A 121896-nucleotide genomic window follows, 5' to 3' on the forward strand; every position below is an offset into this window, starting at 1 on the left:
CTGACTGCACACAAGCTGTCCCACACTCCTACATGGAGTGCATGGTCCCCACTGCCTGCTCTGATTGAGAGGCCCATGGCAGAGACACAATGAGGAGCAAGCCAGGGAGCCTTCTCCTGGAAAGCATAACTGGGAGCAGGGCCATGGTCAGTATTTGCTTCTTTCCCATATATAAAATCCTCCCAAAGATGGGAGTGACATGTGCAGCAGAGAACTCTGCCTTCCTCTCAAATGCTTCTCCTTGGCTTTTTGCCTTTCATAGCAAAGCTGTAACTCCTCTAAGTGATTTCCTCTCATCATGCATGCAGAGCTTGCCCTCTTGCTGCTACCTTTCCCAGCTGTGCCAGTGCCCATGGCAGTGTAATCCTGTCCCATGTGTGCAGAGGAACATAAACAGAGCAGGGCTAGTGAAAAACCCTGTCTCCCTCCCTGTCTGGATCATGTGTTCAAATCCAAAACAGTTTGGAGGCATCGCTGCTCCATCTTCTGGGTCCTGTCATCAGCAGCATGTGCTCTTACCTGGATGTAACCCAGCTGGTCTCTTCTGTGAGCTGCTCCCTTCTGTCATAATGTGATTGATGAGCAGAAAGAGCCAGACAGAAGAAAGACAATAGGGAGCAAAGAAATGGCAGAGAAGGCCATAGATGAGAGCAGTGGGGAAAACCCCTTGTAATAGTGAAAAGCAGGCAGAAAATTAAAAAGAAGGAAGGCAGACGATGACCAAGTAGAGAGAAGAAGGAAAGAAAAACTAAAGATAACAAAGAGTTTAAAACAGCAGAAAACTGAGGAAGTAAAAAAGGGAAATAGTAGCTGAGGCTGTCCCCAATCTTGAAGACAAACAATCTGAGAGAAAGCCTTTGGCTAGCACAGGTAAATAGCTCGGTCAGGAGGAGCAGTTGCTGCCCTTTCTGTGGGGCTGGGGCAGTCATTTGTCACAGGCAGGATCAAAGGCATGCCAAGAGACTTTGAGGGAGTTACTGCAACAGGATCAGAGGCAAAATCTGTCCTGCAAGCTGGAATGGGTCATTAAATCAGTTATCAGAGAGCTGATCTGTTGCAAGCTCATGCTCGGTTTGTTTGGCAGCAGTGTGTTTCTGTGCCCATGTCCTGCTCACTGCACTCACTGGGGAGCACAGAGAGTTCACACACAGCAAACCAGCATGAAAACTTTCTGCCTCCTGAGACAGTGGGCCAACCTCTGCTGCATGCACAGATCTGTGCTCTTCCAATGTAGCTATCCAACTAGTTTTAAAGCTGGTCTCTCACAAAATAAAAGTCTGTTTGAGCTCTGCTTAATATATTTCTGTCGTTGCTGAGATGAAAACCTTATGATGAAAGCCCACATTTTACCAATTTAAGGAATACTAAAAGAAAGAACTGCTGATACATTAAATGTCAAATCAGAGGAAATGAGTAAAACCCCCTTTATTCTCTTTATAACCTTCTGAGGATACACATGCTACCAACCCAATTCTGACTTCATTACCTCCATGCACACATGGAAGGAGGCTGCAGGCATGAATATAGGGGCAGAAGTTGTACAAGGAGGCTGAGGGAGTTCACAGCACTGCTGCTTTTATCCCTGTGAGGACAAATACCCTGCTGAAGCACATGGTTGCTGACACACACTAGGTTTGCTTGGTCAGAAAATGCTGGAGCCCTTCCATGGACTCTTTGCTTTTGAATCTCAGCTCTCTGTGTTCAGAGTAACTAATTACACTGGTTTTTGGAAGGAGACTTTACTAATCTGCAACACCCAGGGTAAGTTTTTCAAAAAAATCCCAAGGAATTTAAAAGCACTTCTTCTTGCCTTCTAGCAGAGTGTAGATGTCTGCACTGCTCTAAAGCACCACCACAAATCAGAAAATGCTCACCAAACTGTGTTTGTACATCCTTGGTAAACAGCCAGCAAAAAACCAGGAGAGGAGATATGAAGTGTGATCCTGGCCTCTGTGTCAGTGCAGTAGCAGAACTAGGGACAAAAACCAGCTTCTCACTGCCTCCAGCCACTGCCAACCATCCAGTTGCTACATTCAGCAAAAATAAAAACAAATTTTCCAAACACAATTTATGTTTTGGCCTGACATGAGCATTGGAAACACTCCTGTTGCAGACTCTGTAGCCATGAAACATTTCTTTACTAAAAAGGTTCCTCAGTCATAGGAAAAATTTCTTCACTGGAAGAGTTGTCAAGCACTGGAATAGGCAGCCCAGGGAGGTGGTGGATACCATCCCTCGAAGTGTTCAAAACCCATGTAGATGTGGTGCTTAGGACTATGGTTTTGGGACAGACCTGTCAGTGTCAGGTTAATGGTTGGACTTGATGATCCTAGAGGTCTTTTCCAACATTAATGATTCTGTAATATTAATTAAAAATATTCATTCTCAAATCACAGCAGATTGGAAAAGTCAACAGCTGCTGTGAACTGATACCCCTGTGCAGGAATCAGCATTGGCTTCCTCAGAAATGGCTTTCAGGGAACAATGGGAATTTACACCACATGAACCTCTGCCCCTGAGTGCCCACTCTTCACATGTCAAACCACAAAAAACATCTTTAGCATTAAAGGCTGAGCTGGAACTACAAAGTCAGACTCTTCATTAATGAAAAGATAAATTACCAAGAGATTAATACAGTTACAATAGAAACACTATTTCTGGTCCATTAAGGCATTTTGGAGGTCTTGGTTTAAAGTACTACTTGAATCTGTCCCAGAAACAAAACAACAGGGAAGCAGCAATAGCATGCAAATTAGACTTGACTAAATGAAGGCTTTTGGTAAGTAGAGCAAATAGTTCAATATTTTTAAACTGTTAGTAAGGATTGGGACTCATGTTTTCTTAGAGCAGTCTTGGCATAAAGGCATTTATAGGCATAAAATGGAGGAGGGAAAATTTTTAATTGCATCAGATACAAAAACATCCTTCTACACCCACAAATATACAGGTAAAGTAAAAGTGTTGTGTCAAGAAAAAACAACATATATGGTTATATTGTTGGTTTATTTTGTCTGTTTCTTAGATCAGCAAATCGTTTAAATCCTTTTACAGTCTTTCAAAAAATCACCTAGCACTGGGGGGAGTTATTTCTCTTAAATAATGGGGTGGTTTGTTGCATTGTGGTTGATGGGTGAAGGTGTAGAGGGGTGATGCCATCAGGCACTACTTCTCCAGGGTTCCCCAGTCAAGGTTATAAAGAGCTCCCAATAATTCTTCATTGGCATTGGAGAAAGAAGAGCCATGCCCCTCCTGACCCTTAAAGCAGAGTGTTTCTCATCTCTGCTGTTTCTCCTGTTGCTGCCTTGTCAATGCAGGCTGCAAGGCTGTGAGAGGGTACCAGCAGTTCAGAAACTTTTCCCCACCATGACGCTTGAGCCCAGCCCTTCTTGCTCAGATCCACAGTGCGTGTGATGCCTTAAAGCTGGGTGTGGAGCTGCTACACTTGAACATCTCAGCTCTTCCTCGTGCAAAGTCTTTTTCCCTCCTGACACCACACACCATCCTGGAGCCACTATCCAATTTTGAGGTGTGGCCACTGGGATTCAGCTTTGCAGTCACTCCTACTTGATGTGCTCTCAGTAACAAGTGAGGGGACTGGCCCTGCAGCCAGAGACCCTCTTGCCCATGTCATTACCAGATCCAGGCTGTGGCTTTGTTAATTAACTGTGGCTGTGCCTTGGGCTCAGTGCAGGTCCATCTGTTGGAGCAGCAGTCTCTGGGAGGAGGGGGGCTGCTTCTCTCATTTCTGGATTTCTTCCTCTGGCTGTGCCTTGCAGGGTGTCTCTTCTTCAGGTCTCTCTCTATATCTTTGCAGCAATTTCATGCCTCAAACTGTGATGGTGCTCCTTCAAGTTTACCCCTCATGGTAGCAAGTTTGTTTTGGACATAGTTGGCCAAAGTTTTAGCAATGTGTTAATAGGAATGTGAAGCTGACATTTTCTAGAAACAAACTCAGGAACCACCTCATCTCTTTTCAGTGTCTAAACTGAAAAAGAATGTAATATGTAAACATACACGCTATCAACTGCCACAAGCTATTTCAAATATTTTTATCTTTAAATTTTAATATTAAAAGTTCTTGGTCATAACATCACAGAAAATGTTTATTATCTTTAAAACAAAGCATTTTCTGCATTCTTAGAAGATGATTTTTGTGACGACCGGCACTCAAGCCTTGAGATATTCAATCCAAAATGTTATAAATGCATATTCACATAGTTCTTAATAATGAAGCTAATCAGCATGTTATTCTTTCTCCAAAGGATTAACTTTTTCCTGTGTCACATCTGACTTTTAAAAACATCAGTCTCAGCACTGGGTAGACTGCATTAACAGAAAAGATGAAATCACTTCATGACAAATACACAGTGTACTGTTATATGCTATTATTTCAAAGTCTAACTGCAAAATTCAGCTTTTACAAGCAGGACACTGGCCAAACTGCTTAGTTACCAAATGTGTTTGCCCTTGTGTTTACAAACTGAACACATCCCTCCCTTCTTTTAATTAAAAAAAAAAAAGAATTGTTGTAGTTTATTAAGCTAACCCTGCACTTGCTCGCCAAAAGTTGAACAGGAATGTCCCCTCCAGTCAATCACCACAATTAGCAGTTCTCCCCATTGTCCCTTTGCCACACCCTGTGTCAGTGGAGACATCTCCACCCCACTCAGAAACCAGCCATCTCCTCCTGACAAACACATGATGTAGGCTAGAGAAATCAGCTGGGCTTTGGCAACTGCATTTTTCTGGGCACTAGAAAAGCTCCCATGCTTTTGGTGTAAAGGAAGGGGTGATAATTCTTCCTTATCTGGCAGGATTATTATGAAATTATTCTGTTTATGTTTGTAAGGAAGTCCGATATTCTGTGCAGTCTGGAGGAGAAGAGACTGACCAAAACCAGGGATGTAGCTCTGCAGGGGATGCTGGGATCTGCCTGGGAGGAGGGATGGATTGGTCCAGCAGAAAGGACATAACAATGGCATGCAAAAGTTCAAGAGAGAGTTAACATCGCCGTGCCCCCAGCCAACAAACAAACAAACCAAAACCAAACAAAACTAAAAACCAAACAAAAACCACGACCAAAAAAACCCCCAAATCCCCAGACCCCCACAACTTTTTCATCGTGTTACCACAGGAGACACCAACCAGGAGTGACAGACTGACTGATTGGACTGGCCAGCACTGTAAGATCACATTTTCCAAGGAGGTTATGCTGGAAAACAGAAGTGCACACCGAGGGCAGTCAGCTGGGTTTGTCTGTACTGACACAGCGCCTTTGGAGAGAAACCACAAGTGTCACATGGCCCTGGGACCTCTTTGGCACGTGACAAACATAAATGGGCAGAAAAAGGGCTCTTTCTGCTCCTTCCCTTTCCAGGCTTCTCTGTCCCTGAAGGAGAAGCAATGCAATATAGCTTTGCTGGAAAGCATGTAAACAGACACAATGTCAAATACTCATTTAGCCAAGCACTGAATTTTCCCTGGCACACATTACTACACAGTTGCAAAATTTCTTATGAGTCTGTAGGGGAGATTCCTATCCTGCATGATCAGAGACAAAATTCCCACCCAGTTCATCAGGGCTGGAGTTTTACCCAGTCTCTCATTCCTCCATGCCTTATTCTGTCTGGAGCAGGAAGTTTGCACTAATCTTTCATATCTTGGGCTGATTTCTACATACACTCAGTTACACCAAGCCACGGCTTGGCTCTGCACCATCCTTCAGGTGCAGCTCCCCACCTTTGTGCCCTTAGAGAGAGCAGCAGCCAGAGCTGAAGGAACATCCTATTGCTTTCAATAAAAACACTCCTGTGGCCTTCGGATTTTTCAGTTTTGTTACTCCAAGAGAGTCACTTTAATTTTGTATTACTTGACCTGTATTTCAAAGTACTTTGTCCCCTTTGGGATCTGAAGTAAATGAAAAGTTAGAAGTAAATGATAAGCTAGAGGACTTAGAAAAAGTGCTTGCACTATCTGAGCAAATATGCAGAAATCAAATTCATTGCAGGGTTCTTCCCTCACAGAAATCCCCTTGATGTGCAATAGATAAAAAGGTTGCCTGCCAGACATTTATTCTTCTTTCTCCCCACCATGCACATAAAAAATCAGGGGCTAAACCGCAGTGATAAGGATCAAAGTGACAGTTCAAGCTACTGTAGCCAAAAACTGGCAAGAGTCCCCATGAGGAGATGAATGAGCTAGAGAAGAGCCCTGCTGGATGCAGGTCCTACAGTGGGGACTCCATGGGACTGATGGATCTCATCCCACTGCTGGGGTGCCAGGAAGGATTGCCCCATTCCCACAGGTGCTGGCCTGGGTGCCACTAAGGCTGGCCAATAGGGAAAACCAGCAGTGTAGCTGCTGCAGCACCCCAGAGAGCAGGAGGAGTTCCCCCTCCATCCCTGTGTGTGCCCTGTGCTCACAGCCAGGCACTCAGCCCCTTCCGAGTGCTGACAGCAGCAAAGCCATCTGCTGCTGGGAGTCTGATCCAGGTGTCCCCACCACTGCTGCACAGCATGTTCCCAGTGGAGCCCCATGATCCCCCTGCCTGTGGGAGCCATCACCCTGCATCCCTGCTCAGAACACACCTGGATCCAGGCCAGTCTCCTCGGGATGCCAAGGCCACCAGCTCTGATTCCACCTCAGGGATGTGCCTGAGAGGGCTCTGCCTCCACTCACACTGGCCACCAAAGGTGCTCACCAGACTTGACAAGGGCAGGACATCCAGAACGAATGCATTTTTAATATGTTTTCCTTAGGAGGAGGAAAAAATACCACACTAAGAGAGAACTTGTGTGAAAATTGAACAGACACATGCAATGCCTTGCAAAGGAGGCCTGACTTTAGGATTAGATCATTTTAATAAGCCACGATAATAGTGTCTGCCAAAATACTTGCCGTGTTAAGTGTCTCTCTATCAAAGGACTGAGCAGTGAAACCTGTGTGCTGTATGGCAACCCTAATTACCTTCCAGAAAATCACATTTACCTCCATACTTTACTTATAAATGGTCATCTGACCAGTTCAATAAACTGCACTTAACTGATGACTATTGCATTTGCATGTCAGTGTTACTCTAAGACACCAGCCAAAAACAGTGTGAAGAACAGTGAAAGCCTCAAACCACAAAAAAGGGCAAAGGTTTGCTTTGAATGAAGTAAAATGAAAAGTATTCTAGACATAGGTTTGTAAGTTTTTTGACACAGGTACAAAATCTACTCTCAGACTGTTTTAAATAAAAAAAAATTATACAGAAGGACTGCATATCTAACAGATTAAAATGCTAGCACAAAACTTAGTATTACCATAAAAAATGGGTAAGCACAAGCAAGCACAGTCTGTAGGGCATGGGAAAGATGAATGAGTCAGTAGAGATGCTTATGGTTAAAAGTTTCCAAGTATAGAAATTAAAAAGGCAAGTAGTTGTAAAGAAATGGAATTTTTTTTTCTACAATGTATAGAAGGTAGAAGGACTGAAAAGTGTGGCTGATGTGCAAAATGGAGAAGGTTGAAATGAGGGGTAATCTAGACAAGTGCTACAATCTGAGTTTTTAAAGAAGATGCTGATCTCGAACATGGGAACAAAGATGTAAGAAGCTGTCACCAGTTGGAGAGAGCAGGTTCCCAAAACTAGGATGTAATTAAATTTGAAAGAAGATAATGCATGAAATGTTGATGGCACATAGTTTCCTTCCCCTGTAACCCTGGAGAACCTACAACTGGAAAAGGTGGAAGCCATAGTAACTAACGGCACTGTGACAAGCAGAAAAGGCAATGAAACCAAATGTGTATTTATTTAGTAGGGCTAACATTTTGGGGTACAGGACAACTGCTTTCTGGAAGAAGAACATTCAAAAGACCTGTTCTTTTTGAACTCGAATAAAACATTTCCCACTGCATTTCCTGTGGGGATAGCTGACAGCAGACTAAAAGCAGAGAACAGACTGTGTTGGAAAGGACTGGTGAAGATCATCCAGTGGAGAGTACTGGATCTCATAACAACACTTTCAGAAATTACCTGAATGGCCTATTACAGTTTTTCATGTGTTAATGAAATTTTTGCTAATGCAACATAGAAAGGAACTGCCAAGAGGCAAGGGCTGCAATGTCATTTGGGAAAAAAGTGGATGACCTTGAAGTCTGGAACAGTAGAAATTAAATTAAAATTACAAAGTCATATACTTAATGTCTAGTAGGAAGGATCTCTGCTATATCCCAGGAATTTTTTTGTGTGAGATGATGGAGGAGACAGACTGAAGTGCATTATTTAGGGTGATGTCAAGCCAAAAATATGGTGCATCCATAAGAACGGCAGATGTGATCACAAGATGAAACAGATATTTCGAGTACAAGGACTCATGAATCAGTGGGATTACACAAAGTTCTTGTGACACCTAATTTGTACTGCTGTGCACAGTTTTTTTGTTAGGAGTAAATTAAATTGGAGTAGTGCTAACCAAGGTTACTGAGGGGATCAAGTGACCAGAGAAGTTATTCTACACAAGAAGAACAGAAAAATAAGGCTGAAAGTGTGCAATTGCTCTCTTAAGCTGTATCAGTAAAAACACATCTGGGATGGAATGTACATTTTTTTAAAAGAAAGGTAAATTGCACAAAACCCCAAGTCAATAAAAATGGTCCTTAAGTGTCAGGATTTCCTGCAGACAGCTCTGAAAAAGGGTTTGGGACAGGTGTGTAGGGTTAAAGCAAAGCCTGACCCACTGATTCAGCTTATTGCTTTCAGAAGGAGAGGAGAGGAGAGGAGAGGAGAGGAGAGGAGAGGAGAGTTAAAGATGCAGTAGAAAAAAAGCTACCTCTGAACTGCAGCTCTTACTTCACTGTAGAGGTCATTGGGTTCCAACCCCACCCAAGGCAGCTGTGCTCAAGCTTTTCAAACCAAGCCCAAAGCTTGTGACTCTTTTTGGCTAAAGGAGAGAACAGAAGACTGCTTGAAAGGAATTCTTGGAAGGAACAGGGAGGGTGGAAGAAGAAAGCTGCACATGATGTGCTGGTCAGGGAGGATGCAAAGGGGCATCCACCAGAGGTGGAATAATGGAGGTCCTGCAATGGCTGGAAATACCTGAAAATCAAATGGATAAATCAAGGGTAGGCAATATGCAGCAAATGGGCATGCAACAAGTGTGCCTGACACAAATAGCACAGGCAGCTCTGAATACCTCTTCAAAGGCTTTTTTTTTTTAATAGAATTGAAATTTACGACTCATCTGGGATTTATTTCAATGTTATTTTATTTTGTAAGGAAATGCTTTACATTTTATCTAATCATTTGCAAATGGATGGAAAAGGTAGGATGTGTTTAGGAATCCCCAATACACATTTTACAAACAATCCTGCAGCTCACCTCTGTCATTCCTCTGCTCAGGGTGAGTCACCAGCAGACAAAAAAGACAAGAAAGGAAGCACTGGGGTTAATGAAAAACAGCCTGCTCACAGACTTAATTCTTATGTTAACAATCAAAGAAAACAGAAGATACAGTATTCCTTCCAAAGCAAAAACACTCCATTTGTTCAGAGCAAGCCAAAACCAAAACAGGAATAATCTATTCCCCAGTGTTGCAGAGGAAGAAAAACATAGAATGAATACATTATGCATAGGAAAAGTCCTGAAATTCCTGTAGCACTGTCGGTGGTAGCAGGAGCTGGTATATGTGGATAAAGAAAGCAGCTCCCAGCCATGGTTAGTCTTTGAGTGGTTATCCATGTGCACAAGCCATGGTCACTGGGTGGCCTTGCAGATGTTCTCAACATCCAGCAGTGATGGTGAGTGGATGTTCATTGGATACTGCTATCAGCATCCCCATTCGAGCTGCCCTTTTAATTTATTAGGGTCCTTCATTTCAGAGATGTGTTTTTTCTAGTTTGCCCACATCTTCTCACCCAGGAATGGTGGGCATACTGGGAAACACAGAAACTGGGAAAAGGAGACCCTGCAGAGGAAAAGGCAATGAAGCCTGACCACCCAACAAGAGCTACTGCATCCCGTGGCCCTTATTCTCATTACTGTATGGAAATCAGTACTTGCTTCCTTTCCTGTGTACTTCTCCTCAGAAGCCTTATTTAGTCAGAGGATCCCAGATACTTTCAGCAGCATAAAGAGCTGCCCTTTCCAAACAGACCTGCCCTGGGAATGTATGCCAGTGTAAGGGTGTCAGGTGCTGCTGATGCAAGTACACCACCACCAGTTGTTGGGACAGCTGGACTGGGCTGCCTTGGTGGCACTCTGCTGGCAGGGTCAGCACTGCCTGCCTAAAACTACTGCTGCATGGTGTGCTCCCTCCTCAGAATTCCCAAAAGTGGCTGGGCTGGCAGTTCTTCTGTGCAGAAACCTGAGCTTAACATCTCGTCCTATTATGTTCCCTACACCAGTCAGAACAGGATTTCATGCAGCAGGAATAGGTCCAATACCCTGGGGCATCTCTTTCAAAATAAATCTACAGATCCTGCCTGTAAACAATATCTTGTGTGTCTATAGCAGGAAAAATAACTCAATCAATCAATCAATCAATGTACCTATCTCAATCAGCATCTCCCATCCTTTATCAGCTGCTCAAATGTTCAAATATTCACCTGCAGTCAGGTCATTAAAGGGCAGTCTCTGCTTCAAGCCTACACTGGACTCACACCTCTGGATCTACCACCACTGTTGTGCTTCTATCACATCTGGCCAAGTGTGAGTCTTTGTTACACACATTCTGTCAGAAATTGTTGCTGCTAACTAGAAAGGAGGCTCCTGCAGATGAAAGACAGGAATTCAGCTGCCAAAGGAAGCATGCCTAGAGAAATTTCCCCAGAAAGTCTATTTCTTAGCCCACATGTCATATTATCTAAAAACTTGAAATTTCTATAATTTTCTGAAATGGATAAAAAGTCCTTTCCTAAATGGCAAGTTACTTCAGTGCCAAGCAGAGAGTTAAATTTCTGTGGTGCAAGTTACTTCTCCTCCTAAAGTCCTGAACCGTAAGGCTTTGCACCCAGTATCTATTTCACTTACTGGCCTGCTCAAAGGTCTTTATTGTCTGTTAGAAAGACCTTCAGCTTGTTGAAATTATACTGCCAGTAAATTCCTTGTGCCTTCCCTCAGCATTCAGTCAAATAAGCAAATAATGTGTGAATAAAAACCTTTTCCTTCTTAACAAGAAATCTTATAAACAATAGAAAAACAAATTACATCTTTAAAAGTACCAGAGAAATTAAACTAAATCTTTAAAAAATGTACTTCTGTAGGAAATACTATGAGCTGTTTACCCTGAAAAACAATTGAGAGCATTGACTCGTGTTTCACTAGGCTAACAGTATGGAAACAAGTTGCAGCAGTGGAAACTGCAATGTGCATCGGGCTTGTTTAAGCACAACCCACCCTAGAGATGAACACAGAAATCCAGGCAGTGAGCATCTCTGCCCATTCTGCTCTGTGTCTGTCCAGAGCACAGAGCAGCTTCTCTCCTGTGAACAAAGCTCTTAAGTGAGATGAAACCACTAAGCCTTTAGACAATTATTAGGTCTCTTTTCTTCCACATATGACTATGACCAAGCATCCACACCATGCTGAGTGGTGCTATTTGGACCAGTCCTTAAGTCCAATCTCTAAGTCCCTTTTCTGAGGGAATATGAGGCTTGGAAACAATATGGGCAAATCTTCCTCTACAGGGGTGTCTGCAACACTGGTGGGATGAAAAATGCTTTTCCTGATCTTCCTCTCTCACACCTCTTGCACTCCAGTATACTCAGGCATCCTGGGATGAAGAAGAAGTGGTTCCAGCCACTGATGTGGGAATGGGAGCAAGGCCACCCCTGCAGAGGAGGTCTGTGCAGGTGGCAGGGAGGGGGACCAGGAGAGGACACATTTATGATGACTGGGGTTCACCAATTAATTTCCATAATATGAGACACCTCTAGAAGAAACACCTGAGCAGGTGTTATGAGACATGGTACAGTTCACATGGTACCTGACATCCCTCCATTAAGAACCCAGCAGCTCTGTGATGCTGATAGAGAAGTGCTGACCTACATCTCTGAAGCAGCTCCAATTCAGAGTGATCAAAAGCACTGACAGACAAAGCCTGTGTGTCCTTTTTCAGGACAGTGTTGATATTTTTGATATGTCACACTGATACATCAATATCTGACTGGAGATTTCTCCTCTAGTCCTATTGATACTATAAATGTGCTGCAAGAGGACAAAGTTCATCACTTTTGCCTCAAAAACATAAAAGCAGACATAAACACATAGCAGAGAAGGGATCCACCCTGAAGTCTGTTTCCTTTATAAGTGCTAAAAATATTTGAGTGTCTTGATGCAGTCCCACAGAGTTAAGCCATTATATGCTATTGACTTTGATATAATACATTTACTATTATCTACTGACATGTTTTATGATAGTTTCATACCATGATTGACATAAACCACTACAAAACCTCATATCTGAACTCAGATCAAAAGAGATTATGCACTAGCTCAGACAGATGCTTTTTTATTCAGTTCTCTCAGAAATGCCTGGAATTTCTATGGCAAGCCTTCTTGGGACTTTCTGCAGATAGCTGGTCATGCACTGAGCAGTCTGCAGATTTACAAAGGTTGCTGCAGAACTTATAAGAGCTGGAAGGAAACTCATTTTCCATAGCTCAGGCCACATTTTTCTCTTGGAGAGTCCTGCATTCCATGGGTTTCACTGTCTGAGTTTAATATATATGACATTCAAGTTTCTAAATGTGTTCTCTGTGAGATTCTTTTTTTTTTTTTTTTTTGCTACCACAAATACTTTAAAGCAGGCATCACGATAGGAAAAACACTGGAGGAGAAGTGTTAGATGATGGAAGGGTGAAGTAACAGTATCATCATTTCCCAAAGGCTGATGCACTCAGAGAAGTCTGCACAAGCTGGCCATTCATTTAGAAAGGAGAGTTAATAGGAGATAACTGGCAAATTTATTTTTTTCTGGAGCTGAAAGTCCCAACCCCTAATGATCACCAGCTAACCCTGATTTCAAGGCTCCTCAAGGTGTGGCACTCCTTCTGACACAAGAAACACCTTCTCTGTCAGCAGAGCAGACATGGAATTTCTGAGCATATCGACAGCCTTTACATTTTCTGACGATACCAACAGTCACAAGAGGAGTTTCCTGTGAGCACCAGCAGCAAGTGCCCGATTTCATAAGCCTGGAACACAGTTATTTAGATCAAAACTGGATCTTGTCACACATTCCCCCCTACATACCAGTAGAGCTGGGGCTGAGCACTGGGGCTCTGCAGTGACTTGCTTGACTTGTGCTCCACAGTCTCTATGGTTGCTTGCAAAAACTTATTGCTACCTGCTTATCAGTGGTTACTGCACATGCTGTGAAATCTGCAGCAAGAATTTGCTAAAGTGCAAGACAGAGTCTTGTTTCCTGTGCAGTGCATGCCACTATGTTGATGCCACTCTTGGGGACAGGGTCCTTGCTATGGCAATTCTGTGTGCAAACCTTTGTAGCCTTGCTGTGCCTCTGCACAGCCTTGCTGTGAGGTCCAGGAGAGCAGAAGAGCCTTTCTTCTCCCTCCTCCTCCTCCTCCTTCACACCTTGATCCCCTTGGCCCCTCAGCCAGCCGAAGGCAAACTCAGAATCCTGCGGAGGTCCCAGTGCTACTGACAGTTCTCACAAGCACCCTTAAGTCACTGGCCACGTCAGCAAAGCTGGAAGGCAAAGCCCAGCTGTGGGAAGGGTGACTAGAACTGGGCAAGGACTCAGTGACAGCCATCTCAACAAACACTCAAAGCCTGACCCCCTTCCCAAACAGCTTCCAGATGGGGTGGCCATTCCAGGCTGTCCTGTGCCCAGCCCTGCCAGCATGGAGGGGGAAGCTGTGAGCTGGGGGAACAAGGTGTCCCAGGGCTTGGATTTGGTTGTGATCCATCCCCCCCTTGGATGCAGGCAAGGGCACTAAAATAGGAGGAAGAGCAGTTCTGCCTAAAACACATTTCTTTACAGACAGCAGTGACATGGAGAGCAGTCCAGAAACATGATGTCATCCTTTTTATCATCCATAAATCTCCTGCTTTCTGTACTCCTAGCCAACTCTGCCACGTGGATCAAAGATTTCTAGAGAACGAATAGGAGCCCACTTGTTATTTCTCATTAAATACCCTGTTGATCTGCTACAAAGGGATATCAAACACTGTTTATCCAAATCTATAAATCCTGTAAAACTTAACATAGGGATTAGGATATAGCTTCAGTGCAACTCCATTATATATGCTGCAAGAGAAATAATGTTACCCTGAAGAGATGGAACTTGCAAGTTTTGAGAAACCAGTCCCATAGAATATCCCCTTTGCTTCACATAAATACCCTCAATAAAGTCTTGAGCCTTTAGCTCTGCTGAAACCATCAGACAGATAAGTGTTCCTTTTATCCAGATAAACATCACGAGGGAGGAAGTGTCACCCTGAATTTTAGGACTGGTTTCATGTAAATGATGCACTGTAGAGCAGACTGAAATATTATTAAGACAAAGACAAGATATGTCCCCCATAAGTATCTTTTTATATAAGTATATGTTTTATCTAAGATATCGCTGTGAGTAGCGAAGTATTTAAATCTCATAGGATTATGGGTAGCATTATAGTATTTAAATAGTATAGTATTATAGTATTTAAATCTCATAGCAAAAATCCATATTTAGCCAAGGTCAAAGAGCAGTTGACCACTACATGAAAAATGAACACTCAAGAACCTGTTCACCTCTGTTGCAATATATTGCCTCAGTTTGATTGGCAAGTCAAAAGAAACCTTTAACTTGCAATGTGAGTGCAAAAATGTTGATGAGCTGAGAAGCCTCAAACACTCCAAAGCAAATGTGACAAGCCCTGTCAGCAGTCCTAGCATAATGCATGTTTGCCTCATGCAAAAGCGACTGTCCTAGGAAGATGAAGATGCTTGTCTGAGGCAGAGCCTGAGCTTAAAATCTCCAGCAATCCCTAAATTATCTTTGTATAGAAAAACAACTGTGGCGATCCAATGTCAGTGCCCTGATCCCACCTCTCTCCCTGTGGTACCTTGTATTTGTGACTTTTGCACATTTACAAAGAGTTTGCTAAAAGCAGTTTGCAGGGCAGTTGTAGCTGTGGGTGTGATGTGAGGTTGATGCCTGTCAAGTGTGGGGCAGGAGGAACAAATGTTCTGCTGCCCTTTCCAGACTGAAGCCTGATTCCTACTGCTGGTCTTGTGGACTGGGCTCACCCCACCACATTTACACCTGCACTCACCAAATAAAGAATAAATTCAGAATAAATTTATTGTTATTCTTCACAATGTGTGTGAACTCAGCCACACAGAAAGGTGCTGAAGGACCTGAGCCTCAAGGTGCTCTTGTATGTATCAGAAATCCTTGAAGAACTGCTCATACTTATAAAACTAATATCCTTAAGGGACTGCCAAAGTTATGGTTACCAACCACATAAATGGCAGATGCATGAGAGAAATGTGACTTTGCAGCAGGATTGGCTGCCAGAGCTAATTCCTGCAAGCGTTTTCTGACTGACTGGGTAACCTCACCCTTGCCTGTCACTGTTGTCAGGCACAGCACATAACCAGCTTTCCATCCTGCAAAATCAGCAGAGTGACAGGAGCACAGATGAGGCAAACATTGGAAATAACAGGTGTGTTGTTTGGCTCTTGCTGGGTTACACATCCATCCTCAGCTGGACTGCCATATACAAAAACATACTTGCCTTTGAGCCAGGAGATCTGTACCTTGGTAAGGACTGACATCAGTATGTGAGCGGTATTAGCAAAATCGCATCCCCTTCCTCACTTCAGTTCAGCTTAGTGGTCTTACCTTCATTCAGGGACAGATATCTTTGATTCTTGGCATGTTTAAAATCAAGAGGAAAATCTATAGTGTTTATCCAGTCTTTGTGGGAAAGGCATTTAGGTATTTTTTTCCTGAAGACCTGTGCAGAACATTTTTCAATACAACAAAGGCAAAGATCATCCTCCTGTTCCCCACATGATCTCACAGCAGTTCTGCCTATTGAACATTTAAACCAGGCTTTTCTTTGAAAAACAACATATCATGGACAACTCAGTCCTCAACAGGATGTGTGCATCAATCTTTCTTTTCCTGCAGTAAGGATGGAACAGGAGATACGTGTTGTTGTGTGAAAAGGACAATTTCATCTCCCTGCTGCAGGGAAAACACCTAAGACTCAACCTGAGCATTTTGTGACCCACCAGCATCCCATGCCTGATGTATCCTGCCAGCACACAGTCCTTACCAACACCTGTGAAGTCATTTCAAAGGGAGATTGCTATGCGGAGGTAGAGCTGCAACACTGTGCCACCATGGAGAGTCAATGAATCTGGTCAGAGCTCAGCGAGCACGACACAAAGGTGCTGTCTTGTGGGGTGTGGAGTGGGAGATGCCTGTCCTTGTGTCCTGCAGCCCTTGGCAGGTTATGCTGGATTAAATGCAGCACCAATGTAAGAGAAGGGCACAAGCATGTGTTGGGTGCAGGTGCTGACACTGCAGAGTTTGGTTACAGCACACTCTCCCCTACACCTCAGCCCTTATCTCACCTGGCATCAATGGCTGTCCAGAGCCATGTCCTCAGTAAGCAAAGGGTACCTAAAATCTGCATCACAGAAGCTGTAACTATTTAGGCTGTTACTTGTTGGTATTTCTTAAACAGTGTGTCTGGCTATTCTCAGAGCTTGTGAAGCTGGAGCTCTTCTGTTTTTAACTTAGGCTGTTTACAGGAACATGAAACATACTTTTTGAGAAGTATAGATTATTCATATTTATTTATATAGAGGAAGTGCCTAGAAATTCTAGGCATGGACCAATGCACAGCCTGGTATGGTTTTATTCAAACATAGAACAAAAGGATTCTGCACCCCACTTCAAGTCCAAGACCAAAACAAAAGACATAACCAGAGCAGGCACACACGGACCATAAGGAAGCAACATCTGTATATGACAAATGTTTACTGTACAACTTTGATTGATTAAATGTTTACTGCTGGCTTTGATTGATCAAAGACTGTGAATGTAATTTTGAATGAAACATCAGAATTAAACATAAGAATGGTTGTGCTGGGTCAATATAGGCTGCTGAGTTCCCTCCTGACCATTGTGCATGATCTCCTTGTTTTTCCAGCTCCAGGGCTGATACCTTTGCTGGACTTCTCTGTGCCAATGGCTGTTCATGCAAGAATGACAGCACGTTCCCAACCATCTTCCTTGCCTAGAACTCCACATTCAGAAGAAATGCATTGTGACTTCGACACCAGTCCCAGAGGGAGTTCAGATCCACACACGACTCCCAACCTGGGAATTTCCTTTGATCTGTGTGAAGGCAACAAAGCCCAGGTTTGACCAGTGTACTTTATATAAGCTGTACATCATAGTCAGCTGATGATGGTGGTTTAAAACACTCTCAGAGGAATGCAGAGCTGTTACTGATTTATACAGATGCTCTGAAAAAAATCCCTTCCTTCCTTCCTTCCTTCCTTCCTTCCTTCCTTCCTTCCTTCCTTCCTTCCTTCCTTCCTTCCTTCCTTCCTTCCCTTTGCTCAGTGAAACATCTTGCACCCATGTTTTGGCCCATTCACTTTAAGGAGAATATTTAAACATAGTAGAAAAAATACAATTTCTGTAACAGTGCTTCACTTCCAGAAAGATATTCATGAAAACAAGATGCAGGTGTGCATTTCTGCCTGTGCCTACACATCAGCTGCTCTTTCAAAGATGAATCCAACTGTTGTTCTTAGTTTTCCATTACTACTTCTTGCCCTCCCAATGGGTTTCAAAAGTTAATAGAGCTTCTTCAAAATGATGATAGTGTTCTCTTTTCTTGAATAACAGGAAAATCTGATACTCATAGTAATGATTTATTTGAAAAATCCACTCACCTACAGTTATGAGTAATACTTAAACACACTGTAAGATCATCAGTCTGAGACATCTGAGCAAAAAATCTTCTTTCTCTGATATTTTACAATGCAACTGAGGCTCATGGGATTTAATAAAGACATTTATACAAAGAGAGCAGTGTTAAAGGAGAGTGTAAGAGCACTTTACAGGTGCAAAATGTCTGTCACCTGGTCACCCTCTCAGCAGATGCAGGTGGGTGGCTCCAGGGATGGAAATGCTTGTGAATATGGCACTCTCACCTCCTGAGAGATGGAAAAAAGTAGGGGTCCATTGCCTTCCTCTCAGGCATCTTGCTTGTAGTTGTTAATTTCCTCTCTTTTCCTGCAAGTTATTGAAATAACACATTTAACCTGGAGTCAGAAGGGGTATTTCCTGCCAAACTGTGTAGACTTAGTTTGATTCTGCTTCTCACCCCAGTGGGGTGAGAAACCAGACTTCCTTTTTTACACTACTTCAATCCAAAGCCAGATAATTTTTTCCTTTCATCTGGCTTGACACAGCTTCACGAAGAACAAAAGGCACAGCCATGCCCCACACCACCAACAGTTCAAGTGCAATTGGAGAGAGGCAGGAGATGAGCACAACCCTCTTGATTCCTCCTGTCTTTGAAGAAGTCACAAGAGTGGACAAGGTCTGTCCCTGGTCCCCAAATTTATGGCAAGAGCTGTTGTTCCAAATACTGCTTGCCTTGGGCTTGTCTCGTCCTTTATTCCATGATGAACCTTTTTGTGGTGTCTGACATCTCATGGGCACCTGGGATGAGACAGCGACTTGGAAGACCATCTCTTTTCAGATATGCCAGAGACCAAAACAAAACTGGCATACAGACTGAAATGAAGAGGATCTTGGTAGTAGTTACTGAGTTTCTTACATCTCAGTAGCTGCCCTCCACCTTGGCATTTAACCCCATCACCAGGTGTTTCTCCCTTACAAGTGAAACACATCCATCTCAAGCTACAAGGATGTTTCCCTGGTGCATTGATGAGGAAGATACATGTCACACAAACACACAGCAGCCTTACTTGGTGTTCAGCAGGTGTTTGTGTCCCAACCCTCTCAGGAGCTCCAGCCACCCCAGTCTGCAAGCACAGCAGCCTCCACAATGAGCAGGAGGAGCCACAGTGGCAGCATCCTCCTGCCGACCCTGTTCTGTGCTCCAATTAGCTTGTGGGTGCCTCTGCCCTGGCACAGGTATCCTGCTGTGGGCAGAAAGCAGAGTAACTTCCCCCCAGTGCTTCCTCAGCAGCTTCCTCTCTTGTGCTGCACATCTGGAAGCATCACTACAGCCAGCAGTGCAATCTCCTTCAGGCTGCTCAGGAGCAACGCAGCCAGGTAGCCTTTGCTGAAGTGCAGGCACCTCATACAGGGCAAAAACCAATTTATATGGCAGTAGCCAATCTGTAGAGGAAATCTCCCCAGAATGCCTGTCTCAGGGTCTGAGTGCTTGGAATTTTGGTAGAGGGTGTGTAATTGATACTGCAGAGGAACTGTCAGTGAATCGAATGCTTGTGGCTAGAAGGGCAAATGGTTTGGCTGAGGCAATCACCAGTAACTATAGAGATCACTGTAATTGGGAGGTTAATGCTGTCCCAGGAGCCTGGAAAAGGAGCTGTCTTCCTGCAGGGGTCACAAGGAATTTCCCCCACCATTCCTGACCATGTGGCATTGCTTTGTCCAGAGGATGTCCTGACAGACATCCCAGCCTCCAGCCTGGGAATCTGGTGGCTAGCAGGGCAGCACAGCAAATGATCAGTGCTGAGCTCCAGCCTTCAAGGGGAACACCACAAACTTGAGACCACCATGGAAACGAGCCCTGGAAAACCTTTGTCCTACACCAGAAACCACAGCCATGCCATTAGAGAGCATCCTCTGTTCCAGCTCTGACCACCCCAGCACTCTGCTCTGCCTGCCCACATGGACCAGCGTTGCTTGGCTTGTGATACATCAGTGCTCCAGTCCTCTTTGCAAAGTCACTCTGGTTTACCCAAAAAGCAATTCCAAACATCTCCTCTCCTTCTCTTCCCCTGGCCTTGCAGCAAGGCAGCATTCTGGGGAAAGTGCAGCTGAGGCAGGGGACATTTTGTCCTACAGCTGCAGAGGTAAGTGACAGGCTCAGGCAACAAAGCTAGACCTGGAGATAAAGGTCTTGTTCAAGGCTCTCCAGCTTGCCAAGACCTGGTTTTGGGCAGGGACATGACAGTGAGGAGGATGGCATGAGTTATCTTCAGGACTTCCTAGTCAGGTATGGAGCTGAAAGCATGGGCAGATACTCTTGATTACACAGAATCATATATATAAATATATAAATACATCTACATGTACCTAACTATAGCCATGTGTGTACAGAAGAGATCTCTGTACATGGCAAACCCATCAGTGAGCAGTCCTACTGCTGGAGCACTCTAAGACCTTGGCTCAGATCACATTATCTATAAAGAAGTAGAACATTATTTTTCCAACCTGTAGGCTGAGGTGACAGGCTGGGTTTTCCTCCTTCAGCTGAAGAATACTGAAATACTCAGAGGTCCCAGGTGAAGGGTAAATGTGCCAATTCCATTAACTTCCTTAATCATTGTCACAGCATTGCCATGAAAACACATTTGTCCAGGGGTGATTTTTTTCCCTAATGGAACAAACAGAAGTATCTGTAAGAAGTATTGTGCCCCTTCCTCCTCCCACAGAAAGCCACATGAGAGACTAGCAAGGACAGGAATCCAATTAATCCAAAAGAACCCAGTAACAAAAGCAAAGGTGTCTCTGCAGTGGCCTGGACCCAGCCAAAACTTTCCAGCTGTTCAGTTTACCTTCAGCAAGCACAAACCTGGCAGGTAAAAATGGAGAAACACCTTGGGAGTTGTTGCTCTGAGTTCAGGTCTTCCCTTCCTCATGCCCCCCATTCCTTGGAAGCACACCAACAGAGGTTTTGCTTTTTCCTGCAAGCCATCATCAGGCTACATGGAGAGGAGATGACAGCCAGCTCTCTCAATTAAAACAACATGCAGAGGCTTCCAACCATGCTCATAAATGCCCTGTTTTCAGTGCAATTACTTCAATTCTCCTTATTAAATTATCTGTCCACTGCAGCTAATCAAAGAGGATAACGTTTTGTCTGCAAGTCAGGGAAGAGTTTGGTTTTGGTAACAATGAAAGATGACAAACCCACATTTTCCCTTTGGTAATTCAAGATGACACAGCCCAGAACACCAGTGAAATTTTTTGACTGCTTGACAGTTACAGTCTATATCTTCAACTGGGGCTCTTAAAAAAAGATGGGGACAAAATTCCCCTCAGAAAACATCATCAGTGGAATTGATGATCAGTCCCACACCATGGGATGGCTACAGTATAATTCTCTGAACAGAAAAGGAAAACGAAGCTGAAGTTGCTGAGAACCAATGGACACACTGTAAGATTTTACCAGAAAAGACCTGAGGGATAGATGCAGGTGGATGTAGAGAACTTGCTTCAGGAGTAGCAGATGTACCACAAAGGTGCATGTTAAATGAAAATAAATTGCAAGGTGGTGGAAAAGGCAACACACACTGTCTTCAAGGGGAGGCAAGTGGAAAAGGCTAATAACAGGATTTCAAAGTATCCATATCAGGATTTCATTATTTTAATGTTTCTGAATTCCTATTTCGGCCACTGAGCATAGTTGTAAAATACCAGTCAGCAGATGCTCTAAGTCAAAAAATACATCTCATTCCAAAACTTTGGCAGCAAGTTAAAACAAGTTTGTTGTGTCAATGACATACATTCATGTTCAAATGTTTTATTGCATCCAAAGTTCACTTTTCCCCCTCAAACAGGGATTAGAGTGTGAGCACTTTTAAACCTCTAGAATAAAACCTTTTCCTAAAAACACATTCCTAAGCCCATTGCCTGACTGAACTGTCAGCTAAGCCTCAGCCAACCCAATAAAAGAAGTTATTGGCCAGTCACTAATGATTAATAGTATGCTGTTGATAGGAAATGTTTCAGGAGAAGGAGATCCCATTGATGATCTTGCAAAAAGAAAGTCCAAGAAGTTCAGTTGCTGAAGCACTCACACCCCCACACCACTGTGTCTCCAGAGAGGACATCTCCTCTGCAGAAGTGCCACATTTTCAGCACTAGAGCAAAGAAACTTCTTAGGCTTTTCTAAGTCTGTAATGTTTTGAAGCAACAGGAATAATTGCTCTTGGCAAGCATTCTCTCCAAAATGTGCAGATAGTTCCTATACAGTAAAAATGAAAGATAAAATTGCACTGTGCGAGAGGAAAACTTATAAACCAGACCTTCCTGAGAGGAGCCAAGCTAAACGTGTCTAGCAGTCCTCAGGAACCTGCTCTGCTTCAGCTCCTGTTGCCCAAACCACAGGGCAGTGCTGGGCTTGGCAAAACCCTGAATGCTTATGCTGTTTACCTGGGGATCCTAAGAGTCTGCACTCCCTCCAGGTACACTTGGAAGCCAGCACCATCATCTTTTCTGTGACAGGGCCAGGGACTGCCCCATCACACAGCTTTGCTTGTAGAGCAGCACTTCTATATATCTCCAGACTCATAATCTTTGTTTGTTTCTAACGTCTCTCATGTCTTTGAACAACCTGGACTAGTGGAAGGGGCCCTGCCCATGGCAGGGGGATTGGAACTAGATGATCCTTAAGGTTCCTTCCAACCCAAACCATTCTATGATTCTATGAAGTGCCATGGCCAGATGTTTCCGCTGTTGTAAGGAGGATTGCTGTTGCACAGCTGCAGCTCCATTGAGGCCTGTCCCACCTGCTGCTGCACGTGGTGTCAGCAGCCATTGCTGAGTTAATCTGAACCATCTGGCTCTGCCATCTTCTAACAGCCACACATTTTCTGCATATTTTCCTGTCATTGCAGTGCTGTGTTCCAGGGTCTTTGAGAAAACATCTGCCCGGAGGCTCCCCCTTTTAGAATATCTTTAAAATATGTCACCATCTGCTCACTCTTAAAATCTCTTCCTTTACCCCACCACAAGTACCTGGCCCCTCAGTGACCTACCATTTATATCAAGGTGCTTGAGCAGGAACATTCATTTCTTTGCAGTGCTCTGTCATGCTTTGATCCACTGGTTTGTTCAGTGTATAGCAGAGAAAGGCCTCTGCTTTAGCAAATGCCTCTTCTCTTGGCTGTTGTAGGCGCCTCTGTTCTTGGCATGGGTGCAATGTCAGAAGGAAGATCTCCACCCCATCTCCCCCTGAAGCAGCCCAACCCCAGGCAGAAATTCCTTTGGTTCTTGCATTGTAACAAACCATTTTTTCCAGTGCCCCAAAACCCATCTGCAGCACACACCAGCCATGACCACTCTGGAATCTTCACTGCTTGCTCATCCCCTTGTCACCCTGTTTCTCCTCTGCCATGTATGTGCCATGATCTTTTCCTGCACCCTCTAACAGCCCACCATGTGCTGTCTCCATTTACCTTACCTATTTTCAAGCTCATTTTTCTCAAGCAGTAAAAGCCAAAATGCACTGCATGTCATGTCCTTTGGACATCACAGAGTGGCTGATTCTTTACACACCCCTGTTGAATGAACAGAATAGTTCTTCAATTCCCTATTCTGAAGAGAAAAAAAAAATGAAAATTGATTGTGAGGGCCCAAAAGCTGTTTTCTCATGCCCAATGGGCATGGTTCCCCATGTAACTGTTACTTTACTGATAACAACAGTTAATATCTGCTTTAAGATGAAAACATTATCCTCAGGTCCTCTCCACAGCCCATCTTTTAGCTGGAATTTTCTCATGTTTCACAAAGAAAGCCACCAGAATGTTCACAACTGCTAGGCAAACTGTTAGTGTTTTAGCTCCAGACTATCAATATAAAGAAATACAACCTCTTTTTCCGAAGATTTAAGAGGCATGAAAATCTGTCTCACTAATTTGTCTTGAAACAGAGAACAAGGAGTAAACCTCCCCTTGCATCTGTCAAAACACGTACTTTAAGAAGTGCTAAATGATTTGGTTTGCACGCAAATACAGAAAGATTAGAAAAACAGACTTTGATTTCCTCAAGTGAGTTTATGTACTGAAGGCAATTGACTTAGCTAACTTGAAAATGTGAAGTATGGAAAGGATAAAACAGATCTGTAAGAAGATGTCCTGGGCAAAAAACAGGGAAGAAGAATTGCCCAAAGAGAAGGATGTCACTGGCACCAGCAAAAGGGTGACAAACTGGACTTAATACCATTAGCTTGCCAACTGGGAGAAATCCCTGGGTTGGAGTCCTGTGAGGCTGAAGGACACCCCCAGACTCTGCTGGGACAAGCAGAGAAGAGTCCCCTTGGCTCCCCAGAGGGGTCTGCTCTGGCAGCCATGGCTCCACAGCCCCTCCGGCAGCCCTCAGCACAGCCTGCAGCTAATGTGTGGCAGGTGCTGTCCTGCATCTGAGAGCTGAGCCTTAGCCCAGCAACCCAGCTGGTCCTGGTTAACCAAAGCACTGCAGAATTCTAGAGATAAATTCTAGCATCTTAGAGTCCTCGAGGATGTCACTGATATCACTGGACATTATTTTTGTTTGTTTGAATGCAGCATGCTACAGCATTATCTGTGTTACTGTGAGGATCTGAAACTGGAATCTTTGAGATGAAAAGAAGAAATTGGTTGATTCTTCCTTTCCTTTTTTTTCTTTTTCTCCATTTGCTTTTAATTTATTAAAATACTTGTGAATTTTCCTGGAGATTCACCAGGAATAATTCCCAAGGGACTAATACTCATCATTTTTCTGGATCCAATTAAATCTAACATCCACTGCCCTCATCACTAACATATGTTCAACAGAGCTAAATATTTCATCTTATTGTAAGTTGCATATAATTTGGCTTCTTTGTTTTTCTTTTGTGGGTATTGATGGCTGTTTTCTGCTCTGAATTTGTCATCAATAAACCAGAACTCATCCAGAGAGAGCAGCTAACTTCTTGTGTAAAGTAATCTATCAGAAGAGGTTCCCAAAGAATGTTTGTAATGGACATTACAGAGAGTTACAACCATTTCTAAAATGGGGGAAATGCTGCAGTTCCTGCCTCTGTTCATTGCACAACTTGGCTTCTAAAAACAATGGCAAACAGAAATATGACACTGCCAACTTTTGCAATTGCATCTAAGTTCCTAATACTGAACTTTTTTTTATGAAGTCCACACTCCTGAAAGCATATGGATTAGATGAAAATCTAAACTTTCATTTGTTATAAAAACACACTGTCTTTCTAAACCACATGATTAGAAAAGCTTGGTAAAATATGGGTGTCATCTCACCTGGATATACTGATGATACTTCACAAAAGCAGGTCACCTACTCCACTCTACAGTCCATGAAAGAGGCTGGTACCTCCACAGATTATCCTGCTGGTACCTCCACAGATTATCCTGCCCTCTCTACTTACTGAGAGCTCAAAGTGAGCCTGAGCTCAAGGAGGTGAACAGAACTCCTCCCTTGTGTTCACACATGTCCTGCATTGAGCCCCCCAGCCACTTGATTCAGCTCCCAACAACTTGATTTCTAAGGAAATCCAGCAGTGGAAACAAGAAACAAGTCCATGTGGCTGTGTGACCCCACCATCATCAGCATTCCCTCTCCAAACTGTGGTCTTGTCTGAACCCTCAAATGCTGGGTGTTGCCTGAGCCACAAGAACCATCAGCTGCCCTGGCAGAAAGCTGTAAGGAAATAGAGGCGGTGGAGCTGTGAGCCAAACCAGTCCCATGGGTGCCAAATCATATAGAAGAAGACAAGAAGCACAGATTGTGACATGAGAGATTTTTCTTAATATCAGGAAAAATCTTTTCCTCAGGAGGCACTGCAATGCTGGAGCAAATCCCAGGTATAGGGTGCTTCCCTTCCCTGGGGGTTTCCCAAGGACTAATCCAGTCTGGTGTCAGTACAGAGTAGGGCTGAACTAGGTGTTCTTCAGGGTTTCTCTCCTGCCTGGGTCAGGAGATTTCATGATTTCCTCACCCTGAAAGAAGTGGATTTCCCATGAGTGATTGTGCCAGCCCTCCCTAGAGAGAACTTCTGACACACTCCTCAGGTGCTGCTGGGAGTCAGCAGAAAGCCCGTTTTGAAAGGCATGAATTGTGCTCCATGTGCTGGAACATGCTCCCTTTTCATTTTTAATGCTCATCTTCTGTCTTCACTTTCTTAGAGCAGCTGTGAAATAAGTCATAATGTTTTAAGAGCTCCCATCAAAGAATTGTTGTGGCTCCTCTCCTCTCTCCTCTCCTCTCCTCTCCTCTCCTCTCCTCTCCTCTCCTCTCCTCTCCTCTCCTCTCCTCTCCTCCCAAATGTTTTATAGCTCCAGAAGACTTGTTTGAGAGTTAGGGATGTTTGGTGATGACTGGAAATATTGTGTTAACATAGGGAAATGCAAGTTCTGTGAAAGACAAGTATTGTGTGCTATGCAAATTTAATAAAAGACTATTTGAAAGACAGTTTATCATAGGTAAAAGTGATTTTGAAAGAAGTGATGGTTAAGAAAACCTACTTGTTTTTCTTAACCAAAAAGTACTCGCTCTCACTTTCTAAGGAAGATTCAAAATTTAAAAAGCCCAGCAGACAAGTGGAAAAGAAGATGTTTTTCTATGTAAGATATAGCTAGACATGGAAGCTCCTTAAGTATGCTACTGAAAGAGCAGGAAATACCATGGGAGGAAGAGCAGAGTAATTTCATAGTTTGAAGCTCAAAAGCTTATCAACATGAGGAATGCCAAAAATCACTGTATTCTACAAAAATTCACTGCATTCTGCTTCACCAAAACCCTAGATGCTCAAAATACTGCATTTAAAGAAAACATAGGGGACAAGAAAAATGTCATCACAGTGCAGGTATCAGGCATGTCTGGACACCAGAACTAGAAAGCAAACTGAGCTATTTGGGGGCTGGACCATCAGCTGCACAGGTTTTGGGGTGCAGCACCTGAAACACCATAAAAGATCTGCTACAGAAGGCATGCAAGGCTAGGAATAAGAAGATTTTTTTTTCCACATAAAAAATTGGTACAAAAAAGCAAACACAACCCTACCCCAGTGGAGCAACAGTGTATCATTGTGCAGTCTTACCTCTCAATTTGGCATCTCCACAGCAGCATTACCTCATCTTGGCTGTTTGGGTTGTGGAAGAGCAGAGGCAGAAACATGCTCCTAAGGTCACATGCACACTCAGAAGTTACATTACAGAGTACCTGCGTTACAGCCAGCAATAAACAATCTCTGTCCATGTAAGTTTGCTTTCAAATTCTCCATGTGTCCAGCACATGGGGAATGCCCTGGGGAATCAACACACAGGCAGAATGAGCAGGAACACACACAAGGGAGAGGCGTCAAGAGCAGTGAAAAATTCACCCTTAATCATCTGTGTGCTTTTCACAGGCTTGCAACAGAGTTTGTAAATGCAGAGCTCCAACAACCCAGCTGCAGCAGGGTCTTGGTGGGACATCCTCCCTCTGAAGGATAACTGGTGCCCAGGTAGATGGCTGGGCAGGAAATTAGTTTAGCCTTCCATTTCTGAAGCCGCAGCGTTCACATTTGCTCAGGGAAAATTGCCGAGGGGATCCAAAAGCCCTTCAGTGGCTGTCATGGTCAGCCAGGATTGAGACTAGGAAATGGGAATGCTACCCATCTTCAACCACAAAGGAGAGAGCTGCTGCAGCTTTGGGGGCCACTCTTCCCTGCTCAGAGGGATGGGCAGAGGCACCCTCAGGATACCCACTTGGACTTTTGGAGCAAGGAGGAGGCCAAGCCACTGCTGGACAATGAGCAAAGTGAAGGGTAGCTTTGAAGGATAGATTTGTAATGTTTTTTACATTACTTTGCTGGCTGGACAGCAGCATGGAGCATCTGTTTCCAGCTACAGAACTGCTCATGGAAAATACTCTGGTGATGGCAAAGGCTCCCTTCTCCCTCCCCAAAGCCTCCCCCCGAAGTGCACAGGGCTGGATTGCAGGCCTCACTGCTCAGGGCATTTTGCCTGTAATCACTGGCAATAGATTTATACATGTAGTCCAATTATGTCCCAAAATTTGTGATTATAACAGAATGATTTATGCTGCAAATGAGAGAGCTAATGGGTCACAAGACTTGTCTTCCTGTGTTTCTATTTGTTTCCCCAATGTCTGGGTTTTTTTCTTTTTCACTTTTGGAAAGTTGGGGTTTGGGTTTTGTTGCTGGTTTGGGTTTTTTCCTGCCAGAGGAGCTCTCTCCTCATGGCTTGACTGTACCAGGCAAGAGGGAGGAGGCATGCCAGTGGGAAGCAGTGACTCGACGTGTCTTGTACGGTTAAGTGGTTTTAATTTATGAGCTGTAAGCAGATGGTGGCTGCAGCACATTAAAGCTTCTTTAGGAAATAACACATAGATTTTTCCCTCTGGTGCCTGAAAATTTTGCATCCTGAATAAAATATTTGAGGCTGCACAGCCCAGCATCAGCACTGTGGTAGCACCTGTGTACAGCTGATGAGCCTTAGGCTCTGTTGTTTCCCAGGGCTTTTGTTGCACTAAGGCAGCTAAAGAAAAGCACAAGAGCTCCAACAAAATCAGAAAAGCTGATGACAACAGATGCTTGCTCCCTCTCACCCTGTGCAACACTGTCTCCCTATCTATTTATCTTCCCTGAACTGGTGAGAAACCTCAAAGGAAAAAGAACAAAGTAGAAGCAAACAGAATCTTGGAAGAGAAGAAGAGCTTATGCTATGATTAAAGGATGCCAGATGGGAAAATCACCACACAGAAATGCAGTGTGGTTCACTACAGCAGGAAATATGGCTCTGCTGGTATACCTGGACCATGGAAGGCAGACCTAGCTGCAGACACCGTGTATCAGAAGCTTGGCATATACTATTACTGTTACTAAATATTTCATCACAGGTCACTTGGAACCTCTGGTTATAGAAAATATTTGCAAGAAGAATGAGCAGCTGTCTGGATCTCACTGCTGACAACTGTAGAAAGGCAGATAAAACCTTTAATTCTGCCATGACATGAGGACTCCACCATCAATATCTTTCCACCCCAAACAAACTTGGCACGGGATGCTGCAGGTATGAAAGTCTACTTGGGTTCAAGTGACAACTTTACACATTCATGAGCCAGAAATACATCAAGAGCTATTATGTACTCACTTCTAGCTTATACACCAATTTCTGGAGGAAAGGAAAGCATCCCTGTGCATTTGCCCCAGTCTTACACCATTCCCTGCCTTCGAGTGTGAGTAGTGCCAGGGCTCATCTTGCTGGGCTGGGTGAACCTCTGTTCTGACCACTTGGTTGGTCTTATGTTCCTATGAGATATATTTTACGACAAGTCTGGTAAATTATTGGTATATCATTTCCACACCTCGTCTAAGATCTTCCTTCCATGAAAGAGCACATCAGATGTTACCTACACAGTAGTTTTCATTGGTGTAGTAGCTATTAATGTTTTAATGAGTCTGATTGAGCCAACTAAAGCTTATACACAGGCACAAAGCGCTGTAATACTCTATTTGAACTTTGAACTTCTTTATTTTCATCAAATGAAAAGAAATCAGAATAAACCACTCTTTACCGCCAGTAGCCTGCACCTATGCTGTCCTATATAGCCACACCAGTTAAACTATGCAATGTTAATTGATCCCTGATATTTTTCATGGAGAACAGACCTTTCTTGCAGTTCCTTGGGCATGCTTTGTTCAGCATCATGAAACCACAGCTGCAACTGTGGACAGAAATTTTTGGGAGAATATATAGAGGTGATACAATGTTAGGGTCTAGCATGTCACTCTGCATGCACAGGGTTCCACAAACCCCTCTTGGTTGTTGGGGGATGAAACACTGCAGCATCAACACTCTGCACTCATGCCTCAGATTTGAGGAGCTGGAGAGACATCTTTTCCCTGGAAAGGCTGCTTGGAGTAACAGAATGCCTTAGAGGCATCAGTCCCCATATGGGATGAGAACTTTGTTCCACTGCAGTAAGGAGATCAAAACTAACTTGGATTTTGGACTGTTTTAGAACACAAGTATAAATAGGAATTATAGCAAACACATACTTCACTCCTTGCAGTGACAGAATGTGCTTAAAATTGTTCTTTCCATTTGTCTGTCCCTGCTTCCAGTAAAATGATTCAACCTTGCACACCATTCAGAGCTTGAACCTTGTAGGGGTTATTTAACAAGCACATGTCTGCAGAGATGAGAAACTCTTCTGGCCATAAGGCCGTGCTTGATGTGTGAAACAAAATCATATGGAAAATATATTGCAAAGAACCATATTGGGAATCTTAAAGCTTAAAAAATACAGTATTTAAAGCAGCTGACTTCTATTGAAGGACAGTGCAGAAGAAGTTCGTAAAGGCTTGTATCCCAAACAAATCTCCAAACAGAAGACAACTCCCTTCATAATCCCAGTTTGATGTTAACCAGCCTCCTCACACTACAAGCAATATATACCCTGAGGTCAAAGCAACCAGCTTTACCAGGCCAACACATTCAAGCTGCCCTTGTGCTGAAGAAAAGAAAGCATTGAAAGCCTCCTGGGCTCACCACAAAGAGCAGGGCTGTGCCAATCCACACCATCAAGAGCGAGAGCAGAGTTTTTGCTGGCACCACTCTGTGTAACTCCTTGCTCAGTGCCTGCTGCTCCAGAGCACGGCACAGCCTCTGTGGGCTGGCTGTGGTGCTGAGGGATGGTGCTTCTTGCACAGATCCATCCCTGCCCTGGGCACAGATCCATCCCTGCCCTGGGCACCTGCAGGTGCGACAGCTGCCGTGGCCTGCCCCAGGCTGCAGCTCTGGAGCAGTGGGGGCAGAAAGCAGTGGGGGCTGAGCCCTGTCCCTGGCCTGGACACAAGGAGAGAGGAGCAGAGCTCCCCCAGAGCCTGGGAGTCCCTTTCCCACAGCCTGGGTTTCTGGGAGCACCGCGGTCCCCATCCAGTGGCTCCTGCCAGCACTGCTGTTTTCTCTCTGGGATCCTCTTGGCTTCATCCTGTGCAGCTGTGCTCTCCACATCAGAAGGGACTTTTCATAGAAAAGTGAAATTAGCAAAAATAAAGATAGTTGAATGCATTTTGTCTCACCAGAAAGACTGCTTGTGGTTAGCAAATAGACATGAAATGTTATAACATAATTTCTAACAGTACCCTATAGAGATGACTAGTCTGTTAAAATGAAATAAAACTGGCAGGAAACCACCATATTGACTTAATAAAGCATAACATTAACTGACACCAAAAAGCAACTTAGTTAAGAAGTAGAAAACTTTACAACCTCAGTTATTTGAAAAATACAGAGGTAGCCCAGCAATTAAATTGAAAGTGATCATTAGGGTAATTTGCACTATTTTGTTCACTGCGATTAAACATGATGCCATGAATGCATTGGGTTGGAATTTCTTTGACTCCGTTATTCTCCTGACTAGTCCTAATCAAAAACATATTAAAATACTAACTGCCAGTTGAAAACCATACACTGTTTGGCAATATTCACTTAGAGATATTTCTAGCTGAAGCAATTAAGGCATCAGAGTTTATAGAGCACACATCTTCCCAGCCCACAATGGTACATACATTCTTGACATATTCTGTGGCTCAGGCTGGATAACTAGAGGAACTGCCTGGGTCTAAGTGAGGCCTAGGTATTGTTAATCACTTCTGTATTTTAACTGGGATTTTGCAGGAACATCTGTGCCCAAAAAAGAAGAAAAACATAGTAAGATGGTAGAAGGTAGTTTCTAGTTCATACTTATGTTTCTGTACTGTGTTCACCCTGGTCCTGACTGAACTCCTTGTGCCATGGGGCCCAGAAGAGCCTCACAGTCTCCACTGTTCTGCCTGTCGTCAGTAGCTTTGTGGAAAATCACAGGATGCTCAAATGGCTGGTGAGGTGGGATCAGTGTGCAGTCACAGAGGGGTCAACATCACTTGTTCATGCTGCGAGCAGGCCCCTGTGACAGTGCAGCTGTTACTATTTTAATTGCAGTACCACAGCCCCAATTCCTGATTGTTTGTGTAGGGAATCTAGGGTACCAGATCATCTCCTGATGACTGCCAGCAAAGGGCTGCTATAACTTCACCCTGAGGTGGTGCATGACGTGATCTCAAAGCATACCATGAGGGCCTATTCCATAACTGGATGGGCCCTGACACTATTCCTCTCTATTCTCCCCGCTGTCTGAGGTATCTCCTTTTTATCATAGCTTCTCTAATAGCACAGTTAGTCATTTGCTCAATTCTAGATGTACAGCTTCCCTAAAAGAATCAGCAATTACCCCTTTTTTTGCTTAAGACAAGCACAACCCATGTTGAGGTATGAGGGCTGCTTCCAGCTGCCTCTTTGCCAGGCTGGTGCAATACTTCAAGCACCCCTGATGTGCAACAAGAAATACAGCTACTGTAAACATTTTCCCAGTACTTAGCCACAGAAAGAGATAAAAGTGGGAGTTTTTTGGTAGTTTAGAGTGTCTAGAACCATGGATTATAGCAAGTACCTAAGTCTCCTAAGTGGTAAAATATAAAGAAATTAATTAGGAGAACAAAGTAATTATATGGAGTAAATATATAAGAGCAATTGATTCAGCCTTTCTCCTTAAACTCTAGAGTTGTGGTGCCATTTGTCTAAAGATAGAAGTCTTCAAATGCCAACACACAAAGTTTTAATATGCTTTTTCCCTCAGGCTAAACTAAAGAAAAATTGGCTGCACTTTCCTGGCGTTAACAGGTCACATTTATCATGCTGCCACTTATGTTCAAGAACCAGCAATTTAACTGTTCCTAACTGGCTTGGTTCAGCCCTCCTGAAACTGGAGATGGGGTGAGGTTTTTAAGCAATCTTATCTGCTGGAAGTGACTAATATTAGAATAACACAGGACTACAGTCTTGGCATTCAGGAAAGCTGGTGAGATCCTATCCCCAAATTCTCCTTAAATGCTGCTGCTAAGTTCAGTAGTGTTTGTGTTATTACTATGAGTTTTATATATAGATCCCAGATAAGTTACCCACAAAGGAAAAGATAATTGACAAATTCTCCACTAGTCTTCTGAGTTGTTTTTTCCCCTCCTGGGATCAAAATTTCTTTAGAAAAAGGATGATTATTCTCTCCCTGCAGCTATAAATTCCTCAGCCAGCTCCTCTGTTACCATGCAGTCTGCTGGGCATATTCCAGAATTATTTCTGAAGTTTTCTCAAACTTCCATATAAGTCAAAAAATTCCATAGTCCCGCTCCATGCCAGCATGACAGTCGACCCTTACTGCTTGGTATAAATTCTTGAGACACTCAGTTCCGCTGATGAGGAGCAGCCAGTTAAATTAAGGACACAAAATCCATACAGTGCTTTGGGAAAGTGCTGCCACAGTAATCACATCCATCTCTCCAGAAGATGCAGTTCTGTGTTGCAAACCAACCTGCCCTGGAAACCACAGGGTCACAAAGCACCCAGCCATCACCACATAGGCTAACGCTGATCACCGCCAGAGGAAGAGGTGTTGGGGGACAGTTATAAAAAAAAAGTGGGGAAAAACTCCAATATCTGTGCAAAAATACATGAATGGTACAAAGCAAAACACTGCTCCTCCATTGGAGGCAAATAAATCACTTCCAGGCTACAAGTCAAGCATGACTTGAAGCACTTCATGAAAATAGATGCAGCATTCCCAGCACGGTGGTGTCCGCAGTGAGGGCTTCCTAGCAGAGCCTGGTGTCCCAGGCATGGTGTGGCTCCCACGCCTACCCCAGGCTGGATGTGCAAGGCCAGCGTCTGCTCATGGCCTGTGCATCCCTGTTGCCTGCTTAAAGAGCAAGTTAGCCAACAACAACAGTGTCTGTCTTGTTGCCATCTCAGTAGACGCTCTAATAGAGCTAATAGGAAAAAGAAACCTCACCAGAGAAGGGAAAGGTCAGCAGGCCAATAAAATAAATGCAGCTATTGTGCGATCCCTTGGCAATTCATAAGGGAGTGTAATTTTCTCTTTTTTTTTCTTCTTCAGCAGCATGAGAATCTTCTAATGAATCCAAAATGAAATTTCAGCTTTCATGCAAAGTTTATTACTGACAGTCACACCATTGCAGAAGTAGGAATACTAGAGATTGTTAGATTCCCCCCTCATTTCATCTATCTAGATTTTTCTGAGTTTTTCTTCCAGTCAGCTGTGTCTATCAAAGAGAAGCAGTGTCATACATGTTGGCCAAAGAGGTAATTTTACCCCAAGAGTCCTGTGTTGTTCTTGAAAGGCACAGCTGGCCAGCTGCTGCCCTTTTAATAGCACTGCCCATCTAGGTAAACCATGCTTGGTTGCTCTTTAATCTAGTGAATGTTCCTCTGTTTATAATCAAATACCTGCTGAAGTGTTTGGCTGTTCTAGGGCTTTGAGTCAACAAAACACAGTTTGATAAATGGTTTTCTTCCAACCACACTCCTCTCCAGCACTCTGCTGACACCACAGCGCTGCTGGATTCAGGGACTGCCATTCCTGAATGTGTCTGTCCCTCTCCACTGTGTATGAGAAGAGCAAGGCAGCTGTTGTAAGGGATCTGAACTCAGGCCGTGGTATTACAAATAGCACAGCACATGCTCAGGAAGCAAGTAGCCTGGAAGGCTGCAAAATAAGCTGCATAGCCTCACTTAAGGAGGTTTGTTCCCAGGAACCGCAAGAGGAGGCCGCCTGCTGCAATGACACTCTCAGATCTGCAGAAGGATGCACTCAGGCCAGCCCTCCTCCCTCCTACAGAGCCGTCAGCGGAATCAGCAGCATCTGCAACTTCCCTAATGGCCCAAAGACATGGCCTAGTTTAAAAACCTGTCAAACAGGAGAAGGCTACATCCTGGCTTCTTGTATGGCAGGCTGATGGAAGAAAACACCCAGGCCCCATGCCCTGGGGTGGAAGGAGGGCAGTGTTTTGGTGTAATACAATTCCCTTCCCAGCATACTAGAGGAGAAATTCACTGTACTAAAGAGGAAAACCCAACTGACATAGCTTTTTCCTAGATAATGTTTGTTACTTTAAAGGGTCCACTTTGTGGCTTTTCACAACCTGAGATTCTCCACAGAGTAAATGGGATGCTATGATAAATTAGCGGGATATTAAGCATCACTCAGAGGTGCTTTTACCTCTGCACACAGCTCTGGTGAAGGCAGGACAAGGAGAGGTGTAAGTACCAGGCTGACAACCATTCATTCAAAGGGATGCTGAAAAAAAAGCAGGTTCAGAGATCTGCTACAAGGAAAATCTCATTTTTGGTTGGAGTCTGTGTTCATACAATTGGTGACAGAGCATGAAAGAGAACTCAGGTAAACAAAGCAAAGCACAGGAACACAAAACTGGTTTGTGAACATCTTAAGTTTTTAGTCCGCATAAAAACCTATTGCTCACCATGTATATCCTCTTGGCAGCCCAGGTCTCCTGCCTACATTAGTAGTAAAGCTCCTTAGTTCTCCCTGAAAGCTTCCTATCCAAACTCTTTCTTCTGTGGAAAAATAAATTATAATACTTCAGTGTGATTGAGAGGGAGATTAGTTATTGTTGCTTCTAAAACAAGATATCTTAATTTCTTTTTGAGGGTCTCTTGTATCACACAGAATTGGTTGGCCTTGGAAAACCCGGTTATTCCATGCACTTCAGTGCAGAGGCTCAGACTAGCCACAGACATCCTTCTCTACTGGGTTAAACACAATAGAAAGAGGAAGGCAAGGATTTTATCAAAGTTTTCAGCTTCTGCAAGGAGAGAGAACTCAACTTCTCATCAAGGAGAAAGAAAGAGTAAACAAGTTATGTAGGAAACTAGAAAGAGAAGAAAAAGATTAAATTTACAGGCTTTAAAACACAGAGAGACACTGTGATCACCCATTTTGCATAAATTCCTGCATATAAGAAAGGCCACAACATAATTGATTACTTCCAAATAAATAGGTGGTTAGTTCCTCTACAGCTGTAATTACAGGTGTTTTCTGGAAAAAAACTCTTACTTTTATGCTACTATAGCAGTATTTTACCAGTATCACCCATTCACATTTTGGGAATATATTCCTATATCCTGTTCCAGATATGAACTTGTGCAAAAATACTTCACTAGGGAATCTCAGAAGAATATGGGATTTCCCAAACCTCTTGGTTGGAGAACATATATTGCTATTCAAACTACATCTAAGTCAACATCCCTCTGAGGAAGAACTGTCTCAGATTCTCCTGGCAGCTCTCATTATCACAGCAGTATTTATGGCTGTGCCTCAGGGGAGCAAGCAGACAGCTTCACCCATCCCACACACAGCCAGCAGTTCCTGGACCCTGCTTACACAGAGGGTTCTTTTAATACTAATTTTATCTCAGGCCAAGGGTTCAGGCAATAACCTTCTAGACACCACCACAGCCCCAGCAATAATTGCTTGGACTGTTATACACATTAAATATCATGGCCTTAATCTGCCAAGTGGTACTGAGAGTGAGAAGCCACGAGGTCATAGCTGTTCTAATCCAGCCCTAGCAATCAGACATTCACAGACCATTGTCATGCTGCTGGGGCTCCTAAGGACTCTAGCAGTTCCCAACAAAAAAATACAAAACACTTCTCAAGATACTCAAGCCCTCTCCAAATACATACAAATCTGATGTCTTTTCAGAAAGCAGCAACAATTTTTTCTGGTCTCTGCTGCTTATGTTCTTCTGAAATGTATTGATGTCCTATGTCCTAAGGAAATTGCAATTGAAGTTTCCTGTAGGACTTGTAAAGAATGAAAGTTTTATGTGCTGAGGATACAGGACAGGACCAGCAGGCATCCTCAGGGACCTTAAGGACTTCAGCAGCTCTAGAGTTGTGTTGAGACTTGCCTGATGGAGAAGTCTCTATAATGCAGCAGGCTTTTTATTCCACTCTTAACTATGAACACCACATGTAAACAATTTAGCATAAATCAGAGACAAATAGATTTGTTAGGATTTAGACCTCTACATACTGACATATGAGAGAGCACAAGAAGCAGATGGGGTTACCATTGTCTGTTCTCTTCTCTCTTTTGCCACACGGCAAAGAGAGTGACATAAAATGGATTATTTTGTTTCTATGGGAATAAATACCATCTCCTGCTGGAAGTGCTCCTCTCTGCCTGTGTAGACTGTGGCTGAACATGCAGCTGGTCTGATGGATTCATCCAGCTGCCTGCTCTGCTTGAGTCATGGAGATCTGGGCTGTGCAACTGCTGTCACTCAGGAAAGGTTGATGTTGGAAGCTGGAATGTCGACACATTAGACAATAAACCCCACAAGCAGCTACAGGCTCTTCTGGGAGCTTTTCCTTTGGTGGTAAGGAGCAGCTCCCTCTGAAGAGAGCAGAGGCTCCCTACATACATTAATGCTGCCTATTTGCATGCTACTTCAATTTGAGAGTGAAAATAATGTGGCAGTAGGGTATTGTCTGGTCTAAGTGGGGCCTCTGTGTTATTTGACATATTTTTCTTAAAGATTACTGCTAACAAGGCTGGGGCATGCTTGATAATCCTTGACTGCAACCTGAGAATTTGACAGATGATGGCAATGGAGGTGGTGGGTTGTTTTGAGTGGATGGCGGTAATACTACTGACTTCTATGGGCAGCTTTAAATCTCCAAAGTATCAAAAATATCCAAAAATATCCTCCAACAGATAACCAACATACTGGCTTTTTACAAGTATCTTTTCTGTTTTGTTTTCCAGTTATATTATTTTTCTGATTCCTTCATTAGGGCTTTTTTCTCAGAAAAGTTTTACAAATTTTCCACCATTGTCAAGAACTTTGCAAATTAGTATGAAAGACAAAAACAGAGCCTTTTTCCTATCCCTGTCTCTTCCACTGCATTTATTTTTCTGGTCAAGGTGAAGGATAAAACCTGATTGTTCGTCCCACAGAAGGTGAGGTTATGTGGCTTCAAAAAAGAAAAGTATTATTGCAGTTTTCAGGCTATTGTATTTTTTTTCCCTTAAAAAATCCAAACTATTATGACTTTCCAATAATTTTCTCCCTTTGATCTGCAGTCTGGCAGGTAGTTCCTTCTTCTTTTTCACTTATTTTTCATATTACTAGTTCCTACTTTGTGCTAAATTTAGTTTTGCACTATATTTAATTTTGCTTTTATTAATAACCCAAATGTCACTGCCAACTGCCACCAAGACAGTCATTCTGACTTGAGATGAACAAATTCATTGTGAATTCCTTTGGAAAAGAAACATTCCACAGCCTGAATATCTGTGGAAGATGGAGTCTAAATTTGATCGTGACAAAAATCAGAAAATCAAAGTTATTGTTTAGCTGCTGTTACATGTTCTCTGACTCAGACAACAAATTTATTTCATTCCTCTTCCCCTTTCAAGCCAATAGAAAATAGTTTCATGCAACTGAAAAATGCTTTGAGCAAGACTGGGAGAAGCAAATAACTTATTTACTGAATATGGGGTGTTGACTGATTCAGAATGTCTCGCCAATTCATCCAAAGTCACCAAATGCTTGGAGCTGGAAAGAGGATGTGGGGCTCAGTTAGTGGAACGAGATCATGCTGAGGGCAGATGGTTCCCCTTGAGCAATCAGGATCCTGCCCACAGTATTTTTTTGACATCCAGATTCTCCTTGTTAGGAGAGCATCTTGGGCACTGGTCTGGAGGGGGTCACCTTTGCCTGACCACCTCAGCTAACCAGCAGTTCAGTCATTTTGGCTGCAGGAACTCAAAACACACCACCTCTGAAATGCTCCTGCCATGGTAGACAGGGCACACCAGTGGGAGATACATGTTCAGGCCCACATCAGCAGAGGAAGAGTTCCACGCTGCTGTCCTGAATTTTGGAGTGTCCAGAGTGCCTACCCAGACAGCAGAGGCTCCAGCATCCACGTCCTCCTTCCTTGTGTGAACTGCACTGTCATCCCACCCTTTTCATTCATCCACAAATAAATCAAAGAGGCAATACACAAGGTCTAATTTCCTTGCACGTGTGTGTGTGGTGTGTAAGGAAAGCAAAGCACATTTTTCCTGAATTTCAGTTCAGAGGCTAACTGGAAGCATTCACTTTTATTGCATTCACAGTGCAGGACTGACATTTCACCTCTACAATGTATCTGGGAAACTGCAAGCACAGTGCCAGCCCAAGCAAGAGTGATGAAGCACTAGGAGAACCACACACAAATACTGCCACTTGCATTACCCTGGAAACACGTCCATGTAAACAAAGTCTAATGGTGGACACCTTCTGTCCTTCCAGCACACTGTCAGATAACACTCTGCCACGAGGGGCGAGTTCCTCTGCAGCACTCAGTCGTAGCAGGGAATCAAAGCATGGAAACTACATGAGCAGAGATTACACAGCCTCTCAAGTCTGGCAGCCAGATGTTGGCTAGCAAGATTGAGTGCAACCAGATGGGTTTTCTGCCATTTTTTTCTCCAGACATTCAGAAGAGGCTAACAGAATGACACACAGAAATAAGTTTGTTATCCTATTTGTATATTTAGACATACAGACATATTAGCCCCCTTAAAACTGTAATCCCTAAGGATAACAGGCAGGACTAGGATTTTCAGATGTCAGGTCCAGCTCAGATTCTGCAAGAAGCTTCAAGTGAGTAACAGCCAGACTAGGACTTCTCCATATTGCTCTTCTGATGTCAGGATCAGCCTAAGGGTGCAATCCACAGAATCCCTTTGCAACCATTTAAAAAACATGCTCCTGGATGCAGTACCAAGGGACAACTCATCAGCTGGACATGGGCAGCTTTGTTTTTTTTTTACCCATGCAAAACTGCCTTACAGTGAGTGAACTCACAGCAGGAAGATCACTGCATTGTTGTGACATAGTGGCTGCTGATGCAAAATGCTCAGCCAGAGGAAAGAAGGCTTTGATGGGATAGTCCTCCAACCCAACATGATCTAGCTGTTGGATACTACTCTGAGGCAATAGAAACATGCTATTTTCTAATGAAGCTGACATCAGAGCCTACTGGAGAGAAATTTGGGCAGGTCAGCTCAGAATCAGTAGATGCAGATGTTAATTTCAAGCATCAGTTTCAAGGCTGAACCCTCATCACCAGCCCACATCTCTATCCATTTCACAGTGTCTATGCCAGACAGCCACATCTGGAACAAAAACATTTTGTTCCACTCAATATCCTGTGCTTTTCCCTGTACAAGACATGGGTTTGCCACTCGCATACTCCATGTGCACTGCACAGTCTCACACCAGCTGGAGGGAATGCATTTGGGACAGCAGGGAATATCAGTAGATGGACAACAACCAACATTTAACTGCTATGACTTACATTCTAATGAAACAGAATCCAGGGACAACTTGAATTCCCAGCTAGATAATACAGAAAGGCAGCAATTCTGGCCCTGAGCTGCTTTTAACTGACCTGAATCTCATGAAGGCAAGTGAAAACTCCCATTGGAGCACTTGACCCTCAGACAGGCTAATTCCAGTTGATTATTCCCATTTTATTTAGTTATGCAAACAAGCACCAAGTCCTACATGTGAGCTTTTATTAATCATATCCCTTCATTCCCAAAAAGCCCAGGTGAGAGCTTTAGTTTTATGTCTCCTATTCTTTCTAAGAAAAATTAATAAGCAGAAAATAATGAATACATTTCCTTGTAAATACCAGTAGAACCTATTGCAATTAAACCCAGGAAGAGGTGGGGGAGCCCAGATGGAAGAAGAAGTTAGAGTCCTTCTGACACAAGTTTCTCTCAGTGACTTGTGAAGCAAACTCAAACACTCAAGGGACCCAAGAGCCAAGGTCTTCTCCTGGCAAGCTGGCCAGGTTTGTGTGCATCTTTTTCAGGAAGAAGAAATCAAAGACAGCTTGACGATGCTTCCTTTGAAAGACTGCATTTCCTCTCCTCCCTACAGCCTCTTAACACATTTCTGCTAAAGGGATAAGAGTGGCTGGAAATGTCCCAGTGAAGCATTTAGCCAGAGACAGACACATAGAGAGACAGAAAGATTTCTCAGACAATACCTTGATGAGCCTAAAATGTTTTGTTTGAAACAGCTCTATGCAAATGACCTTTGGAGAAGCCTGAGGCTTGACGCCCATAACAGCTGCCCTGACAGACAAGACACCAGACTTCCCTGACAGCTGTAGGGCCTGGGGAGCTTCTGGATTCCTGGAAACACTGACAGGTTTTCAATTCTATCCAGTTTTTACCACAGCCAAATTTCAAAATTCCTGAAAACTGGGAGCCCTTGCTTTTAGCTACCTCAGGTCTGAATTTCTAGTGGCAAAACAAGGGTTGCAACATCACCATTTCCTGTTGAGTTCAAATATTGAAACAGTACAAATTAGTCCTTCTCAGAATTGTGAGATTACCTTCAAATCATGACACTTAAATGAACAGATGTTCTCTTGCCTTCTGATTTGCAGACATCTAATGTGTCAGTGATACTTTTGTAGTAACTGCACAAAGACTTTTAACTTTCTCTTACAAAAACAAAGCAAAACTGGAATTCCTGTGCAGTAATCTTCTGAGTGTTGCAAAGGTTATGGATAAAAGTAGCTGCATCACCATGCTACTTGCTTCTAGATCTGACCTTTTAGAGCTACAATCCTAGTGCCAGTAGCATGAAGGACAAGCCCTTAAGATGCAGCACTGTGGACCAGCTGGTGAGAAGGAACACAGCTGCAAGGAACACAACTGCAGAGCACACTCCAAAGGAAGTGGAGCTCAATAAGGGACCTCAGGAGAGGTAGGGAGAAGCCAGGGTAGTACAGACTTTGTTTCTGCTCAGAAAAAAGTTGATGGAAACAAGAAAGGACTAAGGAATTGTAGTCTAACTGTAGACAGACCTAGACTTTTCAAAGTTTTTCCAACTGGGACAAAACTCCCTCACAGGAAGTCAGATTCTCAAAGCCTCCAACCTGTCTACATATACCACGTGCAATAACCAGCAACTTTTGTATGTTTCTGCACAGTTCCACAGAAATCAATAGTTTCAGAAAACTGACATTTCTTCTTCAAATTTCTATGCAACAGGAGCCCATAACTATGGGGACTGCCAGTCACTTCACACAGCCCTAATGTCAAGACTTCCCAAGTACTGTGCTATAGGGAGTTCTCTGAGCTCCAGGGATTTTCCATCAATCCAGACATGCTTTAAAACACTGCTGTAGGACACATGTTAAAGCTGCTTCTGTGGTGTCACAAGGCTGTGTGGGTCCACCTCCAGCTCTGGCAGGTCCAGGCAGTAGGTTTATTTCTGGGCTAATTTGTGCAATTTGTGCAAATTGGTCTATCAATCCTCTTAGGTGAGAAGATCCAGTGAAAAGCTGCTGCAGCAGCATTATAAAGGAGCACAGTTGTAACTACAAAGCTCCATCCTCAGGTTGTGTGCTCCCTGCGGACTTGGCTTAATTACAACAACGTGACAGACTTCATCCCCTGCAGTTAAATCTGCGGTCTCTGGACTTGAAAGACCATTCAGGATGTCATGTACCACAAACACACTTAGAAGCATCTTCATTTTAATTAAGAGTACCTCCCTCTAGCCTCTGCCTGTCTGGCTCTAGTTACAGTAAATTCTGTATTTGACTGTATGCATTACCACAAACTGCCTTCTGCACAGCAGCATTGTCTCCTCCCCAGATACTGTTCACTGAAGAGGGTCACCTCGATTATTTACAAAGTGGAAATCCAAACAGTTCCCCTCCTGAGTAGTGAGAACACCCAGCCAGGTTCCTAACCTGAATCTTGGAAATTCAATTCAGAAGACCAAGTGAGCAGAGTAAGACAGACAGACACTCCCACCTAGTGGGGAAGGCACAGCTCTGGGCCTCTGGGACTGGAGCTGCTTCAGCTCTGCAGGTTCACACACTCCTACCACAGGAACCTTTGCTTTTTGAATCAGCAACAGTAACAGCTATGACGCAACCTGAGAGAATTACTTTTAATTATTAAGCAGAAGAAAAGCAGATTAAGCCTACCAAGTTACCAGTGCTTTTATCTCTTCAGTATTAGACATGACTGCAAACACAACTCTTTCATTTTATAGTAGCGTAATAATTAACTTCTGCAAGGTCAATGCAACAGGCATGTAAAATAGCTGAATGGCACAGTGGCATTTTAAACCAACTTTACTACCTAGAGAGAACTAAAGTCTTGAATGCAAAATACAGACAAGTAAGTCTTCAGTATATAAAGAGCCTTTAATATCTAGGAGAGCCTATCAGCTCACAAGCTGTGTCACTGTGTTTTCTGTAGACAGTTTAGGGGTTTACTGCTTTGGGGGATTTTTAATACATGCTGTAGATAAAGGTAAAATTAAAAAATTGTAAGGTGGCAATTAGAAGCTAGAGGGGAAAAGCCTCTTTGATCTATTTCCATTTCTGCATGCTCAGTAGACACCCACAGACGTGTCCTGTTTTCCAGGAGGATGAAGGTGCCATCCTGAGGGCTCACTGGGACTGGACATGGCATTACCCCATGGCCTGCCACAAGGGGTGGCAGACAGGATGTTTGAAATTCAGTTTGGCTGGCCTGAATTACTTTCATCTGTTCTGGTACAGAATGAGATACACACACTTTGTGATTCCTATTGGCCTTCAAATGCTTTTTTATAGTCAGCAAAAGTCACAAACACGTACTTGCATTTCCCAGCTGGGTATTGACCTTTTGGACCCAACTGCATGTTCCTGAAAAACATTCAGCCACCAAAATCTGCAATGTGCAAACCAAAGTCTCTGTGTGCACCTGCAAGTATTTATTATGGGTTCACCCTGATGAATTTCCCAGGTTTTGGGTTAGGCACTGCACTTTGTTGCCCTCTTGAAAATTATTCCAAGTTTTTATTTTAACATACTGTGGCCTATACACAAATTAACTGTGTCTACAAACACAGCAGTGACATGCCTAAGCCCTGGGGTCTGTCAGGATGCAATTTTGCACAAAACTCTTCTGGTTTGGTCCAGGTCAAAGACTAATCCAGCACTGAAATTTGCAAACTCATGGCTCCTTTCATGTAGATCAAGTCTGCAAATAATTCCATGCTCATTGATGATACTGTGGACAGTTCAGGTTGGAGATGACTTAACATACAGAGCTATTTTTACTACTGGGGTTAGGAAGGTCTAGATAGAACAAACTGGCAATTTCATGTTTGACTAATGAGTCTCAGACTTGTCCACACAGGGCATTTGAGATCAGCTGTGAGGCTTTCCCTTCCTGTTTCTCAGTTCATGTAGGGAGAGACAGACCTGCCCACCTCCACAGCAACCACAGTAACACTAAGTGCTAGTTCTCAGCAGCAATTCTGAGCTTACTGCCTAACACAGATTAGTAAGAGGTTTATTATGCACTTTCACTGCCCAGTCAACAGCTTTGTTAGCACACTTGCTAAATTAGAGGCACATACTCCACCTCATAGTGCTGCAAGAACCACTTTTTCCAGATTTCACAGCAGTATGGAATTAAGACAGTTTAAGCAAGCTGTTACTTCAAATGGACCACATAAGAAATCTTTCTCCTTTCTGGTAGACCACTTGTCCACCAGAACACACATTAAATGCTTTTCACTGCTTCACTGTCCCTACTATTTGCCTTCAACAGTTACGAAGTTCCATCTTCCTATTCCACAGACATTGCTTCTGTATAGAGCTGAGGATTTGGCACATTCAGACCTAGACAGGACACAAGGTAGCAGGACCGACTCACCAGCTGACTGGAAGCAGGAGATGAGTGGAGCTTCTTCTTAACCTGGTGCACAGCAGAAACTGAGCCTTACAGCATGTGCTGGGTCTCACACTACTGCCTTTAGAGCTGCAGCAAATGTTGGCTGTGCCTGAGGAGCACTCAGTGGTTTAAAACCTCACCACCAGGAGCTAACTCAAGCTTCCTCCTAGCTTAAGCACTCCTTTCCAGAGCACCAGTCTACAGGCACATTTACCTCCTGTTCCTTTGGAGTGTGCAGAACCAGGATGTGTGGCACACACATTACAGCACTCACCACCAAAGCCCTGCCTCAGCATTCAATCACGCTGAGGAGCATTCCACCACTTTGCTTTTCCTCTCTGCTATGTGGTACTTCATTGTATGTAGTAAGGAACAGAAAAAACCTCCAGTTTCCTTCACCTTCAAGCAGACACCATGGTAAGCACAACATACCAACCATTTCAAGACCATGGGCATGCCCTGCTACAACAAAAAGGTTACTTCATGCCTGCCTTCAAGCATAAAGTTTGTTACTACTGCTTCAGCAACACGGCTGTGCAGAGACAATCTGTACTTGATATATGCAGTCAATCAGCCCCTTTAGCTAAAGGATGGTCTGAGACATACCTGAACAGTTACTATGAAATGAGTGCCACATGCTGTCATTCAGGCCCTATGTCAAAGATCTGCCTGAGCCAGTACTGTAATCTCTGCCCAAGGTAATGCTTCCAGGGCTCGTGCACCAGTGTGACATAAAGACCTCACATAAGAAATGCAGGAAGGGGTAGGGATGACTGAAGACAGTCAGTTCAGGCAGGCACAGCAACACCTATTTCCATTTATCTTTTCAACCTTTATGGAAAGCTCTGCAGCCTGCAATACAACAAATTACAAAAGGCATTTTTCTCTTCCAACTGTTTTAAAATCAAGTAACTAGACCAGATATTACTAAAAATGAGAGTCTCTTGTAGACAGTTATAGAAGATTCTTCTTCTGAGTTTTATTTGTTTATAGTAACAGTAGCACATACTTCCACTTAGGTATTTCAGTGCAACAAGGAAATCCATTAGGCTTCAGCAAGGTGACCTAGGTTTCTATATGCAATGGAACAGATTAAAGTGCCTCCCTTTGTTGCACAACAGTTTAAAGCTTCAGAACTCTAAGTAAATACCTTTCACAGAATTAAACAAGCAGACACTTTGCTTGATTATGAAATGCTTTTGTTGGATGAGTGAAGTGCTTTCTGCAGTAGAACAATTCATTTGTAAGCCACAGGCACTACTACAAGAGTGGTATCAGAGTAGAACTGGTGACATTTTAGTAGTCTGTGCAAGAATTCCACTCTACTTTTTGCAAGTTGCATATCTTGAAGATACATTCTCCCAGTTGATCACATTCCAGATGGCTTTCAAATAATCAGGTCGAACATTTTTATATTGAAGATAATAAGCATGTTCCCATACATCAATGCCTAGCAAAGGAATGAGACCTGTGAAAAAAAGAGGGTTAATATATGAAAACACACTTTACATGTAAATTTTTATATTGCATCTTCAAGTTGTACCCAGTTTCTGAGTCTTAAGCTGCAGGAAGACCAAGAGCTCTGCAGAACACTGGTCTTTATTGCAGTATTTTACAAAACTGTGCTCACACACACCCAGCTTAAACTCAAAGAGCTGATTTGGGTAAACACACATATAAATATTCTTGAACTGCCTTGAAGACATAACTGAAACCATATGAAGTAATTTTTGAAAGGTTTCTATCTTTTGCACACTTATGCAAGCACTTTCATAAAAAATTACGTTATGAAAGTTTCTTGTGATGCCAGCTTGTTTCCAGTACTTTAATTACAGGCTATTTGTTAAGTACCTAATTACCTCCTTGCTTTTGTGCTAAAATACCCTTGTCACTGAATTTTTTATGGTAAATTTTCACAGGAGGAAGGGTGAAATTCACCCCCATTATAATCTATGTCCCTATACTAAATCTATAATTTCTTTTCACCCTACTGATAGGCAATACACAGACTGCTGGCAATACATGAAATTCCTTGCCATTCTCTATGAATTCTGCAGAAAGTATCTGCAAAATGATTTGGACAAACTGTCACTGCAAGCAGATTCTCACTGATCATGACCTCTTCCCTCTGTGAAGGGTGTCCAGCCTGCCATTACCACTTCCATGTCTCTCTAAAGAAGTAAGAATATATTGGAAAGAGATCACTGCCAGTCCTATGCTGCTTTTCCAGCTGTAACACTTAACCACATCACAGGCTAATTTGGTTGACACTCATTACTCTAATAACTATAAAGGAAGCAAATTATAAGGCTCCATTTTAAACCCTATCTAGATAGGAACAAGAGTTATTATGTTCATCTTCCCCTCTCATGTTGTCGGGCCTCCACAGACAGTGCTGTGAATAGCTCCTCTGCCAGAGACAAAAAATCTGAAGGCAAAAGGCTTATATTGCTTGGTACGTGCAAGTTACTCCAGTTACTCAAAAATCCAAGGAAGCTGAAGGTAAAATATTCACCAAGCAAAAAGCACTTTCACAACATGGCCCATCTATTTTTCCTTGGACTAGAAGGACACTTAATCATTCTGCTGTTCAAAGTTTTTAAGTTCTGCTTTACAAATGCTGCTCTAAAAAATGAGTTTTCACTTCTGCTAGAAGAGACATTTGGTTTTTCACATCTATTTATCAGCAATTTCTTCTCAACATTTTCCCAAATCACTTTTCAGATGTCATACACTTGCCTACCAAATCTACAGAAGCAGAGGGAAAGGAAAGAAACCTGACCTGTGGTTCCTTGCAAAGGGTCTTGATTTGCACAAGCTGCTATCTGTAGGCGCCCCTGCTCCTTGTTATAGCCAAGCCACCCCCAGCCTGATCCTTGGACACCAACTGATACAGCTGTCAGCTTCTCCTTGAAGTTTGCAAAAGAACCAAAGTCACGCTTGATGGCTTCCATCAATTCTCCTTTAACAGAAAAAAAGCACAGAAAGATCACAAGCATATCAACCTCAATCCAAATCTCCCAGGTTTATCACTGCAGCTTTTGTGAGATCTGTACTAAAGGGCCTTTATCTTTAATTGCAGGTCACTTTAGGGAATCAGTACTCTATCCTCCCCAGGGGGATTCCTTCCATTAGGCTTTAACTGCTGAACTATCCCTACCCAAACTGGAACATAACTCCAGCCACTAGGCTGGGTGGGCCTGCAGCACATTTCTTCCCTTCCTGTGAATTGAATACATAGAGCAATTTAATTAGCATGGCTTACTACAACTATTTTCTCTTATGAAGGTGGAAAGGGTACATGCAGCAGAGACCAGGTATTTTGCAGTGTATTCATAATCAGCTCTAGAAATTAAAAAAGACTTTGAACATTACTCGTTTTTTATATTTTTGGCTTACATCTAAAACCTCCCCGAATACCTCAGAATTTTGGTAATTGTCACATAGAAAGGTGAATTAACTCTGAAAAATAAAGATCCTTTAGACTCCTTCAAAGAGAGAAAACATCATCAATTCTACCTGTTAATTAAAACTGTTCAATGAACCACTGTAACATGCACTAACCTTTAGGTTCTCCTCCTCCATTAGGAGAAAGGTTTGTCCAGAAGATGCTGTGATTGATATGACCCCCACCATTGAACTTCAGGGCAGGCTGAAGTGACACCTGAGTTGTAACATCACCTAAGGATACAGAAAATAAAAATACATAAATAAAAGCAGTTTTATCACCACAACAGGCAGTTAAGTTTCTACCAGGCCTCCACTGATAGCCAAAATCTTTCTACAAGCATGTAACTTATCAACGGAAAACATAAAGTTTGTACTGTTATGCATATTTTAGACAGTGACAGACAAACTCTGTTAAAGACTTATTATCTTTGACCTTTTTTGTGCTGTAATAAGTGATCTGCAATATTGCAACTATCAGGCAGCCCACACTACATACCTAAGACTTACTGCCACTCTACAGCAGAATAAAGCAACGAGCACAGCCAGAACTCTTTGAGGACCCAGCACTTGTAAATTTGTCAGTATCATCACTACAATGCAATAATATTACTCACCCATTAGCTCACTGATTTGCAAACGAAGCATTTTTAAACTTCTTAAAACAATTTACAGGGCAAACAGCCTGTGCTTGAGAAAAGTCAGTAACTACAGTGAGCACATACACAAAATATTCTTCTCCTTCCTATCTTTTGTTTCATTTGGAGAGAGGTACTCACAGAAAAGTGATTGAAATAATTTTGCTACACGTGACAGAATCCTGCATCTGAAACCACGATCAAACAGCTCTGTACTTCCAGAGAAAAATTCTTGAAGAAATCACTGGTGCCTTGTCTCTGAACAGTCTTGTACCACTTCAATACAAGTCTTTTCATTACTATTTTGGCTTTAAAAAACACTGAAGCATTTCAAAGGTTCTAAAGCTTTTTCCACCACTCCAATGCATTCTTTAGTTAGCAATCAGTAGGGGGCCTGTTTTCTCCACTCTCAGGACCGAGTTGTAGAAATTTTCTGAGTCACCTCAACAACACAGACATGAAGACAATCCTCAAAGAAGTAGTGCACCTCAAAGCAATCTGTTACCAAGGTGGTGCCTCAGGTTTTAACTTTTGTATTTTTGAGATCTTGTGCTGCTTTAGTGTGTGGGTCTGGGCTTCACATTAGGGGATAGTAAGCTCTCTTCACAGACTGGGGAGACAAATCAATTCCTTCTCTAGCTGGGACCCAAGGACAACTGATCCAGATCTGAGGCCCAAAAACATAAACAATGGTGGACCAAAGAGAGAAAAACAAGCAGGATGGGAATTCATGGGCTAATGCTGTAATTGGACAATTAACTCCAATGTGCTAATGGACCAAAACTTATAGAAGTGTGACACCCTATGACTGGTTGTCCATTTTTTTGGTGACCATTTTGGGTTCTCCTCAGTTGTACCCCTGGCTGGGCTCCTGTGCTGCTCAAGGTGGATCTATTGAGCTTTCTAACAAATTCCTACTTTATTCTTTAGCTCTGTCTAGTATCTGTTCTAGGACAGCCTTCACAAGGCATCGAAGTTTTAATTCAGGGTTTCATGTTCTCAGCATTTCCTCACAACTTCAGAGAGAGGTGCAGCACTGAAACAAAGCATCCAATGCTTTGTTTGTAAAACCATTATTTGCTGGATTTAGGTATCAGGTTAAGGATAAGAAGTCTCTCATGGCCATTCACATGGCATCTTAGGGACATTTTCCCTGAATTTCTCATGCCTTAATGGCACTTTCAAGTTCATCCACGGCATACAACATATAGCAAGCCAGAAATCAAAAGGTAACTTAGAAAGCCTTTAATGCATCCATAACTCTTTATTCCACCATTCCTTAGAAGAACCCACTCCTCAGGACCCCTAGAAACCAGAGACAGCATTTCACCACTGTCCTTAAACAGTATTTGTGCTGCTGAACTTTGCATTGGGGAAAAGAAAAAAAACCAACTGAAAAGGGGTAACTTGCCCTTAAGTTACAGCAAAAGTATACTGGAATTTATTTGTACAGAATCCATGGACAATTCAGTAAACCAAGACAAGAAGCTCAAAGGTGCTAAAGAGAGTAGGCAGCTCAGGTTCTCAGCTTAAATAATTTGTTTCCTTGTAACAGTCCAATCACAGGTTGCATGGTAGTCAAAGAAGAGCAGGGAAAACCATGGTAGGAACAAGTTTTCAATGAAAATGAGATTCAAGTTAATATCCTTCAATTAGAAAATCTGACACATTTTGATGGGCCAGTAGTCAGGACTAGTTTATGTTGAAACAAAGTCCTGTGCTGTCACAGAAATGTAAATTCATTTTCAAATGAACTGACAATGTAAGCCAACAGGATAGCTTTGAGTTTTCTATGCAAATATAGATAAATGAAGAACATGTTAAAAACAATCTGAAGAAAATAGTTTGCTTTCTATTGCTGAAAAAGAGACATTGACAAGGTTCTGCTGTCCTGAAAAGTTATTAGATAGTGATCAGATGTGCTATGTAACCCAACACTGATACACAGCCAGCAAGATTTTTGGCAGTGCTCAGTTTTAGTTTGAAAAAACAACAATATTGACAAAATGAGGTGGCAGTTCAGACTTTGCCCTGGTCTTAGAATTTCTTCTAATGAGGGCCAAAATACTGCACATGGTATACTGAGACACCAATCAGGAAAAAACAAACTAACAAACCACACAATCACCAATATCCCAAGTAATTATTTGTCTGCTTTGGTGTGCACGACCACAACCAGTAAGTCATCCATTTGGAAAATAATCTCTGCAGAATCCTTAAGGAAAAATTAATCTCTAAGTAATAAACATTTCAACACAAGTGATGAGATGCTATCAAAAGCTGTAATTCCTAAAAAATAACTCAAAGGATCCACAACACTGCAGATGCATCTGATAACCAGAAATTCTGCCTCCACTAGTGGCTGAAGCTTTTGTAATTTAACAGCATCAGTAACAGCAGCAGCAGCACAGAGTGTCTTCTGACACTGCAGGTTCCCTCCCCAGTTGTGTTTGCCCTAATTACATCTCCAGAATCCACCTTTCCTGGATCTGCTACTGGCAGGGCAAGGCAGCAGTCAGCCCTGATAACCGGCTTCTTAAAAGAATCTCATTAGTTCATTAATTCAGACTGCACAAGGTATTTTTAGGCTCACTCAGGTACTTGAAAAGCCCCATTTTCTATTCAAATACACTGGCAATTAACTATCAAGGAACACATGGTTCAGGTTTACTCAGACATCAGCAATTCTAACTTTCACCCAAGTCCATGCATTAAATTCCACTGTGAAGCCACCTGGCAAGCAGACATAAGTGAGTCTGTACAGTAATCATTTCTCTGAGATAAACTGATACCTTCTAAGATCATCACAACAGAAAAAAACCCCAGAAAATATTCCACCTTCTTAAAAAGACATACATGTTATTTCACACACTTTTATCAGTCCAACTGAAAGACTCAAAGTTTGGAAAAAACACATCTCATGTTTCAGCACAGCTCTGCTACACCTGCAAAGCTTTTGCAAAAAGCAGTGTATCTCAAATTTTGGGATCCTAACAAAAAATTCCATGATGGTTTCCTGCATATTTTCCTGTCTCACATGGGCTTGTCACCTACACAACCATTCAATTTGACCCAGTGATATAACTTACACCCAAATTCAGGTCTCTGCACTGTGTGTTGTATACATTAACAACATGTTTGTCTAACCTCAATTGCAGGCAACTGAGATTATTTACAAAGACTGAGCAGAGCATCTGATGTGAAAACTATCAAGACATGCATTTTTCACTTTATCTAACTTTGCCACTAACTTTTTATTGCATAGTACTTGTTCAGCAAAATGACTGCCATTTCCTACTGATTCAGTCTTTGTTCAGGTTAAGTTACTAATGCAGTATGGACTAAACACACAACAATCAACAAATCTTGTTTTACAGCACTACAGAGAACAGAATTCATGCTTTTTACTTACATTCGATTTCCAATTATCCAATTATTTGGACATAATCCAAAGCTTTTCAAAGAATTTATCTTGCTTCTTTTTTTATTTTGTTCTTCTGTATCATCTATGCCAATTAGCTTCCACCTCACCTGTTGACTGTGGAGATACAAACCTTTTGCCACTGCCTCTTTGTACTTCTCCTCGACCACGTTCAGGTTGTTCACGTAGGTGGCATGATGCTTGCTGTGGTGCAGCTGCATGATCTCTGCATTAATATGAGGTTCCAGAGCAGCATAGTCATATGGCAAGTCAGGAAGAGTGTGCTTTTGCCTAGAAACCAAGCACCCCAAGGGTGCTACCAATTTGGCACTGCTTCTAGAAAAGAAAAAAAAAAAAAACAGAAAGAAGCAGTTTTACTCAGTAAAACTTGGGCTTCACCAGTAAAATAGACTGCATACACTGCTGTTCTGATCAGCTGCTTTAAATACCTGGGGTAAATCTCAGCCAAGGAAATAATATTTCCATTTCTCAAGAGTTTAAAGCAGGCATACTTTGCAGCTTAAGTGCAAAGATGAATTCACACCAAGGTCACATATCCAGGGCTTTGCACTGTGAAGCTGCTGCTTCTCAATCCGAGCCTCCAGGCCCTGCAGAGACTCATGTATCTTCCCAAGCATGCACGTGAGGGAAAAGCAGGGACAGCAGTGAAAAGCCAGTAGTAACCTGATGACATTCAAAGCTTCACCTAATCTTTATTCATTAAAAATAGAAGCAAAGATGTCACCTAAGCGTCCTTCCCTCGCTATCCACAAGGTCTGTGCACTGGGAAGTGCTAAAAAACCTGCACAGTCACGGGTTTCCAGGAATGCTGAATCTCTCCAGCATTTACACAGACATGCGTTTCCCTGTCCCCACAGGGCGTACCGGGAAGCCACAGGGGGCGTCACAGCCGCGATGCCCGGCACAGACACCGCGCAGGTTGTGTTACCCTTCCCCATTTTAACATCTCGCACTTGTCATGCGACACAAGGGCCAGGACGAGAGGAGACTCGCCGGACCGGCGGGACGGTCAGCTATGAGGGCCGCCGCCGCATCGCCGGTGACCTTGACATAGACCAGGGACACACCGCGAGCGAAGCCCTCGGGACCCTGAAGAGCGGCCGAGAGCGGCGACCCCGGCCAGCAGAAACAAGAGTGTCTGCCAGCACCGTGTCAGGCCGCCAGAGCTCCTCGGCGCACGGCGCGGGCAGAACCTGAGAGCGCTCAAGGACACCGGCAGCAGCCCCCGCCCGGGCCGGCGCCGATCCGGCGGGGCAGCCGGCGGTACCGCGACCTCCCCGCGCGCGAAATGGCGGGGGGCAGACACCGAGGGGCGACAACACGGCCCTCCCGCCGCCTCCTCCCCCGCTCCCGCCGTCCCGTCCCCGGCTCGGCTGCAGAGGGCAAGGACGGTGCGGCCGCCGCCTCCCGGCGCGGGGCTCTGCCCGGCCCCGCGCTTTCCCCGGCGCGGCGCGGCTCTCACCTGCTCGCGGCGGCGAAACGGCACAACATGGCGGCGTCTGCAGCCGGGCGCGACTGTCAGGGCGCAGCCGCGGCCCGCCCCAGCCGCGGGGGCTGAGCTGGGCCGCGCCGCAGGTGACACACCCCGCGGCCACCCCCGGCCTTCCGTGCGGGCAAATACCATTGCTTAGCGATGGGAGTAGCTTGTCCTTATGAACATAGCCGCTCTAGAATCGTTATCGTAAAACTCAGGCCCGCCGTAGTTCCAGGCGAGGCGAGGCTGCCTTAGCCCCTAGGAAACAGACAAAATGCCGCCGGTGCCCCGGCAGGATTCAGCAGCACGGCAGAGCCCGGCTTTGAAACCCTGCCGCGCAATGACATGGGTCTGGCAGCACAGTGATGGCACCGGCAGCACTAACGCTACCGTTTCAGCTCTTTTGTCTACGACTCGCTTTTGTTGGTTCATTTCTGCTCTTTTACCCATTTTGCGGGTATCTTGTTTTCCCCAACACGTGCTTTCCTGCAATTCAGCGGCCTCTGGTGCTCATGAAAATCCTTTACCCAGTTTAATGCAAATGAGTCCAAAAACCCATTACAAACTGGCTCTCCAGCGAGGTCAGGGAGGAGAAACTCATTCCTCAGAGCTAGGAGGCACTCTGCAGGCAAGACAAACATTAGGTAAAATTTTAATTCCATGCAATTTATCTCTGCTACCACAAAACCTTTATCATCATATTTTGTCATTCCAAATAAATACACATAGCCTTAAGATCGTCTAGCACCCACATTTACCAGACTGTAAAAATTCAAATTACAAAAATTCAGTGGGGGCTAAGCCTGAACAATTTTGAGAGAATAAATAACCTCATCTTGCCAGTTATGAAGAAATCTACCTGGAAAGACCCACAAAGGGAATCCCAGCCCCTGGAAGACACAGTGCTTCCACCCCTCACTTCTCGAGGCATCCTAGAAAAGGACAGTAATTGAGTTCCTCTGATGAAGAGGAACCAGTGGTGCTCTTGTGGGAATGTGAGCAGTGAAAATAGCTGCTTTAGCAGCAGCTAAGATAGAAGGCAAATTGTCCAAAATCAGTGAGTTGTTTATTAATCCCTGACTACTGAAAATACATTCAGCGAGATATATAAGTTATATCTAATTTTAAAGAAGAATATATTGTATTTATTGGATCAATGTCATTTTTTGTTAAAATGAACCAACTACATTCAGGATTATTAAGTGTCATAATACAGGCACCAACAGCCAGGCAAAACCATGAATATTACAGGCTTTTAGTAATTAGCATTTGCATATGCAGTATTACACTGCAGTTCACTAATGTTTGTAGCAAGTGTTCTATGAAAGCAAGTCAATTATGTAATTATATTTCTAATTTTATTATTAACTGGCACAGTTGCTGGGTTGCTTTCATTTTGGAAGAAAAAAAAAAAAAAATCACACAAAGCACCCCAGCCTGTTTATTTAGGAGACACCTTCTAAGCAGAGGTGTCTGCTTAGGGGAATGGCTTTACACCATTTTTTTTTCCAAAAAGTTAACTTGAAGGCTGATGGTATAATTTGTATTTCTGACTATTCTTTTACTATTTAAAAACTTGAGAAAAACCTCACATAAAGATAATTTTGAAGTAATGAATGTCCTGTAATACCGGACTAAGTAAAAAGTCATCACCACCTAAGTGCTCTACCATTTTTTTAATGACCACAGATTTCCTCAGTAGGCTTTTTACCATCTGATCACATAAAGCCTGATTATTATATTGCGTTATCAGCATTTGAAGCTTCTTAAAAAAATATTGTATTTTACCATGTACAGGATCCAGGATGTACAATATATACATGTTACATAAGCAAGCAATATGTTATGATCAAATAACATTCATTATCAGGGACTTCTGTGATCTAAAAATTCCTTTGGGTGCCAGATGCCAGTACCATTTTTGTATAGGTATTTGTCACTTCTCTTTCATGCATTCAACCATTCAACTGCTATTTTTCAAGCAAAAAGGCCTGAAGCAACATTCAAAAAGCAACAAGGAATCACCAATGGAATTTGTATGGAATACTTCCAGTGACCACTACCAAGTGGTTTGAGGACACTGATATGAACCCTATGAAATTAAAATAGCAGTGGTGCTAGCTATGGACTAGCATGATTTTAATACAGACAAGCATAGCTGGTAGCATTTTAATTACATCCATCTGTCTTGGACAATATTACTGCAGATACTAATTTGTGCCACTTAAAAATGCTACCACAGAAGCCCTTCTATAAGAAATTACTGTAACTGTAAATTTAAACCAAGGCAAGTGTGCTCTAGAACTTTAGAGAGACTCCTTTCAAACAAGTTTCCACAGTGAATTGCCCAGCAGTTAAACTACTTATTATTTTAATAGCTACATATGCATTAATTAGTCACCTGGTAATTACAAGACTCACAGGTAGAAAAATGTTGAAACTGGAAACTCTTTAGTCCACCCTAAAATACACTGCTAAGTACTTTTGTCTTACCTTGAACAGTGCTCTTTCATCTTCTTGCTCATGTGCTACCAACACTAAACTAGTAGATCAAAAATAAACACCAGAAACCCAGGTTCTGAAAGTCACAGCTCATTGCTACTGAGCAATAAGAGTATATTTAATTAAAGGGAATTCTTTCACTCTCTGCACCTGTTAAGAAATCAGTTTCCTCAGGCAGGCATTTAAAAACGAAGTTAACCAGTTCAAAAGGCTGAATTGCTAATTCCTTATGTTTTTTAGTTTAATTTGTGCATTTACCTGTTACGTACTTCAAGCTTTTGAGTCTGGCTTGTTTTTTGGTTTTTCTATACTCGTTAATAAAACCAGGTTCAAATCCTAAAGCTTACTTTATTAACTTCTCCTTTCCACCTCCCCTCCATCCCCACCCTTTTTCTGCCAGTCAGGACAAAACCTTTGGAACAAGCACTATCAGGCTGTCTTGAAATTAGTACTAGCACACACCTACACCTTCATGTATTGGGCATACTCTGTATCAGAGAGGATTGACACAGATACAAATTCAACTCAAAAGCAAGCACTACAAATACACCACATACAAATAAGCCACATAAGTCAATGCAGAACAATGAGGAAATTACATTATTAAAAGTTTTTATTTAGGTTTGGTCAGTACAGGTAAGATAATATTGGAGTCACAGAGCAATATGCATCAACAGGATACAACAGTTCTTAAAAACTGAGTAACTATGCACACAATTCATAAACATTCGGTCACCTAAGGAGAAAATGCACAGATGTATGGTGGGAAAAACTGTAATTAACACTGAAACTACTACAGGACTCCTTCAGTAAGTCCATCTTTTTAGTGATAAAACTACTGTACTGGGCAAACTTGGCAGTCAAACCCACAGCTATTATGACAAATCTTGAAGGTGGTGTTAAGTATAACAGTATGAGTAAGAATGCCCTTACACAGCACAGGTTCTAGATATACACAGATTTGTACAGACATCATTTATGTTATACTTTATGGAAATAATTTCCATTTCAACTTCACATTAACTCATATAAAAATAACTTGAGCTACACAAACATCCTTTTAGCAACATTCAACGTAATTAACTGTTAAAATTTCCAAAGTGGCAGAGGTATTGAAGCAAAAAGAAACCCACAAAAAGGCAAAATTGTGACAAGTATGCACTAATTTAAACGGCTTCTGGACAGTATCCTCTCCCAATTTCAATGACACTGTATAAAAATTTTGCAGAAAAATGTTACAAAACTGAACCCTGCACATTTACACTGGAGTCCAAACCATTCTGGACATGACGAGAACCCACAGTTCTGTTACCTTTCATGCTCACCGTTTTCTCCTCTTGAGGATCATGATTGGAGTCTGTGTCATTTGAGTGGTGAGTGAGAGAGTTTTCACTGCCAGTGGGAGAGTCTACACTTTCATACCCAGTACTGAGCTGGTTTATGTAGCTACCACTTCCTCTACCAGTTCTATCTTCAGAGTGGTTGGATAGCTTATTACCATTCCCTGGAGAAGCCGGGAAGTCATCCTCCGTGCCGCTACCCTCCCTATAAAATGCAGGCCCAGACGTCCGCTGGTGGGAGGAGCTGCCATTGCTTGGTCCGTTTGCCAGGCGGCTGCAGTCTTTGCCCGCCGCCTCTCCCTGCTCCGCGGGCTCGGAGGATGGAGTCCTGCTGGTACCTGGGTTGGGGGCCTGCGCCTGCTGCTGCTGGTACTGTGCCAACTGCTGCCGCGTCTCCTTCAGCTGCTGCTGAAGAACTAGAATGGTACTCTGCATACCTTCTACCTCCTCATCAAGCTGGATGATGAAGTCATTCAACTCTATGTAAAGAAAACACATTGGTGGCAAACACTTAATAGCCCATATATAGTTTAAATCTCAGACAAGAAATTAAAATCCCATAACTCAACATTTCATGCTGAAATTTTTCAATTAACTATTGTCTCAGCCATCAGGTATGCACTGGTTTTGATACTCTGCCTCTGAAGGAGAAAATGTGGTATCTACCTATTTTCTAAACTGCTATTGAAAATATTTGAGAAAAATTTAACTTCTGAGCAAGAAAAGAAGATATTCAGGAAAAAGCTCAATTGCAGTAATTAATATTGTGCAAGTAGATCCTGTTGTGTCTACTTTTACTCAAGTATACATCCCTGGCAGAAATACTGTAAAAGTGACCATGAACCATATCCATATGTAGCAAATCTGAGTTACTGCAAAACCCTATTCAATAGCCAAAAGTAGTAGTTTTTCATCCTATTTCAAGGAAGTTTCAATTCTTACTGTGTTTAATCCTTGAAATTGTTCAAGAGAGAACACAAAAATACCTTCTTACCAACAGAGGGTTAACTAATTTCATAGCATTTTAATATTTATATATCACAAAAAGGTTTTTACAATTAGTATTGCATTCTGGAACAAAACAAATTTGACCACAAAACAGTATAAGAAACACTGATTCAGTCTTCAGTTCAACTGCACCATCAGTAGGCCAGAGAAAAAAAAATGAAAACTGCTTAATATTGTAAATTTTTTTTTAAATGTTCTTGCTGCTACAGAAAACAATCATTAGGAGAACTCTTATTGCAGAAGTAAGATCATCTTCATTCATATATGGGGAAGAAGCAACTCATTGCTGGAAATTACTACATTCAAAAGCAGCAGTCTTTAAAGAACATCTACACTTGCTTCAATTATGTACTTGGTAAATTTTGTTGAAGTGCATTATCAAAACAGTAGTTACTATTCCCACAAAATGACACTATACAATCATTTCCTTAAGAGTTCTAGTTATTTTATACTGCTGCTTTCTCAAAGAGATGAAAATATGATTGGGGAATATGATCTACTCCTAAAAATGCATCTCAGATGGGATGCCATACCAAGTTTCTGGTATCTTACAATCTTCAGATGCAAAACCAACAAAAATATATTCAGATCTATGTGATGTCTATATAGGTTATAACCCCAGGACTACCCATATAGGTTATATTCAGAACACCTAATCTAACATTCTATGAAGAGCCACTGACACTACAAAGAATTTGAGACTGAAGAAAGACTTTTAAACCTGCATTTTCCCCTCCATTTAAATTGTGCAAGAGGTCAGAGTTTTTAGATCATTTCAATTTAGGCTTATGGTGTTGCAAAATTTAGATTATAAACACAATGAGACATTTTCATTCACCTGGGTTACCAAAAGGAAAAAAACCAGTTTTTCATATTCTTAAGCACTGTTGAAAAGTTGAATTTTTAAAAAAATTCCAAATGAGTCAGAGTTAACAAGAAGCTTTCTGCTCTCAGTGCATGCCTAGGCTATATGTTAACAGCTCTCATCTTGCCAATTCACCAGTAATGTGTGCAGTCTAAACATTCCCTATTAAATAGCAAGACTTACAGTATAAAAATCTCTATTGCAAGCACTGCATTACTGGAGCTGTGAATCCCATGAGTTCCCCGACGTTTAAGGATTTTGTTTAACTAAGGACTACCAATTAATACTTACTATTACATGTTTTACTCAATACTGCCCTTTCATTCTGGCAAAGGTGATTTTGTATTATCTATATCATCACAGAATTAAACTTGCAGAAGGGCAAGGCAACTTTTCTATTTTTGTTAAAAAATCCCTTACCATCCTGACTGCTTTTAAGTTCCTCACTATATTTCTTCTGTAAAGCCAATTCTGCCTCAAGCTGTGCAATACGTCCTTGGGACAGCTGCCTTCCAAGCTCTTGATTCTCCTGGATAAGCATTCGACACTTCGCCATTAACTTTTTCCCTGTTTGGCTGCAAAGGAAAGAGCCATCTATCACAAAATGAATTTAAAACCTTCAGTTATCTTCCTCAATCACGAATAAAGACAAAAAGGAGATGCGATTTCTGCATGTCACAATCCAAGGAACATTATGCCTCAACATAATTGTCATAGCAGAAAGTCTCCCTATAGTTACCACGTGCTGTTCCAACGCCAGGTGATCTTCTGTCGCTGTCCCACAAAGTGGAAGGCAAGTTTTATTACTGAAAATATGAATAAGCATATTGCACTCTTTTAATACCAACATCTGGATTATCAGTATGCACAATCTTGCATGTGCCAATTCTTAATGTAGTTAAATACTTGATTAAAGATGTGTTTTTCAATTCAAAAAAATCAAGGACTGCATACAAACAAGCAAATTATAAGCAAAATCACTGCCCATTTGTTGTAGTAATGAAATTTAATAACTGAATTTGAGCGAAGAGAAGTTGCTTGGGGGAAATAATCAATCTCATGTTCATTTTTCATACGGACAACCGTTTTTCTTTAATAGGTTTAAACATTCATTTAAATGCTGTCCAGGTACTCTTGTTTAAAAAATGAGATGTCCATTTTGCAACTCAACTTATGTGTTTGACAGTCACATGCAGAGTCTGCTTCATGATTTCTATGGTCATAAGTACATCTTGTATGGTGAAGAAGAATGAAAATGTAGCTGGACATTGTAAGGACATCAAGGAAGGGGCATATTATCTATCTACTTTCTTTAAATTGACAGATTTCAGAAGGTAAGTAATGATCATTAGGACACAGTTTCTGAAAGAAACATGAAACAGGTAGAAACTGACAAGATTTTCTTTACTAAATTGGTAATGTTACACATCTTTAATCTTCATGATAAAAATCTCATTGTAAAGCATTATAGGAAGTAGTATGCAAATTAATATATAGGCAATACAGCTGACTCCATGAAAGAAATAAATTGAAGTCCTTTAGGACTCTCAGTCTGCCAAGTCAGGATAGCATCCCCAAACAATTCTCCTTTTAATAGGCTCAGCACCATAATGAAGCTGTCTTCTTTTCTACAGAGGTGTAAGCTCTGGCAAAACCCCAAACTTGAACAGTTTTATTGTGAATTCAATAGCAAGACTTGTATTACTCTTCAAGACCAAGAAGGTCATTTAATTTTTTGTATGCTTTTAAACAAGTGACAAATACTGAAAAAACCTGAGGATTAAAAAAGTTGAAGAGCAAATTTCTGCTACAATCACAGCCACAGTTCTCTCCTGCAACCAAAATACAATAATTTAAAACAGCAATTCCTTATCAGCTACCTTCTGAGCACTCGAGCCTTAAACAACTTTTAATTTCTCTGCCAACTCTGCCCCATTTAACATTTTTCAACTGACTTTCCCAAATCTTTCAGATGGGCTGCTCCAGAAGGAATCTGGCTGTGTAAAGTCCTGGAGGCCTGAAAATCTGCTAAAGGCAGCAGCCTGTTTTCTTTCTTGATGTGATGTCCAATGCCAGGTCCTTGAAGTTTAAATTGTGCCGACCTAATACAGTCCAAGTCGCACATTTAAGATGCAAGTTTCCTTAGAGATGTTCATTCTGTGCAAAGCAGGACCACTTTGGAGATAACCAATGTGACAGATCCCAAAAGTTATTAGGCAGACATGATTTTTAGCCATTTGCAAATTCCTGTTAATGTATTCACCATCACTACAAATAGAAAAAGTTTACAATGCTTATGTCATTGAATGCTTTTCTCTTCACAAACCAACATCAACGGCAGAATCAGCAAGTACCAGTTACCTTGGAATTGGGACAATTTTAGAATCCCATTAATATCTTCAGGTTAACTCCTGCCAAAATGTTAAATATTTATTACCTGTATAGAAATTTGCATAGTTACCTATAATGCTATTTCTTCTCATCAAAATTTTTCCAGATGTTCTGAGCTAGTAGAGAATAACCCTTGCAATTTACAAAAAAGACAGCGCATTCAAGAAAATTAAATACAGTAACTATTAAAATAATTCATATGAACTGTAAAACTAAGTTCAGCATTGTTTTCACAAATCCTCTTGAACACACATGCAACAAAACCTGTAAGAATATAAATGGTTAAATTTCAGAAGACTAAAGTTTGTTGTACTACACTTACTGCAAAATGGCATTTCAACTAATTTTTATTCCAAGTTTATACTCTGCTTAATGATGGTTAAAATGGCTTAGCACAGCCATTCCTTTGATTACATGTCTTTTATTTCCCCCTCCAGACATCAGCAATGTTTATGCTGCACAGCTTTACCTACATTAAGGTCCAGAGCTAGCTCTGCTTAGGGCTGCAGTTAATGTGTTAACCACCTGGAGAACACCAGTTTAAGATCTGAATAGGGCCACTGCTTCTTTCAAAAACTAGGCCAGATGCCATGAAATGAGTAGTTGTGGAGGATTTAATTGTCCAAGGATGGACAATTAAAACAATTGGGGGAGGAGGCCCAAGATGCAAAGAGAATGAAAAAAACCCTACAAATATTTTACATGAGCCAATTTCTTCACCTTTCAAGAAATAAAACCAGTAAAAACTTAACCCAGTTAACAAAGCCTCAATTATTTACCAGGAAATAACTACCTTTCTATATTCCTGCCACTGCATGTATGAATTATGCAATTATGCACATTCACACCACTGACTTAAAATTATATTATGCAAATTAGGGGATGTTATAGCTAAAGAAATAGCATTTTCTTTTGACACTTGGGTTTGAAAGGCAAGTTACTCGTCTCTCCTCAGTGGTACTCATGCATTCAGAGCCTGAAGACTTTAGAAAACAACCAACCTGTACCTACATGTATTAAATAATGAATTCCAAGTTAGAAACAAACAATCTGCATGGCATGCCTCTTTCAACACACTGCAGTGAGCTTTACAAATGTCTTGGTAACACATTAACATTTTATTAATGTCTTACCTCTGTTTTGATGCTAGATCAATAAAATTATGCATAGATACTGCTATAGCAAAATCATTCCAGATATATCACTTTTAAAAAGGTAAAGTTTTTCTGTGGATTTTTCTTTTGGTGTTAAGTCATTACTCATGCAAAAAAAAAAAAAAAAAACCTGCATAAGTATACTAGTCTTTTATCCCATATTAATCATCTGAAGCACAAACAGTTAAAGATACTTCCAAGTCAAAATTATGTAATGGAATCTTAATAAAAGTCAGCAAAACTGTTAGAACACATCGCCTTCTGTGACAGCTGAATGGCTCTTTAATTTAAAAACCAATTTTTAAACTGAGTCATAAAACGCTGCCCAACTGTTTTGAAAAATCAACACCTCAGATTACTAAATAGAACTGTCTTTGCTATGGGAAGAAACAAACACAAATGCTACACCAGATCTACATTTTGCTTTACAGACCTTAGACATGCACTCCCAACTGTCCCAGATTGCTACTCTTACAAGTAACTTGGGAGGACAGAACAGAGGCATCAGTAGAATAGCAAAAACTCCTTCACTGAATCCACCAAAGAAAATGCATGCATTTAAGGTTTTTTGGTTTGTTAAAATACTGACTTTGTTTTCAGCGAACGAGACAATGCAGAAATAACAACCTGTTCAATTCTCGTTCATCCCAAGAGTTTCACGATACAACAGTAAAACCAGAAGTGTTCCTTGAACTATGTGTTACAACTATTTCAAGGCACATTTTATAGAGAAGCACAATACAAAAAACCCCAAGTGTACAATGGAATAAAAGCACCCCACCAACACTGAAGACAGTTGCCATCATGTGCCTTCTGTATTAAGCATTTGAGATCAGTTCTTAGAATGAAGATCAAAAAAGTCTCATTTCTGCATGAAAACATGCAGTGAAATTCTTATCACAACCAGTTTTTCTTATACATGCTAGTTGTGATCAAATATGTATGGCTTCAAACAATTTTAAACCTGCATTTAGATGGAACGTACAGTTTTGTACAGTCCTAATTTTGAGGCGTCCACAGTATTACCAACCATCCAGAAAACAGTTCATTATTTAGCAACAGTGACTTAAGGCTGCATCAAGTGCTAGAGTGCCCAAAGGCTAAACAGTCAAATGTGTACACTACCACTGTAGTGATATCAAATAGCACTCTTGTGGCTATTCAAAACTGGTTAGAAAATAAACTCTTTAATGCAAAATTCACCTCATCGAGTTTTGACCCAGCAGTTCAGTGAACAAGCAGGAAGTCCACAGTCTTATTGGCAAAACTGACTTACAGTGTCTCTAAGTCACTAGGCTCAAGGTTATGAGCGAAGCATATTCCACTTCTACCTTTTTTGGGAATTTTACATGTTCAATTCATGATTTATAATCTCTAGGTTCTCTCTCCTCCAAACTGTCTGTAGACACAGTGTGCCACAGACTTAAGACTTCTGTTTCTCCCTCTATTTTCTTCAAATAGAACAATTTTGCAAATGTCTACATGTTCTAGAAAAGATTTTTTCGAAGATGGCCATTTCTTCAGAATAGTCCGACGTTGTCAGGCCTCTGAAGCAAAGGGGAGAAAAAAGCTGAAACACAAGGTTCATCTGGTAAGTTTTACATTAAGCATTACAAGCTGGACAGTATAAGAATGTGGCTTTTGCCTCAAAACGTCTGAGTCTTGGTGTGGAAACGAGTACTTGGCTGTCCCACCATAGCATTCTCGTAGTGGGACTGTCAGGGAAGTCTTGACTGGGGAGTATTTGTTTTGTTTACCTATCAGGCGTAAATTTCCAGGCACTCAGTTCATTTTGGGCTTGTTCCAGTTTGTCTTTAGTCTGTTCCAGTTCACCTTTCATTTTTAGGAAAAACAAGTTGATGGCTGGGTCTACCATTGTTGATCGCAGTTGGGCAACACTAGGCTGCTGGACTTGCTTGAGGTACTGAATCTGATTCTGCATAAAATAAGAAAAAAAGACTATTATTCATACAATATTAAATAAAAATTATGAGTCCTTTCAATACCAATAGTTACTCCAAAGTTAACACTAAGGTAGCTTGCCCTCTCTCACACTGTAACCCGAAAAATGCAGGGTAACAACCACTTGTGCACACCTTGCACCCTTGTCCATGGGCCTGCTCACCCAAGGCCCATCCTAAGCACCTGCCATGCTTTACCTTTCATGGCAGATTCCCCTCCATGTCCCAAGATTATGTTCTACATGTCAATTTACATTTGTCAGAGCAATATCCAGAACATTAGAATGCTCCCTTTCTTTTCTATCTCCCTGCACTCCTTCTGGGGAACAAAGAGCATATGGAAAGAATTACCTGCTTAAAACAGATAGTCAATTCCCACTTAAGTTCAGTGGAAGTTATTAAGGAACATTACAGCAGAAATTGACAAGAAATATTTACAAGCAAATAAAAAAGCTTTTTAGAACCTAAGGGTTTTTGCAACTGCAGTAGTCACTTATGATGCACAATTGTGTATTTCTAAAACAAAAATTTAGAAATATTAACAGCAATTAAAACAGATTTTGGTTGGATTTTATTCTCTTTACAAAAAACTAAGCCAAAGGAGTTACAATTTTATATATTTGAAACACTAGCAATAGTCAAAATTTCAGAAGTAGTAACTGAGAGGTTTCCTTTTAAATATAGTATTTATTGTTCAAAACAAATGTAAATAAATAGGATTAACTTTAAAAGTTTCTTCAATTTTAATCCCATCACAACAGACATATCTGAAATTGTATGAAATGTACACATTTGGAACCCTGCTAATCACCAATATTGCATAAACCTGCACAGAATGTGTTGATTCCTAAATTCAATTTATGATGCCCCCTGTATCACACACATTTCTTCATCAGCAAGAGATGAACAGAACCATACACTGTTAAAAGGCATTCATTGAAAGTCAGATGGTTTGCTTATCATGCAGGCAGTCCTGCAGACCTGAGAGCAAGAGAGCTTAACTGACAAACCCTAAAGGGAAAGAGTCTCCCTGCACTCTCTCCTTCCCTTGGGACACACAGCACAGCCAGCAGCACTGACAGCTCACCCATGTTCCTGTACATGCAGCTGCTCTCAAGGGGTCTTTACACAGCAGTGGTGAAGAGGAAGTACACAAGTCCTACATACATTCAATGTGCAGTAGCAACCTCAGTCACTTCTAAATTGAATGTAACATGTTTTAATTTATGTACTGTTAAGTAGTAAAATTTCCTGGATTTTATTTCAAAAGTGGTTTCAAAAGTGGAATAACAGAAGTATTTCCGTGGACACATTAATCTGTTATTATGAAAATTAAAATACTTAGCTACTTAAAATTGAAATCATCATACTTTAAATTTTAAATAGACAAAGTTCTATATATGCAGAAAGAAATATAAAGGGAATAAAGCACTGCATATAAATATTTTAAGGAAATAAAGAATCCACATACAATGTGGGTAATGCGCCCAGAAACAGGAAAATCCAAACTAAGGTTATGCTAACATTTCTTGGATGGCATTTTACCTCTCGGGCCTTTGCCTTACTGAATGCAAATATACTGCTCACTGAATAAAGGTAAATTTTATTCATTGTTATTGATTTATATTTCCTATCCACTCAATTATTTGATTCTCCTGCTACTGAAGTATTTCAACAACCTGTCAATTCTTTGTGATGGCTAGAGCTAGTAGACAGTAAAATGGACAACTTCACTGGCAACATATTTCAGATATATAATCATGATACAGCAACATTGTTCCCAATCCATTTTTAAACAGACATCACTACCTGGGGGGAGAAAGGCCATGTTCCTGGTCTTACCAAGGCCCAGAATCCTCCCTCTTACACATAAATCTAAAAACTGTAACAGACTGCCTGGATCACTAGCACACAGAATTGGTGCTGCTGCTCCTCAGTCACACCAGAAATGCACTTAAACACTCCAGAGGACCCAGCCAATGCTGTGCAATGCCAGTTATTTAACAATCTCATTGGGGTCTCTCCAGCTCACACTCCTGAGCCCAGCAGATGGCACCTGCACAGGACTTCAGCTCAACCATCATTTCTAAAGCAGTCATGTACAAAAAACTTACTTAAGCTTAACAATCCTTGCTCATTCCCTCCCCAAACCTCAAAGACCATTCTTTCCCTCCACTTTTTCCAACTTAAATTTTCTTAATTCCTCCACAAGTGTTTTCTCCAGTTGTTAACTCCAGAGTTCTCATCTGTCAGGCTCTTCATCCATGAAGACCTAACAACCTCCTCCTCCCAAGTATGACCTGCTCCCAAAGCAAGCCCAAATGTCTTCTCTTTTCTGCCAATTTCCTAATTACGTTTGTCCTCCTGCTTAGCCAGTCCAAACCTCACATTCTTGCTCCGTCTAATCACTTTCTGGTACAAGTCACCTCCCACTGATATTCCAGGTGGCAAGGGTTAGGGAGCAGGAGAGTTTGCCTACAGTCAGGACCAACCTCAAGCTATAGCTGTACATACAGGAATAGTCACGTTCAATGCTAGACCCCAGGGAATGCCCACTTTAACACCTGAAATGCCTACAGACTCTTCATGTTCCCAAACATGAAAGCACACACCAGCTGGTATTTTTCAAAAGCCTGTCAGATGGACAAGTAGATGTAATTTTCACAGAGAGAATAAAAATCTTGCTTTACATTAAGCATTACAGCTTTCTCTCTGTTCCAACCCAAGGCAGGAGAGCACTGAAAGCAGTCTATTTATAGGGCTGTGTGAGGTTTTGTTCATGTGGATTTTTATTATTTTGTTAGACAGACAATAACATTTTCAATCCCCCTAGTTCTCACATTCTTGGAAAGTTGCATGCTTTCAGCTGAAATCATCCAAAGATAGCTACAAAAAACAGACACACTAAACATGACAAATTTACAAAACAGATCACAGGTGCCTGAGAGAAAGCATAAGCAACCGAAGTCAGATCAACTGTATATCCTTCTTATAAAGAAGGAATAAAGCACACAACTAAGAAGAGAAAAAACAGAGCTGTAACGTAAACCACAGGAGCGATGACTACCTAGTGCTACAGTCCAATTGCACCCACAGAGAGTTCCACTCATCGTTATCTGTTCCATGAAAAGTATATTTGGGCAGCAAGTATTTCCAAATGTCTACCCACTGACTCTCAGTGACTGTGCAGTAGCCCAGAAAGAGGTTAAGGCCTTTCCCTGAAGTGGCATTAACCTGACCACCACTTGTGCCAGAAATAAAGCTTTATGTAGAAACCATAGCCAATACTGCTCCCTAAGAGCAGCAACCTCTTCTAGAGGGCTGTTCCTGCTGGGGGAAGGTAGCTCGAGGCTGCTGCTGACAATAAGGCACACAGGATGTGAAACACCTGTACTTCAAAGTAGCCCTTAGTGACTCTAAAACCACAGAGTAACTTTGCAGCACCTGCCACAGACTTTTACTAAGCTGCTGGCTCTGAAGAAATCCACATATTCTCCTGCCAGACTCAGCACGGAGCATTAGAGAGAATGGAGCTATGCACCCCCCTCCCATTTTCTTTCTTCAAAAACAGCACTGGCACAGAATAAGGGCAATGATTCTGCTACTGCTACTCTGACATGCACACCTACACTTTAGGATGACAACTGGTGACTTGCATAAGCTGAAAACACACTAAAAAGCTACTATTTTTAAAAAGGGTGAAAATTATAACACCAAAATAGAGCTCATCACACACTGTTTTAAAACATAGCTAGTGTACTTCAGTAAGCAAGGTGTTCTACACAAGTGATCAGAAAACTCAGTCTTTGCCAACTACTAGCAGTTGAACATGGTATGGTATTATGTTTTTAACCATTTAAATTTGAATGTGGTAAGTCTGTAAAAATAAAAGTGTCCCAAAAACACATCTGCAGATTTTCAAGAAACTAGACACCATAAAAGCTCAGTCTTTCTAATTATAATGTGACAGGAAACACTGAAGACTTACATATAAATGTTAGTGGCATATTTTACCACTAACATTAAATGTTAATATAAATGTTAATGGTGTATTTTTAGATTATAAAAGAATTGTTAACTATAATAAAAATATGGAAAATTTATTTTATGGATTAAAATCAGGCATGTCAAGTAACATCACATGATTAATAGGTTATTAAATGATTTAGCAACCTCTAGCTTTGCATCTTATCCAACATGACATTTTTTTACTGTAGTGGAAAAAATACTCTCTAGTAATACAAAGCCAAGCAGTCCTTCAGACCTTCCTGAAACTATGTGCATTTTTAACTTGAAAATATCTAAACGTGACCATGTCTCCATTATACACCTCCAGGGTACCCATTTTACACCTCTTCTTCAAGGATGCATCTTCCCACCACCATGTGCTGTGGAGATTACATCCTCAGTGTTATTCTTGAGTCAAGGGCAGGAGAAATATAAGCCACCTGAGTGTGTGGGCATGTGTCTGTTTTTTGTTTTTCTTTGGTAGGTTGTTAGCCACCCTTTTTTTTTTTTTTTTTTTTTAAGTACACTGAAAATAAAAGCTCTTCAGAAGTTCTTCTAAACAGATGTTCTGGAAAGATTATGCAGCTATAAATATCTAACAAAGTGCAGCCAAAACCCCTATAGTCTTCATGATATTCAAATCATTCATGACATTCAAATTCAAAGCATTAAATACTTGAAGTTTATAACTTCAAGGAAGGAACAAAGGCAAATATAGCACACACAAATTTGGTTTTGGTGAAAAACTTGTATTTCTTTTTATTTATTTATTTTTAGTATTTACTGCTTTAGCTATATGCTAAGAAGTTCCAAATAAAAAAATATTACTGCTGTTCCACAGAGTAGAATTTATCAGTACAACTGCACAAGTGAAGCAGGACCAATACAGTAGCCTTACAACAAGGGAAGTGTTGCAGTCCTGTACCAGAGCAGATCTTCACTGGCATCCTGGGCTGCATTAGCAGAGTGCTGCCAACAGGCTGAGGGGGGTGATCCTTCCTCTCACTTGACACTGGTGAGAGATCTGGGGTACTGGGTGCAGATCTGGACACCCCAGTACAAGGGAGACACAGACATATCAGGGTGAGGCCAATGAAGGGCTGTGAGGCTGATTAAGGGGTTGGAGCATGTGACATATAAGCAGAGGCTGAGAATGTTAGGGCTGCTCAATCAGGAGATGCTACCAATGTGCATAAATACCTGATGGGGAGTAAAGAAAGCAAAGCCAACAGTGCCCACTGAAAGCACAGAAGGTGATGGGCACAAGCTGAAACATGTGAAGTTCCACTTAAACATAAGAACACACATTCTGCTTCGTCAGTGGTTCAACACTGGCACAGGTCAAAGGCTTTTACATTTCTCTCCATTTCAGGAGATGCTTAAAATAGTGTGCAGTCCTGAGTAACCTGGCCTGACTGACCTGCTGTGAACAGGCAGGCTGGACTAGAAACTGCAAGTCTCTTCCAACCTCCATGATTCTAGGCTTCATTTTCTGCCACTGCAAAGTAAGCTTAATCCCCTTTATTTTTTTGTTTATAACACTGTGAACTAAAGTGATCTTACGGTCTTAACAACAGTGAAAATACTGTGTACGGAGTTCAGTCACACTACTATACCTGACTGCTCTGAAAAACTTCAGGCAAAAAAGAAAGGAAAACTTAAAAAGCAAAGCAAAACTACAACACTAGTTATTAGTTTTGCACAGAGCTTGTACTTTTCATAAGAGAAGCTCTAGAGAGTATATTACTAAAACTAGCAATAAGCTTTTTACATTCCTCTCAGAAGCTGCCAGATTCAAGCAGAATGAAAATTATGTTAAGAAGATAATCCAATATGAGATAGTTTCCAAGAAACCAAAACTAAACACAGATGTAAAAGACACAGAAAATGGCCAGAAATGAAGGAGCAAGAAACAAAGATCAACAAAATACATATTCAGAACAGTAGAAATTAAGCAGATCTGCCAAACTGCAAAAGAACTTTAAACAAGTCAGTAGCAACTTCATCTATCCCGCCAAGAAGACAGAGGCTTACAAACAGCCTTACACTGTTAGCCAAAGGCAATGTGTCAGCCTAAAACCTCCTAAATGAAACCAAACAAACACAATCATATCCTTATGTTTTTATTTGTTCCTGACTCTAATGATACTCAGAAGTAACATTTTTGTAGATAGGCTCTGCAGATAAATGCTAGAAGAGAGTAAGCATGGCACATGCAAGAATTACAATCACAACTGCTGCTGAAAATCAAAAGCAATAACTAGTATTAAAAAAACCCCAAACTTTTAAGAAGTGATCTTTACTCATTCAATTAAACTACCCTGCTGTGCCTTTAAACACAGAAAATGTGATGTCGTAGATACACAAAAAACATTGCACAGCTCATAGATACTGGCTCACCAGCTGATGTTGCTACAACAGTTTGAACACATTTATCCTTTCTGAATACTTACAGTACACTCTTGCATCTCCTGTTCCTTAGTTGCCAGCCTCATCACCAGAATATTTTCTCTTCGGGCAGACTCTTGCTGTTGCTGTTTCAACTTCTCTTCAGATTCTCTCAGCCCCGTCACATCATTAGCTAACACAAGCAACAACAGAGAAAGCAAGTTTTATAGTACCTTCTCATAGGAAGTTTTAAAAAGACAGCTAAAAGAATCTAAAAACCAACTACATAAACAATTACACTTTTTGCAGGCATGTTTATAACTAGCATAAAGAAAAAACAAAATGTCATTAAGTATTGGAAAAGCTTAACAACAGCTGGCTTTAAAGCCATATTCCTGGTCCTCCTTTAAGACTTACTAAAACTTTCAAGACGTTTCCATGTCTGTATAAGAAATCACTTTGTGCTGCAAAAATCAATCTGCAGTCTGTAAAACTGCTGTTTATGGGCAATCCTCAAACTGGCCTCAATACTCCAGGAGCAAACAGCAAGACATTCAAGAATATTCTGTTCCAACTAGAATTCTGATCCACGGACATTTATGGAAAATTATATATGAAATACAAGAGAATGCAGCACATTTGCAAATTACTCAAACAAAAACATGCAGGCAGCTCAATACCAACTGTGTAGATTCACTCTACTACTTGCCATATGTAACACAATTAAAAACTTGAAAAATTTAAATTTTCATTTTTTCCTAATTTCTGGAGAATAATCAGCTGTAAATATAACCTGAGCATCAAACTGCCTCAGGACAATGATTTCTAAATAAAACCTTGCAGACAGTACAGGCCATAGTAGTCAGTGTTCAAGAATTGTTTTAAAATCAAGAAACCAGGAATGTTGAAACAACTTATTTATCTATGTTTAGATAGTTTGAGATGTGAATGGAATCACCTGTTTCCATGTGCTCTATTTTATTCTCTACAAAATAATATGAGACAGCAGTAGAAGAAGGAGGTAACAACAGCAAAAGAGAGGACATCCATTTGGACTGACTGAAAAATGCCCTTCAAACTCAGTGATACTTACAGCTCTAAGTATTTAGACTGAACAGGTGAGTGGAAAACAGGAAAAATTCCACCCCTAACTGGCAATACAACTTTTAAAAGTGACTTAGGATTGGGTGTTCAGTCACTCCCAGAATGCATTCATATTTTATCATTTCAGAGTAGGATGTTTTCCCCACATTATCTTCTAAAAGACCAAGTTTTAATGACCATGTAAGAAAGACAATCAAATTTGCCTAATCAGATCAAACAATCCTTGGGGACTCATTTTAGACATTTACCCCTAAACACTGTTTCTCCTCCCAGCCTTATAATCCTGTAAGACTACTAAAGGCACAGACATTGCTGAAGTATTTCAGTAGACAGAGTTTCTTTTTCTAATGGTAAAGTTCTGAAAGTACACCTATTTATGGGGTTATGCTTTGAAGCTTCCCCCTGCCCAGCAGTCTGTGTCCTATAGATGCAAAATAAAGACTTTTTACATGGTGGCAGAAATTTGCAACTGGAAAAGAAGTTGGTAAGAAAGCTGGGAGAGGCTGAAAACTTGCAATAGAAAAAACAAGGGCTGTTTTCCTAAAAAGTAACGGACATAACAGATTATTATATCTTACTTCTAGAAAGCACACATATTATTTTATACATTCTGATAACGTGCACCATTTTGAAACCCAGCTAACTTACAATTAAGGTCTGTGTACTTGCCCTCCAGAGCTTGCACATATGCTTCATATTGTTTCCACCTGTCACAGATATAAAAAGAAAAAACATTTCTGAAGCTCTGTTTATTAAATCAAGGCATGTCATTCCTAAGCTTTCAGAGCACACACTGCATAATCAGAAAATGTTAAGAAGGAATTACACAATTGCACAAAAGACAATTCCAGTTTTAAAACAGGAGCTTTTAATTGTGGAAATAGTTAAATTTGCTTTGCATCTCAGAGGAACAAAATGGTAGTTGTGTATTACAAGACTTAAAACTGACATCTTAAAAATCAGTATTTTAGACAAACATAAGGATCAAACACTACTTATTTTTGTTATCTTTGTAAAGTACCCTATATGCATCTTACTGTCATAGCAGAGCAATTCAAACAAAATTCTGTAACAAAATGCAATACAAATACAACATTAAGTATGTTACCAAGTGAACAGGACAAGCAGAAGTATCATAACACTAGAAACAGCTCATTCAGGTTAAGACCACTCTCTGATGACATCCATTATCCATAAGCCAAACAGTTTAACAACTCTCTGAAAACACGTTATTTAGGAAATTCATCTGCAGTCAAACCACATCACCTAAAAACAGCACTGCATTTTATACAAACCATCAAATCAGTAGCAAATAAAGTCTGCTGTGAAGTTTAGCATGAAATGCTTTATGAAAAAGTTCACAGCACAGTATTTTTGGGATTTTTAAGTAGTACTCTGCACCTAACTACGTGTGTTCCTCATGATGGTACAACCACACATTATAAAGAAAATTGATCTGATAGCTTAGCACTATAGGAGGTGTCTGCTCCCTCCTCCCCATTACCTTCTCTCCCTAACATGTATTTTATGCCAGACTCACCACAACTGCTCCATTTTAACTCTCTAACCTACACCACTACTTGAATTGAAACGATAAAATCTACCTATAGGTAATTTGGACCATTTAGTGAATTCCAACAGCACACTGAAGGGTCTAAAAAAGCATCAGAGAATCAGAGATCTGTAACAGCAAGCAAGACCAAATCACAGGGAAAAGGAAATGAAATCACAAGATCTCTTCCTTCAAGCAACAACAAAATTTTACATCTCTTCAGCTGAGCATGGCAACAGCATGAACAAACTCTCAAAGCTCTGTAAAAGAGAGCAGTAGTATTCAAACTTAACCCTTAAACTGATCTCTCTGATCTAAGGAGTTTCACCATTTGACCATTAAAAATTCTGTGTTAATTCAGGAGATTTCAATCTCCCAGAAGTAAAACTGAAACGGCCTACTAAACAGCAAGTCTAGAAAGAAAGAACCTAATTTTACATTAAAAAACTGACATGCGTATATTGAACAGTTATATTCCTTAAATCCATCAAGTGCCCTTTTTGAGGGCATATTAGTTTTTCTACACACTAAGAAGATGATTCAATAGCAACATAGCTGTCATTAGCAAATTCCCTTCTGCCTCTTCATCAACACAGGTGAGCTGCTAACATACTTTACCTCCTTGCAGGCATTCCATCACATTCTCTCCTGCATATGTGCTGGAAACTCATCTCCTCTATGTAGCGACTAATGATTGCAAGTTACAGACAGCCTTGATAACCTTTTCTTGTTTTTACACTATCAGTCAGAAAGCAAGTGGCACACAATCTATGCTTTGGTACTTTCACATTAATTTTATCGCAGCAAGTTAAGGGCACAGCTTTGGAGACTTAGGAGTTTTCTATAAAAAGGATCACAGGGCCAAAACCATTTATGAAAGAAGCCATTTTTCTAACTGTTTAAATACACTCTTCTTTACAACCCAAAAGACTGGATACTCAGAAGCAGACAGAAACTAGTTTTAAACATATGGAGCCAGACCGTTTACTCCCTGGAAAAAAACTGTCACCCCAAAAGGAGCTGGCAGGACAGTTTACCCAGAAGGGAGAGTAGCTGATCACTATGTACACTAAGTGTTGCATACGTAACCTCTTGTTTCTACACAATTTAGTCTTTGTTCTATAAAACAGCAAAATTTACCTTGAGACCCTAATAACACTAATAACTCAGTGTACAAGAAGCCAAGAACTAATGTTTACCACTATTCCAGCAGATAAACAGATGCCCCACAGAAGGCTGGTTTGGATAGCTCCTGGCTTACAAATCAGGAAATTCAGGCATACAGAGACAAGCGGCCTGGGGTGGTTTCTTTAAACAGATGGTATGTGCAACAGAATTCCCCATAATTGTTCCTGTCGTGACACTTAAGCTTTCTAAAAAGTTAAAAAGACAGCCAGGTTCTTTCTTATCAAAGTTCTAGGCAATGAAAACTTCATTTTAACATTTTTCTGTTAATATCTGAACATGCTGAGAAGACAAGTGCAAGGACAGAGAAAGCGTAAAAAAGTACTGGCGAAGTAAAGAGTTGACATTTTTCTGATGTTTAAAGTAGCTTGCTACCTGTCAAGGAATGCAAGCAATCATATCTTCTATCGTTATGAGTGAAGAAAAAAAAAAATACTCGTACTCATGTGCTACAAAATACCATTAAGGATTCTGCCTCTTGGGAAGAAATGTTCCCTTCCAAACTTACAAATATTTGAGGCTAGAGGAGAACTTTACAGAAGAGATACATTATGAAACAAATAAAACTGTTTTTCAAAACAAGGATGCTGAAAGACAACGAAAGAGTAAATTCACACATCTTCCACAGAAAGTTCACAAAAATGTTGAGATGAAAAAAAGGACTTTTTACATTACCTTAGGATAAGCTCATCTCTAGGTAAAACCTTAAAATCTGCTTCACTAAGGCGAACCTATGAAGCAAAAAGAAAAGCATAACTTATCAAGCTGTCCTGATTACCAGGAAGGGTGAAGTCACAAGTAATTTTACACATACCTTCTTTGGGAGAGGTTCTTCATTTGTCATTGTGAACTCTGAAGGGAGAGGAAAAAAAGGAGTTTTATTTAGTGCAAACAGAACACTGAACAAGTCAAACTTATAGCCTTAATTGTTTTAGTTTGCAATATTACACCACTGAAATGTTGGTTCTGCACATGGCAGCACCAGAGTACAAAATAACACTATGACATGCTTGCTCCTGTAATGTAGATATAGTCAGCTGCATTTTTTCTAAAAGTTACCTCAAACTTTCTATTTCTATCTAAAAAGCCAATCAGTAATCAATCCTTCCTATTTAACTAATCAAAACCACCCAACTTTGTATCAAACTGACATTTAGTATGCGTCTACATCTACATAACATTGTATTTTACAAGGTAAAGGATAATCAGGGTCTGAGGAAAGCAATTTATACTACTGCTCCTCCTCTTTGGAATAAAAGAGAATAATTTGTGAACATCACAACATGTTCTTACAAGTACTTATTCTCTTAAGATTCAAACAAACGGGAAGTACGGTTATTTTAAAACTCGTGTGAATACTCTCAAGAAAAGTAGGATGCAAACCAGCTTAGATAGGCCATCAAACTGAATTCCTCTGGGGCACACAGAGCACAAGGGGGCTGCATTTTGCTAGGGTAAATATTCACACTGCCCTGAGTTACAGGACATGCTTCCTTATCTCGAAAGAGTAATACACAGTATTTTCTACAGCTATGATTATGTAAGAAATACTGAGTTCCTAAACCTACAGGCATTCAAGTAACAGTAAATGCAGGGTTTGCTGGTGGCATGCATCTTTGCAACACGCTTTCCAGGGGAAAAGTTGCATATAATACTAAGAGTTGACAATCTTGTAAAGCTACTACTGCACATGTACCAGGGAAAGGATGTGTCAACTCCTGAGCTGTGAACACTGAGCTTTAAAGAAACAATGCTCTTAAAGAGTAGATATTCTATTTTCTCAATGATTTTTATGAATTATCTTAGTATTTCCACAATGATACTCAATGATCCATTTTAACTTTTCCAAACCCTAAAACTGTTGGTCAGTAAGACAAGCACACACATTCCAATGCAGCAGAGTTTTCAACCCGCACTAAGTGAGACCGCTGACAACTACACAGCACCCTACCAAACAAGGGCCTGGTTAACAACAAACAAAACAACCAACACTCACTCTCCCTTCCTAGAATAAATACTGACATTAGAACCCACAGAAAGAAAACATTCAGTAGAAGCATCTCACTAAGGAATGGCAGCTTCCTGTTGCTAGGCTCAGTAACACACTAAGTGCTTCCCTAAAGTAAGAAGGGCCCTTCACTCCCACCCCCTTCCCCCCTGCTAATAAGAAGTCACTCAAGTATTTTGCTTCAACTTCTGCATGCAGCTCCTTATTTGAAACTGTTTTACCAAAAACATACCTCAAATAGAAAATACAAGCATAAGAGGGTGCTGATACAAATTGCCAGTGCCCAATTCATTCAGAGTAACTTGGGATTACAGAGGGAATGCTTGTGACCCCTGTATTTAAACTGCCTACCTTCCCCCTCACTGTAATTTTTCCAAAGACTTTTAGAGCTTTTAACTCCTTTGGAGTTTGGAAGTAGTCTTGAAGATCTCAACTAGTGTTAAGTTCCTGACAGGGAGAAACATGCTTTTCAGATGTCTCACACAACTACACCTAACACTGACTAAATGGTGCACACGTCATTATGTGTGTGTTCCCCAAAAAAGTAGAGAAGCACACAAGTACCAAAAAACGTGAATTTCCCCCAAAGATCTGGCTTGTAACCCCTGCTGCAGCATATGGCAGTTATAAACATACAATTGCTGTCACAATCCAGAGTACAAGAAATCAAAGGTTGATGCTCCAATGCAATGGTAGTCAAACCCTGCATTTCCAGACCTCACACAGAATTCCAGCACCAGACCAGGCTACTCTAACTCTACACCCAGCACATCACTGTTTACAAAACCACCTCTTGCTTTCAGATAAGAGCAGGAAAGACTGAAGTTATGGGCCACTGCATTACAGAAGTTACTCCTTACTGCCACCTATTATTACTTGCTATGATAAAACCACACACTAAAAAATAAAAACACACTAGCTAAAAATATTCCATAGGTTATTCTGGAAAAGTTAGGTTGATAATATCTACAGATAAACACTTAGTGCTCTTTCCACATACATAAATTTCACCTTGCTACTGCCCTGCGACAGCTTTTTGGGAACCTGCAGTAACTCAGCAGAAGCTTGAGCACTTATTACTGCTGAATACTGCTGTCATTGTGCTCCGTGTTTCTCAGAAACAGCAGCAGCGCCAGGCCGGCTGCAGCAACAGTCACGGTGATTTTCCTCAGTTTTCTGTCAACAAACAGGTGAATCTGTATGCTGCAGACACAACTGCCACTGAAATGTTCATTATTTTAACATACTTGAACATAATACAGTAACTTCTCAAGCACGGCGCATCAAGAGATGCTTCTTCTCACTCGGCTCGCCTCTAGAAGTCATCTCTCTCCTACCCATATCAGAAATATCTTGCAAAAACATGATGAAGAGTCACTTTCTACAATAAAGAGTCAATGCAAACAACATTCCTACATAACTGACTGGAATTAACACAATTGTATTTGTGATTTATATTATGAACAGCTTAACTGTACTATCCTAACTAAGCACTTGCATGATTTTGCAGAAACAGTGGCTGCCACACACCACTCCTGCATATCTGCTCCTGGCAACAAGCAACACAAAACCATACTCCATACTTAGAATAACAGGCAGTTAAAGAATTTTCACAAAAACTCAATGTTTTAGGCTTCTATGGCAGTTTCAATTAGAAGAAATGTGAAACAAGGAAAGTACGTTTTAATTTTAATAACTCCGATAGAAGCCCGCACAGCTTTTCCTACAACGTTTATAAAACACAGGATTTAAAAACTTTTTTAAAAACCTCAATGAACAAAAAGTAATTGAATCAGGTATGAGGCTTTACTTTTTATACACAATCTGAGAGTTATTTTAATGATACCAAGAAAGAGTTCCATGGGGAAACCCCAGTATGGGCTCCCAGCTCCCAAAGCACGTACGTGTGTACATATATACAAACGTATAATTTACAGAATCGTTAGGGCTGGAAGGCCCTGTCCCTAACAAGGCAGGGTCACCTAGAGCAGATGACACAGGAACGTGTCCAGGTGGTTCCGGATGCCTCCAGAGAGGGAGATTCCGTGACCTGCCTGGGCAGCTGTCCCGAATGAGTGTGCTTCAGATTGCTCAAAAATTTCTCAGCTCACACTGCAGCCTGGAAGGGAGTTAAGGGGGAATGCACCACCACAGCAGCCTGTTCTGCCGCCCTCAAAGCAAAGAAGTTCTTCCTCATGATGAGGTGAAACTTCCCGTGTTTTAGTTTATGGCCACTGACCCTCGTCCTGCCGCTGGGCACCACTGAAAAGAGTCTGGTACCCTTCACTTTTAAGACAGCACCCGCCTTTAGGGTATTTGTATGTATTGATGAGAGCCCCTCTTAGTCTCTTCTTCCATAGAGTAAACAGGCCCAGCTCACGCACTCTCTCCTCGCAACAGAAACATTCCAGACCCCAAATCGTATCTGTAGCCCTCCCCTGGACCCCGTCCAGTATCTCCTTGTCTCCCTCGTGCTAAGGAGCCTTCCGACGTTTAGAAAGAAAAGCTTCACAGTAGCCCCATAACTGCTCAGCCCTCACACTCGCCTCAGCAACAACCGCGGGAGTGCCACCCCCCCTCCGAGGGCCGCAGCCGCAGGTGTTTGACAGACCCAGCTGCTGCGGCCGCCCCCCGGCCCAGGCAGTGCCCGCCCCGCCGCCCTCGCTTCTCTCCCACAGGGAAGCACCAAACGCGGCTCCCGGGGGCGCGGCGGCAGCCCAAGGCCGGGGGAGGAGGATCCCGGCCGCGCTGCCAGGCCGGGCTCCGGGGCCTCGTACAAAATGGCTCTAAGTGCTTCCGCTCTTCCCCCCCGCGCCCGAGCTGAGGGATGGAGGCGCCGCAGGGGTCCGGCACCCCGGGCTGCCCGGTCCGTCCGTCCCGCTGGGGCGGAGCGCTCGCACGGTCACTCACCTCCCGCCTGCGGCGCGGAGGCCCCGCGCCCCTCGCACGCCGCTTGCCTGGGCCGCGCTCCGCCTCACATCGAGCAGGGGCGAAACGCCGCCACCTCCACGCCTGCCGCCACCAGCTACGCGGGCGCCTCCGCCGCCGCCACCAGCTCCGCAGCCAGGACGGCCGCGCCTCCCCCCGCCCGAGCTCCCCCGCACGCCGCTCCCGCCCGCTCTTTATTTGCGGGTTCTCTGCGCTACAAAATGGCGCCCAGGGAGGAAATGAGCGCCCGCCCCGCCCCGCGGCCGGCGGCTGCGCGCGCACCCGGCGTGGGGGGGCGGCAGTAGCTGCGCAGCGGTGCAGGGCCGCGGCCCGGGTACCTCGGCCCGGGTACCTCGGCCCGCCTGTGGGGCGGCTGCTGCGGGGGATCGGCGCTCGCGCCGCCGGGAAGAAGCGGCTCCCGCGGGTTATTAGAGCGCCGATTTAAACCCTGTCAGACGAACGGGCCGCGCAGCGCTCGTGTCCGTGGGGTGCCGCGCGGCCTCCTGCCGGCGGGGGGCGCCGCTGTCCGGCGGGACGGGGCGAGCAGCGCCCGTCTCCCGCCAAAGCGGCTGAGGGGAGCAGGAGCCGGCGCCTCCTGGGGGAGCGCTGGGCGCCTTCCCGGAAGGCTGGCGGACAAGATGGGAGCTCTAGGAAGGAAAACTACGCGCAGCAGTAAATAAAGCGCAAGATGGGTGCCGGGCTGCTCGGCGTGGCTAGCGGGGTTGCCTGCCCGCCGGCAGTGCGAGTCAGTGTCCTCGCCACTGATGAAAGATACAGGGCTTAAATTCCAGCTGCTTCCAAAGAAGTGAAACATCAGTTCCCGCGTTGGGGAATAAAACCGATAAAGTGAAGTTTGCCCTTTGTTGAGGTCTAGCAGTGAGCTGGTGCTTTAAAATAAACTTAATCCTTCTTACTGTCCGTGATTTCGCAGGCTGTGCTGTTGGGTAAATACTTGTGCCTTTTGTCGGCAAAGTCGAACAGCTGCTGCAGGCTAAATTAGTCTGTCACCTGGGTTGCACAGATGAAATTGATTGTCACTCACTGTGACAGTGCTGAAGGTGCTCCAGAAATCTCTCCTGGCTGTTCATGGTAGCAGAAACAATATAATCACTACAGAATAGAACCCAATGCACGTGGTCCCACATCCACATGTATGTGTATATACGAATACACAGAATTTTCAGTGAGAACTTAAAACGTTTAAAAACCACACTGCAAATTATTTGATGTAGCTACCCGAGGTAGGGTGGTAAGGTGACCACAAGGAGAAAGGACCTGAATAGATGTCTTTGAAATCTTACCTCATTTAAAAGTGAAAAAAGATGCACTGTGATTACTGTATGGTTACCTGCTCCTTCTTTTCTTGCAGATATTTGTTTTAAGCATTCAAGATACCAATTAACAGATTAAGCTATCCCAGGATATGGCAGCATGAGAGATGAACATTAGAGTTGGCCTTAACAAAAACATTAATGTAGCAAATTGACTTGATTTCCTTGAGCAAATGTAACCATTATGATACTAAAAATGCATATAAACCAAGCAGGAGAAGAAATTGAAACTTTTTCTACATAAAATAGATGCAGACGTATGCTCAGGGCTTCTTTTATTCTGTGTATAACATACCTAACCTGTTCTGTGTATCAGTGGTGATTTAAACTCAAGATCTCCCATTACTTTTTCTAGAGTTTGGCTACTTTTTATGTTCAGAAACAAAAACTCCTTTGTGTCTTCTCAGTAGTACAGATAAAGGGTCTAGCTCAGATACCCTCTAAGGTGTGGGATGGTAAACCTTCCACAATTGTTTGTGTTCATGAGCATGTAGAAAGTATTCCTGCGTTTTTTACCCCTTGTCAGCACCTAGTTATTTTAAATTTATCTTTACAAGTGTAGATTACATTTGTGGGAAATATGCTAGCTGAACAAGAGGCAGGCAGCCAGGGACATGTAGAGATAAGTGGAATCAGCCTGCAGAGCTTAATATTCTGGACTGCCTTCCTTCTGTGCTTTGAAGTTGGTAAGTGTATTATCAGGCTACACCTACAATTTTTGTTTAGGGAAATAAGGGCAACAATTTGGTAACCTGTCCTCTGATACTTTTGGGAAGAGGACATTTAACTAAAATACTCTTTTGTTCTGTTTGCACATCTCTTACACAGGGAGAACTTACCTGGGACATTTTAGTGCTGCTGGAACAAACGTGTCAACACCCGTCTTGGGTTGTGTTTACAGTGTGGTAACTGGAGTAAATTGGCTTTTCAGGTAATAGGTGCTGTCATAACCCCCAGCAGCATTGGTATTTGGATGAGAGGGCATGTCCTGATCTGTCCAAGCATCAACACAAAAGCCAAATTCATATATTGATTCGCCTATAATGATAAAATGGAATAGGAACCAGATTATGAATGAGTGGGCAGCAGAGTTCACTGGGTTTTAGGTTCCTTGAATGATGGTGTGTTACTCATTAACTTAATTGTCCATTAACTGGATGGCTCCTCCTTGGTTTTACTGGCTCAGTTCTGGGTTTCTGTTCCACCCCTTGGTTTCACACGGAAGCCATGTGGACCAACACAATATTACAATGTTTCCCAGCTCTGAGGGATGCTATTTGTCCCTGGAGAAGGCAGGCTCTGAGGGAAAAGCTTCCTAGTGTAAAACACTTGTAAAAAAAATTAGTCTGTAGGTCAGGAAAATGAGGAATTAGGGGGGAAAATGACATAAAGCCTTTTTCAAAAGTTAAAAAAAAAGTTTGGAGTACTGTACATACTCTTGGCATTTTAAAGGACCTTGAAATATCAGGAACAGAAGAAAGGCCAGTGGGCTGTAGCAAAGGCTGTCCTTGACTTGCAAGGACAGGAGATGGAGCAAAGCAAACCCCTGGTACCTCTGCAGCAGAGAATGAGCTCTCAGGAGCACTCTCAGGAAAAGGCTGCTGCAGCCTGCAGGTGTGGGAGAAAGATAAAATCTGTGGATTGCACTGAGAGGAAAGGGATACAGAGAGTTCCTTCAGGTAACTACTAGGTAAAGATCTAGGCTGCAGAAAGCCCAAATTTGACATCAGAGAACTCTCTCTTTTAGAGAAGTTTCCTGAATGTGAGGCTGCAGGCTTAATGCTGTCTTTATATCCCCTGCTAAACCTGCTTTTATGGGTCTTAGTGCAATTATCACCTATTTTGCTTACATCTTTATAGCAAGAAGTAAATGGACTTCTTCAGAAAGCTCTTGCAATAATTACTTTTTATTTAACAGCAATTTATATATATATAGAGTGAGTGAACTCCAGAGCCTCTCCTGAAGACTTCCCCTAACTGATAATCCATCCAGATACAATTACAACCAAATTGTGACTCAAGTTACATTAATTTTTGGGGATGCTTGATGAATACTGCAAGCTTGCATTTGGAGTACAGGTGTGCATATAGTTGCTAAGGATGTAAGCCCAGGTGTTTACTATACTTTTTTTTTAAACCATAGAAAGGTCAAGATAGTTTTAGTAGTGCAAATGTTTTCCTGACTGAGGGGAAGACTACATTTTTTAATTAAGCACCAATTAGATTACGAACATTCCCTTACAAAAATGGATTCAAGAAAAACACAGATTGGTTTTAACACAGCCAAGGACATTTCGTTCCCTTGATTTCCAAGGACCCTGTCAGTCAGGTGGGAGATTGAGAAATTGTAGAAAATGTAGCTCTTTACCTCACTGGGACAACAGTGTATCTGTCTGTTTTTAAAACAGGCCTTCTATGCTGAACCTACTCATAAACAACTGAATGTCAGTCCACTGCTAAGAAGACCTGGAAAAATAATGAATTGTCTTTATATCAATGAAGAAAGGTCTTAAAGTACTAAAGGCATCCAGGAAGCCCGAGTTCCTATAGCAGATATTAGTACCAATATTTGTGTATAAGACTTTATAGACTAGAGAATTTGCTTTTACAGGAAAGTTGTGACATCTATTTTAAAAAATAGAATTATCTCATATTGAGATTTATTAAAGTAATTGGACTTTGTATGGGGTTTTTTCCCTTTAAGAGGTGCAGCTTAGTTTTTATTAAAATCACATTCCCAACACCTGGTTTTGACAATATTCATTGACCAAGTGTCAGATTTAAGGAAAAGATGCAAGGGCTTCGCATTTTGGTAACAATACTGATCTTTTAAAAGGTCAGATTTAGAAAAAAAGTTATTTAGCAGGAGAGTAAACCAGTGAACACTAAAATCTTCTAACTTTTTGTCTATTTCTAATAAAACGGAGCCACCACTAGCAAATGAAAATGCAAAAATCTTTGCACCTTGAGTATTTAACCAAAGGCACTTGTCCATTTGATTGTGTTCATAGTAAAGTAGTAAATAAACTTTGTGCAACTGATACAGGTAAGATTTCTGTTCTGAATTGATTATTTAATTTCCCAGAGTTTAGATTTCTGAGAAACGACAAAATGTACCAGCATAGGGCAGTAGTTTATTATTGAGTATTATGCTGCTCATTAACTACATTGAATTTAAAAGCACAGCTGCCTACTCCCATTCAGAAGTGTTTTTTCTGCATTTAAATAACTTAACTTTGATCTGTACCATGCATGTTTCATAATTATTTGCCTTTGTGTGATTGCTACATTATTTCGCTATGTTACATGCCCCTTTTGTCCATTTGGATATCAACCCTGGACACCACCCAAGCAGAGTTAAACAGAATACTGCAAACCTGATAGACATACCAGGATAAAATTCATCTCTGTTGTTTTGGGGTGCTCCAGCCTCACAGCCTGGTTTGTCACTAATGCTGAGCTGTAAAACTCTTCTGCTGTTTGGGGCTGAGAGCAAAGGTGCAGCAGGTCAGCTCGCTGGGGTGTGCTGGCCTCAAGGCCCTAAGGCTGCTTCTTGTTTGAACTTTTTCTGTCTGCTAGTGAACTGTGGGGAGGGAAGGGGCTGAAGCCTCACTTTATGTTCCATTCAATATTTGTAAAGTTTTAAATTCAACAGAATTTAACAGGGTTACTTCAGGTGTAGTGTCAGTTGTGGACTGTGAACACCTGCTGACATTTAATCTGAGCTCATCTCACATTATTGACTTTGTATTTCCATCAATGGCCTTAAGTTGTAATCAGTCAAATGTTCCATTAAGAATGACATTTTGGTATATGGTACAGTTGATAAATGGCATTTCTTGGTGCTGCCCTCATATGTCTGTGTTACTCACTCTCTACTGAATTTTGAAAATGTGCAGGGACTACATTCAGTCATGCAGGGTTGCTCAGGAACTGTACAATATTTTTCTAAAACAATCACTGTATTTCTTAACATCCGAGATTCCTGACTTTTGCTTTTATGTTAGTTCTACTACTTGCTTAGTGATAGCCTTTTGAAAAGACACAATAATGTTTTTCCCCCTCCAGATTTAATCTTACATTTGTCTCAGTGTTATCAACTGCTCTGAGTGCACAGCATCATTAAAGAACAGCAGGGCTGCATGCATGTTGCCAATTAATGCATCCTTTAATGCACCTTAGGAGTCTGGTACATCAGCCTGCCTAAGCATTAGCTGCCTGCAGGATTTTCCAGGAATTTCCTTTCCTGAAGACATCTGAGGGGATTCATCTCTTGCTGAAAGCTGGAAACCGCAAAGTAACTGAAGAACACATGGTTTTCTGCTTTGGCCTTATCCTTCACAAAAACCAAAATACCTAAAAGGAGGAATGCATTTTGAGTGTTGGAATCCTGCAGCATGATTTAGCAGAGTTATTGGTGAAATCTAGGCCAATCTTGCTTTCCATAGCTGAAGTAGGATTTTTTTCCCTGTCTCGTAATGCTGTAGTTTTTTACATTTTAAAGCAAGAATAGAGGCTGATAGGAGTCAGAAAACTCCAACTCAGGGATTGTAGTGCTCCTTTTGCTCGTTGTGCCCTCACAGAAGGTTCAGATGCATTTTGTGGATGCAGATTTAATACTGCCAAATTCAGATTAGCCAACATGCAGGATGTGAGCACAGGTGTACTGGTGCATTCACTGCATATATAACCACATTTCTGTTTGTCAGTTTTTGTCATCACATGCTGTGTGCTTTTTTAGGACTTAATTTGTACTTCTGTTCTCTCTGTGAAAACCTACAGAATTTTACTACCTGGATAGAAAAAAAAAGTCTCCCAACTTCATAGCTAAGGTAGGAGCAACAGCACATTTTCTAACCATCTTCTTGGCCTTCAGATGCAAATTCAATGCAGTGCTTTGGCTGGCATGTCTCTTAGGCTGGGTACCCATGAATGAGGATGGAAGGAGTAAGGACTGAAGTTCAAGGCTGTGCAATAGACCAGTTATTTCAGCCCGTGTAAATTTTTTTTTAACTGTTGTTAGTTGTTACTGTTGTTAGTTGTAACTGTTGTTACTTTGACTTACTTTCTTGCTTCCTCTCTTTATTCTATCCCTTCTTCCTCCAGACATCTTAAATATTATTGCTTCCCACCTCGCATCTCTAGGCTGCCCACCTACATTCCCCGCAGAGAAACATTCCTGCCTGCCCGTCCGGCTGTGGGTTGCGGCCACTGCTGCGGCCGCCTCCTCTCCTTCCAGCTCCTGCGTCGTTCCAGACTACCTCGCCTTTCCCCTTGCAGCATCGCTTCCCACGGAACGGCCTGGGAACAGCCCCCTGCTTGCCTCTTTCATCAGGTCAGGCAGGGACAGCTTCTGGGCCAGCAGCGGAGAAATATAAATATAAATATAAATATAAATATAAATATAAATATAAATATAAATATATATCAGGCTTCTGCTGAAATTAGGAAAAATATTAAAATATTTAACATTTAAAAAATATTTTAATATTAATGTGTTAAATCATAAATTAAAATATTAAAATATTAAAAATATTAAAAGGGTGTTGGCAATCTCTGCACATCAGTTGCCGTGCAGATCAAACCAGCGATCGGCAGTTTTGTATAGTTTTACTCAGATTATTATTCTTTTCTCCCTGCTCAAGCAGATCCTAAGAAATGCCGTCATGAAATAAACAAACTGTTCTTAAAGCCACAATATGACAAGGTAGCACTTGACCCGCACGCTTTATTTTGTAAATAAATAATCCAGCGGGAGCTGGCAGCCGGCGCTGCGCAGGCACCGGGTGTGCGAGCGGGGGGCTCGGGGAAGTGCCGGAGCCCGGCAGCCCCGGTATACCGGGCAGAGCCGCTCCTCTGTTCCGGGAAGGGAGGGGAAGGGGAAGGAAGGGAAGGGGCTGGCAAGGAATCGGCCGAGGCCGCCCCATCGATCGCCCCAGGGGCGGCCCGACCACGCCACCGCCCTCCCGGCCCCCGCGCTGCGCTCCGGGGTCCGGCGGCGAATCCCGTGCCCGGGCTCCGTGCTGCCGCCCCGCCCGGCGGCGGCGAGGGGCGGGACCGCCGCCGACTCCGCTTTCGCTCCGGCCCGGCTGCCGCTTCGCTCGGGCTCCCGCCGCTCCGCTCCGCTCCGCGCCCGCCGCTACCGCCGCTGCTGCCGCCGCCGCCATGAGCGCGGATCCCGTCGTGTTCGTGTCGGCCGCCAGGACCGCCGTGGGTGAGAGGCGGCGGCGGGCGGCGGAGGGTCGCGGCGGGGCCGGGCCGGTGTCCCGGGGCTGAGCTCTCCCTCTGTGTCCCCATCCAGGCTCCTTCAACGGCGGGCTGTCGTCGCTGCCCGCGCACGAGCTGGGCGCCGCCGCCATCCGGGAGGTGCTGCGCCGCGCCGGGCTGGCCCCCGAGGAGGTGTCCGAGGTGATCCTGGGGCAGGTCCTCACCGCAGGTACGGCCCGGCGGCGGGACAGCGTCCCTTCGGGATGGGAACGGCTCCGCTTTCACCTTCCAGGGCCGTATGCCTTGCCACTGGAAACACGGTTCCTTAACAAAGGACTTGGCTGCTTCTCCATACACTCTGGGTGATCGAAAGGATGGGTTTTTGGAAAGGAGATGTTGTGGGGAATAGTTCGGGTTTTTTTAAATCTCTGAAGTAGCCAACAGTGTATGTCAGTTTCTTTTCTTTGTTACAGCATCCTTCTCACCTTGATCATCTCAGCTGCTAAATTTAATATCCTAAGTAATGATAACTGAGGTTTTAAGAGCTAGGCCTGCATTTGTGTTTGTCTGCAGGACTGACCTGCAAGATCTTGTGATGCAACTTGTTTGGAGACAAATATTTTGATTTAATGAAAATGTAACTGGCAGGGAATTGTTTGTTTTGAACTTGTTCCTGCTCTTTCCAGGGTAATTTTTAATCAGTAGGCAGCTTTGTATTTTAAATGTGGAGAAAGGAAATATATCTTTTTGTCTCAGATGATTCAGATTCCTCTGTATTTTCAGTTTGCTGAATGATGTGCTCTCCTTATCCTTTTTTTGTGTACAAAGAGCTTTGGCCTCGGGAGATGCAGATCAAGACTCTTCTTTGAATATAGTGCTTCTATTATCTCCATCAAGATCACAACAAAGACTGGAAGCTTTCAGGTCCATCTGTGCATAGTTATGCTTTTGGTTTCCACATGAACTTTCAGGAAAAGTTAACTGCTGGTGATGTACAGAAGATGTCAAAAAGAAACTCTTCAGAAAGCAGCAATTTAAATGATTTCTCATCCTACACATACAACAGGCTAGGGCTGATCTGAAGTAGTGTTTCCTCTGACCTGGCATCCAAAGCAGAGCTATAGATATAGAACTATCAGTAGCAGGTATTTATTGATCAATATAAATGAGAGAGGTTACCTGTTTATGGATTACTGCTGGGCACTTCTCTACTCACCAGCTAAAAGTAGGAGTGAGCTTTAAGTTTTTGTGGAATCAGGGTATTGTGACCAGTGACAAGGTGGATTTGTGTTTTAAGAGCAGCCAAAAGCACAATGCTCCTGTTCCCACAGGTGCTGGCCAGAACCCCGTGCGGCAGGCCAGCGTGGCTGCGGGAATCCCGTACTCCGTGCCCGCCTGGAGCTGCCAGATGATCTGTGGGTCGGGCCTGAAGGCTGTGTGTCTGGCTGCTCAGTCCATACTGATGGGAGACTCCAGCATCGTGGTGGCAGGGGGCATGGAGAGCATGAGCAAGGTAAAGCAGAGGGTTAGACTGGCATTGTGCTGACTTGCTGGGAGCAGAGAGCCCCGTGGTGAGACCCTGGGTCCCCAGGCTGGCACCTGGAGCCACATCGGAAGGGTCACTGTGCTTGCGAATGAACTTACACGTGCAACAGTAGCACACTTCTTTTAAAAAAAGACTTCATACTGTAGCTACTGAAAAGGTGCCCTACAAACACACACTGCATTTAAAATTCCATTTTTATTTCCATCTAGCCCTGTTGTGGTCAATGATTTTTGTTGTCATCTCATTGTAGGGGTTCCATGCTGTTGTCCCCTTATCACATAAGTTTCGTACCTTCTTGGTGTTTTTCCTGGGCATCTCCTCAGAGCACTGACTCTTTCTTCTTCACAAAGCAGCCAACCAACTCCAGTTCCCTTCTCAACCAGCCACCCCACTCTTTTATAGCACTTTTCTTCTCATTGGTTACAGCTGTGGCCTGTTAAAGTCAGGCCTGTTCCTAATCTTTGAAAATTGGCCCAGCTGCAGCTCCTTAGGGGTAAGATTACTTTCTACACTATCTTTATTTCCTTATATTCTATCCCCCTACAGATTTTCCTGTGACATAGCACAATAGACAGGACTTTTGTATTGCAAGAAGCCCAGAGAAGGAATAACTGAAAATGTTATTGCTTGTCAAGAAATTAGAGCTTGGAAAGAAAGCAAAGCAGTTTTATTTCAAGGTGTTCATCCCAAGGCTGTGTTCAGGAATGGGTCTGAGCTGGTGATCTGATTCCCAAGAAACAGATGACCTCTTCTGCCAGGGCTCAGCTGCCTGTGCTGAAAGAGGTGTTAACATTCCCTGGCAGCAGAGTGCAATTGGGAACTACCTGGAGGAGGCTAGTAGGATGGGAGAGCTACAGCCATGTGGTCCAGGAATGACAGATTTGGTCTGTGGAGAGGCAGCAGCACTTGCAGTGTGGTGGTCTGCTGCCAGGGGAATGCACAGGCCAAATGGCATGCCAGCTGGCAGCCTCTGGAGGGACAGGGAGAGCAGGCTGCTGGAGAGACTGCCAGGGTTTGGGATGGCTACCTCCAGCCAGCAGGCAGGGGTCTGTCTGAATTGTGTACTGGAGATGTGAACATCTCACTCCTTTCAAAATATGCTTTTGCAGGCTCCTCACGTCATTCACATGCGATCTGGGGTCAGAATGGGAGAGGCTTCCTTGCAGGACACCATAATCTTTGATGGTCTTACAGATGCTTTTTACCAGTATCATATGGGCATAACAGGTAAGTGATGACAGTCCATAAAATGAAATAGTCAACTGGAAGAATTCACTGACAAAATTTCAGAAACCTGAAGTTACAAATAACATGTTTCAAGCTGTCCTTATGTTGTAGTCATGAAAAAGAAAGAAAGAAATACATAATATTGAAAGGTGTTGAAGGCATTTTTCATTTTGTTTGTAAAGCTGCTGCTTTGGGTTTTTCTTCTGTCTGAGCTCATCTCTCTGCATCTTTTCTACATCTGAGAAATTTAATTTCAGAAAAAATATAAATAAAATAATCCCTGTATGTGACTGGAGCATTCAGCAGCACAGGTTTACAGTGGGGAGGAGTTATGTGAAGTGCCCTGTGGATATGCATGGTTCTGCAGCTTCAGGTTATTGCACCCTGGCTGGGATGGTCAGCCAACTGCATTTCCAGACCCTGCTTGTGAAACAGAGTGACTGCAGAGCGGTTCCCTTTCCTGAAGTGGCTGTAGAGAGATCTGAGCATAGTACTTCAGAGAAGCAATAAACTACAAAAGCTTGTTTGCTTTTGTTTTTCATTTGATAATATCATCTGGGAGGTGATTCCACGTGGAACTTTTTACCCTCATGTGAAAATACAGTAGAAAGTCATGAATAAACAAAATGAGGAAATCGGAATGAAAAGGGTTCAACAAACTCAGCTGCTTGCTACAGCAAACATTAATGACTACCTTTGTGCTTACAATTTTGCAACTTAAAATTTTGGCATTTCCTGATGGCATTTTGCATTTTGTTCCTGTTTCAGCTGAAAATGTGGCCAAGAAGTGGCAAGTCAGCAGAGGGGAGCAAGACCAACTTGCTGTACAGTCACAAAACAGGGCAGAGGCAGCACAGAAAGCTGGCTATTTTACAAAAGAAATTGTTCCTGTTCTTGTACCTTCTAAGAAAGGTAGGTGTGAATGGATAATGAGAGCTGATTTTAAGGAAAAAAATCTGTTTTCTGCTATGGCTCCTGTAATCAGTGGGTGCTTTCCCACTTATACAGCCTTTTTGTAAGCATGTGGCCTGTTGCTCTCTTTCAGCTTTCAGTGGTTATATTTTAAATAAGAGAGAAGCAATGCAAATGTGGAATACCTCAGTGTAGCTTTCTGCAAATAGTAATAGTGTGTTTATTGGAGATAGAATAACAACTTAGACAAAGCACTGACTTAACATAGGCTTAGATATGGTACCAAAATCAGTGGTTTTCATTTTCTTAAGACTCCTGCTGCACCAAACTTAAAACAGTCATATTGTTCTGGCAAACCTTGCCCACCTAGTAAAATACAGAGTGACAGTAATTAGGGTTACTAGTTAATTATGTAGTCAGGTTACACATAACGGGTATGCTTCTCTTTAGGTTTGTGAGGGATATAAACAGACCTGTCACAATGCTTGAGCCAAGGTCTGTTTCTTGAACAGGGGAATTCCCCAGTTCCTTGTGAGGTAGATGCAAAAACTGAATTTTCCAAAAAAATCAAGAATCAGTTCTTCAACAATTCCATTGAACAGAAAAAGTCCTGGCTTTAGGCTGGCTACAAACTATTTCATGATACCAGTTTAGATGATAATATTCAATCACATTTGACTATTCTTTGTACCAAGATTACCAGAAGTATCATTTGAAATACAGCCTTCTGCTGAAAGAGAAGGTATTGGGTTAGAAACAGCAAGAACAATACTGACTTTTGCATAACTAGACAGCTTTTTAGCTGCTAGTGTTTGTCTTAGGAAACCTGAGCTGTCTGCCCTGCTAGAAGGAGCTGGAGGGTTACAGCTGCTTGTTAAACTGCCCTGAGTTGGCAGCTGTCTCCAGTGTAAGAATGCCTTGTTGGTTGAAAGGAATATGGTGTATATTCCCACTCAGCATGTTGTTTTTGCTGTCTTTCTGTTTGAGATGTGTTTGTGTGATTAGACGCTCTTGTGAGCATAATGCTCTGTTTTGCAGGTCCTATAGAAGTTAAAATAGATGAACACCCTCGACATGGGAGCAGCCTGGAAACAATGTCAAAGTTAAAGCCCTGTTTCCTGACAGATGGGACTGGGACAGTAACAGCAGCTAATGCTTCAGGTTGGTCCATCTGGCTTAAATGACATGGAGAAGAGCTGTAGCTGTTTGTGGCTGAAGGCAGGGTCTCTGTGAGGGGTGTGGCTGCTGTGTGTTCCCTGCTTTGCAGGAAAGGGCAATGTTTGCCAACATGGGTAGAACTCCATTTTAGATGTGGTGGGGGATTTCTTTAGAGAGTTGTCTTTTGTTTCCTTGTTTTCTATGAAACAATACAAGAGTTTGGACAGTAACAGCAATATTTGATAGGCTGGAAGGACTATTTCCTTTTAAAACTGTCTAGGGGTTTCTGACACTGCAGGTTTGGACAGTGGAAAACTCAATGATTCATGTTTGAAAATGTTACTCCTATGGGACTGCCACAAGCAGCTTTTAAATATCTTCCTGTGGCTTTATGCTGCTCCTTCCAAAGCCTGCCTAACAAGTCTGATGTACTTATTTTTCAGATTTTGCTTTGATTCTTCCACCTGCTGCTTTCCAAATAGAATCACAAATGTGTCACATTTACAGCGATATAGTTTCAAGTGTTTGTGGCAGAGAACAGACTTAGCTGGTATGAGCAGTACCAACCTAAACCAGAAAATTATGTGTGATTTTTGTTTTGTCTAGATTGTGATTTTATGCAAGCAGGAGAAAGTGGTACAGTAAAAGCCATAAAGTCCAACAAATAGATACAAGTTGTTTGTTATTCCACAGGTTTAAATGATGGAGCTGCAGCTGTTCTTCTAATGAAGAAATCAGAAGCTGCTAGGAGAGGTCTTATGCCTTTGGCTCGGATTGTATCTTGGGCTCAGACAGGTATAGATCCATCTATTATGGGAGTAGGGCCCATTTCAGCAATAAGGAAAGCTGTAAGTAATCACTTATCTATGTTATCCATGATGCTAAAACTCTTGGTTTTAATTGCTTTTTGTTTTCTGGCCATGTTTTGGTTTTACCCTGTTCTAAAGAAAAGTTAGTAGGAAAAAAGTAAACTATGTGAAAAACAGACTCAAAATAGTGTAGTATATAAGATTAGGAATCCTAGTGCTACTAGGCTAGCACCTGCTTGTTGAAAAAAGAAAACCCAAATGCATATGTGTATAAATGGACTTCAGAGCATAAACTAGTCAGGTTTGTGGAAAGGTACCTAGATAACCGAGGAGGCTAAAGATCAAATGTCAGGGATGCTGTAACTAACCTAATGCAGTGATATGGTTCTGATGCTGTGTCTGGCCAGGTTAATTTTCAGATCATTGCCTGAATGTATTTGCAATAGTACAACACTGAGGGAAGGGCCACTGAGTGCCATCTGCATTAGCAAACGGGACAGTGCCCTTTGGGTTTCAGTATGGCCTGCAAAATGCCTGCAGCTTACAAACTGGATTCCTTTCAGGTGTAACTAAACAGGAAGTTGCATTCCAAAACCACATCTAATGTGCTCAGAGCATTACTGAGCCACTGATGTGCTCAGTGCTCAGTCCACAGGACAAGGTTCTCAGTGTCTGAGGGAGCAGCCCTGCTGGTACTGCACTGCTTGCTAATGCATCCATAACCCATAGCAGCCTCAGCTGATTATTTGTTAAAGCTTAGCTATGAAAGTGAGCATGGAAAGAGCTAAGAACAGATTTGCTTCAATGTTCCTTATATTTTTAATACTGTGTAAAGGTCTTATTTTGTTCACCTCTGTAATGTCCTGGTGATGTGGAGGTGTGACCTGAACTCACCAAGCTCTGTGGCTTTTGACAAGAAAATCAGAACTATAATGCTTAAGCTTTTTCTTACCAGATCTCAAAGCACTCTTTCAAATGAAGGATGTGCAGTGGCTGCATATACAATACAGTTTTAGTATAAACTGTGGGACAGACAAGCTGTACCTCTAACTGTATACATACTATGAGAAAGGGCACACTGCTTCATAGAGCATGGTCCTAACACCAAGGTTGTTGCTTCAATCCCTTCATGGGCCATTTATTTAAGAGTTGGACTTGATGATCCTCATGGGTCCCTTCCAACACAGAATATCCTGTGATTCTGCGATTAAACTTTCTAATGTGTATTACCAAATGTTCAGACCCCCCATGTATTGTTTATCACTTCAGAATTTTAGAGTAGCACTTTATAGTAAGAGAAGGACTATGTTATACATTAAGTGTTACAATAACAATTGTGTATCTTAAGCTTTTCCCAGAAGAATGGGATACTCCATACTGTCTATTTCATCTATAGAAAAAGGCTGTCCTCCTTGACTACAGTCTCAGAGGTGCACCAGTCTGGCCAGCCTAGGTTGTGAAACATCAATAGTGATGATTCTGCTGATAAAGTATTGCTGTTAGAAACAAAGTGAGTGGAAGTAAAAATGTACACATGTGAAACATGCCTATGCCTGTACCAGAGTAGGCAATTGCATCACAGATTTCTCAAGTGAAAACATGAGCCAAACCATCTTCAAAAATAGTCACCTGTGAAAAGCTTAAAGTGCCAGCTTTCAATGTAAAGGCAGGAGAGACTGGACAAATCAGATGTGGCACTGATCACTAATGGTTGACACCTTACTATTTCCTGTTTAAAAGTCTCTGTTAAGAGACTCCCTAATGGAGTCAGACTATGTCCTAAAAAGTTGCTTTTGATCTCTTAAAGCCTGCTTCTGAATGCAGTGTTTGTTGTAGTAAGGGCACCAGATACAGTTTGATTCTCACAATTGCACCACCACTGCTACTACGTATAAAATCAGTCAAGATTTTTATGAGCAGCCAGCATTATTGTACTGACTTGTACTGACTTGTCTGACACTGTGGTCTTCAAGAATTCTGTCATCAACACTGGCTATAAAAAATTGTTTTCCTTCAACTTTACAAAGCTTCAAACCACACAATTTACATCTTATGAAAAGCTTCCTCTGGTGCTGAGGAAGAGCTAAAAGATAGTAAGGTCTTATTTGCACTGTTTTCTCAGGTTGACAAAGCTGGCTGGACTCTGGAACAAGTTGACCTGTTTGAAATTAATGAAGCCTTTGCGTCACTATCTATTGCAATTTCAAAAGAACTGAAAGTAAACCCAGAAAAGGTAATGATTTGTAGGCTGGCATTAGCTTACCTCCTGTAACTCAAACTTGTCCCATTCTGTGCATGTGGATTGTAAAGATGAGCACAGCTCTCTTGCAATCCCTTTGGTGTAAGCAAATAGGGTGGGAGCCCCAGCAGGCATTTCCTCACACTGCTCAGTCCGCTGGCTTTGCTAGCAGTGTCCCAGCTGAACAACTTCCAGGGTTGCTGCACTGGATTTTTATGCAAATCTAGGCAACTGCTCAAACATACTTAATTCAGAATTTGAAATTGCTGCCTCAAGTATTATTTCAGTGATGGCAAAAAACATGGGTATTATTCTCCCCTCCCTAAATTCACCTCTTATCTTCAGAGTGAAGACTGCACCCTTGCAGAAGAAATACTGATTATTACCAGCTGTAGCACTCATATGCACTTTCTTGCATGAAGTGAGGTTTGGCGTTTCAAGCTCACAAAAAAATTAAGAGCAAGATCCCAGTGAAGTAATATATGTTGAAAATCAGCTAAGCCAGTTAAATGTTCTTGACTGTCTATGTTGGCTTTTTTTTTTTTCTTTTAGATCAACGTACAAGGTGGAGCTATTGCTCTTGGCCACCCTCTGGGCGCCTCTGGCTGTCGCATCCTTGTAACTCTCCTCTATGCACTGGAACGAACTGGTGGAAAACGTGGTGTTGCTGCTCTCTGCATAGGAGGAGGAATGGGAATAGCCATGTGTGTTGAGAGATAAATGTGAGGGAGTGAATGAACAGCTAGTATGAACTAGCTTTGAAGCATTTTACTAATAAACTTCTAATAACATTTTAACAGCTCACATTTTGTTTGTTTTGCCTAAATGTAAGTAAGCTTACACCATTACTTTTAGGCACTCAAGCACTGACTTGACAAAGAGGTCAGCGATTACTGCAGGCACACTAGTTGTTAACACACTCTAGAGCCTAAATTCTCACTGCAACGACCAAGCTTCCTTTCAAAAATTAAGTTTGTTCACAAGAAAATAGCAGCAACATTCAACCACTTGTTTTATTAACATTTTAGTTATAAGAGTGGGAAGTGTAAGTGAAACAAACATAAATAAAGCCTAAGTTATTCTTCAAGTGCTCCAGACTGAACTGCATCCTCATAGCACCCTCCTTTCTCTTCTTTAGTTTCAGGGTGCAGTTTAATAAGATCATCAATTCGAAGAATGGTAATTGCAGCTTCTGTTGCAAACTTGAGGCTCTTAGTTTTGACCATGGTTGGTTCAAAGACACCAGCTTGCTTATTATCACGAGGTTTTCCATTGATCAAGTCAAGACCAATCCTGGAAAGAAGGAATGCTGTCAGATGGAGAGGGAGAAACAGCAGAAATACAGCTGGGAATATGCTGGGTAGCTACTGCTTCATTACAGCAATACATACACACAACTGAAGGGCAGGGGAAAAGGAGTTCACTGATAACATACATTTATTTTTTTTACTATGCAAATCATGGTTCAGTAAACTGGGAGAACAGTTTTCCATGTAGGTCACCAACCCACATCACTTTTACCAGACAGATACTTGCCATTTCAGATTTTTGCGATCTGGGTTAACTTGAGCCTCATTGTGGAATGCTCTCAACTTTGCAACAAGATCTGTGGCATCCTGAGCAGCATTTACTGCCAATGTATTTGGAATTACTAAGAGGGATCTTGCAAATTCTGCTATTGCAAGTTGTTCACGTGATCCCTAGAAAGAGGAAAAAAGTTTTTAAACCGATACTACATCAAGAGAGGAAAAAACAGAGCCAGAATCAAGAACAGCACTAATAGGCAGGGATTTTCACATGCAGAACCTGTGTTTGGGTCAAAAAACCCATGGAATCTAATTATGAGAGAAAGAATTAACTAATATCCTCCATTTTAAAGAACCATCTTAGATTCTGTAAGGTGATTATGTTTTCATGAACCACAGAAATGACTTCTAGTAGATGAAAATAAATGCCTGGAGATTCATGGTGCAAGTCCAACACATACACAACATTGCTCCTTTGTGCAAGACTTACCATGCTGGTTGCATAATTTTCAAGATATATTGAGAGTGCTGCCTCTACAGCACCACCACCTGGGACAACAGATTTGGATTCCAAAACCCTTTTGACAACACAGAGAGCATCATGTATAGATCGCTCCATTTCATCACACATGAAGTCATTGGCTCCTCTCAAGATAATTGATGCTGAAGTACGAGCCTTTGTACTAAGAAGAAAAGGAATCAGAAGTCAGCTGTGTTGGATGGAACCTAGATTAAAACTCTTCTTGGTAAATTTTTTCTTCTAAAGTTAAGTTCAGTTGAGCCTCATTATTTCAACATTTAAAATAAAATCTTAACATTGTTATGCCCCTCGCAGGATACATACATTGTAACTTAGTCACCATTTTAATGTTTAACATGCATGGATCTAGTTTGAATTTTAATCTTTTGAAGAAAGACTCAGTGACATGACAAGATGTTTCCCCATCAAAGAGGGGAAAGCATACTTAGATAGTAAGAAAGATCCCTTTTGGACAGCCCTCAAGTAAATTAACGACTACCAATGTTACAGAAAAGGCTGTCACATGTAGCTGACACACAAGTGCCATGGGCAGAGTGTCATTCATGCTCAAATGACACCACAGGAACATGAACACCCAGAAGGGATACTGAAGCAGCAGGAAAGTTATTATCCAAACTATGTTCTTGTTAAATGAATTGATATTTAAGTCTTCAGGTACCTGACAACAGTGACAGCAGCAGAAGTGAATACTGTCTTTCACAACAAATGGAAAGATTTAGTTCACACCTCCTTATTCAAATGAAATTACTCAGATGGTACCTATTTCCCTTTACCATCTCTAAAGGGAAGCCAGTTTAGAAATATTTGTTTATTAACAAAAATTTAAGTAAAAACTGCCTAGCAATCTGATTGTCTCATTTACTGTAGTTCACAAAACTTATCCAGCTCCAGCAAAAGATATTAAATACTGATACTTTCACCTCTAATTTGCACTGGGTTTTTGTATAACTATTTTCCTATGTGTATAACTACTCCAACCACTCAGATAGCATCAAGTAAATAAATGCAATTATATCTCAAACTTAGTAGAGAATATATACAAAATGGAGTATTTTTAAAAGGATCCTTACTTCTTGATTAAAATCAGCTCATCATCACAGATTCTCTCTTGAATCACTTCCTCAGCCTGTCCCAGCATTAATGCCTCAAAACTCTCCTCACCTTCAAGGTTTGCAAGGGTTGAACATATGGTTGCTTTAACAAACAAACAAATAAAAAAGTGAAGTTAACATTCAATTCCTGCACATCACCCTTTGCCCACTTCCCTGAATAGGTGTACAGAAAGAAAAGCAGAAATAAAAGCTGTGTTGAATAGATTTTTCTTAACATTTCTAGTTCTCAGGCAGCAATTCAGTATTTCTCACTGATAAACTGCTCCTTTTGTTCAACTTTTACAGCACTTCTTTTTTCACAGCCAGTACAAGTTCCCATGCTTTACCACAATGAAAAAGTTTTCTTCCAAATTTCAGAACTGACAGATGAAAATATGTACAGGACCAGATTTTTTTAAAAGTATGATTTAGTGATTTTGGAGTTCTTTATTCGTCTTGAACTATCTAAACAATGTACTTAACTGTCTAAACAGAGGCTTATGAATGCAAGCATAGTAAAGACTTCTAAACAAACACAGATTATGGCTCCTATTTCCACAAAAGGCCAGTCTTCACAGTGCCAGGCAGCTTCTTCTCCTCCCACAGTAACAATCAAGTTTTACAATACTACTACTTTGACAAAGATCACTTAAAAGCAACAGGAAAAGCTAAAAGCTAAAAAGAAGTGGCTCAGCTTTACTCATCCTGACCTTGAAGGTTAAGAAGTTGTATTTTAAAAAATGAGTTAAGAAATACCTTAACAACAGCTACTACTTTGAAGAATAAATTTATAAACCATTTATTCTTACATAGACATACCTCCTGATGCCTTAGCAATCCGCTTAAGGTCCTTTTTGACGACTCTTCGTACTGCCATAGCTCCAGCATCAACAAAGTATTTCAGACACATATCATCAATACCTCCCGTGGTGAGAATCACATTGGCACCGGTGGCCAGAATCTTCTGGATTCTTTCTTTGGTAATATCTGACTCTCTGCAAAGATTAATGCCAAAGTTATAAAAAGGTATTAAAAAATATACCATCACATCTTGTCAGCCAACTTCCTGAAACCTTAATGCAGAACTCTGCAAGAATGGACCACTGCACAAACATACTTGCATTTCTTGAAAACTGACTTAATACTAGTTCTGCCTCCAGAAGTGAAGGCTTTTTACATTACTATTTGGTATTGGTGGGAAATGTTAGCATTCAAAACATTTTTTACCTCTTGCACTCAGCCAAAATTAGATTGAGCCACCTCAACTGAAGAGACCAAATCAAGCCTGTGAAACCCCACTGCCTCAGTTATTCAAGCTTCCACACACCTCTGCCTTATCTGGTCCAGCTTCTCAGGGTCTGAGATAACAACCTGAACACCAAGCTTCATTTTTGCTTTCTGTAGGCTGAAGTCAAGGCATGCAATCTTTGCATTAACTATTCTCTTGGTCATACCTGATGAGGAAAAATAAGCAAGAAGAAGTTTGTCAAATTGATTTAACAGAACATCAAGTCAGCATTAGAGATTAAAATTAGCATTATTTTCACATTTCAGATTCCTACTGTTTGCTTCTCCACCTCCAGTTCTGCCCTACTGCAGAAAAATGCCAATTGAGACTTTCCTGTGTTACCTTTTTACATACCCTGTTCCCCAAAATGTGCATGACCATGACAATCTGACCTATTGGTCCCACATCCTCTAAGTCACCTAATCACAGCACAGCTCTGCTAAATGAACAGTTCCCCACAAACCTGGCAGTGGCTCCCCACAAGGGAAGCGTTGAAGTTCCACCAGACCACAATGCTACCTTGCTGACACTGATCCAGGGAAACTACACCAACACTTTGTGGATCACTGCTAGCTGGCAGGCTCTAATCTAAGAAACACTGGTGAAATGCAGTACTTTGTATTCCTGTTTAATTGTGCTGGAACTGAAAACCCACATGATTTGCAATGAGCACAGCCAGTAAGGAGAGCGATGCAGAAAGATGGAGAGGACTGAGGTGAGATGGAGGATTTCTGGAAGCCTGTCCTTACCCTGAGAGCCCACCACGCAGTTGAGCGCATAGCCGTTGACGAGAATGCTCTCCTTCTGGCTGCGGCCGTGGGCCTTCAGAACATTGACCGAGTTGATGGGGTACCGAGCCTGACCCTTCTGGTCTGTGTATTTAACTGCCAGGGCAGCATCCACCACCATGTTAGCAAAGAAATCGCCATCACTGACAGGCTGTTAAGGTTAGAACTGAAGCAGGAAATTAGTATTATGCTTAAGGGGAAAAAAAAAACCCCAAAACAAACCATGAACAGAAATAACTGACAGTGCTGAAACTACGTTTCCAGAAAAGAGCTTCAGAAAGGCATGTAAGTGCTAGCTCTCCTTTCCACTGTCTTAAAAGAAAGAGTAATTCTAAAATTTGAAACACTGGTAGGAAATTATGACAGACTAGTATGAAACCTGCATTTTACATACCTTTTGTTGTTTAAGAAAAATATGTATCCTATGTTCAGTCTGCACAAAAGCTAAAAATGCAGGTTTTTCTGTGCTCATGGAGTAAAATCCAACTTTCTTTCCTCTGATTCACTCCCAGGTACTTCTGTAACACATTCTTCTATTCACACAACTCTTTATCTGGTCTCCCTAACAAGCAAAGCAATTGTTAGGAAACAATACCCTTTAAAAGCTATCATGATGTGCCAACCCAAATTTAAATAAATTGGGAAGAGTTTGAACATGCTTTCCTATGCCAGGTCACAATAACTGTAAAATGCCTGTTATAAACATAACAGCTTCAATACTGTGTCATGTTCATAAAACCTGCTGCCAAGGATACTCTAGCCCAGCTACTGAAGCTCCCTAATCAACCACTCCCACTTCACTCACTTGATCAATTTAAAGGATACACTCCTATGATTTTCGAGGACATTGATGTTTTAGCAGCATTAATTAGGCACTCCCTGCCCAACTCATCTGTGTTAATAACAAGATTTTCATTGATGTAGCGAACAGCTTCCCTGTAAAATAAAGACAAATACACTAGTAAAGAACCACCCCCATAAAAACCCAAAACCCCTGCAACAAACCACCATATTCCACTTGGCACCAACAAGTCTGTATTAATGCAGTCACAAAATGCTGAAATTCAACTCTATCAGATTCTTACTTGCAGGCAAGTCTGTATCCACCGATAATGGAGGTAGGATGAATTTTCTGTTTCACCAGCTCATCTGCATTTTTGAGAAGTTCTGCAGCAATAATTACCTGTTTGAAATACAAACACTAAATACGTGCATTCCACATAAGCAAAGTAACTACCTTGTGCAACACAGAACTAAAACCAGTTTCTGATGTGAGGTGAGAGTTACCTAATTCCAACCCCCACCAGGGTAGCTAAAGTCTCAGGCAAGTTTTCAACACTCAGTATCCTTGTTCATACTTCACTTCTTGCAGTTGTTAAAAATTAAAAACCTAAATTCAACCTCTATGACCAACCTCCAATATAGGAAAAATCAATAATGAAACAGAAGTGAGCGAATTCCCTTCTGGAGCACCACTTTGCATATAGAAACTAGCATCTAAACTTGCTACCTACCACTGAGGTGGTCCCATCACCAACTTCTTTGTCCTGCAGGTCTGCCAGCTCACAAAGGACTTTTGCAGCAGGATGTTCCACTTCCAGCAGTTTCAGAATGGTTGCACCATCATTAGTAATGGTCACGTCCTAATTTTCAGAAATCAAATGTGCATATGAAGCATATTTCTATTACACTTTCACTGTTGCATTTCATAATGCTCATACAGAATGAAATTAATTATTCTTTGCAATTACCCATAAAATAACTATTTGTAACAAAACTTTCCCGCTTCTTTTTAACGTGGAGTCCCATCCTAGCAACAGAAATGTTACCAGTGCAGAATCTGCCCTTTTTTTTTGATCAGAAAAGCCTTATGGTACAGAAACTCATCAAACATTTTGCAAATACTGGATAAGCAGCCATGCAATGACTTCCCTCCAACAGTATTTTATTACATCAGCCTGGAAAATGACAAACTTTCTTCAACTGCTTGAAATATTTCAAAATACAAAATACTGCTTAAAAGTTTATTATGAATTACTTGAATTATGTCAGCACCTGTTAAACCTGACTTAAATGGTGAAACTGTCTTTTTGCAATCTGATCCATATTTTAAGTGGTTACAAAGACTTATCTACAGAAATTAAATAACTGTAACACATACATTACCACAATAGATGAAACTAAAATGATGTAACACACAATAGCCAATTTTACCACAGTTCTCCTACTCTTCTCAGGAAAAAACAGGCACATGCACATTAGGCACATAAAGCACACTAAGTGGGAGCACTTTTGCACAGGAATACAAGCCCTCCTGACACTTGCTAAAGTTACATTACTTACCCCAATATCATCCACCAACATCTTATCCAGACCAACTGGCCCAAGAGAACTCTTCACAATATTGGCAATAGCAGATGCAGCAGTAACTGAACACATGAAAGAAGTAAAGAAAAAAAAGTTTTATCTTCCCAGTTTTAAGATGATTCTCAGGTTTGTAAGGAACAGTGCCAAGAACCAAGAGATCAGGAATTTGACAAGTGATCTAATCTAGCATTACATTTCAGCCTATCTAACCTAAGGCCTCACCTTACTTTGCTAGGCTTGCTGCTACTAAAAAAAATACAATCTGCACCAAACCTCACTCTTCCCTCCTGGCTGGTTTAGCTAGCTAAGCTGACTGACCAGAAAAAGAATGGTTTCTCTGCTGTCTCGGTAAGATGGAGGACAGGACTGAGGTCAGAGGAGCAGTGGTGTTAGATCAGGAAGGGTTGGTAGCACTGCTGCTTTTGGTTGCAGGAAGCTGTACAACAAAACTTCACTCTCACTTAGTCCTCAGTTCTGGGCAGACAGAGAACAACGGCATGGCATCACCACACATCAATCAGTAAAACATCCTCTGGTCCTTATCAGGCCTGTGACTGAAACAAAACATTTACTTCTGCAACTAAGTCACCGAAAAGTGACTTTTCAGTCACTACTAAAACAACACAAAGCCTCTAAAACACTGACTTGTTTAAAGGTTGTTCTGCCATCTTCATATAGGAAAAAGATACAATCAACCTTTTCCTTCAGACCATGGCAAGTTTTTCTCTATCCCACAAGCATAGCCACTTAATCTGGAAATTGAAAAAGTGGTAGTTAAATGGGAACAGTTATAACTCAAGAAACCTTAAAACAACACAACAATTTATTTTGCTTAGGCGGATTAATGTCAGCTTTCTGGAAGAAAGAACCAAAGGTGTTGTACCAAAGGTGCCATTATCACGTGGAATCTCACTCGTGAATTAAAGCAAGGCTCGCATATTTTCAGTAGTTGCCTAAAGTACTATCAGAGCTACAGGAAAGGATCTCAGTTCGACCGGGAAGCAAGTTTTGGCTTCTTCCTTTGTCTTTTGTCTACTGAGAATCTGAGATCGGTCTCGGAATTTGCAGCCTTCCCCCAGGACTCGGGGTTCAATCCTGAGCAATGGGTAATGTGTCTGAGAAGCGCAATCACAGACACGCATTCAGAGGGTGGTCCCCACTTTCCAAATCAGGATATTCATTTCCTGTTCTAGGCGGCAGGGACCCTCCCTAGCTGCCCCTTCCCCTGCAGAATTCCCCGCAGGCCTTACAGGCTCAGGCCCTCCGCGGCTGGGACGGGGCAGAGCGGCCTCCGTGCAGCAGCCGCAGCCGCCCTGGCCCGGTGTTCGCTGCTTCAAGGGACGAGGGAGGGAGGGAGGGGGACGCGGGGCCGCCACCCAGACTCCTGGAAGCGGCGCGGGATGGCGTGCGCTCCTCTGCCGCCTGCCTCCCTCCATTCTCGTCCTCCCTTTGCTCCCTCCCTGCAGGCAGCAGCGGCCCGGGACGGCAGAGCGGGGCGGGTGAGCACATGGCAGGGGTGACCATGGCCGCGCCATGTTCGCTCCTTGCTGCCCCTCCCTTTCCCCCCGCCCGCTCCCCCGGCCCTCGCCGGGGCGCGCCGCCCTTACCGTTTTGCGTGCGGACCGTGTCGCCGCTGGTCCGCTCGCCGAACACGGCCAGGGGCCCCTCCATCGCGGACATCTTGCCGTCCGGGCGCGGCGCCACACGCTCAGGGAAGGGACGGGAGGGCGCGGAGAGGCGGGATGGCCGGGGCGGCGCGAGGCACGCTGGGAACGCGCCCCGCCGCGCGCGGGGGCGGTGGGGCGGTGGGGCGGGGCCCGCCCCGCGGGGGGCGGGGCCGCAGCCCGAGCCTGCCCAATCCCGGGGCGCGGCGCCGCCCGGCCTCGAGCCGCGATTGGCGGGCGCCGCTGAACAAAGAAGCCGCGAGACGGGGCGGGGCCGGGGCGCTTCCACGAGCTTCTAGAATGTGTCGCGGGCCGGGGCGCGCAGGCGCGGAGAGTGCTGCTGCTGGTGGGGCAAGGGAGGGGTGCGGGAATGGCGCCCGCTGCTCTGCGCTGGGACAGAGCCAGCTTCCCAAAGTCGGGACTTCGGCATGCGGGGCCATAACTGCCCTTCTCAAACACGTTACTCGTTGCTCGGGATTGTACCCCGAGTCCTGGGGGGAAGGTGGGGAAGGCGGGGAAGGCTGCAAATTCCGAGACCAGTCTTGGGTTCTGAGATGGCAAAAGATGAAGAAGCTGAAGACCTGTTTCCTGGAGAAACTGAGATTCAAGCTGATACTTTAAGCGGAACACTTTTAATAAGAATTACCCTAACTCATGATTGCGATTGCACTTGATAATGGCACCATTGTATGGTTTGAAGGTCTCTGAGCTGTAATTGTTCCCGTTATCCTACCACTTTTCAATGGCCAGGTTAAGTGGTGATGCTTGTAGGATAGGAGGAAAACTTGCTACAGTCTGAAGGAAAGCCTCAGGGAGTGGTGGGGAGATGGGGAACCTGCAAGGCTCAGGATGAGCATTCATAGGGCATGATGTGAACAGGCTTCTGGTATTTTGACAAGCAAGTACCTTGTGTGGCCAGCAGCGACCTCCACTGCCAGAGTTGTACCTGGCTCCTACGGCAGTGTCGAGTTCCCCTGCCAGCTGGTGCCAGGGGAATCTCCAGGCCTTCATCCTCCTTTCAATACAATTTGCTCTTAGATGGCTCATTAAAAGCATTTTCAGGACTACAGCACTTAAATACAGCTCCAAAGTAAGGCTCCTGCGCGGTCATGCTTGCAGGAGGATGCTTGGGGAAGGCAAAGAAGCTCTGCTGTACCTGTGTGCCGCACGAGCAGTTGCAAAGAAGCCTAAAACAGGATGATGGTAGCTCCCAAAACACCTATTGTTGCTCTTTACTCACTCTTTACCCTTTCCTTTCCGCGCCTTGGTCCCTCTTCCTTACACCCGTTCCAGGAAAAGCCGACCCGGAGGCCGGCATTCCCTAAAGCCCTTTTTCCGCGGAGAAGAGTTAAAAGATGATCGCCCGAGTCGGTGCAGTGTTTTTAGCTCTGTTTTACGCGACGCGAGTAGCACACAGCCGCCCCTCCCCGGGGAACTGGGGCGGCTCAGCCGGCGGGGCGGCCCCGGCCCGTCGCGCGGCGCTTCCGCCTGACCCTGGGCCGGCAGCGGGCGGAATTCCCGCGGCCGCTTCCGCGGGAAGCGCCGCCCCTCGCGCATGGCGGCGCCCGGGTGTCCCTGAGCGGAGGCGCGGGAGTGCTACCGCCCGGGGCTGTGGCGGCTCCGGCTCCCCATGGCGCTGAGCAGCCGCCTGCTGCAGGCTGCCGGCGGGCTCCGTGCAGCGGGTAAGCCCAGGGTTCGCCGTGCCGGCCTTTCCGGGCTGCGGCTCCGCCGCCTCCGCGCTCCCGGGGCCATCCGGCGGCCGGGTGTCTTGGTGCTCCGGTGTCAAGGATGAAGGGTTTATAGCTTGTTGTTTGGTAGCTCTGCCTCTGGTTTCTTGTGTACTTCGCTTTCAGCGTTTTGTAAAGCTTTGGACCTAACGATTTCCTAGTCACGCGTGAGTTTGTATTTTATATACGAGTTTAGAAACGGCGTTAGTATACTTGCAGTTCACCTCATAAATTGTGGAAACAGGTGAGGTCTTGTCATTCAATTTTAACTGCTTAAAAAATAAAAGCAAGATGATTCTACCCTGCTGACTTCTGTAAGCTATGTCATTCTGTACTGTATCCATTCTGTTGTCTGCACTGCATGTTTTTTTAATCTTTGGTGGTTTTGTATCTGCTCTCTCCCCCCAGGTTTTCGTTTTGCATCAACTACAGCCAGTCTCAAAACTGAGACTGAAGTGGACACAAGTGAAAATGAGATTGTTGCCCCAAACTTCACCAACAGAAATCCTCGGAACTTAGAGCAGATGGCCCTGGCTAGGAAGGAGCGGGGCTGGAAGACAACATGGCCAAAGCGTGAGTTCTGGCACAGGTGAGTCAATTAAGTTAAGCCAGAAATTAAGACTCTGAAAGAAAAAAAACCCTCAGAAACAACAAAACAAACCCCAGAAACCTACATACAAAATATATATTTTGGGTTGCTGAATCAGTTAGCACATTAGTGTTAATCAGCGGGCATCCTCTATGTTCAGAGAAGAGTGGACTACTAGCACGTGAAAGCATATGTAGTCAAGATTTTTCCATCTATTGTTAAAGCAACAGTAATGTTGCTTAAGCAACAGCTTTTATACTGCATTCTCTCGCTCCTGTGCTTACCATGCTTCATGGTTTTATTTGAGGCGCCACAATAGTCTGTTTAGGGTTGTTTTAAATTTGTAGGTTTTGTTTTGTTTTAATTTACTTGTCCTCTGGAAAATAAGTTCATTTTAAGCTGGCATTTCAAAGTCTTTATTTTGTCCTTGTGAGGAGAACCCCATCCAGTTTGTTCATACCAGGAAAGCCGATACTATCTCAGTGCAATAAGAAATAGTTGCTCCTAATAAATATTCTGCTGTTCTGTGTGGATGCTTATGGGGTACTTTCTGACCACTTGCAGATCTCAACAAGTTGCTGTGTCAGATCTCAACACCTGCTGTGTCAGCTCAAGCTTTTAAGGGACTGAATAGTGACCCCAAAGTTCCATTTCTGTTGGAGCGGTTCCCCTCATGTATATCTGTTCCACACTGTACATGTGTACAGTGCTTGGTTTGGAGTGGGTGCTGCTCTGAGGCAACATAGGACTGTGCCCTGAGTAACTGATGAGAAGTTGCTCTTGGAATTTCACTCTTCTGAGCTACCAGTAGGAGTTGTGTGAGTCAACACAGGCAGGCTGCTGGAATGACCACAAAACTATGGCTGAAATGCAAACAATGCACTTAATTTCATTACCTTGCTAACTGAAGGAGCCCAAAGCAACACCCAGGTAGAGACACAGGCAGGAATGCAGGCACTGTTAGGCCTAGTCTGTGCAGGTGGTGAGCCTGCTGTTGGCACCCATTTATTAGGGGCATTTAGGTTTGCCATCATGCTGTGGTCTCTCCTGTGCTTTTTATGATCTCTGAGCTTTGATGGTCTGTCTGTCAAAAGAGGGAGCTCAAACATGTCCATGAGAGAGCCTCCAAGGCTCTTCGAACACCTCTGTTACCTCCACACAGAGATTCTACTTCTCAAAACAGTCAGAGGATAAACAGCAGTAGGCATAATATGTGGGGTTTCCCACAATGTTATTCTCCAGGACTTGGCATTCCCAGCTGCAAGGTCACTTGAGAGAATCCTCCTTGATATTCTTCCGCTTTTAACCCTTTCCTCCCAACATGCGTTCTATTTTGTGTCTTACTAGGCAAAACTTGTAATATAATGTAATATATTAATCCACTCAATTTTATTTCATAAAGAGAGTAATTTAAGCAGTTGACCCTGTTCTCTGGAAAGACATTATAATCCTCTTTTACTTCTTTCCTGCCCTCAGATTACGGCTAGAGCGGACGCAGCATTACGTAGAAGCCTTTGTCGAGCGCTCCAACGGGGATGTTGTGGTATCTGCCTCTACCCGAGAGTGGGCCATAAAGAGACACTTGTACAGTCCCAAGGGAGTAGCTGCATGCAGAAACCTTGGCCGTGTCATAGCACAGCGCTGTTTGGAAGCAGGAATCAACTTTGTGAACTTCAAAGCCATTATCCCCTGGGAACACCGCTGTGACTCGGCAAGTACCCATCTACTTATTCCTTTGGCCCTTCTTTCCTTTTTAGGCATTCATTTTACTTCCCTTCACCTTCAATTTTCTTACGTAGCTTGACAGTCCTTCCTTGCAACACTCAGAAGGGCTTTGACAAGGTGCAGTTCCTGATATTATGCTTCCATGAGGCTGTTAACCTCTGCCCCTCCTTATAACATGTTCCCACTGATATTTAAGTCCTGCTGGCTTTCTTTTGTATTTATTTGTGTCTATCTTTTAAACAAGATCCAGGAATTTGAGAAAGCTGTGAAGGAGGGTGGTGTTGTTCTGCATGAACCAAGAAGAATCTACCGGTAAAATGGAGATTGTTGGGAAGACTTTCTGAGGAACAAGGATCACTTCTTTGGGTTTCTGTACTGGCAAAGGGAAAGTCCAGAGCTGGAAAAAGTTGGAATGTGTCATCTTATAATAAAATATTTTCAAATGGGTAGGAGTGTGTCATATTCTTTATTCTAAAATGATCTACACCTTTAATGGTAGAATAAACTTACCATAATTCAGCTTGACAAAATTTATTAATAATTCAATGTTTTAAAAATATTTTTTTATTTTTGATATTTGATTTTGTTTGTTCCAGCCTGAACTCTGGAAATGCTTTGATATTTGATCCCTGTATACTGCCAGTCTAACCTAGCAAAGTGTAGACATTACATTAATGTTTAGAACTGTGATAAAGTGATAAAGATGCGCAAAGTCTTAATGAAAATATTAAACTCCCCCAACTCATCTTTGCGCCTTTCTTGCAATCCTGAGGTTCTAACTGCTTAACCACATGGATAGGTCTAGAAGGCAAGCTGCAGAAATTCATGCTATAGGGAATAAGAAGCCCCTTTCACCCCTTGTGTGACTGTCTGCTGCTTGGCACAGGCTGGTGCTGTCAGCATCTCTGCCTGATGGCTCGGCAGAGCTCCCAACCACGACCAGGCTGTGAAATCCCCACAGAAAATGTGTTGGAACCCTCTGACGGGCAAGTTCAGGGCGGCCAGCCTGGTCAGTGCCACTCCTGTGCCTGTGTCCCGGCGCTGTGCCTGCTGTCTCGTGTGTGCGCGCTCTGGGGCAGGAGAAGGGAATGCCCAGGGTCTGTGCCGGCATTCAGCAACGTGCGAGGTGAGCCCGGCCCGCTTCTGGCATCTTTATTAAATCCTCAGACATAGTGAAAAAAACCACTGTTTTACTGGATTTTTACCAAGTTGTCGGTTCGTAATAATAGCAGATAGCGACAGCCCCTGAGCGATCTGTATTTCCAGCAGGCGCGCAGTGGGAGCTGCCCCTGCGCTCCCTGTGAGCGGGGGCTGTGCCGGGCGCCTTCGCCGCCTCTCCAATTTCCAGCCTAAACCTCCCAGTCTCTCGTTCCCAGCGCTCGGGTCCCGCTGGAAACTCCCGCGGCGCTGCCTTTCCCATCCCCTGGCGCGGATCGGGCCTGCCCCGCGGGGCAGCGGCGGGTACGCAGGCGCGCCGGCCGGGCCGGGCTGCGGGAGGGCGGCGATGGAGGTGGGCGCCGAGGGCTTTGCCCAGCACCTGCCGCGCCTCCGGCGCCGCATCCTCCGCGCCGCATTCGTGGGTGAGCGTCGGGGGCGTCTCGTCTGGCCCCCAGTGCTGCCCTCGGCCCCCCAGGGCCCATGCCCGACGTGGGGGCCCGGGCACTGAGGGGTATGGCAGCCGATAATGGCGCTGCTGCCCAGAACTGCGAGCGCTGAGGCGCGGGGATTCAAACGGGGAAAGGGAGCCCCAACCGCGGTGCTGGCCTCGGCTCGGCCGGCTGGGGGCCAGGGGTGTTGGGGTTCGGGCTGGGGCCACGGACACAGCACAGGGTGACCAGGCCCCTCCTGAGGGGCGTGCGGGAGGTATCCCTGCCTCATCCTGCCCCAGGAATGAGGCAGCTGGAGGTGTGAGCCCCACAGCTTTTTCTCTTGAGCCTGCTTCCCGAGGTTTGACAAAGGTTACGGTGAAGAGAAATGTGTGAGAGACTCCCGTCCTGGTGGTGTGTCGAATTCAGATTTTCTTGTGTTCTTTCCACTTGAACAGCCCTTGATGTGGAGTTTACTGGTTTGCATTCAACTTCCCTACAAAACAACGAACCCAGGTAAAGCTCTTGGACTTGAAATGTGAGGGAGACTTGTTGCTCTAGCCCTGTGAGAACAACCTGTGCATAGCAACCCTTCTTGTGTGCCCCCTCCCCAATTCTGGTTTTGTTCCCAGCCTGTTTGACTCCCCTGCGGAGCGGTACGGGAAGGCCAGGCAGAGCGTTCAGCGCTTCACTCTGGTTCAGCTCGGTAAGTGCGGCTCTGACACGGAAAGTGATCTCCCGAGGTTGTGCAGGTAACTGGCCTTTTGCTAACACGTGCGTCCTGCAGCTGGCTGTGCCCTTAATTCACTCATTCCAGAGACGTTTGCTTGTTGGGTTACCCTCACCGCCCCCCCCCCCCCGATGTTTAACACGATCAGCTTTTTAATAAATAAAGTTAGGTGGGCTGTATTGTTTTTACGGGTCTAAAGTTGACCATATTTAAAGGTCACAGTTAAAAATACAAGGCTTTTGAATCAGAGGATGCAAGCAAGAAGCATATGACGGCAGCTCCTGTTCAAAGCTGTCATTTGATACAGTGCATTATGAGTAAGGGGACTATGAGGAAAATGAAGGCTGCTATTTCTGTTATTCCTAAAATAACAAATCAGCATGAGAAAAGGCCTGTGGAGGAGAGCTATTGGCAGTTAAGAACCATGGCAGTAAGGAGTCATGAAGCAAGCTTGAAAACAGTTTGAAATATTGTTGAAAGTCTTGGAGTATATAAGATCTTCATGTGCCTTTTAGGGACTAATAGAAGAAAAAAGAACCTGAGAAGTAAAACCCATGTTTCAGTCCTCTGTGGTGCCCAGGTTGTTCCAAACACTATTGTAGTGTAGTTGGTCTCACAGACTCATCTGTGTATACACAGTCAGAGACTCATCACCATCTCACCTCTTGCCATTGCTCAGTCTCTCTGTTGTTTAATTCAGATTGGACTCATTTTCCCACATAGCAGTGAAAGCTTGTCCTGTTCAGCTCTCAGGAATCCAGGGAGTGGCCTGGCAGATGCTGCTAGGATTGGCACAGTGACATTCCTGAATGGAAAGCATGTATTTCTTGAGGGGTTCTCCACATTCCTCATCTCATTTGCAGGCTGTCAGTAGACATCCAGCTAAATGCTGCCATCTCAACAGAGGTTTCTTTCTTGCAGGGCTGGCAATATTCTCAAAAGAAAATTCAAACAAGTAAGTCAAAAAGCAGTTTTCTGTTACAATGAGGATAGTGCAGATAAAATTTTACACATAATTCTCTTTGGGCAGAGTTAGTTCTTGTAATTATCTTCTAGAGATATTTTTCTTTTCATTTTAGGTATGTGGTGCATTCATACAACTTTTTTCTCTTTCCCTCAACACTGGGAATAAAGGATGTGGAATTCACCCTCTCTGCATCTAGTATTCAATTCCTGTCTCATTATGGCTTTGACTACAACAAGGTATGTAATCTCTGCTAGAAATGCAGAACAGAGGAAATCTGTGCAACTGCAGAAGAAATCAGATTAGTATCCCTAAATGTTAACATTTTTGGGGTAAATAGCGTCTTCCTAAAGTATGAATGCATCATGCAGTTCGTTACCAACAGGGGTAGTGAGTGCTATTTTTTCTGAGCTAATGTAAAGGCAATAACCACATCCTTGGCAGCATCAGACAGATTCTCCTGCCTCAAAAAAACCTCCCAGAACCTTATATTTGGTGAGTTACGGATTTGCTAAACAAACCCTGGTGGGTGTCTTTACTATCCATGAAGGTGCAGAAGTATCAATTTACAGCATATTATATATTGCCACAATTCCCATAAAATTCAGACTCTGTCATCCCATAAGAGTGCTGTTTTGCAATTCTGGGCAGGAACCATCTTATTAAAGGAAAAGAAGAGCAAAAAAAACTGATTACAGTTGACAAATATCCTTTTCTTTCCTCCATACCTGTTGGATTGGCTACAGTTTGTTTGTCCTGACTAATCTGCTAATTCTCTAATGTGCTGTGAGACAATCCAGGGGAATGTAACCAAGCTGGCATTTTCTCTCCCCTCAGTTCCTCAAAGATGGAATCCCGTACATGAATGAGGTACAGGAGAAGATCCTTAGGCAGCACCTCTTAGCAGGTACCTGGAAAGTCTGCAGGTGAGCACTTCTCCTCATACTGTGCCCATGGCTCAGCTTCACACAGATCACATTTTGCAGGAATACTGAAACCTGTTGGGCTGAACAGCTCGCTGCCAGCTGTTCCAGGTGCCATGGTGTCTGAAGGAAGATTGAGATCACAGGATGTTATGTGGAGAATTGGGTGCATGTTGGGAGATGAAGCTTTTGCATTCCTGCAGCAAGGCACAAGGCTTCACCTGTAAAGAGCTTTTCTCACCCTGCCTCTTTGCCCTCATTCAGCACCAGTAATGCAGACAGGGATGTCCTGAAGAAAGCTATCGATGAAGTGACCACTTGGATAGGTGCAGCAAAGGAAGAGGATACTATGGTTCTGCAGGATCTGAGTGGTATGAAACAGTGCCTGTCTTAGGTGCCTGTGGGCTCTGAGTGGCTTCATCATTTCTTGTGAACCTCTGGGGCTATAGCTGTCCTTTCTTCTGTTAAATTGCTTTATTGAGAGGGAAAGCACCAGTGCCCATCCTGCCTTTACAACTCTTTACCACAGTTTATGCTTCACCTCCTGTCAGGAATTCATCTCTGGGCTCTTCTGCTCTGCTCTGCTGGGGTAGTGGGTCTTTCTGAAGCAGAAGTGGATGTCTGGATGCTTGGAGCATGCTTTGTTGTAATTAACTTCCATTTTGTGCTTCTTCTGAGCAGCAGCTGGAGAATTAGTAGTCACTCTGAATCAGGATAACGTTTTACATGCTTTAAATCCTGGGTGATTTGGGTTTTTGTTTATTTTCCTCCTCTCCTTTCAGAGTTGAGTCCCTCTCGTTGGAGCAACCGGGAGCCCCCTAGAGATACATATATGCCAGTGGGAATAAACAGGTCACTTAGGTTGTGGGAGCACTGTAGCAGAGCTGAGGAACTTCTGTGCTGACTTGAAGAACAGGGAAAATTTGCAGGGAATAATTTGTAGGTTTACTCACAGAACCCAAAACTTCATCTTCTAGGTCATATAGAAAAGGTTAGGAAGAAGAGAGTATTCAAGGCTATGTCTGTTGAGTTTTCTTTGGAGAGTATGCAATAGGAGGGATGGAGACTGTGCTGTGCTTTTTATCTGCTTTGTCAGCTAGATATAATACTGATATTTTAATAGTCTGGCGCTGGTGAGCACCTGTGATAAGAAAGACATTTGTTTAAGTAAGCAAGAAGACTGATTCAGGTGTCTCTTTTAGTGCTGTTCAGAAGAGGACTGGGTTAGTTCCTTGTCAGCTGTGGGGGAAAATGCATTGCTACCCTTTGTGTGCTTGGCTTCTGGGCCTGTTGCTCTGAAACTGTCCCAAACCAGACAGCGTCTCTTTCAGAGTAGTAGCCTTCCTCTTCAGTTAGTCTTTTCCTTTCATCTGTGTCCTTACAAAAACTCATTTGCCTAAAATTTTCACTGTGATTTTTGGGGTTTTTTTTGTGTTTTGTTTATTTCTGTGGGTTTGTGGTGGTTGTTGTTTTTTTGGGGGTTTTGTATGTGTGTGTGTCTATGTTTTTTGTTTGTTTTGTTTTCTTTCAGTCATTGTGTGTGGTAATGTACCAGGATCATATGTTGAGGAATATTTTCTATATGTTTGGGAGAGACATGTCAGTCCGTCTGTCTAGAGGAATGGTGTGTTTTCCTTAATGGGCTTGTCTGCACCTCTGGAGCTTGTACTGACATTTTTTTTGTGTGTCATAGGCTATCATGTGATTGAAGTTCAGCTGGTTCTGAGGCAGGCTCTTGAAAATGTTTGGACAGAGCCTCTTGGAGACAAGAAGGTGAGATGGAAATGTGGACCTTTTGAAAAGAGGATTTCTCTCTGGGCAGATAGGACTGGTATTCTTGCAGGGATTCTGAAATGTTGCTTGTACTTTTAATGATAGGGTCAAGGAGCAGAAGAAGGCAATGAGAAAGGAAACGTCGATTGTGAGATCTTAAAAAAAGGGACACAGAAAACTGAGCAACTCTGGTTTCTGTTTGTCCTGTAACCCCAAAATCCTTTTAAATGGAAGTGCTTGTTCCTGGAGCAATTCTGGAGGCACCTCTCTGTGTCTTCAGACTTAAAGTCTCTCCTTCAATACTTCCACAAGAATATACAGTTTTAGCATTTTCTGTGGTTTTCCTTTGCTGACTCCTGCCATGAAGTTGCTTTGAAGACTTTTACTCTGCGATTTGCTGTTTTGCTATTCGTTACTGCAATTTTACATTCAGTACAATATTTTCTGTACTAAAACTATGGTTGTAGACTTCTCAAACTATGGGTTATGGGTATGATATCAGTCAGTTGCTTAGAATTAGCTTACAGAAATCTTTTTTTGCATTAGTCCTGCTTTGGTCTGATAACCAATGCCTCCAGAATGTCAGATTTACCCAGCCTTCTTATCTGAAGAATTGCCTTTGGCAACTCTGCTTGTATGATTGCTGTTTGTTTCTGGGATTTTGGTACTATGAACTTACCGTATCAACTTACATATGAACTTACCATCAAGTTAAATTGAATTAGGTTAATTTGTGCTCAGAAAAGCCCTTTGGTAGGAATTGTCCTCTTGGGTAGAGAAGCACAATTAAGACTCACTTTGAGCAGGCCTGTTTAGTTACTGGAGCACTGATCTCCATATGGAAGTGAGACAGTCCCAAGGTCCCAGGGGATGCAGTTTTTCAATCCTTCAGTGCCTTGAAGCTGAACTTGACCTCAGCATTACTGACCCCCAGTAAGCAATGTACATACAACTAACATGGGAGGCTGAAATACTCAGTGACTGTTCTTTTCAGGTAATGGTGAAAAAAGTGAGTCCAGAGCATCGTCAGCTTCTGGAGAACTCTTCATACGACCGCTGTCAGAAAAAGCTCATTCTCCTGTCTGCCCGGGGCTTCACCAACCTCTTCCAAATACTTGTTAAAGTCAAGAAGGTAAAATGCCTTAACCCTGCTCTCATTTTTATCTTTTTTTAAATTTTGCTGTGTTAAACGCAATATTAAACACCTTTGTGTTACAATTTGAGTCACCATCAAAGAAAGATGAGCAGATTATTGCCTTTTGGGCAAGCTGTGCTTTTCAGCATGCGTCAGAGGAGTTTATTGGACCTTGTGGACCATTGGTCTGACTTTGTGTGGAAATTCTTGCGTTCTGTATGCAGCTTATCAGATGAATTTCAGCTTTAGAGGACTATGGGTGATGTGCAGCAAAGACCATCCCTGCCCTTGCAAGTGGGCATATAAATCTGATGGCTGGAACCTTGTTCAGCTGAAGCCTGAATCCACTTAGCTCCACTGAAAATAGAATGCTGCTGAGACAATAGCTTCTCAGAGGGTCCACAAGTCTGATTTCTTGAAGGCAGTAGTTCTCCAGTGAGCCTTGCTGCCTGAATGACTCCTGTGTGAGTGTGTGTGGATGTTGTGTGCTGGAGGAAAGGGTTACAGCTGTTGAGTGTGCCTGTGTTTACCTCTGAGCTCTCTTCAGAAATGTGCTCCAATGGGCTGTTATGTTTATATTCCTCCCATAGCCCCTGGTGGGACACAACATGCTTATGGACCTGATGCACCTCCACGACAAGTTCTACAGGCCCCTCCCAGGTACTGCTGTGCGGAGCTGCTGTCCCAGGCTGCTGCCTTTGCACTGGGGGTGGAACAGGACGTGCAGTGGCAGTTTGCCACCACAGACACCTGCAGGGCTTAGCCAGCAGCAGGGCTGGTTGCCTCTTCTGAGTTCTAAATGGTGGAGAGAGCATCATTGCCTGCTGCCACTTCTCTTTCCTATTACTTTATGGTTGCATGGGATTTTCCTTAGTTTCCTGATGCCTTTCTCCACGTGTGCTTTGCTTTCAGAAAGCTATGAGGAGTTTAAAAGGAACATTCACAACCTGTTTCCTGTCATCATAGACACCAAGACTGTAACAAAATCTATGCAGAAGGTGAGATGCACAGGTTTTTTTGTTTGACGTTTTAACTTGTGTTTCACTCAAGAGAGAGGATGTTTTTCCTCAGTGCCCTGTGATAACAGAACTGCAAACAGTTCTCAGTGTTGCCTTGGGAAGTTCTAATTTTAGATCTCATTTAACAAACTGGCAATGTAAGTAATTGAGCTCACCATAAGGTCTGTCGTGGTTGGTTTTCTAATACATTCTTCCTTTATAGAAATGTCTGTGTCCTCGAGTATCTAGTCTTGTGGAGGCATATGCAGTTTTGTGCAGGTAAGTGGTGGCCAATAGAGTTTTCAGCAATCCCTGTGTCTTCTTTGGAAAGATATTTCACAGTCAGCCACTTCCCATGTTCATACTTTCCCTCCTCTCAAATGCTTTTCAATTGGATCCTTGTCTTTCTAAATTTAAGAGCAAAGGATTTGCACATCTTTCTTATAAAGAATTTGTGTAGTAAATTATTTGTTCTGAGTCACTTCTCTCATTGAATTGCCCTTATTTCATTGGTCACAAGTTTGGTTTGCATACAACTGTACACTCAGCTTGAGAATTATGTTGCTTATGCCATGTTCTGAAATGAGTAAGATGCAGTTCTTGGTGAAAATACATCCTAATTTCAAATGCCTGTCCTAAGAGAGGGCTGTGTGAGCCCAAAGCAGCAACTAAAGACAATGTTCAAATGGAGCACATGAGTAGATGTTGTACCTCATGAGCATAGTCATGATGTGGTAGGAGACTTACTTCATACTTCTTTTGTGAATTAATTTTTTTGCATGTCAGTTTTGCTAAGGAAAGGAAAATTTTGCCTGTTTCCCATTACCTCCTAGTCCCATGAAGGAGATGCAAAATTAATATTTTTTTTTAAAAACAGTACTGGGATTCTCAGGGTTTGTTTATTAGCAATTTCAGACTGCGTATTCTGCTTGATTGTTCTTTGTTTTATTTCTGTCATTCCAGGGGTATCTGTTTAACCCCCAGGGTTCCCCGTTCAAATAGAACCATCTAGTAAACCTCTTTCCCTGCAGTTTTAACTCTGCTCACTTTTTTTTTTTTGTATGCAATTAGAACAAATTGCTGCTTACAAGTTTTGAGTGAGGGAAGGGACTAAGAAAGGATTTAGGAGTTAGTTTTCAGGAAGAAAAACTGGTATTTTGAAAATACTTACTTGAGTAGATATTACTCCAGTAAGTATTTTAGCCTTTTCCTGGAGGCCTACCAAAGTTCACTTTAAAGTCTCCAGTAGCTTTTTTCTGAAATGAAGCTACAGGTCACTAGAGAACAGTAACTTTTCTCTAACACACTGAGAAAAGACAAAAATATCACACATCCACTTGTCTTCAGCAGCAACCTGAATCCCAAAGGTCCACCGTGCCCTGTTATAGCTCTTGCAAGTGGCTGCTCAAGATACGGTATGTTCTTAAGCAAATCTTCAGAGTCACATAGATCAAAAGAGCTTTGTTGCACTGTCTGGGTGACCACATACAAAGGATGAAGGAATGCCAGTGGGTCTGCTGAATTTGCCCAGAGCTGCTGATACGGATTTTTGTCCAGACCCAGAGCCTGGGCTGCCAAGTTCTGCATGTCCCTGGTAGCTGCTGAGGGAAATGCAGGGCAGGTTTGCCTCGTGCTGCTGGTACAGACAGCATTCACACTGTGTTGGGCTGAACTGAACCTGACTTGGACTGTGAAGGGGCAAGGGGAGGTGGGGAACAGCTGTCTTAGAAGGGAAGGTAGAAGGAGCTGATGGCAAAGTAGCAGGAGCTCGGTGGCTGGTCCAGGACCATGGTGTGATACTGGCTGTGAGGCAGATGTTTCCTGGCTTCTCCTGGCAGCCTCGTGTCCTGCAGCACAGGGCCTCCTGTGTTTGAAATGGTTCCCATACCACCAATAACACAGACAACACAGTTTGGTTTAGACTTTCATAAAAGTTAAATTTTTTCAATATGCATCTTGCTAAGGTTTTCAGGTATTCATGTAACTGCTGCTTCTTTTTTGGTGTTTTAAAATGCATTCTAGAAGCACAGCCTTTTTACTGAGTGTCAAGTTTTCAGGGCGAGGAAGGAAACAGAGTTGAGGGGAGGGGGAAAAGAACCTTTAGAATAGTGGATCTCATGAATTAGGATTCTGCAGTGTAGTAGTTTTCACAGCGTGCTAGATGTGTTTACTTCTTCCTGATTTTGTTGGACCCTTACAGCCGAGAAGAAATTTCCTCATGAGGCAGGCTATGATGCATTTCTCTGTGGTTCAGGTAAAATGCTTCTTAAAAACTCCTTCAGAGTTTGTGTTGGGATTTGGCCATCTTTTCCTTCTCTCTAGATCTATTTGATGCTAAGAAATATTTGTTTATATACTGTCTGTTGCTCTTAGTAACTTAGCTGCACTTCAATGCATTTTTGCTTTCTATGTATTTAGCTGTGTTTCTCTAGCTTTCTTCTAATGCCACCTCATTATTCCTTTCTCTAGTTCTTCTGATGTCAGCTCATTTGCTACTGTGCAGATCCACAGAGTGAGTAATGTTTAAGTGTTGACTGAAAATTGCATTACAAGGGATGTTTTTCCTATGGAAAACAGTCTTCTGTTTGCCCTGACTTTTTGTTTCTCAGACTGGTCTTCCTTTTGGACAAAAGAAAGTGTTATTGGAAATGTCACGTCCTAATTTGATTTTTATTTTATAAATCTGAAAGTAGTATTTATGTCAAAGTTTTATGTCAAAGCTGACATTTTAAAAATGAAATGAGGGGCCATGTGATGGCTCAGAGGTTGGGAAATGACATTGTGACTTCTTTATTCTTGAACAAGCTCTCTCAAGTTCAGTTCACTTGGGTAAGGGTCAAATAATTTTCCATTAGTTTCCATTTTTGAAATCTGTGTGAATCAGTGCCTTCAGTTAAGTTCCCTTCCCTTTTCTTGCAGCTTTTTGACTTCTGTAGGAAGATACTAAGATCTGAAATATCTATTCTGTCACTAGTTGAAGAGCTTGAACTGTGTAGCAGTGCAGTACTGGAGAAACAGAACTTTGTTCTCTTTTGTTTTCTGATGCAGTGGTGTGGTGGAGGCTGAGCCTTCTTTCTCGCAGTACCTCGCCGTGCTGGCCGAGCACGTGAACAAAGTGAATTTCATCCGAGGTGGTGTTTCAAGCATTGTGCGTATGAATTGCAGGTCTGTGACCTGTGTGTGGGGTGCCTAGGCCAGCAGCCTGCTTGATAGCTTCCTTAGAGGAGAGCAATCCACTGGTGCTGGGGCCACCTTGGCAGAAATTGTCATCGTACCAGTGATGCAGTGGACCTTTTGAAATGGCCAATGAGTTGAATTTCTGCTTTACACTATGTATTTATGCTGTTATTCTGTAAGATGGCATTAGCCAGTTTACATTACTGTTTCTCAGGTAGTTTTTCTGTGGTAGTCGTGACGGACGTTTGCTTTTATGACAATATTTAGATGAATTTTGGGGCAAAAAAGAAAAAACTTATACCAACAGCAGTACTGTACAACCTGTTATTTATTTATCATGTTCTGCATATTTTCTGATTATATAATAGTGGCTCTATAGTATTTCCAAATTCAGGTATGTCTCAATACTGTACATTTTCCAGAATTTTTCTGGGGAAGATTCTCCTTGCCGCCATCCCCCTGCCTTGGTTGTTCATGTCCGAGGCTGGCCAGGGCTGACCGAGGGACAGATTTACCAAGAGTTTAAGGCTCGTTGTTGCTTTGATGTCAGACGGCTTTCAAAGAACCAGTTCATTCTGCTCTCCAATAAATACAAGCAGTAAGTGATCAGAAAGTCTTAACTTTGAGTCCTCTCTCCCTCTCCAGGCCTTTGTCCCACCCTCTCTCTGCTGTGACAGCTCTTGGATAGAAATCGCTGCCCTGAGCTGTGGGGTGCTGTAAGCAGCCTGCGGGCTGGGCTCAAGGCGTGCTTTCATTGCAGGGTCAGGCACGTCCTGCGGGATTACAGGCACCACCCTCACCTGCAGGTCTCCGTCTATCGCCACTGGAGGCACTCGCCGAGCGTGAACTGCCTGCTGCAGTGAGTTGCGGGGGTGGGGGAAGCATTTCCTTCAGGTCCGAGCCCTGGCACAGCAGCAGCTTGCCTGGTGTTTGCAGTGTCCTCCTGCCAGCCCTCGGAGGAGCAGGGCACTCGGGAGCAGGTGCTGGGTGGCTGCTCCTGAGCTTTCCTGGGCTACTGGACTTTAATCTTGCTCTTGGTTAACCCAGGAATGTTTCCCCGAGGACAGCACAAAACTATGGATGTGCTGTCACAGCAGGGAGGTTGTAATCTTAATGCTTAGTGCTGTAGCATAACCTCTAATAAGCTTGGTGAGAGGGAGGCAGAATCTCAGGTGTGGGATGGATGTGGGATTTTTTTCTACAGCTGAATTGAAAGCTTGGCAGTGGGAGAGAATTCCGGATTCAAAGTGCATCCCTCTTGTGAGATGGTGACAGTGATGCTCATGCCTTGACATGGTTTGAAAAAGAATCTAAGCTCTTAATAAACAAAAATTAAAGCTGTACATATAAGTAGCCTAACATCATTTTATTATTCTTGTCTCTTAGAATCTCTGGTATTGTGGCACTGTGGTCTCTCTTGGCCTTTGTGCTTGGAGGAGCTCGCAGCTGTTGACTCTGAAGGACTACTGTAGAAATGAGATGTGAGGAACACTGATCTTGTTTCTTGTGTTTGTCCATTTTGTTTTCTTTCATTCAATAAAATGAAAAAAAAAGGAAAAAAACCTCAAAAATTAATACTGTTTGAATTGTTTTCTTGGAAATCTGTTTTTTAAAGGGGATGTGTTGCTTTGCAATTTGTGATATTTTGTAATCTGCTCAAAGCATCATCTCCTCCTGAAGGGGAGATGATTGTTTCAGTGCCTAATTTTCTTTGGTCCTGTGTAGGTTCTTCACAGCTATTCATACCCTCAGTTTGTTCCCAGGGCTGGTGCTTGCTGCATAAAACACGTTTCTGATAAAGTTCAGGAAGTTCTTAAATGAAATATGCTATTTTAGCTTCAGTTGTAAAGCAGGGGAAATGTCACTGTTTACCAAATGAAAATGGGCAGAGTTGATGGAGAAACCACTC

At 42.6% G+C, this 121896-nt stretch overlaps 6 protein-coding genes, 1 long non-coding RNA gene and 1 other non-coding gene across 10 annotated transcripts; 3 read left to right on the forward strand and 5 right to left on the reverse strand.

The window, feature by feature from the left end:
* Positions 1-45450: 45450 nt before the first annotated feature.
* On the reverse strand, positions 45451-53635 carry SOD2 (superoxide dismutase 2). The gene is made up of 5 exons (XM_054279413.1): positions 53561-53635; positions 52211-52413; positions 48136-48252; positions 47354-47533; positions 45451-46039 (listed from the first exon to the last, which is right to left on the reverse strand). Exons 1-5 carry the CDS (start codon positions 53587-53589, stop codon positions 45894-45896), a joined length of 675 nt encoding a protein of 224 aa, XP_054135388.1. The 5' UTR covers positions 53590-53635; the 3' UTR covers positions 45451-45893.
* A 3034-nt stretch (positions 53636-56669) lies between these two features.
* On the reverse strand, positions 56670-80162 carry WTAP (WT1 associated protein). Of its 2 annotated transcripts, XM_054279408.1 has the most exons (8): positions 79949-80160; positions 75845-75882; positions 75706-75761; positions 72942-73000; positions 71255-71382; positions 64590-64768; positions 59708-59862; positions 56670-57893 (listed from the first exon to the last, which is right to left on the reverse strand). In XM_054279408.1, exons 2-8 carry the CDS (start codon positions 75872-75874, stop codon positions 57310-57312), a joined length of 1191 nt encoding a protein of 396 aa, XP_054135383.1. In that variant the 5' UTR covers positions 75875-75882; positions 79949-80160; the 3' UTR covers positions 56670-57309. The 2 variants fall into 2 exon arrangements, 1 of the variants encoding a protein (XP_054135383.1); XR_008483191.1 differs by lacking the exon at positions 56670-57893 and having other exon boundaries at positions 59773-59862; positions 64036-64768; positions 79949-80162.
* A 7245-nt stretch (positions 80163-87407) lies between these two features.
* On the forward strand, positions 87408-96192 carry ACAT2 (acetyl-CoA acetyltransferase 2). Its single transcript, XM_054279409.1, has 9 exons — positions 87408-87511; positions 87599-87733; positions 88836-89017; positions 90160-90277; positions 91046-91189; positions 92228-92350; positions 93041-93195; positions 95279-95389; positions 95948-96192. The coding sequence occupies exons 1-9, from the start codon at positions 87463-87465 to the stop codon at positions 96113-96115; spliced, it is 1185 nt and encodes a 394-aa protein (XP_054135384.1). The 5' UTR covers positions 87408-87462; the 3' UTR covers positions 96116-96192.
* LOC128938848 (uncharacterized) lies at positions 94425-95272 on the reverse strand. Its single transcript, XR_008483192.1, has 2 exons — positions 94930-95272; positions 94425-94885 (listed from the first exon to the last, which is right to left on the reverse strand). It is a non-coding gene; the product is annotated as an uncharacterized LOC128938848 (long non-coding RNA).
* Positions 96193-96383: 191 nt separating the features above from the next.
* On the reverse strand, positions 96384-104780 carry TCP1 (t-complex 1). Its single transcript, XM_054279405.1, has 12 exons — positions 104604-104780; positions 102973-103058; positions 102144-102272; positions 101715-101812; positions 101455-101565; positions 100591-100772; positions 99881-100007; positions 99373-99548; positions 98533-98656; positions 97412-97604; positions 96932-97095; positions 96384-96688 (listed from the first exon to the last, which is right to left on the reverse strand). The coding sequence occupies exons 1-12, from the start codon at positions 104674-104676 to the stop codon at positions 96472-96474; spliced, it is 1680 nt and encodes a 559-aa protein (XP_054135380.1). The 5' UTR covers positions 104677-104780; the 3' UTR covers positions 96384-96471.
* On the reverse strand, positions 103647-103782 carry LOC128939584 (small nucleolar RNA SNORA29). Its single transcript, XR_008483233.1, has one exon. It is a non-coding gene; the product is annotated as a small nucleolar RNA SNORA29 (small nucleolar RNA).
* A 1419-nt stretch (positions 104781-106199) lies between the features above and the next one.
* On the forward strand, positions 106200-109147 carry MRPL18 (mitochondrial ribosomal protein L18). The gene is made up of 4 exons (XM_054280197.1): positions 106200-106342; positions 106796-106976; positions 108453-108687; positions 108946-109147. The coding sequence occupies exons 1-4, from the start codon at positions 106291-106293 to the stop codon at positions 109015-109017; spliced, it is 540 nt and encodes a 179-aa protein (XP_054136172.1). The 5' UTR covers positions 106200-106290; the 3' UTR covers positions 109018-109147.
* A 1051-nt stretch (positions 109148-110198) lies between these two features.
* PNLDC1 (PARN like ribonuclease domain containing exonuclease 1) lies at positions 110199-121524 on the forward strand. Of its 2 annotated transcripts, none has more exons than XM_054279777.1 (19): positions 110199-110281; positions 110746-110803; positions 110920-110993; positions 111939-111972; positions 112097-112220; positions 112819-112907; positions 113169-113275; positions 114598-114677; positions 115672-115809; positions 116403-116472; positions 116725-116810; positions 117034-117089; positions 118158-118225; positions 119011-119064; positions 119280-119322; positions 119859-119958; positions 120410-120585; positions 120748-120846; positions 121374-121524. In XM_054279777.1, the coding sequence occupies exons 1-19, from the start codon at positions 110206-110208 to the stop codon at positions 121438-121440; spliced, it is 1599 nt and encodes a 532-aa protein (XP_054135752.1). In that variant the 5' UTR covers positions 110199-110205; the 3' UTR covers positions 121441-121524. The 2 variants fall into 2 exon arrangements, with proteins under 2 accessions (XP_054135752.1, XP_054135753.1); XM_054279778.1 differs by having other exon boundaries at positions 118161-118225.
* Positions 121525-121896: the final 372 nt, after the last annotated feature.

This window comes from Melozone crissalis, unplaced genomic scaffold (assembly GCF_028551555.1).
Source record: "Melozone crissalis strain CALT ecotype California unplaced genomic scaffold, PUWL_Pcris_2 ptg000027l_1, whole genome shotgun sequence".
Lineage (NCBI taxonomy): Eukaryota > Metazoa > Chordata > Aves > Passeriformes > Passerellidae > Melozone > Melozone crissalis.

Excerpts from the sequence above, each read along its gene's own strand:
- WTAP (XM_054279408.1), bottom strand. The coding sequence starts at position 75,874 with ATGACAAATGAAGAACCTCTCCCAAAGAAG. Across the intron at positions 73,001-75,705 it reads AGAGATGAGCTTATCCTAAG|GTGGAAACAATATGAAGCAT; the intron begins GTAATGTAAAAA and ends TATCTGTGACAG. Across the intron at positions 57,894-59,707 it reads ACTTAAAAGCAGTCAGGATG|AGTTGAATGACTTCATCATC; the intron begins GTAAGGGATTTT and ends TTCTTTACATAG.
- SOD2 (XM_054279413.1), bottom strand. The coding sequence starts at position 53,589 with ATGTTGTGCCGTTTCGCCGCCGCGAGCAG. Across the intron at positions 52,414-53,560 it reads CGTTTCGCCGCCGCGAGCAG|AAGCAGTGCCAAATTGGTAG; the intron begins GTGAGAGCCGCG and ends TTTCTTTTCTAG. Across the intron at positions 48,253-52,210 it reads CAAAGAGGCAGTGGCAAAAG|GTGATGTTACAACTCAGGTG; the intron begins GTTTGTATCTCC and ends CTGTATCCTTAG.
- PNLDC1 (XM_054279777.1), top strand. The coding sequence starts at position 110,206 with ATGGAGGTGGGCGCCGAGGGCTTTGCCCAGCACCTGCCGCGCCTCCGG. Across the intron at positions 111,973-112,096 it reads TCAAAAGAAAATTCAAACAA|GTATGTGGTGCATTCATACA; the intron begins GTAAGTCAAAAA and ends TTTTCATTTTAG. Across the intron at positions 117,090-118,157 it reads GCATATGCAGTTTTGTGCAG|CAGCAACCTGAATCCCAAAG; the intron begins GTAAGTGGTGGC and ends ACTTGTCTTCAG.
- MRPL18 (XM_054280197.1), top strand. The coding sequence starts at position 106,291 with ATGGCGCTGAGCAGCCGCCTGCTGCAGGCTGCCGGCGGGCTCCGTGCA. Across the intron at positions 106,977-108,452 it reads AAGCGTGAGTTCTGGCACAG|ATTACGGCTAGAGCGGACGC; the intron begins GTGAGTCAATTA and ends TCCTGCCCTCAG. Across the intron at positions 108,688-108,945 it reads GGGAACACCGCTGTGACTCG|ATCCAGGAATTTGAGAAAGC; the intron begins GCAAGTACCCAT and ends CTTTTAAACAAG.
- TCP1 (XM_054279405.1), bottom strand. The coding sequence starts at position 104,676 with ATGTCCGCGATGGAGGGGCCCCTGGCCGTGTTCGGCGAGCGGACCAGC. Across the intron at positions 101,813-102,143 it reads GTGATGGGACCACCTCAGTG|GTAATTATTGCTGCAGAACT; the intron begins GTAGGTAGCAAG and ends TATTTCAAACAG. Across the intron at positions 96,689-96,931 it reads GATCGCAAAAATCTGAAATG|GATTGGTCTTGACTTGATCA; the intron begins GCAAGTATCTGT and ends CCTTCTTTCCAG.
- ACAT2 (XM_054279409.1), top strand. The coding sequence starts at position 87,463 with ATGAGCGCGGATCCCGTCGTGTTCGTGTCGGCCGCCAGGACCGCCGTG. Across the intron at positions 87,734-88,835 it reads GGGGCAGGTCCTCACCGCAG|GTGCTGGCCAGAACCCCGTG; the intron begins GTACGGCCCGGC and ends CTGTTCCCACAG. Across the intron at positions 90,278-91,045 it reads GTATCATATGGGCATAACAG|CTGAAAATGTGGCCAAGAAG; the intron begins GTAAGTGATGAC and ends TTCCTGTTTCAG.